The 144,179-nt window shown below is 43.8% G+C and overlaps 1 protein-coding gene and 1 long non-coding RNA gene across 2 annotated transcripts; one reads left to right on the forward strand and one right to left on the reverse strand.

Annotated features, from left to right (window-relative positions):
- Positions 1-7,870: 7,870 nt before the first annotated feature.
- Positions 7,871-52,689, reverse strand: SESN3 (sestrin 3). The gene is made up of 10 exons (XM_042791899.1): positions 52,460-52,689; positions 28,804-28,869; positions 25,552-25,749; positions 24,619-24,801; positions 23,995-24,231; positions 22,308-22,455; positions 19,980-20,095; positions 17,389-17,579; positions 16,832-16,976; positions 7,871-15,992 (listed from the first exon to the last, which is right to left on the reverse strand). Exons 1-10 carry the CDS (start codon positions 52,559-52,561, stop codon positions 15,906-15,908), a joined length of 1,473 nt encoding a protein of 490 aa, XP_042647833.1. The 5' UTR covers positions 52,562-52,689; the 3' UTR covers positions 7,871-15,905.
- A 391-nt stretch (positions 52,690-53,080) lies between these two features.
- On the forward strand, positions 53,081-55,764 carry LOC122153364. Its single transcript, XR_006165260.1, has 2 exons — positions 53,081-53,179; positions 54,853-55,764. It is a non-coding gene; the product is annotated as an uncharacterized LOC122153364 (long non-coding RNA).
- Positions 55,765-144,179: the final 88,415 nt, after the last annotated feature.

Genomic DNA, 144,179 nt, shown 5'->3' on the forward strand with positions numbered 1-144,179 from the left:
AGCGGTGTTTTGCAAGTCCCTCCTTCACCTTGGAGCTGTTGGTTTGGGGATTTCGGGTACAAGGGGGAAGGTCCACATTGCTGCTCCCAGCAGGCAGACAGCCTACGGATGCTCTCCAAACCAAACTTTGCATCTCTGCCTACTTGAATGTGCCTTCCCTGCTGCAGAGCCAGATGTGGAGCTGGTTTCCCACTCCTTCATGAGACCCTGTCCCAACCCCAGCACTCCTCTTGGACTACATGGCAGTTTTCAAGGCAGGAAAGCAGCCAGCTCAGGTCTCAGGAGATGCCAGGGTGGGGTGACAGGGGCACCCGCCTGTGGCACCCAGGGTCCCCATCAGCCTCCAAAGGCACGTGTGGTGGCAGAAGCTCTCAAGTGCAGCCCAAGCACTGGGGAGGAGGTATCTTATCTGTGCCCCACAGCTGCCCATCTTGTGCCTTCTGCGTGGCCATATCTCTGACCCATCTGAGCTGCGCAGTAGCTGGCAATGCTCTTCTCAGGGGTCCTGCACCCAGAGCAACTTCTCCACACCTTAACCCAGCAGCCCCCCCCATCGCAGCTCCACCAGCATCTGCAGTGCACCCCTGGCCACAGTGATGTAGGAGCTCATGTGCTGAGAGGCGGCAAAGCGGGGGCACCTCGGGAGGTCTGCCTTGCCACATCTCCATCACCATCGCTACCCAGCCCAGCTCGGGTCGGGCCAGCAGGTCTCCGTGCAGCAACTGCGTATTCTGACCACAAGTGGTCAGTCCTTGGAATCTAAGGGGCTGCAGCACTGTAGGATTTAGGCAGATGTGGAACAGTATTATTAAAATTGTCTTAACATGCTCAGATTTCAAACACAAAGAACCGCAACCGGCATGGGACATTTTCCTTCTGTGCTGCGTGTCTGAGCAGGCGATGGGAAGTCTGCCTCAAATGCTGAGCAATTATCACAGAACAAGCAACATCCTGCTACAAACTAACTATTGTTTGAGATTATTCTTATCTGGGCATGATTTATGGCTTCTGAGCTTTACTCTATCCTTGGAAACATATGTCTTAAAAAAAAATAAAAGTTACTTTTCCAAAGAGGGGCTGCTATTACATTTCTGTCACAGTTGCAAACGAGATAATGCAACCCAGGGTGCCCTGATGAATCAAGAAAGCACCAGCAGCACAGTTGTTCTTTGTTACGACTTGTCAGCTGATATTAATGGCCCTTTTGTGTTTTTAAAACACCTTTCTTCTCAAAGCACTTTAAAAGAGTCAATTCATGAGGTTGCAGAATATGTAGATAAAAGCTGGGGGTTTGCAGGCAGTGAATTTAGATCTGTGTGTGCCAGAAGAGAGGGAGAGGGGATGTTTTATTCTTGTGAGATGCACCTGAGGTACAGCACAACGGATAGTTTTGATACAGAAAAATCACATCACAAGAAGATGATTCTTCACAGCCGACAGGGATAAACTCCGTCTTGTGAGACGCTGTTCCCTTGATCCTTTTTATCACAACTTCTAAAGAAGGAGAACAAGCTCTCCCTAAAAGTGGCTGTTTTCGTCCACTGACAGTGTAGAGATCCTGGGATGAGTACACCAGCTATTGGCACCTGCATTTTGCAGGTACCTCTCCTTGGGCAGATGAAACCCTCCAGTGGACTCTATGTTCCTCTTAGGTCTGCAGGAACTGGTGAGACACTGAACAGGTTGCCCAGAGAAATTGTGGATGCTCTGTCACTGGAGGAGGTCGAGGCCAGGTTGGATGAGGCTTTGAGCAACCTGATCTAGTGAAAGATGTCCCTGCCTCATCCAGATCACCCAACGCTTCGACACAGGGGTCTCTGTGCACCTTGAGGTGACCCTTGTCTCTGCTGCATTCACCCCAGGGCTGGGCACCGATAATGGCAGAGGGACTCAGCAACGCCGGCAGCATGGCTCCTCGGTCTTGTCCCTGGGCTCAGGTCCTCTGGGTCACACCTCTGCTGCCATTGCACGTTTTGGAGGTGCTCACCTCTCCATCACCAGCTCTGCACCTCACTCTGGCCAGGGAGCTGCTCCAGTTTGGCGAGGAACTGAGTCATGCTTGTTCACAGGTTATCTCTCCAGCGTAGTCAGTGCCAGAAAATTGAAAAGGTATTGGAAAATAAGTATCAGTGTAACTTGATTGTCCGGGAAGGATTGCCTGGGAGCAAGGAGTGTGAGGAGTGTCCAGGGTGTGTGTGTTAGAGAGATTGTGATCCCATGGGATTGACATGGGATGATTTCTCTTTGCTGCACAGTCTCCCAGGCTGTTGGACTTCTGTTTGGGAGTGGATCTCACACTGGCTAACATCTGCCACTGATTTCCACAAAACTGATGTTTCCAGCCAAACAGAAAGGCCTGCAGACTTTCTAGTGGTCTTAGTGTTACAGCTGGCTGGAAAATCTCCAAGGAAATATATCCTGTCAGAATGGGTGATTTATCCAACAGGGTTTTTTTTCATGGCAATTTGACATTTTTAGCAGAAAAGATTTTTCAGATCCAGGCTGGAACAAGGACCAGAATCATCCAAGAGCAGTCTAGGGTCTGGATTAGAGGTTTGGATGTGGACATTCAGCACCCCCTCCTGCCTAAATTCAGGCCTGGCATGTGAATGTGGTTGTCTCCATCTCAGAGGAATGTCCTTACAGCCATGGCTTATCATTTTCTCCTATTTCTAAGGGTGAAAAAAACTGTTTCCTTTCCAAAAATACTGAAATTGTGACCATTTTCTTGGGAGGTAGAAGCCATTTTACACTAAACCAGCATCAAAGTTGGCTGCACATCTGAAGCAGCAGCTTCAAATTCCTTTGCAGTATCATCTTTATTAATAACTTGATGTTTTAAACTGATTTAGCATGGTGGAGAATGGACATCTGGAGCAGATGTCACTGTGTGTTTACTGCTGTGATGTTTCAGATTTTGTCAAACCTCCCAGTGTCTGCTGGTGGAAGATGATTATGGACCAAAGCCCAGAGCTGCAGGAGGTGGGCAGGATGATGCTAGTGGGCAGGGAAAGAACCATGGGAGCTCCTCACTGGTGGGAGAAGAGCAGCAGATGGATGGGATGTTTCAGACTAGATTTAAGGAAGAATTGTTTTGACAATGAGGGTGGTGAAACACTGGCACAGGTTGCCCAGAGAGGTGGTAGATGCCCCATCCCTGGAAACATTCAAGATCAGGTTAGCTGGGACTCTGAGCAACCTGATCAGGTTGAAGATGTCCCTGCTCATTGCAGGGGAGTTGGACTAGGTATTTGTTAAAGGTCCCTTCCAACCCAAACCATTCCATGGTTCTGTGACTCTATGAAACAAAGTGGCTGGTAGCCAAATAACGACCAGTAATGGCTGAGAAGTGGTCTCTGCTTGGTTCTGACACCAACAAGCTGCTGAGGTCGGTGGAGCAGCTCCAGAGGGACAGTATGATAGACTGAGGGAGACATCACTATCTGGATTGATGCCACCCAAGTGTGGGCATTTAAAATCTCTTCTCTGCAGGCACTGGACTGCCTCCATTTAGTATAAATATCTCACTAGGATTTCACCTGGACACCTCAGCGGGACGAGTAAAGCTGGGGCCAATGAAGCTTAGTTGGGGTTGGTGGCTGATGGGGCTTGTCCCACTCATGGAGACCTTGAAGTTGTCCACTGACATGGGTCACCCAGATGATTGCACAGGTGGGATGGTCTTTCCCCCAGTCCCTTGGAAGGCTCTTGGGTCACTAAGTCCTTCCACGTGGGTAGGAATGGTACCTGGGGCTGATGCCTCCCAAGTGCTGCTGGAAATGACCCCCAGCTCTTCCAGCCACATTTGGGCTGTGGCAGGGATTTGTGTGTGGTCCCACTGCAACAGATGATATTAATGACTATGTGTTCCTCAAGCCCTACGAGTTGGCCTGACCTGTGTGGAGTGAGCCCATCCACCAAAGAACTGGCACACGAATTTTTGGGTCCACAGAAAACATGCATATTTGTGGGGTGACTGAGTGCATCCTTCACCCTCAGGCATCTACAGGATGTAACTGTACAAGCTTTGCACTGCAGGTGATAGCCTGCACTTGAAAAAAACACTGCTTTCTGCAAAACTGAGGTGAGTTATTTGATGTGGAGCAAAGGGGTTGCCTGCGTGAGATCACAGAGCCCAGTGGCTGCAGAAGAGGTTTGAATGGTAACAGTTAGTGTCCTGGTGTCAGAGAGGTGCAAATGATCTCTGAGGCTCATCGTCCCATCAGTGGACAGTTAAGGAGAAAGGGTGACAACTCAGCTGCTGGATGTCATTAAGGACTAGGGGACAGGGGCTTGGGCTCCAGCAATGGAAGATAGTTTTGTCTCTTCCCAGATCCTGTAATGCCACAGATCATCCCCCCCCAGCCCAGAGGGAGGTTTGGTGGAGGGGGATGTGTCTGGGAACCTGGTACCTGTCCTTTATTTCTCTTGGGAGTGTCAAAGTCTCCCTCTTTCTCCATGGCCCATTCCCAGCGGTGAGCAGATGCAGGTGCTCAGCTCCGAGCACATTCCCACAAAGTGCCCTGCCAGCACTGCTGGGAGTCCTGGGGATGCAGCACTGAGGCTCTGGATCTCTGCGGTGGTGGGGGCTTGCACTTACGTCTACTAATTAGATCTGGTAAGGATCCCTCCAGCTGAGCTGCTTCTGCTCCTGGTTTTTGCAAAAATTGCATTTTTCTTGTTTTGTTTTGTTTTGTTTTGTTTTGTTTTTTAGCAGGAAAAACAGAAAGAAAAAACCTAGGGGTTAGCATAAATCTAACAAAAATGTTTTCAGCTGATCTTTTTCATATCACCCTGCTGTATTGCGGATGTGAGCTGCAGTTTAATCTTCTGTGAGCTGAGCACTGCAACCCGTGTTTGTTTCCTCTGCGGTGGGGAGTGGAGGAGGATCAGCCTTCCCCAGGAGATGGTTCAGGGCAGATGTCACCCTCTGGTGGAGTCTCTCCATCTCTCCACTGGTTGCAGAGGAAGCCAAGAGAGATTAGCTAGGTAATTTAGCAAGACAAATTAAAAGCCTGTATTCAGACAGCATCATCTCCCCAGCCCAGCTCTTCTCTTCCTGGCGCTTTCAGTGCATCACGAGAGACACCAGACCGTGAGGACAACACGGGAGAGGTGGTCTGGGCTGAAGCTGAACCCTCTGCTGTGGGGTTGCACGTTGCAGCAGCAAACTGCTGGGCAATTCATCCCTGGGCAAGTCAACACTGGATGTTGCAGGTCATGACTGCTAAACCGCTTCGGTTTGGGCTGAAATCACATGTTTTGCTGTATTTTCTGCATTCAGTTTTTCGTAGTTTTGTTCCATGGACATGCTGATGCTCTAAACACCAGCTGCAGGCAGGAGAAGAAGGGGGGCTTCCCTTCTGTAAAAGCACTCTCCTGCAGGTTGGAAATGTTCAAGTTTTGCTCCAAGAGCCTGGAGAAAGCCCAAGGACAAAAAGCACATGCAGAGGATGCAGAGGGTAGGTTTTAATTTAGCATGAAATACAAAAGTAGTGATTATCTTATTTTATACTTTGATAAACTTACAAAAAATCAATGATATTTACATGAGCTCATTAGCATGATGAGTGATGTTATTTATAACATTTATAATTCTAGCTTGGATTTGTAGAGCCTCTGCTCTGCTGTCCAGGTGCTTCACCAGATTACTCTATCAGGATCAATTTAAAAGTTATTGAGGGGAGTTTACATGCTCCCACGTGGCCTATAATTTGGGCTAATTTAGCATGCAGCATTGAAATCAAGTCATGTGCTGGCGGATGTACTTCAGCAGCAATTAATGCAAATGCTTGGTAGAGGATCCACTAAATGCCCTATACGGGGGTCTGGGGCTGGTTGCCTTTTCTTCCCAGTGCCACGGCATAAGGAGCCTGAGGCGATGCTGGGAAGAGGCTGAGGAGACCCCAGCACAAGCTGAAATCCAGCCCTGCAGATGTGGGCTCGCTGGAGCCATGAATGGGCAACTGCTCTCCGCTGACAGTGGCACACGGCGGCTGCTGGCCACCCTGCCACTGCTCACGGCGTTCTGGCTCCGTCCAGGGGGCCGGGGGTGGCCGTGCTCCCAGCTGATGCCGGTCATGGGGCACACTGGGGGGTCTCCCCATGCTCTGTGGGGTCGAGGAGGGACTGGGGGGGGTGGGCTTGGGGTCAGCCGAACCGGGTCTCCCCAAGGACATGCCGCCCGTACGGGGCTGCCTGCCCTTAGCCCGGGCACGGCCCTTTCCCAGATCCCGGGGCGCATCCCACAGGGCTCACCCCTGGGCACACGAGCGTCCCTGTGACACGGTCCCTGGTCTGCCACCACCCTTCGGTGTCCGGGTTTCTCTGGCCCCAGGCCGGCTGTCAGGGCAAGGGGGAGCGGGGGCAGGAGCCAGCGGCCGCGCGGCTAGATGGCAGCAGAGCCGTAGCGGCCCGGGGAGGATGGTCAAGGCGAAGATCTGGGGAATTCACCACCACAAGTGGTCTTGGCTTGGGCTTTCCTGGGGGGGGGGAACGGTCCGGACAGGTGAGGACGGGGTGCAGGCCAAGCCCCCGGGTCCCTGGGGAGCGGAGCTGGCCTCTGCCTGTGCTGCGTCCCCCCATCTGAGCACCCGCACCGCACGCTGGGACCAAAACTAGGGCTGGGCTCCCTGGAGGAGGGCGCCGTCCTGCCCTGCCGCTCGCCACTTCTGTGGGGCATTTAGGAAGTAAAACAGGAACTCCAGAGCAGCCCTTGGTTTTGAGGAATATGGCAAGTTTTTTATCTTTTTCACGACAGCGCTGGCAATGCAGTCGTCCTCCCTCCAGTCCGGAGCTACACCAGTGGCCTGAGGTGAGACAGCTGCAGTGCTGTAAGGGGATGGGAAGCTCTGCCTGGACCCAAGGCGATAGGTATTTTCAGTATTTTCAAACTCCCACTGAAAGCAAATAAATAAGCACTTCATATATTCACAGATCTACTTTTTTTTTTTTTTTTTTTTTTTTTGTGCTAAGTATATTTTTCAGGACAGGATGAAGGTGAACCAGCCGAAGATGCCAGTATGTAATGACCGTGCTGTGACAGCCCTCGGTCACAGCCCTCTTCGGGCACACACTACCTCTTGACAGAACTGGAAATTGGGTTTTGGGGTTTTTGGGGGGGTTATTTCCAATGCAGGACAAGGAGAGGACGGGCCAACTGAGCATCCAGCAGATATACTCAAAATACCCCAGGTCTGCGGCTTGTGTTAATTACTTCTGTCCCTTTGGAGGGGAGATGAGCGTCTCTCCCAGGACAAAGCCCCTTGGTGATCCCCCAGCACTACGGGGCCCTTCCCTGGGGCTGGATGGGGCAGAGGCAGGACCACGCGGGCCTGGGGGCAATCTGGCTGCTAGGTAAGCTCAGCATTGCCCCGAGCCAGCACCCTCGGGCACACGTTACTTCTTCTCCTCCACATTTCCTTCACGATTTTATGGTTCTCACCCACTTCTGCTCTGGGGCTCGCTCAGAACTCCCTGGCAGCGGGAGCAGCTCCTGGTGCATCCCACTGCCCGTGGCTTTCACAAAACTAACTTCTAAGGGGAAGGTGACTTGCTCCATATCAAGAGCAAACATCGTGATGCCCACCACCCCATCCCTCACCACTGACAACTGCCTGTTTAAAAGACATCCCCTTCAGCAAGAGCTATACATTTTTCAGGACCTATGTTCACATAGATTTAATAGAATTATTATCTATATCTATGTATAGATTAAATAATCTATATAAAATAATACATAATTAAAAACCAGGGGAAGGGCATGGAGGGGAAGGACACTTTCAGGACCACATCTTGTCCCAAAACACAGGATGCTCTGCTCCAGAGACATGTTTCCCAGCACGTGGAAAATGACGGCTCAAACAGGAGACAGGTTTTATCCATTTTATTTAACCAATGAAATTCCTACTGATAACAATGAAAGTAATTTCAGCAAGTATAAATGCAATACAGTTTTAAACAAACCCCATTGTTCCGTACCTATAAATAGATTTTTCAAAACCTCATAAAAAGTGCAGATTTATGAATTGCTGTTAAAATGTTAATACATGATTCCTTTGTTTAAAAATGTGTTTTTGTCTCTTAACTCACAAAAAAAAAAAAAAAAAGTTCCTTCTGCATCTGTTCAGATAAATTCAAGTCGGGTAACTTAAAAACTAACAGAAGTCACACACAAAAAAAAAAAAAAAAATCCATCCCACTAGGTCAGTCTGTCCTCTGCAAAAAAAATAAAAAACCACCCAACAATAAAAACCCAACCAGCAACAACAGAAAAAAATTATAAAAGCTGCTGTGGAAACCCACAGTGAGCTCCTAGCAGCTGCCTCACCTTGCAGGCAAACCTCCTGCGAACGCAGGGAGCCCACGGCCTATCTCCGGCGCTCAGGGCAGGTGGTGGCCCGGCAGGCAGGAGGGGTGATGTGCCACCCACCCGCGGGATGCTGTAGGGACCATGGGACACACAGAGCCACCACGCCTCCCCGCTTCGTGGTGGTGGGAGGGAGCAGCAGGATGAGAGCTGCGTCCTTACTCCTCCATCCCGAAACACCTGCGTGGCCGTGGCGGGAGGAGGCAAGAAGCTGGCAGCTGCCGGGCTGGGGCTGGGTACAATTTACCCCCCCTGTCCAGAGGGTGAGAGGTGGGAGGTGCAATGAAAAGCTCCCCCCACCCCGGGCACTGCCCTGCCCTGCCTGCCGGCAAGGGGGCTCAGACCCACAGCCGCCAACGGGGAGCCGACGCCGCTCCTCACCCCCGCCACGCCGGGCTCTGCAGACACCAAACCAAGGGCTAATTTTCACACTCGAGAGAGGCCTGGAAGCTTTTCGGCTGCAGAAACACCGTGCACACGTGTTCGGTCTAGCGGCTGGTCCGGCCACCCCTCCCACGCCAGCAAGGCTCACGTCTCCCCCGTGCACCGGCGAGCAGATCGCGGGGGGCAGCCAGTGGCAGGTTATGGGCACGGGGGGGGGGGCGGGGGGGGCTGAAACACGTGCCAGACCCCGGCCTTCCCCACGTTTGGGTCCAAATGTGGCCAAACACAAGGTGGCCGTGCCACTCGGACCGTGCTTTTCGCAGAGAGGGGCTCAGCTCACCCGCGGTCGAGAGAGGTCTGCCGGCATGCCTCCCTGTATCTACAGTGGTATTTTATCTACAGCAGGGTCTGTTTAGCAAGAGCAGTTTAAAGTGGCTATGTTTATCAAGTTTGCTACTTTATGAATTAAAAAAAAAAAAAAAAAAAACAACAACAAAACGAAAAACCAAACCCCAACAACTATAAATACAAAGACTCTCACACACCAGACACTTGCAGCCTGCGTGACTCATAAACCGCATCAATATTCTGTTAAAAAGCTTATTCTACTTAAACTATACATAGTACAAGAGACCGAAAAGTGGCAGTCGTGTACAGGCACGCTGCCTGCCCCAGGGTGGCCCACAGTCAGGTGCTTCCTAAAAAATCAAGGAGTTACAGTAACACGGCACAGGACTGCAAAGCCGATCACAGCTTCTGCTTACACTGCATACGAAGTACCAAGGGGAACACAAAAAAGAACTGGTGTTAATACTGATGGATTAAAGAGTAACTATAAAGATCAAAACAGACGTTCACAGCATGCTACATATATTGCTCACAAACTTTTCTTAGGAAAAAAAAAAAACAAAAAAGGCTAATACAAAACAAGGAGTTGGCAGTCTGATTTTCAGTTATGTCAGATAGAAAGATAAAGCATATACATTCATCGTGTGGCTTTCCAGCAAAAGGAGAAAAGGGTAAAACTGAGAAATTTCAAGTTTACAAAATTCCTATTTTTTTAAGCTACAGTTTATATCCAGTTCCGGTCACAGTCGTGAAAAGATTTCTGACTGCATTGCCTCGCAGAGTCCAAGGGCTGTAGCCTAATTATTATTTTTCCCCTAAAAGTGGCCGCGTGTCCCACCACCCTGAGTGGGCTGCTCCTGCAGCCGCCCAGGCACGTGGCAGCCGGGCTGGAGGGCAGAGGTTTGGGTCTGGTGGCACCACATGAGCGTGAAGTGGGGAATGAGAAACAGTTTTCGACCATGTGTGTTTGGACCTGCTGCTGTTGCTGCACCCCAGACCCTTCAGCTGGAGACACAATCCTTGGTGATTCACTGATTTGGTCTGAAAACTCCCTTCAAAGGGCTGATGGGGGCAAGAAAATGTAATTCAGCAGTGGCATGCTTTTCTTGGGCAGAAGTGAATGGTTCCCTTCCCCTGCTCCAACTGTGGAGTAAGGAAAGGGTCCGAGCTCTTGTCCTACAGCAGCCCTCTGGACACCTCAGAAGGAGGCACCTCCCACCACCTCCCCTACGCACAGACGTACACAAGAACCTCTCGGGCACACTGGTGAAGCTTCTTCAACTGACCAACACGTCAACTCCTCCTGCACTGGCTGTGTCCCCTCGAGAGAACCTGTGGTCTGTACCTTCTGATCCCGACAGCATGGCTTGCTCCCCACAATTAGTATATTAATTGGCGTCTTCAACACCACCTCTAACAACTGTCGGGAACAAGAGCACAACCCAGATTTCTATTTTCCACAAGCCCTGATGATACTTAGTACCTGTAGGAACACCCAACCCTGACTACATCTCCAGCAGCCCCTCCACGGCATGCATTTGGATTTATCCCATAGATAAGAGAAAAACCCAAATCCACTTGTTCCAGAGACTGGCTGCGGTCTGCCTGGCTGCAAGGCACCCAAGGAGCTGCCAACTCAACGGCTCTGGAAGCCTGCCTGGCACAAGAGGATCTCAAATCCCCCATTAGATGCCCCTCAAAGAAACCTGAACAGCCGAACAACTCAAGCATGGGGAATTTTGCCAAAGAAAGTGTTTCCTTAGTGGATCCACTGGATTATTACTGTAATTCCAGAGATGGGATCTGACACGCTACTGGCAAATGCTACCTAAATGTTTTAAGCAAGTACTGAGTGTCATCCTTTCAAATCATTTAGATGATTCTAAATCGAAGATTTAGAATTTTCCTGTACAGAAATAACCTAATATGGCAATTAAGTGCTTCTGACCATGAGAAAGACCCTCTGAGCTCAATAGTAAATGGTGATATAGAAGGTTAAGGCTAGGAGGTTGTCCCTGCATGACTGCTAGGGGTTGTAAATTGGGAAGACAGGAAGCACTTGATGCACAGTGGTGGTGGTGGCAGGTTGGAAAACAACAATTTTTGCCCCTGGTGAGCAGCAGAAGTCTGCAAGAATGTCTGAAAGAGAGACCTGATGTGTGTTGGGGGAGCAGCAGCACGACCGCACGCCAGGAAATGTGCTCCAAGGGATAAAATAACACTGATCAAGTTGCTCCTAAAGTTTCCTCATACTACTGTGCTCTCTCCCTGTCCCATACCTGTGATCTATGCAGTCAGTATGAAATGCTAAATTGATTTTCATTTGGAGATAAAAATTTTCATTTACCGTTCCCAAATATGGAAAAGCCGGTGGATGCATCTCTTCACACATAGTGCTGGGGGACATGAGGGAGAATAAATCTGAAGTTCAGAGAGTGAAAACTGACATTTTTGTCCAGCTCTTGCTATGATCACTAATGGCAAACCAATTCATACATCTTTATATTCAGATCAGCTCTGGGAAAGTTAATTTACAATGAATCCACTCCTCTCCCCCTCCACTTTGTGCAACATCACCCCTTATTCATGGGGCAAGGATCCACACCTCTAAGGAAAGCAACTGAAAAAACATCACTTGAAATCAAGAAGACTTGGAGTATTTCCTTCTGGCTAAAACTTTTTAGTCCAGGCACAAACTATCCACTTGCTACAGCCAATAAATCTTTTCTGCAAGTAGAGGTTAAATAATCCAGCTCTTCTAAAAGGGAGTCCAAACTCTGGAACATGAGCCTGAAATGCATGCCTATGTTCATGGAAAACACACATGCATGAGAAACATTGAGAACCTGTTCTGCAAGAGTAGCAGCTTACAGTTTAACTGCTTTGGGAAAGATTTCTCTAAATCTGTGTTAAGACCCCAAAACAACCATTTTCATTAACAATCACTGCAAATCACATGGATCTGCTACGCATTATTCCTTTAATCTCTATGGAAACTGATTTTATTCTATTGAATTTAGGTGACTAACTATCTTTAAAAAATCTGACTCAAAAATGCAAGTGGGCACCTTACAGGATTTTGCTAAGTGGCTAGGTTCTTAAATTCCCATTGAAATTTAGGCCACTAGCTGCTTTGTCCAAATCCCAGGAAAATATCTATCAGCATCACTATGCACAAAAATACTTTTGAAGAATCTGGTGCTTTGACCTCCTGCACTCAAGTAACAGAGAAGCAAATTGTTTTACTTTTTGTTCTGTTCCGATCTGCTCTATCTTTATAGAGACCTACATTTATAATTGTTTATAATCACCGATTTTCCTGTCCTTGAAGTTTTTTTTAATACATAGCAAGAGCTGATAGTGGCAATTCTTTAACTCTTAAAGCTGAAAGTACATCCTTTTCATTTTAATGAAGGCTTTAGGACAAAGAATATATGTTTTAGTTCAGTCTTGATGAAAATAAATCCATCTACATCTCACCAAAATTCTCATAGGATACCACAACACTAGCTTTAGTAGCTATCTGCACAAACTGTACCCTAGTTTAAAATCGTTTCTGTTCCTGTACAATGTCACTCTTGTGATGTTTGGCTGCAGGCAGAGTGCTCTGGGAAATGCAAATGCCTTCTACATTTGGCACCTTTTTCACTTCTCTTCATTACCCCAAAAAATGGAGCAATTTCAGCAAGAATTTACCTATTGGAACACGCATTTTGAAGTAATTCTGCAATGAAAGAAGCTGTCCATGCTCAAAAGCTCTGTTCCCTACTTACAGCATTCCCTGTGCTAGCTGGTTAATTTGTACCTACCAAGCTTTCTCATCAGTAGATGGGAGACTGTACACTTCACTTTTATGTTGGTCACGGCTGGGATTTTGTGGACTAACATTAATGCTGGTAAATATAAATTCCAATAAAGGAACGCAGAGGGAGAGTATCTACACTTCCAATGATTATGGTACTCTTAAGAATAATATTAATCAACAAAGTGTGAACATTCACATTCATGAGTGCTTTAAAAATGCAAAAAATCCAAGAACACTTGCACATTAAAATTTGGCACACTGTGAGCCTAAAGCGTGCGTAAAGTGTACGATAGAGTTGTTTAAACACCTATTCTGAACAAACATCTATTAAAAATCATAAATTTGCGTATAAAAACTAGGCTATAAATTGTTACACTGTAAATGAAATACTTTGAAAAAAAAAAATGCCATGTGGAAAACATTTCCAGAAGTTTCAAGTTTGCATTTAATATTAAAAAAAAAAAAAAGAGAAATGGCAAACTAGTTGTACAATGACATTTCCTATGGTGGAATGTCTTGCAGGCCATATGTGACTTGATATGGCACTTTCTAAAAAAAAAAAAAAAAAGGAAAAAGTAACTGGTTTACTACAAGTTTTATGGAGCAATTCGTTTATGGTTTCTGTATTTCAAATCTGCTCATGTACTTTACTCAGAAGGCATTTGAGCTGGCAAGTATATTTCATAAGGAAAGAAGTAAAGGCACTCATGTTTCCAAACATAAAACTCAACCTACTCTAAGAGTCTTTGCATTTCTGAAGGGAAACTAAGCCATCATATTAGTTACCCAAATCTAGTTTCACCTCCTTTCCAGAGCGCAACTGTGCTTCTTGAAGACTACTTGACTTTTCAAAGCAAGTGAATTTAAAATAGTACTGTACAGTTCCCATCACATGAAAAAAGCGAAAGTATTGCATGAAAACTTCTGTCAGCAGAACTGTTTTATGCACAAAAGCCATTAGGTATGGCCACTACAGTCACAAGAGGGAGGAGAAAGAATCGTAACAACTTAGAAAGTTAATCTAAGTTCATATATATGAGCATCTCAATACTTCTGAGAAATCTTTGAAGTTAGCTATACAAGATAAATAAATCTGATGTTTTACCCAATGCTCTCTCTAGAAGAGAGCTTGATGCTGTCTATTGGGTAGTTTCCTAAATAGCCAACATTACATTAAAAAAAAAATAATTACTGATTTCTTCCTCAAAAGGTTTTCACATGCAGAGTCTGCAATCTGAAAGTGCAGAAAAGTGTACAATCATTTAGCTTTCCAATCTGGAATAGATAGATAAAGCGAAAAAACCAACATGCGAAGTCACAGCAAGGTATCATGAAAAGGGAAGAAAAGAGAAAACTAACTTTAGTAGCGTACTGGTCCATGATTTTGTTAATGAAAAGTGTTAAAATATGACTGATAGTATTTCTGTAAACTAATCTGCAATCACCAATGAAAAAAATCCTGTTTTAACTTCTACAATCCAACGGAACATTCAAAATAAACCTATCCAGTTAGTCTTAAATGTATGCAACAGAAATAAAGGTCACCCTCCTCAAAGAAATATGAAAAATCCAAACCAACAGACAAAAGTTGAAGCAGTGATAACTTGCATTCTACCGGGTAAGTTTAAGCATCTCTTTAGGCACTTCACTGGTTCATTAAATGCAATACAAAATAAAGCTATAAATATCAACATTTTGTGCTCTTAAAAATTAGTCAAAAGCAACAGAAAACAGCACAAAAGTGTGACATTTTTGGCAGCTTATTTCTTCCCTTCCCCAATATTACTGGTTGTCCAAGAATGCTTTGTTTTGGGGATGCTTTGGCATCTCAGTATCAGGTTGTCTTAAGCCGTAAAAGCTAAAACAAAACTGCTAGGCCTTAGACAATAAAGAAATTTGGTTTTAAAATTTCTTTATGGCTATATAAGAAGGACACTTTAGCAGTGGCATGATAGGGAAAAAAGCTTGCTTTCTTTTTAAATATTGCACTTTTCTTTTGTTCACTCACACTAATGCATAGAAACTTTTAAAACTTTGAATAGTAAAATTTCATGCTATGAAAAAGTTATGGGAAATAAATTTCTATACATCCAATATGAAAGAACAGATATGCTAGCCTTCTTTTACCTTCCTTAGTTAAAACATTGAGAAAGAAGAGAGTGCAAAATACCCCACAACCCTATTTTTGGTCAGCCTGTGTATTACCTTTATAGGTGCCAACTAAACAAATTGCAACATGTGATGAGCATGGATATTGTAAGGACAACTGAGGGTGACTGTCAGTAAAACAAGATTATGTATGATTGAAACACAGGAAGTGTGGCTGAAATGGCAAGTTGCGAGGCCTCTTCTCTTGGGAAGGGGCACGACAAAGCAGATGAATTTTGCACTTCAGTAGCATGCTGTAGGATTTATCATGATTAATTTCACATTAAAGTGTGCTCAATGCTTGCATCCACATCTCGCATCACCTTCAATTGCTGTAAGACAGTGACTGGCAAGCAGTCTCCGGGAGACACAGAAGAATCCAGTGGGCAATTCAATGCAATGCAGCCCGCGCGTCTCAGCCACGAGTCATGACATGGTGGCACGTTCTCAGGACAGGCAGAACCGATCTTCTGCTGGACTCCACTAATCTGAAAAATGATTGCTTGGAAAAAGAAGTCTCTAAGCACTTCACTCCGGTGCTTAAAGAACAAAGCGCTAGGATTGGATATAATAAGAACAGTTTCAGGATCCTGACCACTGTGCAGAAATCCAGCCGGACACAATGCAGAGTAGTGCTCCTCAGTGTTACTTTTGTTATCATTAGTAATGTTAAGCATCAAGAAAATAAAACACGTCATTGCACATTACAGCCGTCAAGAAGCACGGCTAAACTTTGACACTAGAGAATTGAATAACCTGATGCTACATCACAAACAGCTTCTGGTGTGTATCTATTTCAAAAGGTCTTTACATACTCAGTAAAAACTCCTTTACTCCTGCCCAGCGAATGCTTCAGGTTAAGTGACGAGTTATGGCACGAAGGGCATACAGAAGTTCAGCTTGCATACGAGCTTCCATTAGAAGTAGATTGACATGAACCTGTTAAAAATTATATCAGCCATTTAGCTCACCTATGAATGCAATGTTGTTTATTCATTTAGGCTAAAATTTCTAACCTTTAGTAAAGTATCGCTGCAAGAAACTATGTCCTTTCTCCCCACAGCCTGCTGCAGGACTCCAGTTCCTCTTGAGACAGCTGTGTAGTATGCCAATACTAGACAAAATCTTAGGACTGCAAGGAACTAGCCTCAACTGCTGCTTTAAGCAATCTTCCATCCAAGAAGTCCCAATAAAACCATTTTTGTATCCTAATGGTATTAGATCTTTATGAATTACATTTTGTTTTCTTTACTACCACCTGTGACTGTTACACAGGAGTTCACATGTCAGTTTGGCTAGCAGGCACACAAGCACTGAACTCTTGTCAGGAAGCATTTAACTTGGTTGGGTATCTACAGACATGCTGACATTTTTATTGTTGAAAAATACCATGAAGATTATATATGTGTGTATATATACATATATATATATATGTATGAGTTAAGGTCTTTTTTGATCCTCAAATCCCAACTACTGGCACAGTTAAACACTGCTGCATTCCAAAGTTTATCCACTTTTCTTTTACAGTTGTCAGTTCAATTTTATGGTGGAGTCACTCAAAACAATAATAAAAAAAGAATCAGTATTGCCAGTAGACTAAGAGTTATTTTTGTAGATTGGTATCTAATACTCAGTGAATTAAACTATAATCTAATTTGGTTTTCTCTGGTTAAAAACAGCTTCTTTGACAGATACTGCCATTTTTAGGTTTTGCCATATTTCCATTTTTAAACAGCATGGGGGTCTCTGTGAAGCCTGTTTGGCTGTGAAATACATACCTTCTCCGAGTGCTTGAACTGACGCCAGTAGCTGTCGTACATGCGCTTGGTAGTTCTCTCTGGGTAGCAGGTCACTGTCTTTATGTAAACCTTCAGGCTGCGTTCAAGTAACTGATTAACTTCTCCATAATCATAGTCATCATACCTAAATAACACAGGCAATCACTCTGTTGGATGTAAGTTTTTAAAAGCATGTTTTTTGCAGCATTATGTTCTTAATTTTGGGAACTGGAACATTATACACGCTAGAAAACCACCTGCTAACAGAGGATCTGAAAGGCTTAGTAGCAGAATGTTGTCTTTTCTAAACAAGGGATACAGGCTGGTTTCAGAGAAGACATTTCTGTAATTATGACCATCCTGATTCATAATAATTTTCTCCACTGGAAGCAAATGTTATACCGATATGCCAGCAAAACCACTCTTAACTTCCAGACTGAGGTGCCATCTCCACTTTAACACCTGAAGTCTAAAATCATGCTTTTCATATGGCTCGTTTTTCATTCTGTTTACACAGTTTATAATGCACTCCTAAGTCAGAGGATTCTTGTCCGTACCTGATTCCATACATACAGTGGACATAGTTAAATAAAGCTCTTCTTAGCGTAGTTGTATCAACATCTTCATGTGTTGCCATAGTGTTATATGTGAGGTTATATACCATTCGAAACTTCTCATCAAGCAGATGCCCGATATCAGAATAAAGCCTGTTTACAAGGGAAAACCCATGATTTTCCCAAGTATAGTCCTGCAGGAGAGAAGGAAATATATAAATGTACAAATGAAGTGAAGTCCCTACCTGATCCTCTCTATAGCTCAATAGTTTTTGTTGTCTGCTAGTTATAACTTTATTCTCTTCCAAAAATTTGCATTTTGAATCCTTCATCCATATCACCTGCTCCATTGCCCCAGGCTCCCTGGCAATGAGTCACAACACCCCACCTCCAGTTGGGTATCATTAGCCTACGGCAGAAAAAATCCCAAGCTTCTCTTGAAGTGTTGAGGCAATTTTTTGCTGTCTGCTGTGCCACTTCGACCAGTGTCATTCTATGTGGGATGAATCTGTAAGTTTAAAAACATGTTCTTCTTGGAGGCTTTGATGCTTAGCTCTGAGCAGAGATGGAGTATCTACTTCCACCCAGGATGTACACTCACTGGGTAAAGTGCTGAATCGTCCTTGAACAAACTAATAAAATCCGGACCGCTTTGGACTTAGACGAGCACCTGGATTGCAAGGATAAAAGCTTGCCTGCTCATATCAAGAACAGGAAATCTTTGCAGGGTGGTGGCACAGCATCAGCAGTGGAGAACGACCCTGCTTCACAGCAGCGTGCAACTACTCTCCATGCTGCAGTTTTACAGAACATGTTGGTTTGCCCACATCCTCGGCAAATGTTCAATCATTCAATCATGCCATCTTCACAATCAAGGGCATCATTTCCATGTCCTTCCTGTGTCTGGCTCTTTTCAAAAGGCACTGCTGGGCAAGGGTCCTGCTTTAGAGCATGTCTAACTGGACTGGCCCCCTGATTAGGACAGTGGGGAAGAGTACATAGGGCAATATTCAGCTGCCTAACAGAGGCATTCAGTGATATCTGAAACGCACCACAACATCACATTTGGCCTCCAGCTGCTAGTCCAAAAGTCTGTAAGGCTTGTGAGAAATATGCTGTACCTACCAGCCCTGTAAAGGTGTCCAGGACACCTTGGGCATCACAAAAGCCCCTAAAAACCTGAAGCCTCAGCAGGGAAAAAGTGCTGTTTACTAACAGCAGTTAACCCACACTAACAATGAAAAAGAAAAAAAAAAGTTTAAAGACATTCTGTTGTGTATGAAATACCTTTTTCTATCACTAAATTTAAGCCCACAGAGATAAAGGCAGTCTTGTTTTATCAGAATAAGGACTGGATTTATTGCAGGGTTTTGGGATGCTACCGCAATTTAAATAGCATTAATAGCAGAGCATTTTGGAGGCTGTGGGTATATACATCTAACTGCTGAAGAGTAGGACATACCAATAAAGTTAAATTATCAACGTGACTCCTTTGAATGTAGGCCAGAATCTGTCCTGTTTATTTAAGAGCAGAGATGTTTTAGTTCCAATTTCAATTTCTGTAGAGCTTTTTTCCATGGGAGCCTGCTGCTCCCAAAGTAGTTAAGCAGAATGCTTGATTTACAGGCACTGACTCTGCTTTATTCTTTTTGGCAATATCTACCTACTTTAGGCTCATATAAAGACCGCAGAGTAAATTATCCAGATCAGCAGAGACTGTTATATAGCTAAACACATTTCCTGAGAGTGATCATAGATTCTTTATTTTACATTCTTAAAAACATCTTCTGACCATGAAGTTTTCCTGCACAGTTTTTTTAACAGAAGTTTTCTGATTTGGATTAAGACTTCTTCTATTGTTTATGATTTATTATGAGACTGCTGATTAATCTACTCTATAAGCTGGAACAGAACCACCTAGAATGTCCCTCCTGTTATATATATCATGAAGAAGTTCATGAGTCTGGACATGGAAAAAGATGCTAATATGTAAGACAATGTACGGGTAAAATGTACATGCTATTCTTTCAACAGCACTAAAAAAATATATTCAAATATAGCCAAAAACTTCAGTAATCATATTTAAGAACTCCTTTTCTTTTCTGACATTCAAAGTCCAATGTTTTGGTGCATATATGAGAACAATACTCTCATAGACATGTACCGCTCTCATAGACATAGATACACCTAGGTATTGATAACCACTGGACAGAGAATACTTGATAAAATGACAGAAATAAAGAGTTCTTCCAGTGGATTCTTTTCTACAACATCTTGAGCAACAGGAAGGAAATGATTTCTTTTATACCTTTCATTTTTATTCCAGATTTAGTGATATGCTTCACAGTTTTCAAACATTAATTCTGGTAATAATTGGAATAAGACTGAAAGATAAGTATTCCCTTGTCTGAGATTTACAAATGGTAAAAGACTCATCTCAGGTAGATTTATGGAAGCTTGTGAGTTACTTAATGGACAAGGACAAGAAAATGAGCATGCAACAAATATGCCCCACTATAACTGCTTTACGCTATTTGCCCTGTAATGAGATATACAAACATTCTTTGAGTGAATGTAGTTTAAAGAGATGGTACCTGAGCTCTGAATGTTGGCAGATGGTCTTCTCCTCGCCTTGCAAAGTCTTTGTACCCAAACCCAGGATCTTCAACATAGCGGGAGACATCCGTAGAAACTATTTCATCATCAAATGCTATGAATAAAACAGCAAAATGCTTTGCTTCAGAAAAGCACATGAGTTAACATTGTCTTCCAACTACCACTCTACTACAGGATTAGAGAACAATTTTAGAAGTCGTGAAAAGGAATAGCATGGTATGAAGGAAAGAAACATTTAAATCCCAACCTGCTTGTATGGGATCCACCCACTGAGCCAAATAAATGTCGGCCTATACCAGACATACTTATTTCTACAAAATGGAAAGAGATGGGCTAAACTCCTGTCTGGAGGCGTGCTTTCTCTCTGTTGATTTCTGAGGGAGGCTAGGTATCTTAAATCAGGAAGATGAATCCTGTTCGTAAAGTCATTGTGCTAGGATAAGAAATAGAAAAAGGTACCCTCGACAACAGGATTGCTATGCTGAGCAGGTACGGTGTTAGGAATTACACCAGCTCTGTTCTATAACCTGGAGTATGAGCAACCATAAAGCAATGCAACACTCCACTTGTAAATATCAGTTGAAGATTATATGAAAGCAAAGAGCTCTACAGTACATCAGGCTGAAATCCTGCCAAAAGCTCTAGTAACTAAGCATCTTCAAAGAGCTCCAAAATGTGTCACTAAGCAAGCACAGGTTCTCTATCAGGAATCAATCTTTCTCTCCCGAATAAACAGGTGGCTTGATTGTGTAACTACCTCTGCAGAAGTTGACTACTGCATAGCTGACTGCATTTGACCCTGATGTTAAAATCCTGGCTCGCTTCCACATGCATTGACAGAACAGTTGCCATATGTCCACTGTTAGCACCTTGAAAAGTCAGTTAATCTAAGAATTGCAGAAGTGCTTTATCTCCTCTTTGCCTCATTAAACAATCAAAACATAACTGTGTCGGAAGAAGCTTGCACAACATCTGCTACAGCAAATCCTCAGTGAAGAATAAAAAACCTGTACACATACACTCCTCTTCTCTGACAAGGACTGAATTTCATGAAGGGGTAAAGGCCCAACACATACAGACTCCTCAACTCAAACCAGCAAAAGGCAAAGAGGTGGGAAAGTCAATACAACTCTCAGCAACCCCATCAAACAAACCCTTCTGTTGCAAACACCACTTCTTCCTTCTGTGCCTGAAGTTGCAGAGACTCATGGAAGTCTTGATTTGATAATGAAACTGCAATGGGTGTTAGTTTATCTGCACTGTCGATACTGTCTGACCAAAGAAAAATAGTGCAAGAACGGACAATGTCAATTTCTTAAAATCCTGCCATGTCGTTGGTGGATGTATCTTCTTTCAGAGATTTTGCATGTTCCTAGAGAGCCACAAAAGAATCTCTCTGCTGACCCACAATACATTCTTCCTCCCTTTTGGGCTTGGTGCCAAAAACCTTAGATACCTTCAAACAGGTTTGGTTTGAATTTACAGAGATCTAAATTCACAAAGAACAGTGTCAGTAAAATGTGAAGCATTTTATGGGCCACTTCTTAAAAAGACGTAAGCGATCATCTTCCAGTAGCCTCTACTGTGAGGAAATGCTTGGAGATTCTGATTGTCTTAATAGTATTCTTTCTTTGGAACAAAACCTCACCTTCCTGTCTATAGGGAACAGATTTCATTGTATGGTTTGGTAGAGATGAAGGCCTCCAGAGCACATGAAGAATATTGGAAAAGAAGCTTTCAGCTCAGAAATTTGAACATTATTTAAGAATTAAAAAAAATACTAAGAATCTCTACCACAACACAGGCAGTGGAACAGCACCGCAGTTTCAGAATGGCAAGTTAGAAATGTCCTTTCCAAGTGAACAGTAAATGGTAAAGAAGTTGAGTCTCATCCTAGTCTATTTTCTAAGCTATCTGAAGGCTCCTTACGAATGTCACTGAATTTCTAGGCACTGTAGAACTTAAACCTGTGAAATATTACTGAATACTTACATAGATGAATTAGTCTGAAGATATAGAGCATATAAAGAAAGAGAAATTTCCATCCAGCTTTTCAAAGAAGCCTACAGGCTTTTTTTTTTTTTTAATATACAAAAGCTAAATTTCAAGTAGCAAAAAGGATGGTGTTATTTGCCAATCAAGAAATCTTAAGCAGATGAAGCAAGTGACAGGACCACCCTTACTACACTCCTACACCAAGAGCCAAAATAAAGAAACGGACAGAAAAAGCTGTAGTCACTGAACTGGCCTCAAGTGTTTAGTTCTTACAAAACACAAACAAAACGGAACTGGAAAAGCACAAATACCTCCACTAATTACTAGCAGACTCTCCTTCTTCTCCTTTTCAAAGCGAGTTGCCATTTCTTCCTGAGAGGCTTCTTCATCTTCTTTATCTTCTTGTAGCCTCTTCATCCTTTCCATTAAGGCCTCCAGCTCACTTAAAGAATCTGCAATCTGCAAAAACACCATGACATTCTGCAAAATTAGAAGATAGACAACGTGTGTCATCTTCAGATTTCATGCTAGACAACAAACTTTCTCAAAAACAGATAGCAGCAGCAAACAGAAAACTCAAGCCAGAATGCATTTTGTCACATACAGTGCAGACAAACAGCTTTCAGACAGTCAGAAGAAGGGAGCTGGGAAGAGTTACTCTAACCTACTGCAGTAATCTACTGCAGTGGGATTAACCGTGGAAGAGGTGATGTCTGAATGGGGAAACCATAGTTGCTTATAATATATAGTCCACCATGTACACAGCTCAGGAAAAGCCTTTTGTGTGCCCTATCAGAAGACAACTTTTAATATTAAGGTAACTTTCTTCAGTCTATTAGTAAAGCAAAATATGTTTCTGAAGAGATACAGTTCAACACTACAATGCAGGAACAAAGAGACAGCAAATCGGTGTTTTCTTTTTCTTTTCATTACACATGATCAAAATAACCATTATGTTGACCCTTTTTTTTGCTTTTGTGAGGAAAGCAGGCCTCTACTAGAAATACATTAAAGTTTGGGGTTCTGTGATCTGTACTTATCATTCATATTTTTCATAAGATAAATTGTTTGGTTTTTCTTTTCCATCTTTTCCTTTTGATTCTGTTCTTCTGCCCATAGCTATAATTGTTTTCTAGGATGCTACTCACTGCTTAACAAGCAGCACAGAGCTCACAAGAGCCCTTTGCCAACTACAAATGGAGAATAAGATACCCTGGTGATTTGAGCTAGTATGTCTTACAGCCCAGAAATTCAAGATACAGCAACTGAACTGACTGATCACATGTTCACATTTGACAGCTCATTTTTAAAAATATATCTAGGGACCTGCCCATAATCCCAATCTTCCATCAAAGGTGATGATGCTAATTCATCAGTTGGCATTAATTCAAGGACATGTCTTCAAATCATTATAGAGCCACTTTCATTAAAAAAATTCCACATTTAAGTTAATTAAGTAGTAATCAAAATTTTCTGTTGGTTAATTCAAGACTGGAACACCAGCATGAAGAATTAAGTGTTTCTATTTTAGACATCTCCTCCCATCTACATGGCAGTGTTTCAGAATTGACCTTTTTTGTGATTTGTAGGCCTTGAAGTCAAAATTACTATTATAACTTATGTGTTTTTTCTCATTTATTTTTTTCATTCCACATGTTATGAACATGGATGACATAATGCTCCAGTCAGTGACACAATATCTGAAGAAATTGGGACTGTAAACTTTCAGCTGAAAGCAAAAGTTTTAGTCTTGCCCAATGGGTTGTGAGATTAACTAGCAAAATCACATTGCTCTGACTACCATCCACTGTTACAATGTGGTTTTCAATAGAATACGCTGAAAACTGCTAAAGTGAACACAAGAGTTACCAGACTCAAGCATTCCAGTAAAGTAGACAAAAACTTTCAAACTACCCTGAAATTTAAACAGAAAAGAATGGAAGAAAGTTTTCTAATGCAGAACAGAGGCAAGTAAAAGAATCTTCTTGCAACACTAACCCCAAAGTTGCTACTTGTGAGGGATGCATTTTCTATGTTGTTGTCATTGGCAAGATCACAGACACAGAAGTTGTTGACTGCTATAAGTCTGACTCCATTAGATGTATCCGGATCTCTCTCTGGATTAATGCCACTACCAAATACAAAACTTGCCAAGGCATGATAATGTGCCAACAGGACAACAGCATGCACCAGTTCAGGAAGAGACCAATTATTTTCCCCAGTCTTGACAAGTTTCTGAAATGAGAATAAAAAAAGTGTAAGTGTAAAATTTGTTTTGGCCCCCAGCTTTTCTATAGAACAATATGTATTTTAAAAAGGGATCAATTCCTTTCTTCCAATAATGCTGTATTTCTCCTGCACACAAACTCTCACTGGATAAAAAAAGAGACACCTAATATGTTAGCTCTTTTCTTTTGGGGTTATTTTAGCCATTGCTATTCATAAAAAGTAAATCTTGTTGGCTTTGTCACACAGAAGAATTTATTGGCTTATTTGATGCTTTAGTACTTCCCTGAATTTTTAAACTCAAGGTCGTGAAGCCTAACCAGACACTTGCATAGTTCTTAGCAGTTCCTATTACCGGATATTTACTGCTATTACAGGGCACGACTTAACAGGTACCTGAATGTGCTCTTTTGTGATTAGCCAGGGCCGGTGTGCAAGGAGTTTGTTTATTTCGTTCAGATTTTTCAGTCTTTGGGGAATGTATTCTAAACCGTTCAACCACTCTGCAATCCCGCCAGTCTTCAAAAACTCATCAACATGCATATTTATTAGGTAGGAACACTGATGTCTGGCAGCAGCCTGGAATAATTAAACACAGAGGGAAAAGGGTATCACATTAGTGTGTAATCTGATTTTTCTGCAGGTGGAAGACAGGTTACTAACACAAAATAAAAATATAATTTCATTCCAAAGGGCCATTTTTTACATTGCATTGCATTCCTATGCAGTATGGAAGATTGTCCAATAAAAATATGTTTGATTACTTTAATCGCAGAATCTAATTTAGGTTGAAAGAAATGTCTAGAGGAGGTCTGGTCCAACCCCCTGCTCACAGTAGGCCTGACTTGGATTAGGTTGCTCAGAGCCTTGCCCAGACAAGATCTCTATCCTTGGAGACCATGCAACCTCTCTTGGCCCCTGTTGCAATGCCTCAACAGCCTCACAGCAAAAATCGTTTTCCTAGTGTCCACATGGGATTTGTTGTGACTTCAGTCCACCGCATCTTACCCTATTGCTGCACACTGATGGTTAAATATCCAGAAATAAGATTACACAGTTTTAACTGCTCTCTGTAAAACCTCACTCTCGTGGGCATGTGAGAAGTGTATTGCTGTGGGAAACAGGGAAACATGTACATTGCCAATTCTCCCATCTCATTGAAAACCTTCTGGCTAGGCATGCGTTATTCTGATGAAAATCAACTACAAAAATTCACACCCTGTCAAAACATCACACTAGTCTCTCCTTTCTAAAGTCTTCTTTTTTCTTTCTTTTTTAAATATACAAGTCAAGGTCACAGGAGGAAATACACAGCCTGTTGGTACATACCATTATAGCAATGTAGTGCCTATAGGGCAAAGGAAGGGGCCCATCCATGCGCAGCATATAGAACTGGCTGCGAAGGAAAGATTCCAGGTACTGAGTATGGATACTCATGACCTGTGTGATGTTGTCCAGGCGACCAGATGTAGAGTATTCTTCCACAAGAAGATTAGTACGTTCATCCAAACCGTTTGCTTGCATAACCTTAAAAACAAGATGGACAAACTTAACCTAGAAAGAGATTTTCTCTAGCTTTAGCCCTGAAGAGAAACGTATTGATTTATGAAAGGTTTGCTTGTGTACAAATTTAAAGGCAATACTGGAGATCAGATGAATATTTGTAAATATACATGTTTGCATGTGTGTGAATACACACAGACAGATGCTACTTGTATACTGGGAACTGAAGAGCACTTTACACTGTACCTCTGTTATTTTAGTATGTTTCTAGGAAAACCAGAAACATTTTTCTGTAGATCTTTCCAAACCAGCTAAACTTGCACATGCTTAAAGTCAAACCTGTACAGACAGCTGGAAGTAAGCAAGAGCTAAATGGAAAGTAAAGTATTTATGGACATCAGTCTGTATAGACACACACCACATGAGCATTCAGCCCTAAAAACAATTTCAAAATTAATGGAGAGGAACTGGGTTATGTAACCAAATTATAGAAACAGCCTGGCAATCTACCCCTTCTGTGCTTTAATAATTGAAGGGGAGATCAAATGCTAATTTGTCCATAAGATTCAAGTATTATTTAGAATAGGAATTTAATGCTTTCTTTAAACAAAAGCTGTTCTTTAATTATTCCAACCAATCCAAAGCTTGGGCACAAGATGAAATGAAACAGCAAAAGAGTAAGTAGCTCTTGCATTGCAAGCCCTGACACAGTGTTAGTGCTATTACTCAGTGTTTATCACCAAGAACAGCCATTCTCAACATGTTCACCACTGAAGTTACAAGCACAAGACTAGAATACCCAGTATTTATTCTGAAACTGCAGAGCATTAAACCAGCCAGCTTACTATTGCAAACACCATGAAAGGAAAAAACATTTCAGTTGGTTTACTGCACATGAAGATAGAAAGTGCCTAAAACCAAGATGACACAATACTTTTCTGAACTATTCTATTTAAAATATGTATTCCTTTTTTATGATAGGCTGATGAATGGACCGTGCCTCAAATATTTTTTCCATCAAATACAGAAGTTACATACAAAGAAACATGAACAACATACATTTTCACTTCTCACCACTGTACTTCCCTTTTTGAATTTGTGGGCCCAGAAAGAAAGGGAAGAGGCAGATATGCAGTTAGGCAGCTCCATCATTTTTACATGTGTAGCTCTTCACTGTGGCAGCTTTTCTGTGTTTTGTACCCAAAATGATGTCATCTCAGTTTTCCTTAAAAATGTTTTTAGCATTGGAAATTTATTCATACATAAGAGATAATTTTATTTCACTTATTACTGTATATCCCTCGCTCCACTCCAAGGAGTCCTCCTCATTCTTCAGCAAGTGTATCTCCCATGTATTTAGGAGATCTTTGTCTCACTTAGTAGTTTCTTGGGGAAATCATACTTTTCATGTCTCTGGTAAGGTTTCTAATCTTCTCCAGCTTGCCAGGAGTTTTCCTTGTAACAGTATAAGTTATGGTGATGAAATTCTGCTGACAAAATTGAAATGTAATCCTGTAGGACTGCACTGTTGCTATGTTAGGCATAGCAATATTATTGTTTCTGAGATTTATCTCCACCTAAATTACTATTCTCTTCATACGCTGTATGTACTTCCTCCCGATTTATTACCATCCATAGATTCACAAACATGTTTTTTTATTCTGCTTGTAAAGCCTTACAGCACTTTAACAGGAATCTTTACAACTAAGTTGTTATTACTCTGTCCATATTCCTTCCATTACAACAATAAAGAAGGCTTTGACATGAGCAATGTTATTATCAAGATTTGTGAGACATTCAGTGTGTTACTAACCTAAGTACATCCTTCCTATTCACTGTATTATTTCAGGCCAAGGAATGGGGGAAAAGGTAGCCATTTGCTTAACAAATGATATTTAACATTTGTTCATGATACTGTATAGCTGTTTTATCCATACAGGTGGAGGTTCCCTGCTTGTGCTGGGTAACTGCTGGGGTTGATCCTGTCTGAGCACTACTCAGTGATTCTTCCTGAACCCTTGGCTAGCACCTTTACCAAGTGTACCAGCTGTGAAATAAATTCATTAAAAATTCTCAGAAAATATGTTATCATTTTAACTACATTTATTTTTTTTACTTTTTATATAATTATTAACTTTATGAGAAAAATTAAGTCATCATGAAGTTTGGCATCTCAATTTAATCTCCTATTTCACACAAAGGGGAAGTCCTTTTCACAAGTTTGGCTGGCTGGAACTCACTCTGCTCCCTTCTTCCCAAATTTACAAGGCTCTTTTTGACCTCTCTTCCTTTTTTGCTTCCTTATGTTTTCTTGTTGCCAGCCTTTACACTCTGTTTTTAGATTCAAACCTTGCTGGTATATAAATGGAGAGAGACTCTGAGAACAGCAGCTATCTCATCTTTCAAAATGTCTTTTTGGCCCTTCTAGCATGTGAATTATCTGTCTTTAGCAACTACTTAAAACAAAACAAAACAAAAGGTCCTGGTTTTATAGTCAGCCATCCCAAATAATTAATTGATCAATAAATAATACTCTGTGAAGATTGAGATCACAGGAGAACACCATCATAGCAAAGTTTCTACTTACTGCAGCAAGCTGCAAATGAAGGCTTAAGTTGAACATTAAATCATGGGCAGAAATCTTGAGTTTGAAGTCAAACCATATCTTTCAATCATCAGTTCTCTCAAGAGCCAGTTATGATCTGAGGAGTTAGTTACATTTTCAGGTTCTCTCAAACTGAAGGTCAGACACTGCTCTGAGAGCTATATAATCATAGCACTGCAATACTGGATAGGCCTCCCTTTAGGCCCAGCATTAAGAGTAGTATGTGATCATCCCCCCCAAGAGCAGAGTCAGCACTCACGGCTGTCCCTGTGAGTGCTGGTGACCAAAAAGATGTCAAATGGCACAGCCAGTGTTAAAGGGCAAGGTGGTTCTTACCCACTGGAGACTGCTCCAGAGAATCCATCGCTTTTGCTCACAGAGGTACCATGGGACAAGCAGGACTGTAAAACTGTCCTTCAGTAGTTCCATTTTAAAAGTTACCACCCACCCAGCCCAGCTAACCATAAACTTACTTCGTTCTCTGGTATAAAGGCACTTGGTCCTCTTGTCAATGGTGGAGAGACTTGTACTCTTTTTTCCTGCAAAACAGTCACATAATTCAGTCAGTGTCAGGAGTAACATATTCACTGGCTTTATCTTGCAAGAAGAGGTCCTCAAGGCCTGGATTTGGTTCTCCTCCCAAGGTCACTTGGGTGTTTACTGAGAAGGTGAAGCCACCACACTGCACTGGTTACCACACTGCATTGGTTACATCAGCTTTGCATCCCCTGTACTTTGCAAAAATGAATGGCACCAGTTTTGGAAAGGAATAAGACAGGGGGGAAAAAAAAAATAAAAAAAAATAAAAAGACCAGCTTGAAGATACAGAGACAACCGCAATGAAGCATTTGGCATGATGCCAAAATTAACCATTTACTGAATTGAATGGAAATTTGGAAAGTGGAGGGGAAAAAAGGCCACACTTGGGAAATTATAAGCAAGACACTGGTTTCTTCAATATCAGCATCTAATGAGATCCTCAGCATTGGAAAGAGCGTAAGCACTTTGTGTGCCAAATATTGCCATGAAAAGCACATGCAAACCAGCAAAACCCAATTAAAGACTTGTTTCAGAAATCCTGTGAAACAGCTTCATTGCTCAGCTGCCGAGCCCAAAGAACACCACATGCTGTACAAGCCTTGGTGTGCAAACCCCGGTTAGAAGTCATGAAACGCCCTTTAAGGATGATATATTTAGTACAGAACAGGCTGATAGCGTAACAGGAGCCAGAGGACTTTTTTGATTTATTAAGAAATGGAACTAAGATAAACTGTGGAAGCTTCCACAGCATGGCCACTGACAGCCAGAGGGGTGAAGGACCCCTGAGGAGGCTGCCCGCTCCTCTGGTTCACCAGGGGCAGGACCAGCACTGTCCATGTTATCCCTGACCAAGGTTGGTCCAACCTCCCCTTAAAGACCCTCCCCAAGATTCCTCCATCTTCCTGGGTCATTTATATCAGTGGCTAACTCCTTGGACTGTTAGAAAGTTTTCCTAATATCTAACCTGAATTTTCCTTGCAGTAATTTAAAGCAGTTGCTTCTTGTCTTTTATTCTTTTCCTCTTTATAGTTATACTCCACTTATCTGGAAACTATGGCTGCACAATTTCTCAGGTCCCTTACTGCACTGCAGCTATCCATCAACAGCAGTATCGGATTTGCATACTAAACATTTTGTGCCTCTAACATAAAAGTCCGAGGTTTTCCATAACAAATGACACTTACATACCTCTACTAGGGGGGCTTAAGCTTAACTACCATGTGCAAGAACAGCAGTGCTGGTCCCAGAAGGACAGTGACACTGAGTTCCACACAGGAAAATTAAGCCACTGGAGCTGCGTAACTATTGTCCTGCTCCTTAAAAACATCCTGTCCTTTCTAAATTAGATTATGAAAAAACATGCAAAAACCAGCAGTGATTATTCAGGAAAGATGTTCCAAAGCAAACTCTCACAGCACAATTAAATTTGTGACTTTGGAATAATTAGCTGCTAAAAGATGCAGAAATATGCTGGATCTACTGTGTGAAGCCCAGCAGCCAGAAGACAACTTACTGCAACCACTGCCTGCTGTCACAGATCCAAAATCCTGTAAAATACTTCTTATGAATCAAGTGTACTCAGCCTAAAGTAAGAAGAAAGAGTGTAGAGAGACCGGGTATCTGCACATGCAACCCCTTTCTCACACAGCTACACAAGGCTCAGGAAGACATCTTTTAGCTTTGAATACACAATCTTGCTAGCAGCCAGTCATTTCTGCCAACATGAAAAAAAAAAGTGTTTTCCATGATTAAGGTTAAATTTTACTTGTTTTATGAGGGTTATCTGGATATTAGTGTTTAAGACCTTCATTTCATACTGAGTAATCTGGAGTAAGCAGAAGCAGCTTGTGTGAGCGAGGAAACTTGGATAGCTGCTAATTGTCAGCTCTCGCAGGAGCACAGGTCTAAACTAGAGCCGAATCACTGCCTTCTCCATCTTGCTCTCTGACCTATACCTGCTTCTTCAGGCTCTGCAAAGTTGGTCCTTGAGGCCAGACCAGGGCAAAAAAAAAAAATGCATACGCTTCTTCTAGTGGGATCTGGGCTCCATTCCTGTTTCCCCACTCAACATGACTGTTATTGCTCCTTTGACTCTGCTGATAAGCTACTGCTGTGAAGGAAAGGCGGAAACGGTACTTGGGTGGATGAATGTAGGCAAGTATCTCCAATTAATTCCTGTGAATGATGACAGAAAGCCAAGGATATAGTCAGACAAGAAAAATGAGGTGTGTTAAATATACTACAGAAAGGACAAAACCCAGCTCCTTTTGGGTGGTGGCAGTTCTAAAAAACCACAAGCCTGGAAAAAACAGACAAACAACCAAAAGAACAAAAACCCAGAACCCCAAACATGATAATTCAAGTTGGTGAGTCTAATGACATAGCACTTCCAAGGAGCTGTTTTTTTTTCTATATTAGAAGTGTACACTCTTCCCTCCCATCAACACGAAAGATTATTTTGCCTTCATGCCAAAGCTTTTATTTTATTAAAACTGGTTAAAACAAACTTGTCAGAAGAAAAGGAGCAAACATCATCTGGTTGCACAAGTTCTCAGGATGCTATTAATAAAAACATGGGAAGTTTACAAGCATTAAGAAAGATAACGTTAGCTTTGTTGAGCTGTAGATAAGAACCACTGCTTCTGGGCATGCTTTATCTAGAGCAGTGACTTAAGGTCTACCCAAGAACCTAAATATGAAAAACTAAGTATGGGAATTAGAAAGCAACATTGCAGATACATGGTCCTTTACTGTGAAAGTTCTGGCAAAGCTTCTTGTTTCCCAAGAAAGCAGGTTCTTTTTCCTGTCCAACTAGTCTTTGCAGGTTACACTAGCTATCACTAAGTCAGCCAGGGTCCCAAATATCTTATTTGAAATTGGATTCCTATGCTAAGTGGCTGTAGCAAGAAACAGGTTGCTCAGCAACTAAAATGCTGTGCACACATATACCAGCCATTTTCTGCTTCACATTCCTCCAGAAACACATTGCCAGAGTATGAATAAGTTATCTTAAAAGCTTTGCAACCAATTCCATTTACATGAAGACTAGCGCCTTTTGGGGGGATGCTTCTTCAGAAGGAAAAAGCTGAAGAAGAGCTTCAAAAATAAGCAGAGAGAACTGAGTTTGGGCAGACTACTGGGAGAGGGACCACTGCAGGCCAGAGCTTAGAAGCAGGTTTTGCAGTAGCATGCTGCGGTGTCAGACAGCAGAACAAAGACCTCTGCAGACCACGGGAGAGCTGCTGCAGGAATTCATGAAAAATCAGGTCTGAGCAAGCTTTATCTGTGACTTGCTTTCTGTCCTTAAACTGTACTTGCAATGGTGTCAGGAGCTAAGTATCAGGAATTTTAACAGTGACAAGGTGGAACCATTTCCCATTTGCATGTCTATAATCTGCAAGAAACATCTTCATGCTTGGGCGAGCTCTGCCCAAACCACCCCTAAGAGCCAAAAGCTGCAACTTGCTGTCTCATGGGTTTATTTTCAGTTGTGGCAGTGACCGTGCACCTTCGCTACGGAGCCAAGAGGCCGTGGGCACTGGGACATGGCACCTGCATCTCAAAGGGCTGCTGGGCTTCCACGGCAAAGGAAGGGATGCTGGAGCCACTCGGCTGGCAACACGGCCATAAAGCCCAGGTGGGAGCAAGCACAAGCCCGATCCGTGCTGGAAGAGCACAGCGGCTTTCCTCCCAAAGCCTAAAGCAAAAGAAATAACCCTTCTTCCTCTTTGCTATCACACGTCACTCAGGCTTTAAAGAAATGGCTATTTTTAGCAAGCTGTAAAAGGAGGCTGTTTTAGTTGAGAATGGAGCCACTAGCTGGATGGGCTGATCAAACAGCTGGTTTAGGAAGTACTTTTGAACACGCACAAACACAGCAAGCACAGGCGAGAAGCAAGTGATTGCACTGACATGGGTGTATGGGGGCTTCTCACACACATGCTGTGTAAAAGCTAATTCATCCTGAAGTCAACATCAAGGTGGTCATGCTGCAACCAGGGGAAAAAAAAAAATCACTGGGAAGAAACATTTTGCACATCAAGAGGGAATGTTGCAAACTGTGGCAACATTGCCACTGCAAACACCCAGAGCAGTGCAAGCAGCCAGACAACACCCACAAAGGGGCTCAGAGCTACCACTGACAAAAATTGCTGCCACCATAAAAGATATCAGGATAATAAACAGCACTAGATCAAATATAAATCTTAAGGGCATCCCAAAATTAGCTTCTCCTGAGGAACAAACTTTTCTTCCTAAACATGCAGGAGTTATGGAGTTATGTTTTTTTTTTGTTTGTTTTTGTGGTTTTTTTTTTTTTTTTTTTTTTTTTCCCTGGGAGGTGATGAGAATGTAATTTCTTATTTATTACATCTTTTCTTACATTATAATCTACAAGCAATTGTGCTACCATCTACCATTTCTAAGGATCTTTGTTATTTAAATTCAGTGGTCTATCTCTTTATAATACACATTATCATTTGTGGCAATAGTCTAGGTCAAGTCTCTCATGGGGGCGCCTGGGGGGGAGTGGAGAACTGGGTTTAGGACTCCCTGTCTGGGCTGAATCTCCCCAAAAGGACTGATTTTATTCCAGTCTCAGATTTATTTTACAGTTCTTCAAAATCAAAATACTTCAGTCCAGTCTCATGAACTTGATGTTGCAGAGTCCACTTTTGGTTGCCAGTTTGACAGACAAATGCCTTGCATTTTAGTTCCCATGGTATGGGCACTATCATTCGCTGCTGGTGGTTAAAACCCTACCTAAAAACTGCCTTCTCCTACCCCCACTACTGCTCACAAAACACATTGCCACTTTAGGTTCTTGGATCCTGGAGCAGGGTCTACCTCCACTTGCCCTGATCACAGTCAAATGCTCTGTGTTTCAGTGACGCCTAACACAATTTTACAGTCGTACTGGACCATCTGCTCATTCTATCCTTGCTGAAGACAGAAGAATGCATGAAAAAAAAATCTGAACACTGATTGTATCCTAGCTTCTACTATTATTCGAACCATTCCTTAAGATGCAAAAGGGATTTTGTTTATTTCTACATATGCTAAGTTGCATTTTAGTTTATCCACCTGACTTTGACAGTTTAGAAATGTTGCAGAAGTTTAGGACATATCCAATTAATTTTAGGTGGGAACTTTAATACTTTTCATAAATTTACAGAGGATTAGTATAATATTTAAAGATACACATAGTTTTGCTGACTAAAAGGAAAACTAAATATTCCCAGTTCACTTGTCTTCACATGTCAGTACTCCCAGAAGGTTCTGATTGACAAGAACAAAAAAGCACATTCATCAAAGCTGTGAAATTTTGAAATTTATTGACAAACATTTGTTGATGCATTATTTCTTAAAGAAAAAAATCTGTTTACGGCATCTAATGTAATAAAATCAGGAGCTATAAAGCTGATCAGAATATATCTGCAAATCATCTCAAATAAAGCCTGTGACACAACTGCAAAAATTTGGATATACATTAGAAGGATAAACCTTAGTTTTTTTGAAGAACCCTGTTCTTCAAAACAATTTCCTCAGAGAAAGAAAAACCAAAAGAGAAAATGTGAAGAGGAATAATCTGAATGATGCACAACACTTTTTTTGCTGACAGTGCAGAACTCCTCTCTATGACTGACCCATTCCTATAATTAAACCCAGGACATATCTCCAGAAGCAACAACAGAGATGTTCAGAACAAACAATGTCAAAATGTTAAGAGTTCACAAAATAAAAGTCCTAGCCTAGAGTAATTTGTTAAGGGTATTTCAAGTGATTTTGCAACAGTGTCTTCCTCTTAACAGACTGTACAACTCCAAAAATGCAAACTAAGCAATAAAGATGAAAATTAGCAGAGGAAGTCAAACAGTAGGAAATCTTTTTGATGGAATAGAATTTCAAAATACTTAAAACAGTCACTTTTAACATTAAGAATTTGGCATCTTTGTGCCTAACAGCTGATGAAGTGGTGCAAGGAGCTGGGAAGAGAGCCAGTGCAGTACAATTGATGGGGAGCTTTTGCTTTTAACAGGTTACAGCCCTTTTGGATTTCACACAATAAAAGGAAGCCTATCCCAAGTTCCCATCCCTCCACCAGCTATTAAGAACACAATCCACACTAATTAGAAACCAAAGGGCAGCAATTTCTACCCAACCCGAGATGGATGGTCAGGCAGCAGAAGTCCAACAACGGTTCCTCAATCTTTGAAAGATAGCCGGTACACTCAACCTATATGAGAAAAACTCTGAAGTGAGCACGTAGTTACCGGCAGAAAAGCCTACCTCCTTTTTCATAAAGAAAGCCTACATCCACATCCTTTTTAGTCCTACTTCTGTCATTTCACTCTCCCTGTCCTGGAAGTAATTTCTATTAACCAAAAACCAACCTTCAACTGCAACTTGAGCAGACAGGCAAGGACTGCAAGTCAAACATCAGAGTAACACGTATGCTGCAAAACACTTTTTTATTTAAGAAGCCCAAACTGTGTTTTGCATTTTTGTCAGAATAGACCGGAATATATCAAGAAAAAGACACACCTGTAACTTAATCTTGATGTAACTGAAATACAGAGTACGTCTAACTAAGAAAGCAAGAGGCTCCTGACCAGAAAAATGGAAAGATCTTCATGAGAAGATTTGCTCAGCTAAAGGTGCCAAGTCAAACCTAAACATCAATTATTAACACATGAAAAGGATGAGAGACAAACAGCTACTTCTTCTACTTCCTTGTTGCTAGAGAATCACTTCCATCCAATATAAGCCAAATCTCAAAATCTGAGTCCAATGCTCCAATCCTTATCAGATACCAAGGGTGCAGCTCAACTCACCAAACACTGACACCCAACACTGACACCCAAATCAGAGTTAGCTAAGCTGCATCCTGGTTACAACTGAAAAAGAAAGGTGATGTCTAACTCAGGATAAGATTAGTTATGCATTGGAAAAGCCTGATTTTCCTCCACATACTAAGAGGAATCCATGGCTAAAACAAAAAAAAAGGGGGGAGGAAAAAAAAAAAAACAACAAAAAAAAACAAAACACCAAAAAAAAAAAAAACCAAAACAACAAATAAACAGAGAAACGAAGCTTCCCTCATCAGTCCATGGAGAACTTCACCTCCTTCCCTCCCTGCACACCCAGTGGTAACACTGGAGCTTGTGTGCTCCCCAAGAAATGCCCTCAGGACAGAAGATCTTGTGATTGTCAAGATGACTCAAAATCCTACGAGCATGGCAGAAGAGCATTTTCTATGTTTCAACAGCATCAGATATCAAGAGCAAAAGTTACAGTGGAAAACTTCAGTTGTTTAAGCTGGGACTTGTTTTATCTGTACCTTGGCCAACTTCCACCTTCAGATTTAGTCCAAGTCTGACGTACTAAGACAGACCAGTATTATCTAGTTTGGGGAATGCAGCCTTCAGCCACTAAATTGGCAAAACTGCATCGAGTTTATCTGCCTCATCGTCAGCCAGGACAGCAACGCTGCTTGCTAATGAAGGGCCTGTAAAGCAGCACGGCATACCCTTTAATCCTCCGCCTCCCATGCAGAGGGCTGCCTCGCCCTGCCTGCGCCCAGCCCACCTAACCAGGCCTGGTCTCGCTCTGCCGGCGGGATCCCACGCGCCTGGGAGGCTGTGTGCTCAGCGTGGGCAAGGGCAGCAACCGTGGCCACGCATGTGGTCTCCGTCCTCCTACGGGGAGACCGTATCAACTTCCCCATTCGATCCACACAGCAAACCACTGCCAACAGGTAGAACAAGCGTTTGATATGAAGTACAGATAAAACAGCAGCTGCTTTGACAGGCCTGAATTAATACCTAAATTAACTACTGATAGCACAGCCTCTTTACAATACAGTAATTGAATGGTTAAATACTTCAGTTCATGAACGCACACACATTTGATTTATTCGGCATACTGCCAATCAGAGAGGCATAACTGGTGGATATTAAAAAAAAAAAAAAAAAAAAAAAGAGAAAGAAAGACCCCTAGGGTTATATAAATCCCTCATGTATCTGGCAGAACTGCCTCCCAAGAATGCTCTACCGAATTTTTAATAGAAGTATTGTCTCAAAATACATGCCTTGTAAGCAAGCAAAATTGAATGGTATTCATCCATGATGTAAATGCATAATGGCATTCTTCTACTGTGAAGAAAGTGGCCTTGTTTTTTTTTTTTTTTAAGTATTTCAAAGATGCTAAACATTCAAAATATTAGCTTAATATAAAAGCAGTACACAGCAAAATACTGCAACAACATATATGAAAGAAAAACCTGAACAGACACCACTGCAATTCATGCTGGAACATCCTCAAGTGCTACAGTATTCCAGCAGAGATTATCATCACCAAGGGTTTACAGGAAGGAAGATGCATTTAACTGCAGGTTACTATAAAAGCAGACCGAGAGAATTGCTTAACCAGGGACTGGCATCAAGGCTGCATTCTCTCACCTCTCCTCTTTGGCACTGCCGTCGCATTCATTATGACAAAGAGCAGAGAAAAACACAATAAAGGAGCAGTGTGCCTTAAAACATTGAGATTTAGATTTTTAACAAGGGTAAAGCTCTTAAGGTTATGTCTGCACCACAGTTGCTAGCGCAACTGCTGCTCTTCTAGAAATATTTAAAGCTAGATTTAAGCAAGCCCTTGGTTAACAGTTCCTAAGTCAGGCAGGTGTATGGAGCTCAGCTGTACAACCTGCTTGAGAAACCAGCGAACATTAATTCAGCCACTGCTGAGTTTTCAGCTGAAACGGTGAAGCCAGACAGTTCAGACTGAACAGTATCATAAAGACATCTACTCACAGCAAATATAGAGTCCAACTTTTGCATGTTAATGGAAAAATAGTAACAATATCCTTCTCTGATTAGCATCTCAATCCCCCTGCAGTTGCAGGGGAGGAAGCTGGGCTCTGATCTCTGCACCAGCTCGATAAAATTGTCTCGTTCTCAGCTTCAACTACTTGTATGATAGGCCATCAGAAGCAATAAGGCTGCACTGGTGTCCTGGCCACACAAGGTATTTCGATGGCTGAGATGTCAGTCAAGCAATGTTGGTGACTATTGTCAAACACTATGTGATTACTAACTACCAAACACTGAAAAATCTTTACTAGTGAAGTGTGGAAATCCACCATAGAGTTTAACTCAAGAAGGCAAATGTTGAGGATCCTTCCAATGTGAAGAGCTGTTTGACCTGTAGCTATGAGATCTCAGATCATACAGTCCTGCTTCCCTGGCTCTTCCACTACTTTTCACCATGTATTCACCATGCAATGTCACTGCCTGGCTACAGGTCCTGCTTCTGGTAGCTGGTCTCTTAAAATGCAGGAGGTGATGCGCTCTGTCTGCTCCCCTGATCAGCCATCTGGTGAAGACCACTGAACCAGGATGTTTAAGCGGAAAGTTTGAATTTTAGCAGAAGAGTAGCACACCCACTGCACAGGAGCATTTTGTTACCTGGACCGTATCACAGGTGTTTCTTCACTGCATCTCAACGAAAAGGTAAAATCACAGAAGCCCAGTGCTCAAGAAATAAACTCACCACATGTCCCTTTTGAGAAATCTGTGTCCTTGTGTTTTCAGCTTGGTAAAAAACTACTACTGAGCAAATAAATAGTGTCCCAGAATATGCTGCTACAGAAACATGCTCCCAAGCACCTTTCACTTACCAGGTACTATATAAATCCAAATTCTATTCTGAGACATATGAAAGTCAAACAGATGGCAGAAGCATGGGTTTTCAAACTGCCTTCCCCACACATTTTATGTAGAAAATGATCATAGCAGTTATTTTAAATCTGTGTGCAGAAACTATCTTAAGAGTCATGGCAGCAACTTGCCAAAATTCAGAAAAACAAATCCTCTTGCCCAGATAAAAGAGATATATGTGCTCAGCTCAGTAACGGAGAGCCCCAGCTAGCTTTTTACCATCTTTTTCACATAGGACTGTGAAACACAGTAGCTTGTGTTGTGGAAAGCAACTCTGAACTGCTGAGCTTGCTGTCATGAGCATGTCAAGATATTTTAATTGATTACCTCCTGGCTGTCACAGTCCATGCATATCGTGCTTTTACCACCTCCAATAAAAGGATTAGGAACCAACCAGCAGGTGACAAGTTCAAAGGTACTTAACCTTTTCCACAGTGTGCAATGAAGCTGTGGAAATCCCTGCCATAAGATGCTGCCGGACATCTGAAGTCAGTGTGTTTAAAAGTGAATTATTTGAGCTCATGGAAAAGAAATGCAAGAACAGTTATTAAATATGGAGAAACAACCTCCTGCTCAGGAAGTTTTCAAATTGCAAATACTTGGAGACTGGGAAACAGTGCCAAGGGAGTGTCACGATGAACATACTTCCATTTTGTGTCCTCTTCCTTAGATACATTTCCTGTGGCCAGTGTCAGAAACAGGACACTGAGTTTCAATCTGACTCACTATACCTGCTCTAATGCTCTTATATTATATATCCACAGCAGATTGGTTCAATCCGGTTCAAAGAAATTGGCATCACCTAAACAAGGAGACATTTTAGCTATACTGGACCCTTGTAGAAAAAAGCATTATGCTAATCCAGTCTGAAAGACATTATGGCCCACATTATGGAGCTCCTTAGTGCCTGGGTGAGCACATTCCCACACGGTCCGTTCAACACAGGTGGTATGATATAATTTACTTCATAATCTTGAGTAAATCACACTTCAGTTATTTACTAACACTGTTTTTAGGAAGCAAATGTTATTTTGTCCCCTTCTTCTCAATGCACCTTATCAGAAGTTACATCCATCCAAATCTGAAAAAGCTGAAGAAAAAAATCCCTGAAGAGTTAAAACATGAAGACAATATAAATATGTACCCTCCCTAGTCACCTGATGGGCAGATGATGTTTGTTTAGATTGATGGTATCTACCTGGGAGAATACAAGCAGACATTGGCTATGCTACCTCACCATGAAGAACTTTGACCAAGTTGTTCACATTAAAATTCAAACTGACATGAAAATTCTAAAACATGAGGGTGACATAAGGTTTCTAGTTTACAGCAAACAGAACTTGTGGCCGATGTTCCTTAAAATTTTAAAAGTTAATCAATTGAAAAGCTTTTTAAAAAATGAGAAGCCCCCTTGGCACAAGTTTCTCAGATGAATGCTCATGTACAATTGATGACCACTGAGCATCTTTGTTACAGTTCAAGTAACATAAGGAACGCTGATGCTATTCTCACAGCTCTGCCTGGAAAGGGCTAGCCCCTCTGGACATCCAAAAGGAGCAATGTCCTCCTGCTTTAAGAGAAGCACCTTTTTTTGCCATCTTTCTTTGGTCGATGACTCAATCTGAAAGAACGTGCCAGACGAAAAATAAAATCTCCCTAACACGCTTTACCTCTAGCCTAAAGGTACAATTTCCAAGAGCAAGTGCCTTGCTGTCTAAGCCATGAATTTAAGCCTTTTTTGATTAGTTGACTTGTATTTTTCAGAACGAGGTGGCATCTACACTGTGACTCTGAGTTTACTGAATTAAGTTTTCTTACACAGTCTTCTTGAAAGAAATCCAGAGGAATCTTATATGTGCTAGGGCCACAGATGGAAAACCAGAGGTGAGCCCTTTTGCTTCTTTATCTGATAGTAAATCCTAAAATAGACACCAATTAGAGTAAATTATTTCTCCAAGGAGTCTTGTTTGCAAAGGCTGGAGACTGTTTTACAATGAGCAGGGAGCTGACATGCTAACTGTTTTAAGTTTGATTAGTCTGGGAGAGGTTTGGGCAAGAGACTGACAGAGGAAAGGCTTCATTGTGGAAGCGCATTCAAAGCTACCAATTTGCTGGAACAACCATAAAAATACTTGCTCTTAGGTAGTTCCTTCTTTTTTTTTTTTTTTTTTTTTTTTAAAGAACATTTTGCGTATTAAGCTACATCTTACCAAAGTGAGTCAGTACTGAGATACAATCTCCAAAACACACTGACTTAATGTGGCTGAGCTGGTGGTAGCAAAGACCTAAAGTATAAATGTATTTTCCTGAAAGAGCTTAGAAGAGATGCTGATTTTCAAAAATGAAGATTCATAACTGTTACAGAAGATTTATTGCATGTAAATGCAGAGATGTGTCCAGAGACAGATCAGCTATTCCTGCTTTCTTCGGCCATCCAGGCCAGCAGATTGGCAGAACTTCAGACTTACCTCCAACCTCAGAGCTGACAGGCGTTACTCTCCTCAGATTACTGCCTATAATTTTACAAAGAGGACTTTTGGCTACATTTTAGTGACTTAATGACTCTACAAAAAAAAATCACCAGCAAGTACTACAGAAATAATAAACCCACTTATTTTATACCCTGCCTGAATAAAGGCTTCTGTAGCTATGTAAGAATGATTAACATGCATTGCTTAATGAGACCTTCCATTGCGTTCTAGCCTACTTGCCCTTTTTCTGAATGAAGTCATCAAACCCAGAGTGAGACCTCTGCATCAGAGGAAGCCCAGCTCATAGGAGACACATTCACAGCCTTTATCTGCACCCATCTTAGCTTTGTACAGACATAAACTAGACCACGCAACAGATATTCCAACTTTTCTGGGAAACGAGAACCGACACTATAGACCTAGCTTCTCAAATAAGACAAATTACTCATGTTAAATGGTTGGATGCTGGATGTAAGAATTCATGAGGCATAGCTTAACCCAAAGGAGTGTCCCACACAACACAGCAACAGCACTGGATAGTCAAACTGCTTCTGCTTGTATTGCAAGTTTCTGTTGGATAAATAGGTCAAGTAACTACAGCTTTATCTAATACCTTTCGCATAAGTGACCTAAAGAGCAGGGGCATGAAGGGAGACCTTCCTTCAACCTCCATTCCCATTTTGCTTTTCTAAGCCATGTGTGAATGATGGCTCCAGCATACCCTCTCTCAGTGCAGATGGCTCTCTTTCCACTTGTCCTCTGCTCAGGCTTAACAAGCACCAAGCTCTGTCTCTCCTGAAGAACTACAATGCCAGCTGCAGACTCCTCCAGCCTTTAATTACGTTACAGTTGACCTTTTCAACCAACACGTGTTTTCTTCTAACAACTTGTGAAGCACCAGCATTGAAGTAAGACAAGTTTTAAATTGCTGGAATAAAAGTCACTTATCTCAAAGCAGGTTCTACCTGCATGATCCCAGATGCTACTGCCTCATCCACTCTTTCTTCAGTAACACAAAACTTAAAACTACTATTATAACTGAACAGTTTGTTTGGGTTTTCTGGAAGGATCAGAAGATTAAAAAAATGTCTGAACTCTCCTAAAGCATTAATACACCATACGCTCATTGGAGTTCTTCTGGTTCAACACTTGCATTGTATTTGTTTAAATGTGGAGACTGCAAAATGTAAAAATATTACATATGGTGGAGAAATAGAGTAAAAAAAACACTACAAGAAGACAAAAGGCTGTATCTGTTTCTAGTTCAAATGCATTAGAGCTTATCTTCTGTATTTAGGAGGGAGAAGCTAACCAGTCAAAATGAACAGCTGACTAATGAACATCATGCAACTTGTGTCATTTTAATGCACTTCCTACCACTAGGGACTGGAAGTTTCCACCACAGGATGGTAACAAAGAGTCCCAGTTCAGAGTTTTCTAGCAGCAGTGCTCTGGAGTGAAAACTGTTGCAACTGAGTTAAAGAGGACTTAAAACACAGGTGCTAGAGCAGCTGCCGTGGCACCCAATGAGGGTTTCAGTCATCCTTTGGAGGGAACAGAACAAGGCAGCTCATAACTGGGACAGAAATGTAGTGCTTTAAATTTTCATTTATAGTGTGCTGTTATCAACTTACTACTACACAAGAACAGTGACAACTTGTGAACTTTAACAGCATGCTTCTACCTCATATAGATTTCATACTATGTATAACGTAGTCCAGTTTATGGAGTTAGTACTATGGGTGCTTCCACATAAACAGTTGCCTTAATTTTCTAGCTCGAAGCTAGTTATTGCAGTAAGGCAATGCGTCCTCAACAGAATAATCAAATCCTGATGCCGATTTCCAGGGAGGGTCAAGGTTCACTCTGCCCGCTAAAGAGCCAGTGGGTATTTGCATGCAGGCAGCACTGTTGATTTCAAGACACAAACCATATTGTAGTAAAGCAACATTTCAAGTGTTCTTCCACGCTGGATGAGATCCAACTGGTGTCAGGTAGAATATTTAGACAGCGTGTAGGCACTCCATTTCATCAGAGGTCTAATCAAATTTATAAATGCTAGAACAAATTACTATTTCCACACCTCTAATCAGCAATGAGAGTGCTTTACTGAAAAGAATGTCAATCAACTCGGAGGGAATATTTTTTATTTTTTTAGTTAATAGGGATAATTACATTAAAACAGATTTAGAACCATATGGCCAAAACCCCTCAAGATATATTCAGCCAGTAATGTAACTATACTCCCTTCACCACATGCTAAAGCAGGAGATATTAAACATATTTACAAGCACATGCTATTAAATTAGGTTAAGGTACTGTTGTATTAAATAGTTTTTAACTGCACAATTCATACAGAGGAGATAACATATGCTGGCTTTCAATTGTTTTGTTGGTATCAACATTGGAGAGCAAATCCAATGCAGTAATAAACAACTCTGAGACAGATAAAAGATTAATTTGACTAAGCAGCACTGTACTGCTCTAAGAATGGCTTATACTAAGACAGCCAGTACTGCTTCGCTATCATCAACATAACTCTATTTTACTTCGGTTGTGTGGCATTGCTTGGAAGCACAAATTCTTAATTCCCAGGTAACCTTCAAGTCACAGTTATGTTCTTTTTTGTGTGAGTGTTAAGTGAGGAGTCATCCTTGCAACCATTCCTCCCTTCTAAAGAAGAATTTAATTGATCCTTTAAAGTATAATTTGACTCTAAAAGAATTTACAATTCTCTCTAGTTTCACGTTAAAACTAAGTTTAAATTTAATACACTTTAAAACAGATACACAATTATGCATTTTGACTCCAAAGTGCAGCAATTGAGACATACTGGTTCTACTTAGAAGTTTATTGCTCGTTCCGAACAGATGAAAACCTGATTTTAAAGTCACCTTTTCCTTTTTTTCTGAATGTCTTCTGTGCTTGAAGAGATAATAGAGACCTATGGTTCCACATAATTCTCAAGAATGCGATTTCTCCGGGCTTTCATACATGTTAACCTAACATTTGTGTATGCTGGAAGACTCAAAACACAACCCAAAGGGTGGTCCACACAGTGACCACACAATATGGAGCAAGTCCATGAGGAACCTACTTCCTGTGGGATGCACGCTTATCACTTCAGTTCCAGCCTACTCAAAACACAAAGCCAGAAATACTTCATATTCCTCTCCGTTATTACTTTTTCCTCACCTGATCCCCTGAGGAAGGGGACTGCAGGTAGCCTCACACTGTTACCAAGTTCAGTAGGTTGGGTGCTGAGCTCAGAATGTTAGAAATCCATTGTTGGTCTAACAAAACAAGATGCTTACCTTGAGAGAAATATGACTGAGCCATTAACAACAACAACAAAAAAAAGGAGATGTTTAATCAGGAGGTAGTATGTTTATTTATCATACTCTAATTCAGGTCACCAGGGACTTCAGGAAAGATTTAAGACATCTTTCTAGATTAAGAGCACTGGCTTCTGTCTCTTACCCTGAGCACCATCACTTATACCCTGTTCAGCCCTCCCTAACTTAAGTTCCTGATTGCCACAAACACTATGCCCTAGAAGAAAAAAGCCTGTGTTTCTAAACATCTTACTTTCAATTTAAGATGTGAGAATGAAGATATCTGAATAAATCAATGACTGATATGGTCTATATCAAGAACAAAATAGTTTCTCAGCACCCTAAACATGTAATATTAACTATCATCTACATGACTACTTTGCCCCAACTGATAGTTACCCAATGTCTGATATGCAAGAAGCATCCTATAATAAAAATGTTAAACTAGTGGTTAAGAGAGACATTTAAAATTAATACCCCTTGATCATGGTCTCCTCTATTATGAGTAACACTAGTCTGCCCAGAATGGCATACTGAGAACCCTGTAAAATTTCTTGAACTATCCCTAACACATTCAACGGACTGACTGATAGATACACAGTCAGAAAAAAAATTGTTTGTGGAGAATATCCCTACCTCCCTGTAATGGAATTTCACAAGATATTTGAGTCATCTGCATTACACTCCCTATAGCTTCTACTCAAAGTGCACAGACTACCAGGCTGGGTTGCAGAAACAACAGTGTGAAGGACCTCTGTATACAAACAGGAACACCTGCAAAGAACAGAGAAATTAAACAGCATAAATTATTTCTATACAGGTTTTTCCAAAGCTGATGAGGTGCAATTTCTCATTAACTGAGGTCTCCCTCCTGACAATTAGAATTTCTTTGCTACTGAAAACGCCCCTTTTACCCCCAATCTGTCATGACCCACTTAGACAAAAGCCAATATTCAGCCTAGCCAAGCAAACCATGCTTGCAATCCCTCCTTATTCTCCAACCCTGGATATGGAAATCTGATAATAAAATCTCCAGACCAACTCCCCTAGCTATGCAAAGCCAGGGGACAATTATACCACTATCTATCTTCTCTTGCTCAAATCTCCCTAGCCAGAAAAAAAGGTTCAAATAAAGAACCAAACGAGTATTAACAGCTCCCTCTCCAGTGTGGGAGAGAAGAAAAACCAAGAATGCTTAATGAACCATATTATTTTTTTTTCAGATTTCAAAACACCACCATTTAAAGAGATGTGAAATTTGAAGCACTAATTAAGCAATATGCATAAATTTAAAGCAAATGCTCACAGAGTCCACATCTCCAAACCACAGCCTGGGATTTGGCTAATGCAATGCACCACTCCTACCAGCAGCATTAAGTCTTAACAGAGGATAACCTCCACACTTGGCTAACCCACTCCCAACACTAAACCTCAAAGTTTCTTTTGAAGAAAATCCTCCTCCCAACTTTCTTTCCTTTCCTACCTCCACTCACTCCCTGTAATTCAGGGAAGACTGTTTTTCTTGGTTTGTTTTTTTAAATAAAAGTGACTATTCTAAGTGAGCATGGTTCCTACAAGGCCACCTCTTAGAGCTTTTCATTGCAAAACAGCGTCCTTCACCAGAGGTTCATTTTACTCATGCCACTCTCATTATAGGTCTAATGAAAGTTTAATAGTTCTGCCTTCTCATTTTCAGCACATGAGACTATAAAGGTAAAAGGAAAATTTTTTACGCTGGCTTTTAAGGTTAAAGTGGAAGAACCCAGAAACTCTGAAGACCAGCATACATGTGCAAAGAGCAACAGCACTCTCCAATTCGAGGCAGTAAAGCCAATAATTAACACAGGGGTGTGGGAGAACAATTATGTCAAAGGGTCAGACTCCAAAAAGATACAAATCACTGCAAGACTTGTGAGGATGGGGAAGGAGAAAAACCACAGTCATCTCTGGATTTCCACTGCATTTATTTCACAGGAAAGAATCCTGCTCTGTAAGTTGTTTTTTTTTTTTTTTTTTTAACCAAATTTTTCCAGAAAAAGTAAGAACAAATGAGAACAAATGATGAGGGTGAGGACCCTGTTGCTGGCAATCTTAACTGTCCTAAAAGTTTGGGTTTGTTGCTCTTGGTTTATAGCTTTATATTTTGGACTCTCAAATACCCGTCTTCTCCCCCTAGCTGTGCCTGAAGGATTAGTGGTGGAGTGACCTGAGCTGGTTTCACCACAGCAACACTCCAAGGGACTGGAAGACACAAACACTCAAGGCAGACACTGTGTTTTACACAACAAAGTTGCTAAAATTAGAACCAATAAAAAACAGAGCTAGGTTTTCATGATAGACTTTACAAATCACTTTAAGAACTTCTTTAGAACATTTTTTAGAACATTCTTTTTAGAATTCTTTAGCACATGGGAGATTTAAAGCCATCTAGACAACTGTAAATTAAAACAACTACAGTGTGACGAGACTGTTATTGACAGTGGTCAAACTATGGAAGATGTAATTTGATTTTACAAATCAGATTCTGTGACAGTCAAGTTTGTTGATCAGATTTCCAAAGTCAACTGCAATATGCAATCTGATGACAAAGATGGTGCACCCTGGAACAGCCATGGTGTTTTTCAAGCAAAGGCATAGCAATATTTGCCTGTGTTCAGAATAGACAGAACCTCAAAATAGGTGAGATGTCCTTGAAAGGCTTCTTGATTTCTACAGAACAGGTAACAGCATCTCCGTGCACCTTCATGACTCACGGTGACACATATTTTAGCTTGCAGAGACTTATCAGACCTGACATTAGACTATTTTTGGTTTACTTTTGGGCTATTTTTTTACTCACCCACACAGAACAATAAAGTGAATGAAAGTGTCTCCTCTCCTCTTTTTTTTTTTTTTTTTTTTGGATACGACCTCTATCACAAGCCCCACACCATTTAATGATGTTCACATGCAGGTGTTTTTTTTTTTCACAGCATTAGAACTAGAACAAACTCTTCCAGAGTCAGACCTCTGAACACTTTTTGGATAATTTTTCATTTTCCAGCCTAAGTGTATGACCATCTCACATCCATCTACTCTTGAGCTAATTTCTCATCACTGCCTCTTACCATCAGATGTATTTATAGACATGGATCATATCCACTCTTAGCCTTTCTGCAGGATTAAAAAAAGCAAACTCTTTTAGTATCCTCCTGCAAAATCAGTACTCCATTCATCCCAGCACCCAACCACCTCACTTCTACATCTGTTTGATTAGGGTCCATCCTTCCCAGCTTCCCTCCTCCCCACCACCACTGCCCTGTAGGGTGACAGTAAGCTGCTAGTCCTACCACACACTGACATCCTTCTCCTTGCTCCTTTAAGGACCTGTTCTTATTAAAAGTTACAAGTAACAAATAGACAAGCCTATAACTCTTCTTACACTTCATTCCACTGGATTTCACCCCACTTCTAATTACACCAGCGCTCAAGGTTTCTCAGCTTTCTATGAAATGTTCCACTCTGTTACTGGACCAACAGCATTTACCACTTCTGCCGTGTGTATCTTTTAGACACAGTCATCCTCTTATTGCAATTCTAGACAGCGCTAAACCAAATTAGGTTCAAGGGATCCTCTGAAAACCCACTGGTGGTCTGCTCTCAGCACAGTGACTTCTCTTTTCAGGATGGCCCACCACCATCCCCACTCCCATCACTTCCCAGTCACTCTTATATAATTAACAGGAACAAAAAATAGACAATGTGTGTCAGATCAAAGGCCCCTATTGCCCAGTAACCTGTCACTGCCAGGGGGCAATAGCAGACATGTAACAACCAGGAAAGCACACAGAAACTATACCGGAAGGTGATGCTATTTCTTATTTACTGGTTGCATTTGATTCTTCTGTTATGAATTTGTCCAAATACTTTTCAAACCCACTTAAACTTTTTGGTATTTAGAACATTCTGTGTTAGTAAGTCCCAAAGTTTAATTCGAGCTGACTTGCTATTGCAGCAGGAAGTTCAACCCTTGATGTTACTTGAGATGTTTAATGAATGAAGCCTAGTTTTTGTCCATCCAAAGCTTTCAGAAGAGGACACTCCAGCAGATGTCTTAACAACAGAAGACTACAACATCAGTCTAACATGACCTACTTTTGGCGGTATCATGTCACACATTTTTTTCATAGATCTGTTGATAGTATGTTTTTCCATCAAAATTTGCTTTAGGAACTTGTATAGTATTGAGACTTGTGCTAAAGAAGGCGACTGGCATGGGGCTATGAGGAGCACTGAAAATTATGTCCATCATGCCGGTGGCTGTTTCCCTCTCAGAGGATCACCCTGATTGGGTAGGTCTGTGAAAACCAGGAACAGAGCCTGAATTTCATATACCTTTATCCAGGACTCCAGCCCAGAGACTGGCTCAAGCCAGCAGGGTCAGCTAAGCAGGGTTCTCTTCCACCTTGCCAACAATGACAGATGCTTATAAACCACACTCCCCCATCACCCATTTTGCCGTTGCTCTTGTATCTCCCTCACTGAAATCTAACGCAAAACAAATATTTAATCCTGGAACCACATTTATACTAATTTTCATTTCTATCCTACTGACTTGTATGTACATGCAAAAGAACCTTTTACTTCACATGCTTTGCGATTTACAGCTAAGCTTGAACAGTTGGCAAACTCTCCCTGTTCCTACATTTCCTGATATATCAGGATTTTTTCCATCCCCTGAAGACTTTTTGCTTATTCCCAAAAGCCTTTCTGAAACAGTTATTTGTCCAAATAAATACTGAGCCCTTCCTATATATTCTCTTCTTGCTTGCTTGGGCTATTGATTTTGTTTAGGCAGGAAAACCTTAGGTTTCTATCAGGCTCCAAAGCCCCTCCAGATTTACACCCCGGAGCTACCCTGCCCAAGGACTCCCCTGAACATTGGATTTTCGAATGTGAGAGCTGGAGGCTGTCCTGGTTACTACAATGGCAGCAACTCTCGGCCACCTCCAGGAAGGACTTGGCTACAGCACTCGTGTGCCATTTTAAACACCTTTCCCTACTGATATGCCACAATTTTATTACAAAGCCTATCCATCAAGCCCACAAACCAGAGCTACTCATTCGATTTTGCTCATTCTTCCATTTATTTTAAGCTGAGTCAAAGCATTAGCCTTGCTTGTCTGTTCAACAAGCTCGCTTGCCAAATCCAAACTAGCACTACCTATTACTGGTTGCTGTCATTTTTTTTTTTTTCTAAATCAAATAATGGCATAGCTGTCATATCTATGACTGTCTAAGCCCTTCTGATTAGCAGCAATTTTTCTGCAAGTAGATTTGGTTATTTAAAGTGTCCCATAACAATAAACCCAACTGGAAATTTTATCTTTTTAATATGAAAAATCTTCCTCATAGGGAAACTTGACCCATGAATCCTTAGCAAGTTTCTAGCGCTACCCTAATAGACTTTCTGTAATAAAACGCAACTTTGATTAATTTGAAATTAGCTGAAACCTAAAGTACTGCATTGAGCTTTTCCTGTTTCCCTGTTAAAAGATAAAAACTTACCTTCACCCATGAGAACCCAAAACCTGCTATATTATTTCAAATTTCATTACATGCCACTGAGTAGAAAGCTTGTTTTGCCCTTGTAATTTTGACAACAGCACTACCTAAACTGCAACCGTTCAAGTGGCTTCAAATAAAGACTTAAGACTGAGGAGGGCAGAAGAGATTCAACATGTTTTAAGGCCAATCATTTTTCCAGTATATTATCACATGAGCATTAAAAAAAAAAAAAAAAAACACAACACCATCAAGAGAAGAGATGAGGCAGCACTTATCTGAAGATTATAAGTGAGACTCAGGTCAAATTTGCATCTCACTTCCACTGAGCCTTTTTTTTTTTTTTTTCCTGTTTTCTACTTGCATGCTTGCCAATGAAGTGCAAAAGATTAAAATTTACAGTGATTTTTATTATACCAACTTTTAAATAATGACATCTGTAGTCAGAAGCTTTGTACTTCTATGTTTATTGTCAAACCTAAAACACAGATGCAACAATGTTGTAGTACAACCACTGCAAGCACAAAACACCTATATTTTAAGAGGTTTTCACAGACTGTCCCTCAGTTTCTTTCTTTCCCCAATTTTGCAACAAAAGTAATTGAAATGACCACAGACAAAGCAGGACAGCGCTAGGCTGCCTTCTGCAACAGACTCAACTGGGTACCTGTGTTTTACCATCATGCTCCCTAAATAACTTTAAAAAAAAAAAAAAAAATCTAATCCAGCAAGTTTCCTTTTACCAGAAAAGTAACATCTAGCCCTGTCTGTGTCCCCCCACCCCCCACCGATATTAAAGAGGTATACAAAAAAAGTCTTACCCAGCAGGATGAGTCTATGGCTTAAAAAAATTCAATAATTTAAATTTAATTTTAGATCTACAAGTGCTGCCAAGCACCACTTTATTTGTCAACAAAACATTTTGATTATTTGGCAGAACAAAGCAAGCTCCCTCCCTGCTTTCTCCACAGACATATTTGGCACCGGTTAATTTATATGTCTTTAGACATATGTCAAGTCTGAAGCTGTTTCAGGCTTTAACCCTGCAGAACTTCTCTCTTTTAAGTACTTGTTTCTCTTAAAGCAATAAGAGCAGCAAGTTAAAGCCAAGAAGTGATTCGATCCTGCAATGAAATGGTTAAAAATCAGACTCTGCTGATGTGTGCTTCTCTGATCCATTACATTTCTCCCAAGCTGAGCTAAGAGCTGAGCACCAAGTATCAACTGTAATATGATCCAAGAGTTTATGGAAAAAATAACTGCACATACCAAGCATGCACATTTAATAAGATTGTTTCCATTAAAATATTCGAGAAACATGATTTTTAAGATCTGCTTCTCTCTCTGACCGATTTTTAACGTTTCTCCTCCCCCCTCTCCTAAATACACACCTCCTTTCCAAAAACCAAACCCTTAAAAAAAAAAAAAAAAAAAGAAGAAAGAAAAAAGCAGTCCTACTGCAGGGAAGAGAGGCTTGAAAAACAACTTTGATTGGCACTTGGCCTGACCCACAGAGGAAGAAAAACAGTTTTTGGACAAAGAGCGCAAATATTTGAGCTCATTGACTTACAGGCTTTCTTAGCATTTTCAAGAACCAACCTGGTGCAAAACGTATCGGGAGAGACTGAATTAAAATAAAAGCAAAACCGGCATCACGTTCATCTTGGGCGCTCAGACTCAGTGCATTTGCACAGCTCAGCAATTTTAATTCATTTGCACTGGACAAACAAAAAGCACCTCAACTAATGCTCCCCGTTACGCAGATGTCGAGGGGAGGTGGTGAAGCGATCACACTCCTCCTGGAGCCCAGAGGGTCTGCGCAAGGGAGCGGCTGGTGACTGCAGGGATGGGGTTCAGCAGATTGGGGGGGGGGGGGGGGGGGGTAGGGCTTCTGGGGGGGCTTTTTTGATTATTTTAAAGCTCTGATTTTGGATGCCCCCTGCACAAAGACTTGACGGAGATCGCAGTGGTGAAATGGGCCTGTGAAATATGTGGATAAACTTTCCAAGCGAGGCCGGGCCCCAAATCAATCGTCCCCAGGCCATGGGGGAGGCCAGACGTCCCGCAAGCCCTCGGGGGGGGGGGGGAGGACAGGGGCAGAGCCTAGGGTAAGGGCAAGTGACAACCGTCCCAGGGGGCAGGAGGCGATGAGGGGGTGCGGGACCTGCCACCTCTCTGCAACCCCCGGCACACCTGGGGCCGTGTCCCCTCCGGCCTCCATCCCTCCGCTGCCCCCCCACCCTGCAACCCCCAGGCACTCACCCCCTGGCAGGCCCCATACAAACCCCCCCACACACCCCGTCCCAGTTGCCCCACAGCCCCCACTCCCCTGCCCCGGAGCCCCCTCTGCCCCCCCTCAATCCACCCGCCCCACTGCTGCCCTACGGCCCTTTTCTCCTCACGCGCTGCCCCCGCCCCCCAAGTCTCTGCCCCACCGCCCCGCTCCCCCAATCCCCTTCACAAGTCTCTACCCCACCGCCCTCCCGCAGCCCCCCCCCATCCCCCCCCACACCCCGGTACCTGTCTCGGCACCTTCCGGCAATTGCCGCACACCCGGTACTGCCCGGCGGCGGAGGCGGCGGCAGAGGCGCTGCCCACGGGGCCGGCACCGAGCCGGTTCATGGTGGCGGGGAGCGCGGCGGTGGCCGGGCGGGACGGGACGGGACGGGAGGGACGGGACGGGGGGAGGCGGCGGGGTGGCTCCGCGCCGCTCAGCAGCCCGCGCCGCCGGCCGCCCCCATCCTGCAGCCGCGGCCCCAGCTCCCCGCTCCGGGCCGCTGCCCCCGGCGCACACCCCTGCGCGCTCCGCCAATCCGCGCGGGCCGCCCCGCCCACCGCCTCGGCGCCCGACCAATGGCGGGGGCCGCCCGCCGCCGGCCAATGGACGGAGCTTTCTCCGGTTCCCATCTCCAGGCAGCCTCGGAGCAGGGGCGGGGCAAGAGGCGTGGTCAGCGCCGCGCGCGGGTGGGGAGGGAGGCGGGGCCGGCCGCGTCTCTGGGCAGCCTTGAGGAGAGAGGCGGGGCCGGCGAGTCGGCGCGTGCCTCCTCCCGGCCAATAGGGTGGGCCAACGGGCTCTATGCAAACGAGGCGCAGGAGGCCCCGCCCCCGTCGCGGGGAGGGGGTGAGGGAGAGGCGCGCGCGGGCGGAGGGCCAGCGGTGCCCCGGGGCGCCTCGAGGGGTCCCCGGGGGGCCCGAGTGTGGGGGCGCGGCGCAGGGCGAAAGGGTCACCGGTGCGATAAGGTGCGGGCCTCAGCCTCCCACCCCCACCCCCATCCCCAAAGCCGTGCACCCGTTAGTGGGGGGGGGGGGGTGCTCGCTGCTGCCGGCCGAAGGCGTCTGAGGGGCGGTGTGGGGGGGGAGGGGGGCTGATGTGTGGAGGACGAGCCGCTCTCTGTGAGCGCCCGCTCTGATGTGGCAGTTTGTACATGTAGGGACAAGACTGCTCTGCTGCCAGGCAGAATAGGATTAGGTATTTGCTTTAGGGGAAGTTGGGAACGTTTGGAGCGCGCATGCGAGCGTGTGTTTGCCTCAGGTTGCTGGATTGTTAGAAATGATGAGTCAGGTTTTCTAGACTCCATGCTAATGCACGGAGATGGAGTGTATAATTAGGACAGAGAGAAATCTATAATCTGCAGCCTAGGATAGCTGGGGTATAAACCTCTTTTTTACATCATAGCATCACTGCAGTTTTCCTTGTTTGTGTGCTCTTTAGATTTTAAATATGCATATATGAGCTTTAACAGGAGTAGTCACGCCAACATCAATAAAAGTTTGTTTATTAAATGTTGAATGCTACATAATTCCTATTTTGAAAGATGATGGTATAGAAGGATTTGATTTTGTTATGGAAACAGAATGCTATAACCCGATGAAATTTCTAAGAAGATTTGGGGTGTTACATACATTGTTTTCAAGGCTTCTCCCAGCAAAACGATTGTAACTCAGCTGCTTGACAACTGTGATCTGCTTTGTATGGGAATACTTTCTATTTTTGCAAAATGAAGCCTTGTGTAATTTAGTCAACCAGCTGGCTAAAAAGGACACAATGCAATTAGTAATTTACATATCTTAAAGGAGACTGATTGAACCTAGATCTGACTGTCTTTGAGAACTACTGAAAAATTTCTCAGATCAGACTTTGCCACTGTAAGTAAAGACCCATCCAGAGCAACACCCTCTTCCATCCTTCCCCTTCCATCCGTTTCCAAAGGGATATTTTCCTTAGACAGAGCAGCCTTCAGCAGATGGGCACTCAGTGGACTCCTCTATTGCCAGTCAGTTCAGTGTGGAATGCATCCAAATGTTATAGTCACAGGCAGCCATACAAAATACTTGGAGAGGAATAAATGGAAGAGGGTTTTTTTTTTGTGTGTGTTTTTTTTTTTTTTTTTTTTTTTTTTTTTTCCCTAGCAGTGTAGCTGTGGAAATGCCATCCTAACATGAGAAAACAGTTTGCTTGAGTGCAGGTACTTGCTTTGCCCTGTCCAAATCCCACATGCTGCAGCATGGTACAATTAAAACAAGTGACAAAGGGAAGCCAAACAGATTAGTTTTCATCATCTAATCCGAATGTAATGTTAAAATGTACATAAACAACATGAATGATGTAAATAGCTTATTATTTCTTGCTGAATTGCATGATAACGTTACCTGAAATTAGAAGTTTTAAAAGAAGATCAGGGTTGTTATAGCCACAAGCAATGGAGAGTTGACTCAGCTCAAGCAAGATCACTTTTGAGTCATTTGCTGTCAAAGTTCCTGCTTCAAAACTCAAACCCATTGGCAAGTATGGTAGCAGACAAGTTTGAAACACAGATAGAATGCTTTTGACTAGAGTTAATATTTAACATTGGAACGTTGGCAAATATTCAGATTTCAATAACAACATGCATTCATTTATTATATTTTCACAGTGGCAAGTACGCATGACTGGACATCTTCAGAAATGTGGCTGGGTCCCATTCATCTGCATTAAAATTACTTCCACCTTGAGTGACAACTTCAGACCTTTGGCAAAGCCCAATAAAACTGGAAAAAATTTCCGTTAGGCTGGCTTGTAAGGCAGTTTAAAATTTGAGAAATTTGATACCTAGTCTCTGTTCTGCCACAGACTTCTTGTGAAAGGGGACGAGACATGTATGTCCAGATGCTTGAAGTATTTGATTGACTAGCCCTCACTTAAACTATGAGCACTTAAGCACCTTTGTGGCTCCTAGTCTTGCCTTTCAGTACTTTAGTATCTGAGAAAGGTCAGGAGAAGCATAAACTTTTAAAGTGTTTCATTGTTTTTGGAAACAGCACAGTAAATGGAAGTTGCCTAAAATCCTTTCTTGCACCCAGCAAAAACTCTTGGATATCTTTTCTGAAGTTCATTTTTTCATCTGCATTTTCTTTTTATATAGAGTTCTAATGCCTAATAGAGATCAGAAGTGTACCTAACTGGCCCAAGTGCAGTACTTATTCAATATCAGTATTAGATAATTAGTGTATAGATTAGAGGCAATATCAGAATTTTCAAAACACCTCAGTTCTGTCTAGATGCAGTGTTTGGATATGAACTGTTGTGATTCCTGTGGCACTGATCCTGTAAAACACCGTGTATGTACTCAGCCTACGCCACCTGCAGAGTCTTACTGCCTGCAAAGACTTGTGCATGTGTGCCTGATTTTAAGCTCTTGTCTTGTTCCATTTTGAGTTAAATGTGTACGAGTTCTGCGGAGTAAAAGCCTCTCTTTGTACAAGCTGGCTTCTTGGTGAACATATCCACATTCTTGCAAGTTCTCCTTGTAAACTTACTTCTTAAAAGAAAGTATTGCAAAAAATAATTAGTGCTCCCTTCACAATTGTCTGACAGTTTTTATGCTCCAACCTATACCTCTCTTGCCATCCACTGCTGCGGATTTCCTTCAGTTTTTGCCCAGTTACTGAATTGTAAAGGAGAGGAGAATCCTGAAATTAAGTGGTAATTGAATTACAAGTAGCCTGGCATCTTGACCTGCCTGGAAATTTTAAGAAGGTCATCAGTTCTATAAACTCAACCAGTCCTCTCTGCTGAGGTCACTTAGAGAGGTTGTAAGTTATTGCCATGTGTGGGAAAGGTGGAGATATTTTTTTTCTTGGTGATACGGAACATACTGGCTTGAGACCATCTCATCCTTTCAGAGAGATTACTGACCTGCAGAGATAGAGTTGCACAAGTGGTTACAGATTTAAACAGATTTTTTATCATCAATGATCATAACTTTTGCAAAGTTTAAAAAACAAACATGGGGGTGAAACAACAGGGCAGGAGCAAACTTAGAAAGGAAGTAGGGATTTCTCTGCCTCCTGAAATCATGAGATGCATTTTTGGCAGACACATTGCAGCCAGGTGCGGACTGTTGCCCTCGCAGCAGGACTGAATGAGATGTGATGGCCTTTGCCAGGAGGTCAAAGTTCTCCTAATGCCTTATGCAGCCTTTACACTAACATGGTTCAAATGGATCAGCTAAGAGACATCCAAACATTGAGCTGCTTTCATCCCCCAGAATGAGCATTTATACTAGTGTTTAACAGTGTGATACCAGCTTTGAACTCCTGCTGTGTCTGCAATATTTCTGCCTGGAATTTCCTGAAGAGAAGGTTGAGAGCTGGACCCAATGCATCTCCATTGCCTTCCAGAAAGAATCACACCCAGCAACCATCCACTGTACAACCAATCTGTGAGACAGCACAGAGCAATAAGCATCTTCTTACAGCAAGAGCAATAAGAAGATGCTCTGCAGATCAGTTGTACAAAATTGACCATGCTGTGTGTCCTGGAAAAGTCATCTTAGCTGCACTGTGCTGTGCAGGTGCTGTGGGAGTGCTTGGGAAGTCCACACAATGCTTCCCCAAGATGTGCACCTACTGTACAAGTGTGCAGTCCTTTTGTTGTTCAGACATTGATGCAGCAGCTTGATGCTTCCTGAAAAGGTTGGATTGACAAAATCAAGTGCTGTAAAATTGAACTTGTTATGCAGTGAATATATTTGTGATTCACAGACCTCCAGTAGCTTGAAGAGAGAGGAAGGGAGGGGGCAGCTGCCGTGCAATAGCTCTGACTGGATTGCTGCAAGACTAGAAATCCCACATGAAAATTAAAAGACCCTCAAGTTTTGCCCAGGAGCAGGAAAAGAGAGCATGCCTGAGCACCCAGCTCTGGAGCCTTACACACTCTCCCCATCTGACTGCCGTGATAAAGTGCTGGGCATGTGGTTAGACAAGGTGATTGACACATGTCACATGCCTCACATTTCATGAGTCCATGAATCATTCACTAAAGCCATACTGAACATGGATACATAGCAAAATAGATGTGGTTTCTCCTGGCCAAAAATCCAGCCCATTTTGCCATTATGACAAACGTGTGATAGCCCTGCCTTCATTATCATAATTTTTGTTGCACTGTTTTAGTATCATTTGCACAGAATTTATATTATGTTTAGGGGAAGGAAGGGCAGCAGATAAAGTTTGTGCCCTGAATGATGTTATGCACACTTCAACACTACAAAATTATTTCCCATCCTTATGATTACACATTCTAATTTGCAAAATGAGTGTTCAGATAATTGCACGAGGCAGGGAGATGTGATGGTTTGTGGAATTCTTCCTCGAGGGTGGGGGTACACACCTTTTAATTTGTGGCGTTTAAACCCTGACTAGATAAAGCACTCAGAATTGTGTTTATTGTAAGAAACAATTATGGCCCAGCCCAGGATAGTGAGCTCGCTGACCTAATAGGCCTTTTTAATATCTAATTTCTTTGACAGTTAAATAATTCTAAAAAGCATTAAATCACTACCCAAATAAGAAACCTCTTCTCTCCTTATGTTCTTCTGTGGTTCGCATGATAATTCGCTAAATATATTTCAACATGTTGTTTACTTCAGTTTAGCCTTCTGAGACCACACTGGCCTGTAAATAGGGATCATCTGGAAACAAATAGGTTATGCTTTGAATTAACTTTGGAAGTATTTTGGCCAGTACAATTTTTGGGAGTGATACAGCAGGAAAATGCATTAATTGGAAAAAATCTGAAAGGCAGGACAGGATTAGCCTGGTCTTACTCCCTGCAAAAAGAGGATTGCAAGTAATCCCTTGCAATGTATTTGTATCAATATTGAAGATGAAGTCCTACTGAGCAGATTTAATGACAGCAGCAGAACTATCCTTGGTGACAGAAATGGCTCTCCCCTCCAGGACTGGAGGCAGAGTTCACGGGGTGGACACGGATGCCTGGGGTCACACACATGGAGCAGGGACAACTCTGGAGCTCAGCACTGGCCGCGCAACTGCCATGTGAGGCAACAGCCACGGCACTGGGAAGGATGCACCAGAAGTTTCATCCCTCTCCTAAGCATGGGATCATCAGCCTGCATCAAAGCTGCAGTTATGACATCTCTGTGAGATGTAGGTGTCCCCCAGTGCCGTGGGCCTGGGTCCAGGTGTCAGGATTTCCTCCAGAAGACAGAGAAATTCTGCTGGCCTTTGTCTGGGAAGTGGGAGCTCCTGCCTCAGCTCCCAGCTATATTGCACATTGCTGGAGAGTACAACCTAACCATGACACCGTAGGTCAGGCTGGGTAAAAACATCTCGAGCCCTCCTTTTGCAGCCAGGATACCATGAGGCAAAGAGTTCAAAGGCCAAGGTGCCAAAAGAAGGCAAGTAGGAGGCAGCTGGCTCAGATATCTGCTGGCTTGAGAGGTGAACTGTAACCCAGGGTTTTCCTGCCTGTTTCCTTCCACTGCTTTGGCTCAGTTCTGTGCCCAGCCAGTGTGAAGTGCACAAATGTCTTTGGCTGAAAAAATCTAAAATTTCTCAAGCAGCAGAACTTGTCTGTTCATATTTTGCAAATGAAACACATGGTACGGCATGATGCCACATTAAGGATGGAGCTGATCAGTGAAATTAGCTTCCTGTATTCACTGGCAATGTTGACTTTCATTATTTTCAAATAGAAAATACAAATATAAAAAACAAATACAAAACTCAGCAGCTTTTGGGATATGGCACATAATTTAAGTCCACTTCTCACTGAAGGCCCTGTGATATGAACATAAGTATGTTAGAAGATCAGACTGAATTATGACAGTTTTATTCTTTGTTTCTAGACAAAGAAGAGCTGAAGTGCTGAAAGACTTGCATTTGTTATGAACTTGGCTTATTTTGATTTAAAAATGTTTCTACCCTGTTTCATTATTTTTCTGACAGTTACACCCTGAAAAAACAGAGTGTCAGTGCAAGCAGGATTTTCTCAGAAGGTACCACACTTAGAAGGAAATAGGCATGTGAGTGAAGGCAGTTAGCACATGGGATCTTCCCCAGCAAAATCAGCTAAGTGCTGAAGGCTTGTTTGAATGGTGTGTTTCTTCTTTCATCGATCACCATCCGGATACCAGGGACATCCTTGGACAGGAGAGGTCCCAGATTTTGAGATTCAGCCTTAAAGAAAGACCCCTGGAGGAGAGCTGGCTGACTGAACCAGCAGCACAGCATGCCTGTGCTGAGCCACACAACCTGCTAACCTTGGCACTTCTGCCTCCTTCCCTCGCACACAGCCAGGCAGTGCCCACCGGGATATACCAAAACAGCAAGCAGGATGGGCCCAGCCATCTGGCACTGAAGAGCAAGAGAAAAGAAACAGCAGCTTCCCTGGACCAACATCAGCCAACTCCTTGCTGCTCTCATCTCCTCTAGCCTGCCTGTCTGCCTGCCGCCTGATGGAAATGCAGGACTCCTACATGTAGATTTTCCTTTGAAGACTCTCTGACCTATTTCAGCCTGGCTTTGCAGTCGGCATGAGTTCTATTTATAATGTCAGGAGAGGGGAAAGGGAGGGTCAGGCTGGAAGGGAATAAAAGAGTGTAAGCAATGCACCTTGCTCTGCTGGTGAAGTCCTGGCAGTCACAGCTTCAGTGCTGGAGCCTCCGAGCTGGAAATGGCAGAACCCGACTCCTGCTTGGGCAAATAAATGAATAATAACAGGGGTCATTGCATCTTGCTCTGCTAACTTCCAGATCCGTCAGGTAAAACTGAACCTCAGGCACACAGACCTGACTATTTACTATCACCACTGAAGCATTTATATTGATGAAGATTCAGGAGAACGCTGGACAGCAGAATCGGAAATTACTGTTTTATAGGCAGAGTGATGCCTTTGTACAGCACAAGAGCATGATCTGAGATGGAAAACATAGAAGGATTGTATTTCTACAGCAAGGCCATGTCTTAAGAATTTTATTTGTTCTCATTTCTATTACTATGTCCTTTTACAGGGAGAAATAACTTCTTTTAGTCACGTTATATTGCTCTTGAAACGTAACCTTCCTCTAGCTGGGCTCTATAAATCACTGGAAATCATGGATTTTCTTATAAACAGACTACAGATCAGCTTAATTTTTCAGTTATTTCACTCCCTCACTTCAGAAACAGTATAGGCCAAATTCTTCCCTGGCATAACTCAAGTCCTGGTACTCCTGTTCTGGGAATGCTGGGCCAAATTCCCACTCCCTGTTTTGTTGATACATGTTCAGAGCCACTCTGCTGTAATCACTGGAGTCACATGTCATTAACACTAATGTACTGCTGAGCAGAATGTAGCCCTCTCTATAAATATCACTTTGGTCAAGGGAAGCAAGGAAAATAATGCTAAATGTGGCCTTAAGAATATTACTTACTCTGTTGAAAGATCATTCGCTCTTGGCTTAACTTATTTCAGGCATGGCAGTCTGGGAAAGAAGTTTATCTGTGAGTGAAATGAGACTCAATAAGAGTCAATAAGACCCAATGTATTGTGGTATTAATAAGTGTATATTTATGCTGAAGCATGCTAAACGTCAAACTCTGGATATAAATATCAATGTCTATTGAATTTCAGGAAGAGATGACTGGTGGTAACCATGCTCATTGTCATTCTGCAATATGTAATCTGTATTTACACAGGGGCTATTCATAGGCACGTTCCTGTTGGTAGGCAGAGAATTTGTCTCTTCCTAGTCAGTTTATGAGACATTAATTTCTTCTCTTACTTCCCTGGCAGGATCATTAGATTCCCTTTGAGTAAAATAGCAGTGATGTGCTACTGTGCAAGTAACGTGAGCTGAAAGCACTGGAGAAAGAGTGACAAGAAGTCGACCATGGGATGAGGGTAGCGCTTAAAGGCAAAGGGGGTCCTGCTGCCTCGAGCAAGTTCCTGCAGCTGGTGGGTAAAGCATCCTCCTTGCAGGCTGGGGATCCTCCAAACCTCCACATCGACTTTTCCCCACGATAAAATGTGGTATGCGTGCATTTAATCAGAAAACATGTCATAAGCAGTGGGGACAAGTCATACTGCAACAGAAGGATGTGGTTTATAAGCAGTGTCTGTAATATGACTAAGCTAGGGGAGGCAGAAGAAAGTGACTGGTAACTGTTTGTCAGTGTGGTGAACAACTTGCAACTGTGCCAGGTAATTTTGTTGGTTGTGTTCTGAGCTGCCACATGCAGCTGGTGTTAAAGCATCACCAACTTGTTTGGCTGTGGGTAGTAGAGAGGGGCACAAGTGAATAAATCACGACTTTGGGTTTACAGACCTGTAGCTGTCTGCCCCAATGGAGAGAAGCTTACATTTAATCTGAAAAACACTGGACAAAATAGTTGCTGTCTGGTAAAAAAAGTGTCAGATAAAAAAAGTACATGGAGATCCACTCATGCAAGGTGCTAAATGATGAAAATAAAAGTCCAGAATGAGCAGTTATCTGTGGAGTTATCAAAGAACATTGTCTACATTTGATAAGCCGCAGAGAAAGTAAAACAGGAAAATACTCAAACTGAAGACAAAGCTGATGTGGCTGCTGAGCTCTTGATAATGTCATCAATGGGAAGAGCTCAACAGGTCATGCACTGAGTATCTGAAGTTATCCGAGTGATGGACAGAAATAAATTTTATTCTTCTCACCAAGAAAGGCAGTGTGGTAGTTTTAGTGTGATCTCATTTTCTTCTGCTATCAATGCTTTCCTGCAGTTCATGCTGGAGTGATTAGCCAAGGCAAGATTTCCTGGGAGAGCTACAAGTCCTGGTGGGATTTTAGCCATCTAATTAGCTGCCGCTTGTTAGTGCAGGGGAAAAGATGAACAGCAGATTTTCCCTCCCTCTCAGTACCATGGTTGCATCCATCCCTGAAAGCTGATGTGCCATCAAAACAGGAGAATAGTTCTTGTCTTGGGTAAACCAAGGCATGGCCATAGCTTGATGCCCAGACCTCCAAGCTTGTATTTCCTAGAACTTGTACTGACACAAGGACAGTTGTGTGTTGGAGCTGGTCCGTGAGCAGAGCAAGTTACCTTCCTCAATGCTGGGCTGAATGTCTATCCCTCTCCCAGCCTCTGAGCAGAACCAGTAAGCAGTATCATGGGCCTCCAGCCCATCGCATGATGCTACAGTTCCATCAGGCAGCCTTCCCTGGGAGGACAAAGAGATGACTGAGAAGAGCCTGTAGGAAGTCAGGCAGGTCCTGGGCCTCTGAGTTATCTTAAATGTCTTGCCTAATTGCTGCAAAATTTCCAGAGGACTTGAAGTTAAGTAATCTATTCGTATGCCAGGCTTACCACAGGCACTGCACCCAGACACCGGCTTTTGGGAGCTTTACTGATCTGCAAGTTTCACATTTGGACCCGAATGCACCCATGGTGAGGCAGTGGTGTGACGGGGGTTTCCAGACCAGGCTACTGTGTGCTGCAACTGAAATGTGATAGCTGAAATAAAAAATGGACCTACTTGGTACAACAGAATTATGGGCATGTGGCAGGCTTGCCATTTTTCACCCAGTCTGTTGTGGAAGTATTAACATGCTTTGCTCTTCATCTTTTAAGAGGATGATAGGAGTCCATGCTGCAGGCTCCTTACATCACTGAAGGCACTGGCAAACGTGTGGGCTTTGCTGAGGAGCTATTAAAAGCTGCTGACTGAAGTTAGACAGATGTTCACAGTATAATGAAAACCAAAGGTGGCGTGCATCTAGCAAAATATCCTGAGCAGCACCAAGAGACTTGCATAGGCTCTAGCATAAATATGCATTGGAGGTGAGAAATCCCTGAATAGTTGTGTTTAATGCTTTTCTTTGCACTTCTGTTATGCCTCTTTCCCATGAAGATCCCTGGGACACTTGCAGTCTACAGTGGCTAGCAACTTTTCTCTTAGATTAAGAAGCAAAAAAGTAGAAAACAAGTAGACCCTCCAGAGGTGGGGATGGGCTCTCTGCCTTCACAGGCAGTGTTCAAATGACACTGCAATCAAAACCACACTTCTCAGCAAGTGAGGTTGCAGCAGTGAATTTGAATGAAACTACAGGAAGAGCTGGACATTTTAAACAAACTCTGCCATTTCTAGGTCTTCCGTGGCTTATCTGTATGACCTCTGCTCCAAAGTTTCTCCATGGCCAGAGGCTGCAGCGCCGTGGAGCAGGAGTCCCGCCGGTAATTGCAGAGGTCAGGCAAGTGCAAGGGTTTTGGCTTCTGGCTGGCAAAAATGGGACTCTCAAGCCACAGATGAGAAACAGCGATACTGAAACTTCATCTGAGACAATCGCTACGAGGAAGATGAAACCAGCAGTTAAGGGTGTCGGCGTGAAACGAAGCAGCCAGTCAAAGAGGCACGTTGGCTTCAGGCACCTATGAACAAAAGGCCGTTTCATGAAGACGATGCCCTGGGAACAGTGCTGGTGGGGGGAGGAGGGCAGAAATCAAAGAGCGGGCAAAAAATAAGGTGGCTGGATATCAGTGGACAGGGTGACTCCAAAGGCTGCCAGTCCTCCCAGCTGAGATGAATGGTTTCTTTCTATTTACGTAGATCCGTATGCAGAAAAACATTATAAGTATGATCTAAGCAGAGTCACAGACATTTTGGCGCCTGGGCTGTTCCCTCCTCCCACTCCAACAAGCAGGGCTTGACCCGGGTGGTGAAACGCATCCCGCAAGCCCTGCACGTTGCACCCCACGCCACGCGGAGTGCCGTGCACAGCATGGACTGCCCTTCTCCCGCCATTTCGCACCCGGGCTCCTCCTGAGGGGCTGCCTGCAACAGGGTGACCCCAGCACTCAGAGGGAGGGTACGTGGGAAACACATCCCCCCTGCTCCACCAGCGCTACAGACCTCGACCATATCCCATACCCTTTAGCACGCATCTCTGCATGCATTTCGCTTTGAATTCAACAGCACCAGCAGAGCCTCAGCTGCCATCCCAAGTTGAGCATGTGCTGAAGTGCTCTGTGAGCAGCCAGCTGAGTCATAAGCCGATCCAGCAATTCCTATTCAAAGGCTGCTGTCTCTGCCCTTGTGGAAAATGCATTTATTGTTTTGGTTTTTTGCTTCTTTGTGCTAAGGTTCAAGCAGTGCTTTACTTGTTATTGCATGTAATGGTTTGTACGCAGCACACCAGCCCAGCGAGATCTGATGCCAAGATACAGGCAGCACCGGGACCGAGCAGGTACCGTTGGTGGAGCCGAGCACAGCAGGGGGTGACATGGGTGGGCTGCACTGTGCATCCACCCAGCATCAGATAAACTGGGAAACTCATAAACTACCCAGGTAGGATGAATCTGAGTGTAAAGCTACTGAAGCGAGCAATTGGACTTTCTTACCTCAAGACTGAATTTATCAATTTATTTGTAAAGTAACACGCTTTTCCCCTTGCAGTCTCTGGTCACCCTGTGCAGATGGGTGAGATCAGAGAGGGTCTCGTCTCCTCTCTCATCGTTCACAAATCTGGCTGCAGGCTGGACTTTGCTGCAGGCTTCTGGGGTGACCTTGGGGCATGTACTTTTGCCTCCCACCTTGGGAGGGGCGATGTGATAAACCCAGTTTTGTATTTTATTCATGTAAGTGAATACAATGGGAGGCATCTGCCTGATGACTAGAGCCCTGCCCCTGGGCTTTCCACCTCTCCCCAGTGCACCGCACTGTGCCCAGCTCCCTGGGGTGGTGATCCCCTCGCCAGCACCTCCCCAAAAGGCCCATGGGTGAGGTGGCTTTTGGGTGCTGTCACCTAGCAGGCGTGGCATACATACACCCTCCCCAGGCACCCAGCGCTCACCCCAGTTGCTTGGCAGTCGCTCCCTGTCACCCAGCCTGGGCCATATGCATCACCTGCTGGCAACCAGCACACCAAAAGGAGAATTAAATAAAGATACACATTGTTATTGGCAGGATGATGACTCATTATCCCCATTTTAGAGGCAGGCTAGCAGGCCATCACATGCCATAACAAGCTAGCATAGAATCAACAATAAAAAAGTAGAAAGTCCAGGTTTCCTCCTTGCCAGCCCCTTTTCTTACTCCCTGGAGGGCTGCCCTGCAAGTGCATAGGGAGCAGACAGATTTTGGCTTGGCAGTGCTGTTTGGAGGAGGGGAGGAGTGCTGGGCCGCCAGCATCGTGTGCGGCAAAGTACAGAAAAACCCCCACCAACAATCCCACAGCCTTTGAATGGCATCATCTTCCTTTGTAAACAGAATATGCAGACACTTTATGCAACTCCTGGTAAATCAATCGGGTTTCCATACTGTTAAAACATGGTAATTAGATGTTTGCTTATCTAGTGCCTTTGCAACAGGAGCATTTTGACTCTCTACTAATTTTACTGTTGTGTGTATGTCATTTGTGCTCTTAGTGTTACTGCCATGCTGCTAACACCAAGTGTTAAAACTAATGATTAGCACACCCAAAATAACACCACCTAACCTCTGCATTATTTCCATTCTCGAGTATGAACTTCTAGTGCTTGCCTTTTCAAGCTTGCCTAAAAAAATGTAGTTTTAACTTTCCTTTTAAATGAAAACTTAATTCAGTGCATCATTCCAGGAAAGGAGACTTCATGAGAGTCATCGAACATGCAGACTTACAGTAAATCCCCGAGAACTGGTAACATTGGCAGTTCCAAGAGGCACAAATCAGGCTGACAGCTCTGGTTTGGTATGTATTGTACAAACACAATGAAACTCATCTGCCCAGCTCACAAGTCATGGAGACAAATGTGAAAAGGTTGGAGTGGAAATGGAGGCACGGGAAGATGAAGTGACTTGGCACAGGACACGGTGCAGGTCATGGACACAGCTGAGAACTGAACTTTTGAATCTTTCTACGGTGGCACACTCCAGAAACCGTCTGATTTGACTGTACTATTACTTAGGTTATACTGTGAGCTCTCCCTCACCAGCAGAAAAATCAATTGCAAGCAGAGATGCTCTTTAGCTAAGGGCATTGCACAGGACATCTGGTGATACTGCAAAATCTTAATTTAAAGGGACAGTATCCAACAAGTGAGGTGGAGATTTTGACTAATAATACTTTTATAACAGCCATTGTTATGAGAAGTCCTTATTTATGTTTCTGCCTAGTTGTTGCAAATAAAGTAGGTCCTTGGATGTAAGCTTTATTTGAAAAACCAACAAAGGAATAGGACGTTCAAATGGCTGCTTTTATTGAATATGTGCAACAGGCAGCACTTTGCTACAAGGTACTCTGGTAGGCATCTGGTCACTTCTGCTGTAGTTATTGAAGTATAGAGGGTGGTGAGGGACATAAATAGGCTCACAGAGTATTTAGAGGGTGCTGCAGTTACCCTTCTTACCCCCTACAATGGTCCACTGTGTAAGAATGAGGTAGGAAAAAAGAAAAGATGCTTAGGCGACTTCAGAACTGAATTTATATTAAGTAAAAGGCTCAGGCTTTCTTTTAAAAGCAAACTGCATCTTCCTTTGTGGTTCATACCCTCCTTTTGTTACCCGTTTCAAAATGCCACTGCATCAAGAGACCCTGTTTGGCACACAAAGCTAATCTCCATTCTTAGTCCATCACTACTCTTGAGCCAAATTCCTTGGCCTGTTTTAGCATTTGCAGTGCACCAGATAAAGGATCAATGAATGAACAAACATTTTCCTCTCAGGAGTTCAGTACGTGTTTGCACAGTTTCATGAACAACTCTTGGGCTTTATTCAGCTCACCTAAGTTATGTGCAGAGCAGAGGTGTTTAAGTTAGGACCACAGATATGCCAGACTCCCTTTGCAGTGAATGGGGAGGGGTGGACCTTTTCAAGGGGTAAATCAGTCCATTTAGCACCTGAAGCATTTCTGGAAATTCCTATAATCATGGGTGATATAGGATGAGTCTAAGCCTTACAGTATGTTGGTATTTCAGGATTTACTTGCGTCTGATCCTGATCTTTGATTTCCCTTGTTACTCCAGGTGCAAGTATCCCTGCTAATACTGTCCCCGTGCACGTAGCCATGCCCTCCCTAGTTCTGCAGTCACCATGGTCTGGGGACACCCCATGGTTCCTGGGTTGTTCCATGGCCATGTCTGGATGCCCAACTTTGTACACTATGAGAGAAATGATTGCATCTCCCCAGGGCTCTGGGCAGATCAGCCCCTAAGGCTTTAGCTCAATAAACAGAGACACCTGAGGCTACCATTAGTACCCACTCTCCAGCTGTGGGTTCAGAGCAGGAAGACAACCCAAGTCTTGGTGTTGGTGAGAGTCCTGTCATGGTATAGACAGGAGAAATCAGGATCCACAGTGTGGTGGGGACTGTTTCGGTAGCCACTTACTGCCCCGAGTCTTGGTGGCCCTGCTTCAGTAAGGAGGTTACACAGGCTGTTAAAATGGAGGTGATTGGTATGGGTTTTAGTAGACATAAATAGCACAGTAACACAGGATGGGTAACAATGAGTCCCAGACCTCTGTCCCAAAGGAGGCTGCACAGGTGAAATCCTTCATCCACATAACGAGTGGAAGATCATCAGCTGACCCTGCACACCCGGCCTGAGTGCCCCAGCCCTGCAGCAGGTGATGAGGATTCAGGGTGCTGCGGAGGCTGAAAGGATGCCCCAGACAGCTTGCCTGGAAAAAACACTTCTGTCTCAAGTATGCCCTCCTGTTTCCAGCTCTGAGTACTAGTTCCCATCCCTTTTGTGATCCCAGAACAGTCCTTTGTTGACAGCAGTAGTTATTTATACAGACAAATGAAGTTAGGAAAGAGCTTGATACCTTTTAAATTGCATCTGATGAAACCTGCCTGCAAGGGACACATTGGTGAGAAAGCTCCAGGGAACCCTTTGGCTCTCAGTGCTGGGTTCATCCATCACAGCCACTCCATCAGCCCTAGCTCAGGGTCTTCATAAGTTTGTGTGGAAAAGTCCCTGCCTGCTCAGCACTTATGAACCCTTCTTCCAGTTGGTCTCATGGTCACCACAGAGCTGGTGCTTTGGCTGCTGCAACACACAGTGACTAACTGATGGGCCAGGGCCAAAGCTAGAAGGCTTAGAGTTTGCTTCTCTTCTTGATTTTTTTTTTTTTTTTCTTACATGCACAAAGTATCTTGCATTCTTCTGAAGTCAGTAAAAGACTTTCAGGTAATCTTCACTTGCCTCAGTTCAGACCCTTCACGTGGAATTAATTTTCAAGCCAGTTCCAGTAGCATCTAGTGAATCATGTACTTTCTGAAAGCTGACCATCCATAGCACAAATACGCATCTGCAGACCTGGGGGGAGAGGAGAAAAAAAAAGAGCAAAGTGAGTGTAACAGAAGTAAGAGCAATATGGAAAAATAAGGGGTTTATCTTAACTTCAAACATTATTGGGAATGAGCTAGTATGGAGAGGTGACACTATTTTCCTTGCAGGCAGCCTACAGACAACCTGAAGATAAGCAGGTTGTGTTTTTGCCATATGTAATAGCCTGTTAAACTCTGTTTGCATTCAATTAATACCACAGAAACTCAGATGAAAACGGATCCCCGTTTTCGTATGTGCTTTTCAAACCCTGAGCTTTCCTTGCACTGTCTCCCTGCAGTGTGTTTCCAGGGTGGTGTGCTGTAACCCAAGGTGCCCATGCCACTAGGTGGATATTTCTGCCCTCCCTTGGTGCCAGGATGGGCACATGGCTGTGCTCATGATGACCTGAGCTGGCAGGAGACAAATCTCTCTCCTAGATCTCTACCTTGCTACATCTTGGCTAATTTGAGTGAAATTAATGTGTATTACTGTACCTAATCCCCTAGTTGCTCCAACCTGCAAAAATTCCTGTGAAGCTTGAGGCATGGCTGAGACCTGACTTTCCAAAGTGACAGGTACCAGCAAGTTTCATCGCTGCTTGGTGGATTTGGGAATGCAGGGTGTTTGGGAAATAATGGGTGCAGATACTATATAGGATGAAGTATGAAGGTAGGATTCACGGCACCTTGCTTTGGTCATTTAGGAGTGTAGTGCCACATTTCAGTGGCTCATCTTCTCCAGTCACCTGCAGAGGCAGAACCCCTCAGCAGATGATTTGTCTCTTCTGTTTATGATGCTCAGGTCTGTGAGTCACCATTTCTCTCTGCTGACTTGGGGAGCTCCTGCAGCACTGTCACTGTCACAAATCACAGAGGGACATTACATGACTCTTCGGACAGCTGCTTAACTTTGAGCCAGGGCACACCAGGGGAGAGAGAAACAACATGGAGCTGTGCTGGCTGTGGCTCCCAGTGGCCTTGCAGACCTGGGAAGCTGGGTTGGTTTTGTGCTGATGTGAAAAGAAAATCTGCTCTGTTGTTCCTATTCAGGACTGTGAGCAACGTCACAGGCTGTGCTCTGCCTGCCTTCGCCGACCAGATGCAAAGTCTCCATTTTCTGCTCACCTTACAGGAGTGCTAAAGATAAACATCTGCAGTTTCGGGGCTGAGAGCGCTAAAAGCAAATGCCACCCCTGCTCAGCCTTTCAGATAGTTGACGAAGCACTTTAAAGGTCCAAGTTTTATTTGGAAATGAAAAGATCTTTGTACCAAACAGAATATAGTTTGTGCACTGTTGAGACCAACAGTCACTAAAAGCAAGCGCATCTGCTGATGCAACCTAATTGCTGTTTTGATTGCCCAGCCATGACGGGGCATAAAAATTTTGTCTGCCTACAAAAAAAGAATGAAACCTCACTTGACTGTTTTGTGCCCAAATACCTTGGCTCCCAGCCCTGCCGAGCTAGAGTTGGGCAATCTGAATTAAAAATTCCCCAGTGGAACCAGCTCCTAACAATACAAAGCTGTGCCTGTCTGACTGGGTGGACTATTTTCATGACTGAATAAAAATCATGTCTAGAGCACTGCACGTTTCTGTGGGGGCTGTGCGAGCAGGCGGGCATGCTGGCCTGTGCCTGGGAGCTTTCCAAATTAAGTAGGCAGTGGATGCAACAGTGCTGAAGGCTAGTCTCTTGAGACTCATCTTTCTGCTTGCCCATGGACAAGTACAGGATCCTTGAAAAATGCTGATATGAATATTTCTGAAGCAACATGGCAGGGTTGAAGCTAATCTCCAGTTAGGAGAGACCGCATCTGCTTACTGAAGAGGTTCTGGACCCATTTTATGAAGCTTCCAGCATTGCTCACTGTGGGAAACAGGAGAGTGACCTCCTCAGCCACGGGTATAAATCATAAGGATGCCTCTCTTTCACTTGATTCTGATCAAAACCAGGTGTTGTATCTGACCCTGCTGTTTAAGAGTATGACTTTTTAACAAGTTATACCAGTATGACTGTTGCTAATTTCCCACCTCTCTGTCCTGAGCAACATGGCCATTGCACAGCCCCAAGTCCTGTGTCAGGGGCAGTTAAGTACAAACTGGCCAGACTGGGATGCAGTGGGGACCCCTGTCATAGCCATCACAGTCCAACAGGATCCTGCTCCAGTGCAAGTTTTCTGGGCCAAATCTAGCTTCCTACAGTCCCAGCTCTTCCGACTTTGCCTGGCTATAAAAAGTGAATACAAGGGAGCAGGGGTTGCAGTAAGCCATGCAGGGAAAGAGAAAAGATTGATCTTTCCCTCCCATTAAAAGGGCTATTGATTGATCTGTCCATTTAATAGGCTTCAGCTGCTAAACCCCAGCTTGCAGCCTGTCTCTGTCCCTTGAGCCAGCTCCTCATACCACTGCTCTTGTGTTTTTTTTCCCCATGGTGGAGCCTTTCAAGTCTTTCTTTAAAGAGTGAACCAAGTGCTTTCAATCAGCTGCCAGCCCAGCCCTGTACCAGTGAGGGGCTCCCTGCTGCTCCCTGGCCATGCTTGGCACTGCAGCATATGAAATCCCCAAGAGCCACGCCTCCCTCAACACAAAAAAACCTCAGACTGGCTTAAAAAACTCCAGAATTTTTTATTTTTTTGTTTTAATTTGGTTTGCTTAAATTCCCCTTGGGAACTAGCAGGTTTCACGTATTTGGTTAGCGAGATGCTTCTGTGTGGCAGAGCAGGGCTCTCACAGAGCTCTGACTGCAGCATCCATCGAACGAACTGGGGTATTGCAGCCACCTGATCACCAGGTGAGAAAAGGATGGAAAAGATGGGCTGCCCCTTTTCACAGCCTGCTAGGCAGATCCAGGTTCTGCAACGCTGTCTGTGTCACTGCTGTAATCAAACCACCAAGGAACAAGCAGGGAGTCTAAAACCAATTCTGAGATTTTCCCTGAATTATGGGAAGGTGTAATCCTGTAGTCAAAAGAGCTGTCATGGCTTCCACCATGTCTCCAGGCTGCCTTAATCACCCTCATCTCACCTCTGCAGGGTTCCTTTTGGTTTGTCCTTGGCAGTTCACCAGTCCCATGTAGGGGCTGACCTGTGTCCTCCAGCCCAGAGGAAACAGCGACATGCCTTTGATCATTGTAGACCTGATAAAAAGAGCTGCATCTTGCTGAATAACCTTTCCTCATGGCCATGAGGAACAAGAGAGGTTGCCAGGATTAACACCCTGTGGTGCCCCACAGTTGAGAGCCCTTCAGGAGGATGTGTGGGGGAGTGGGACCACTTGTGGAGATCTCCCAGGGAGAAAGAATGAAGCTGCTGAGAAGAGGTCATGGCTACTCCCAGAAACGTTTGCAGGCAGTGCAGCAACACCTCCCTGTTGATGGAGTCAGAGGCAATCAGTAGTTTGAACAGATGGATCGACATTTTATTCCATGCTCAGTTCCACAGATGGGACCAAAAAAAAAAGTTTACTTCAAAAGCCAATAAAGCTTTGAAATGGCAAAGTTCCAAAAGTCATCTGAGAAAACTTTAAGATGGTATGTTGTATATCAACCATTTACAAGCATTCCCAAGACTCCCAGAGAGAAGATTCAAGGAGGATGGCTTTTTTATCACTGCAGCCCTGAGATCAGCCACCTTTGTTGGGTTCTTTCGATGCAGTAGAGGGAAGCTCCAGGAACTTGCTGTACCCACGAGCCCCGTGTCTGGGATTCAGCAGGGCTGCTTGCCAGGGGTGCTGTGCGTGAGCTGACAAGAAACGAGGAGGGTTTGGAAACCCACCTGGCAAGTGGGGCTGCACTGGAAACTTGCCTGGTTTCTGCCAGAGTATTGTCAAAATCATCTGATTTGCAAAGTATGTTTTCTTTGTGTCAGATCAGCATTTTCAGGGGGGAAAAAAAAAAAAAAAACAAAAACCAACAAACCAAACCAAACCAAAAAAGACCACAATGAAAAATCCTCACCTCATTTGGAAAGTGCAACCAGCAGTCAGGCCAATGGCAGTATATCCCTGGTGATCACAAGGCTCCAAAAGGAGGTTTCTAAGCCAGCTCTGAATTTTACACAGGTCTGTAGTGGGACCGAGGAGGATGAAGGAGAGCAAAGGCACTTGGCTCCTCTGAGAGCTGCCTCTCCATCTGATCCCAAATGAAAATGCTGCACCTGAGAGTGATCAGGATTACCAATATTCAACAATGACTTCTTGAGCAAAAAATACTTTATTGACTCATTCAAAGCAAAATTAGCTTGCCATCTTCAAAAGCAGTGCTGACCAGCTCTAAGTCAAGGACCTGATAGTTCTCCACCACAGGCGACACAGATGCAAAATAAATTCTGTTCTTCCAACATCTACAATATCTTAGGAGTACCTATTGTCCACACTCCACAAGAGATGAGGACTGTCTTACCTTGTGAGTTTGTTCTACCACCAGATCAGTCCCAAACACAAAAAACCAATTCCTTCCTGCCTATAGGCACCTGGATTTGCTGTGAAATGAAGACTATCCAGGCCTACCAGTCTGGCTAAAACTGGAAGAAACCTCTGCTGGGATTCTGGATAGCAAAAAGGACACAACCTGAGCATGAATGGAAAGCAGGTGGTTTCTGGAGGGATGTGCCTCTACTCTGAAATGCTGAGGTAATGGTTGATGCATGATGTAAGATCTAGTTTTCTATACTCCACTCCCAATTAAAAAATGAGATCCAAACACTCAGCTGCTTGTAATCACTGAGACATAGCTGCTTTGATGACAAGAAAGTTCCCGGCTGCCTTCTCAGTTCCATCATCTACAGGCAGGTGGACACTGCCAGGAGTGACCACATCCAATGTCAGTGTACTGAAGAATTAATTTAAACTGTGAAGTGATATGAACTAATCTGATGGTGCACCCGGGGAAATGACAGGCTAAACCCAGTGCCATTTCATGATAAAGTAGACTTTTTAATCTCCAAACAGGATCTCCTCTCAGTGGTCAGTACAGCTTCCTCCCTAATGGCCTTAAGTCATGGTGTACTGCTAGAGGACAGCTGTGTTCAGTACTATTCTCATGCAAAGGTAACACACTACATTTACATTTTGGTTGCAGGTGGCTGATTTTCCTACCAAGAGAACATTTTTTTGTAGTTAACCAGGATCTTTGGCTGGCATTTATCTCACCCAACTTAAACGTCTACAGAGTAATAATCTATATCTGAGCTGATTACTAGTGGGCTCTTCGTATAGTTGTTGGAAGAAACAGGCACCTGCAGAATGCAATGCACCTGATTTATTTTAGACCTCTTACTTAGGATGACATGAATTGAAACATCCAAAGTGATCTAGGTCTCCAGGTGAATCTCACTCTTGTGTCCCAAGAATTTGAGACCCTGAGAGGATGAACTGGAAAGGACAAAAATGAAACTCTTTGTCCAGGATCTGTATTGTCTCTGTGGTTTGCCATTACTTAATTTCAAGAAGCCACAGGGACTGAGGACATGAGACACCCCTGCTGATGTTCATATTGAGTCCCTGTTATTGCACCAATGACAGCAGTCGCTGAGGAGATGCAGCTATCAAGCAGAGAAGTGGGTAGGAAGAATGACCTCCTAGCACCATACCAGAAAAGCACTCATATTTCCTGCCCAGTGCCTGCTCCTTGTCTCACAGTGAAGGGCTTTCCAGATATTTCCAGATATTATTCTACAACCCCTCTTACATCCTTCTTAAATTACCTTTTGTCATTATGGCCAAATGGAGGGAAATGTTAACACAGTCACTCCCCAAGCTGATCTCTATCTAACCCCTAAGTCCTGCTTCCAGAGTCCCAGCACTGGGGGGAAACCCCAAACGGTTTCTTCTCATGTTGCCAGGGGTTTCCCCCATTTGCAGTACCCAAGCCCTTCGTTTATCCTCTCCCTGTGATATGACTACCTTTAAAGAAAGAGAGGACTTATGTAAGTAGAAGGCTTCCTAGAGTCTACCAGTACAGGTTGTCCCCATTTCTGATGTTGCTCATTCTCTCCCAGAAGCCAGAAGATATGGATCACATGAAGAGATTCAGCACTTGATGAAGTCTTATTCTTTCTGCTTGCTCACACAGCAGAACCATCACACTCTATCCCACACCTAAATCTCTCAACATAACCAATACGTAGTGAATGGGAGAAAGGAAATTTGACAGGCAGGGGGATATGAAAGTAAGTCCTCAACCTAGATCTGAGTTCCCACTGACTGAGAAACACCGCTGCCCACAAGAGTGATGGTAAGTGGGGATCAGACAACAGCAAGAGCAAGTCTTGAGCTGGGTGATGAGTTTCTATCATCTGGGAGCAGTCCCTCTTGCAGGCCAGGTCCCCTTACTAGTAATCCTCTCTGTTAGCAACAGGGTGGGTCTGCCGTGTAAGGTGAAATGAATTAAAGAATCCAAACAGGTATTGATGCAGATGAAAAGAAGGGCATTCTTCACAGCTGTCACCTATTTGGATTCTTGCAAAAGTCTCACTGAGTGTTGGAGCTGAGTCACTCCTATGGTATATGGCCAAACTAACATTTTGTAAGGATATGTTTGGGGAGGGGAGTGGGAGTAGAGGGGAGGGGGCTAATCATACTTCATAATTTCTCATCTTCCAAAATAATCTGTTTTCTAAATGCATTGCTAAATCCTTGTGCTAGCAATCTACCATCTGCTCCTTCTTTCAACACACCCACTATGTAGTCTGCTGTCTTGTTATGCTGCCAAAACTCTATATACTGCGGGTAGAAGAGAGTCTGTACTTTCAGATGCTTTTCTTAGGTGACAGGGAAAAAAAAGCCTTCGCAATTAGCACCAAATATAATTGAGTGCATTTCCATGCAGTTTGCTCTTATTCTGCAATCTGTGATGTAATCTCAGCAGCAAACAGGCAACTAAATTTTATCCCTCTAATTCCAGGCAGGGGCTCTGGTAACACCCTCCAGCATCAACTGGAGCTGGAATGTTTTGGGTAATCTCCGGAATGCCTCAATAGAAATATAAATCCATAAATCAAAGCAGTCATTATGTATTTGAATAATATGTGGATCAAAGTCTCAGATTGAGGGCCCCTTTGTTCCCATGCTCTTTTTATATCTTTCTGAGCATCTATTCAATGAGAAACAATTACAGTGAATTTAGAGCAAAAACATACAGCGCTAATGGAGCTCTGAAGACCTCATCTGGCAAAGTATTTAAGCATATACTTAATTTTAAGCACATGAGTGGTAAGAGTGGAATTGTACACAAAAGAGTGGCATTTGGTTCAGTGATATGTTGAATCAGTATCTAAATTTAAGTTATCGACCTCTCCAAATTGAGCCTTTTTGAAAGTAAGTTGTCTTTACTCTCCCACCCAAACACTTTCCTCTCAGTGTTTCATACCACAGGTCTGTGAAAGTAGTGCATTAAATCCTGTTCATCCTACTCTGGAGATGGGTCTGTCTTCCGTAGAAGCAATTAAAGAAAGAACAGCAAGACAAGGGCCACTCTCTCATTAAACAGCACATTTATCCTGGGATGTATGACTGCTGATTTTTTGTCAAAGGGAAGCTGAGGCAGAACAACCAAGTGAGTTACGATATGCAGCGAACCAGTCAGTGCCATGGCAGACACGGGACTAGACTGTTGGATCACCAAATGCCACCATCAGAGATGTCAGCCAAAAGCTTCCTGCCTCCAGCCTGGGATAATTCCAGCAAGTCCAGGGCTCCCTTCTCATCTGGAAGGACATTTCTTGGGTGAAAGTTAGTGTTTACAACACTGTGCTGGTAAGCCTTTGAAAAGCAGTACAAACAAATACAGGTGTGACTGTACCACAAATAAAGGAAAGGGGAGCACTGGTGGATCTGGAGGGGTTCTTCACATGGTTATGCTAATGCAGTAATGAGGCCAACAGGAGAAGGACTAGAGAGGCGGGTTTTTTACGCACTGGGAAGTAGGAGAATCCTCTGGTCTAAACTACTTGTGCCAAACTCCTGGCAAAACAAATCTGACATCTCTTCTCTGCCATGCTCCAGAGACACTCCTTTGGATGCCCTCCAATGTCGGGATGTAGCGAGGCCTTAGGCCGGCTTGCACAGATGTACAGGAAAGATGCAGGTTGTCCACCAGCATGACCCCTGCTCCAGCACCTGAGCTGCTGCCTGGGAGCACTTCTAGCTGTTCAGGGGCCACCTCCATGTCTCAGCCCAGCTTGTGTGGGTGGCCAGGCTCAGTCCCTAGCTGGAAACCTCCCCCGCTGCGAGTGGCCTTTTTGCATGGGCAAAAGCAGGAATTGTGAAACATGCGTCAAGGCGATTGGGAGCACCAAGGAGGTCTGCTCACAAGGTGAAAATAAAATGTTATTTTAAAACACAGACGTTGCAAGAGACTGCAAAAGACGACCAGACTGCATAGAGAAGCAGTGAAAGGAGCTCATGTTGTTGAAAAAATCAGACAGGTTTTTGCCCCACAACCTGCTGGGTAGAGTGGGGAGAGCTGGCTGGAGCTTAAACCTTTCCAAAGGGAGGGAGGGAGAGATGGAGAATCTTTTTCCTTAAAGAGCAGGACAGGTTTGCTCCTGCTTCAGCACATGCCAACTTGCATACTTAACTTTAAGCATATTCTTAACACTTTAGGACTTTCAAACCTGTCAAATCCTAGATTTTCTGATTTTATTTAAAAAAAAAATTAAAGTAAACCAATTGCTTACATATCGGTTCCAAAATCTATTACCACACTTCTCACAGAAAGTCAGGACCAAATATGAGCCCCAAACTGGGCAGCAAAGAAGAAACGCTTTCTAGGCTTGTGGTTAATGAACATACTAGAAACTGCCATGTTTTTTCTTAGAAACTCCATGTGCAGATGCTGCTATGCAGCTTTCCTGGTGGACATGGTTAAAATCCGATGAAAATAAAGGTGAGGAGTTATTCAGGTCAGCTACTGTAGTCTGAGAAAATGTTGTTTATGTCCAAGCTCTCTTCCCTTTGTACATGTTTCCCCCTCTTTCAATGCTCTTCAGTTTGGCCCAAACTGAGTCACAGATCAAAGCATTTCAGCTTTTGAGGCCAAATTGCAATTTATAATGTCTGTGGTTTTAGTTAATCTGTCTCTGTGTCATCTCATTTTAAATCAACAGAAAGCAGCACAAAATAACTCATTTCAGTATGCCCTGCTGAACTAGGGATTTTAACTCAGGCATCCTGTTACCAGCTCTCCCACAGGTAAATGGGGTTTTCTTGCTTTATCTGAGGGTGCTTTGTTCCTATTGTAAACATCAATTTTGTAAACAACTTGTGCTCAACTGAGTTGAGACAACTACATCTACAAACTCGAGCTAAAATTCTGGTTTGTCTCCCTTTTTACAATTTTAACTTATCAAAGGGTAGCGTAATGCTGTAAAGAGCCTTTCATTTTTAATTAAGTAAAGAAGGTCCTAATTTCAAACTCACTTGAACAGCCTGGGTTTAAAAGTTCAATTCATGCCATAGCTTTATTTGTTCTTCACAGCAAAGACCATGGCAAACAGAGGCCTATTCTAGTGGAAACATTGCTCCCCGGCTCCCGAAATCACTGCTGTGTGATTCCTTGTTTTGTGCTGATGCTGCTGCCCTGACAACAAAGGGGATCCACCAAAGTAGCCCGAGGATGAGTCAGCCCTACAGTGCATCACACATCAACATGTCACAGGAATAGCTGAGCACATCTCCACTGGCTCCACTGGCTCTCTACTGGGCTATCACCATCCGCCTTATGTCCCTGCAAGTCTCGCGGCGTACCACTGTATGCAAAGAGAAAATCCAACCTAATGTATCCCATTTCCTATTCAGATTTCGCTCATCCATCTCACCTTCCTCTCCTTTTCCTTGCACACTGGCACAGGATTTCATGCCGTGCATGGGTTAGTTGCCTTGCTACTCCTACCTCCCTGCTTTGAGCCCACAGGGGAGGTGGACGCACAGTGGCTGGTGGCTGCAGCAGCCGTGGGTGACTCCCATGTCACCATACCTGGGAAAGTCAGAGACAGAGACATGGGCTCCTGGTGTTGAGGCTACCAATTAGTGCTGTTAGAGCAGATCTCCTTGAGGAACGAGTAACACATGAAACTCCCACTAATGCCAACCTGGCTTTTGTTTTTGATTGCCTAACTCTGATGAATAATGCAAGAGTCCAGCCTGCACCTCTTTTTATTTAACCGCATCACTCTTCAAAACAAAAACAACCAAAATCCAAGCAAACACATACCCCTCCAGAATGAGCAAATGTCTGACCTTAAAGTGTGGCTTTACAACATAAGATGAGCTGGAGAAAAGAAAGCTTTATGTTCACAGCAGAGAGGCCATGCTCAGAGGGGAGAACCACCTTTTGCAGCCAGAGCAAAAGTCCTCCCACCTAAGTCCAGACTCAATCTTGTCAGTAACAGGAGTTCAAGGAAAGAGATAAATCTTACAGTTGGCGGTAGTCTGAGATCTTCCTGGCCTGGAAGTTACATCCAGAACATTACTTTCAGCAGCCTTTGGTAGATCTGCCCTCTATGAACTTGTCTAAACTATTGGCTTCCACTACATTTCATGCCACCAAGTCCCACAATTTAATTATATGTTGTGTGAAAAATTACATCTCCTTGTTTGTTTTTTTTTCCAAGGTCAGTCTGGGTGTTGGACTATCTCAGATCAAATATAGTAAAAGCTAAAAAAATAAATGGAATTTTGAGAGCTATTATTTACACACACATCCTATTCTCTTCAAAATATGACCCAATTTCTTTTCACTTCAGTTGAGCAAGTTAATACTGAGACTGTGTGACCAAAAATTGCTCTTATGTATTTGAGTGTCCAGAAACCAAATCCCATGCAGGGCCTCATAAATCCAGGTGCTGCAATCCTGTCCTTTGGGAGGTTTGGGTGCAGGGGACAAGTGTCTCCAAGGATGAGGGCAAAGCAGAGCTCTCACGAGTCCCCAGTGGGAGGAGAGGTGGATGCTGTGGAACAGTTTGTCTTTGCTCCCCATGATCTTCTTATTTAAGTTTTAATCAGTTGGTTCCTACATCAATGGGAACCAACCATCTTCTCTCAGTCAAGGGCACCAAAACCATTCTGAAAGTATATAGGCCACCCATGCTGCTATAGTAATTTCCAGACCCCACCTTCCTCTGACAACGTCTCCTAAACCACTCAGGATCCTGGTTGAAGTTGTGAGTGTAGAAGAGGAACATAACTGATAGGCTGGGTGGGCTTCCCACGGGGACCACACAAGTCCACAGCCAGGGCAGTGCTGCCTCCGGCTCTGCTGCCGGCTCGTCCTCCGGAGAGAAATGTCTGCCTGGGTCTTCCCAGCTGCTCCTGGTGGCACACAGCCTGCCTTCCTGGGTTGTGCATCCCCTCGGGCTGGAGTGTGATGCCTGTCCTCCTGGGAGTCAACAAGAGTTTGTGTCATTGTACGTGGAGGAGCTAAAGGGAGACGTGAATTAGACCATGTCAGCAGTATGGCGCTTTAAAAGTTGGGGTGTATCTTGGGAAGGTATCCAGTTCATCCAGTTTGGCAGGAGCAAGGGGTAGCGTGGGGGAGGAAGGCAAGTATGCTGTCAGGAAAGGCTAGCTTACCTCTGAGCGTCTTTTACTGAAAAAGAGCGAGTGGCATTCTCCCCATCAGGTGGAAACCAAAATAAACTCTGCAAGATGGAGGGATTCCTGGCATCGCTGTGCTCTGCAGGAGCACGTACCCTGATCACATCTGCAGATCTGTTGCCATAGTTTTACAGCCAGAATTCAGAATTGTCTGAAAAGCAACATTCCAAGAAAAAGGAGTTTAAACAGCTCAAATTTGACATGTCTAACCCTGCCCTGTAGAAGGCAGTGGCAAAAATACCTCTTGATTTCTTCTTTGTGGTTTTCACATTATAATGTCCTGTTCTGCCCTTGAGTATCATATTTGTGTCCCCTGTAAGGGATGGGTAGCAGGGCCCAGTGCCCACGCAAGGAAAGGCGTGCACTGACACAGTGAGTCAGAGAGACTGCCCAGTGTGCCCAGTACCCCACCACTGGGAGAGGCTAGTGCTAGCTGGGTTCAAGCACTGGGCTGGGTAGCAGGAGGTGGTAACACCCAAGAGGGGCAGAATGGGGAGTGTGTGCCCAAGTAATTGTTAAGGCTGTGAAGGGGGAAATTACAGGAGCCCATGGATGGGGAAACAAGGAGAAGACACCTGGAGAAGGATGGAAGAGTGAAGGAGTGAGGCAGGGGCAGAGGCTGGGTGGAAGCATTCTCTAATGAGGCTGGGACAGGACATTTTCAAATGGTTATTGAGATATGTTTGGAATTAGAGAGTTGGATTTTCCATTTCAAATGAGATGTGGATTTGAGATATATTGTTTGGCTTTCAATCTACAGCTGGTGGTGAACAAACCATAGACAAGCACTGTATGCTAGAACAGGGCCTGAGGAGACACCCCACCTAACTTTAGACATCCACAAAGGTGACATTTGCATATGGACAGGTAGCAGAGTCCCTTGCACATCAGTGGGGAGAAACAGACAGTTGGAGGGTGCAGCTCACCCAGGTGGGTCAGATACATTGCCTTTTGGAGGAGCCTAGATGTATGAAGTTTAATGGGGTCTAGACAGCTAGCTGTGATGTAAAAAGGTATTTGTTGCCTTCTACTCAAGCTAAGCAGTTGGGTCTGACATGAGTTTGGACATTCTTTTCCAAGTTGAATTACCAAGATGAATACAGAAGTAAAATTCTTTTCTTTAGCTAAGTCCAGTCTATAGAACACCTTCCATAGAATTTAGTACAGTCCCATCAAAGCTCTCCACCATTTGGAGGGAAGATGCACTTATGCTGATACACTTCAGCACATAATTATGATCAATATTAAAGAAGTAACTTTTGAGAGTGACTCAACTCAAATTTTTCCATTAAGATAGTTTGAATGAGTTGTTCAGATGTGTATATATATTTGAGATTTTGATCTTTTGTCCTGGTTTGGGACAAAATAACTTCATGTCTTATCCATTTTTGCAGGAAAAGAAATAGTGTTCTTTCCAAGTTCATGTGAGCTTGGCAGCAATATCCTGAAGTGGAGGCTGGCTGTGCTTGTTAGTAATTGCAGTTGTTCTGCTAATTGCAAGTGGTGCACTTACCAATAAAACATCTTTGTGATTTTTAATTCTGCTAAGTTTGGTGGCATAATGCTATCTCTAAGTTCCACAGGCTGCTTAGCCATTGTACAAATAAATTCCATTGACAAATACCCATTTTCTTTATTTCAACAAACTTCCTTTGCTTCTTGAGTTGCAAGAGTGGTACGTTACCTAACCAGTCTAGCAAAGCCCAGCCGCTTCCAGTACCGATACCACTGGAAGTACATAACCCATTTCAGAGTGATACTTGGCCCATCGGAGCACAGGAACCATTGACTTTGTCAATATATGGGAAAGAGCACTTGGGAACCTGTGCTCTAGACCACTCAATACTGACCAAGCTACCTGTGGTGCAGCCTCTCCTGCTCTGAAAGACTCGCTTTACCTCTGATCTTCCCCTCTTTATTTTCTTCCTGCCACAGCTGTATAGAGAGTGCTTTAAAGGACACCAAACAAAACTGAATGGTACAATACCTACAGCCTGATTTATGGTTTCTAAATAACCCTTCCTGGCAGCTATGTCTGTGACTGTCACCCTGATGTGTGATTTCATTTTGGTAGCACCTTGAGATTTTCCCTGAGTGGCTGCAGGTAATCCTGTTGCCTCAGAGAGCCTGGGCAGCCCATACTGTTCCTGCCAGCAACTCTTTTACATTTTAATGATGCAGAATCTGGAGCTAATGGCTTTACAAAAGGAATATTTTCTTTCTGTGCTGGGATGCAGTGAGCAAGGAGGATCTGGTTTAGTCTGTAGTGTTAGACACAGAAGCAAAGCCCAAAGGGGTACTTTCCCTTTAGGATGGGACAGATTAGGCTTGCATATTTTTTCTACCGTATCTTCTAGCAGAAAGCTTGAGTGTGGCAGTATGCTACTCCCCTCTTTGTGCATACCAGCATGCTAGGTGACTGTGATCCCTGAGCCATTACATCTTGGGCAAATACATGGGCCACTTTGAGAAGCTCAGCTAGTCCTGGTAGAGCTGGGTGGTCCGTTCTGGCACAGCGATGTATCAAACTAAACTTAATTAGCAATCTTGTGGCCTTTGTTCCAACTTCGATGCCACTGGTGCTCCGCAGTCCTGATCTAGAGGTCAGTGCAATCAGTAAAAGGATTTCCACAGATCCTGGGGGACCTCAGACTCAAAAAGAGTGTTTCATGATCCCTTTTCCATCCCCCCACAGCATGCCTTGTCCCTCAGTAATGCTGACAGCATGGTTTTGGCAGCTATTGACTGACGAAATTTCCAGTGCTGGGAAGAAGCACCCAACACCAGGACTCTTGAGTCCTTCTAAGCTTACTTTGCATCAACTCAGCCTCCTTCTTGTTTTACTTTTTCCTGCCTCTTCCCCTCCTGCACCCAGTGCTTTTTGTATCTTCTGTAAGCACACTGGCTCTAAACACCCAAAACGGAGCAGCTGGCACGTTCTGCCCATACATTTGCACAGCGAGGCTGCAAGAGAGTGAAGAGAGCAGGAACCGAATGAAAAAAACAATCTGGGTACGTGGGATGAGTTTTGTAGCTTTGGAGGTGTATTTTATTTTTTCACTTGTCTGTTTTGTAGCTTTCCAGATCCTTTTCTGGAAGCTTGTCACACAAGGTGCAGTCTGCTCTTGGCAGCATGGTAGCAGACCATGTGGATGAATTCACAGTAAGTGCCCAAGAATGTTCAAACTCAGTCTCCGTGCCCACAAATGGACATACAGACCATTTTATGCACAATGAAAGAAGCTGCACTGAGAACTACAATGCCTAACCTAGTTTTTATTCATCCCATTTTGATCAAGGCCTCTGGAAGGTCACTGGCTCTTTTAAAAGTAAGTAAAATATGGATAGACGCCCAGCCACTATCCTGCTGACAGTGCACTTCTCTGGCACATGTACAGTGTGCTGCTGAAACACTGATAGTGGTTTTTCACAGAGGTCTGCAATCTATTAGACAGCACTTACTGGTACGTTTCAATGTATCAGCCGATCCAAGGCTAAGCAGACCATAAAAAATTATGAAATATTTGGCTAGATGGCAATAATCCTTTTAACCAACAACGTGACTGTATTACATTGCACACACAAGTAAATACACACATGCATACACAAAAAATCCGTGGCAATGATCCTCATAAATTGATTGTGCACCTATGACCACCTCTGCCACGCTCAGCTGCACTAATCCATCTCCTCAGGGCTCTTCTTGCTCCAAACCCTCCCCGAGGCTGCCAGCAGCCGACTGTCCTTGAAGTGAGATCAACCTGCCACAAAACTGCTTCCCTTCTCCCCCCCTGTTGGGAATTTCCGTTCCCACCCACCCCATATAATTACCCATAGAAATGCAGGGTAGACAATATTGAGTCTTGGACCAAAAATGAGGTTGAGGTCCAATTATTGTGTGACCATGCAGGATAGAAAAAGGGAATTTTATACGACTGGAAAAGATAAATTCTCAGCCTTCTTCAGGGACCACCAGCATCTTCTTTGACTGACAAGTTGAGATGTAGCAGACCTTAAAGTCACGATCTTTTTAGCTTCAGAAAACTTAATTTACATTATTTTTAGAATTGAAAATTCATGAATCATATATTTTTTCCTGGTTTTAGTCCTGTGCAGTTGAACTTATGGAAACAAAGATTTAGCTTAACACAAAAGGGTCTGTAAGGAATGCTTGATGTTAATATTATCCTCTCCAACTAGGTAGCTGGAGAGATTTTCTCTTTGGACAGAAGATGCACAAAATGCACATCAGAATTGAGGGACATAGGGTGATACTGGCCTATTTTAGGGTGTCGTGTGCAATTTGTCTTAACCAAGAGTTTTCACAGTCTTATAGAGACTTTGGATCCAGACGTTGCTCTGCCATTTATAGTATGTGTCATCAACTATTTGCAACAATAAAATCTTTATACTGTGCCTTACACTGTCAGTTGAGTGCATTGCGAGTGGAGTCTAGACACATGTTTGTAAGGCTCCTCAAAGCTGTGTTAGCAGAATCACCCACTTTTAACCTCCGTAATTTAGAAAGCAGTTTGTCTAAACACCAAGAAGACTCCTGGACAACGAGCCATTAAGCTCAGAAGATCCTTCTGGGTTGTTTAGCCCTAGAAGTGTACTTGCAAGGACTGAGATGATGTCAATCTGATAATGGCCTTTTATAATTCTAACAGCACTCAGACAGGACTGCAGAATTGACGTTAATATTGTGTCTGCTTCATTAGTTCACCTACTGGCAGTTGCCTTGCTGAGATCACTGGTTTTTCCCGTTCTGTATTTATAGCTTTGTGTGCTGCTTTCAGCATGCAGATTATCAGAGTCCTGATCGCTGCATTTTGTAGTTTATCAAGACCTTGTTTTGCTAATCATGAAAAACTAGTCTCAACCAAATGGGCAGGAGGGAAATTTCGTTTCTCTCTTTCTCTTCCATTAATACGTGTATGTGTTTCAGGTACTTAAGACATGCACATAACAGTTTAGAAAATAACTGGTGCAAATGTTTCCATCTCTAATGGGAGGCTGCTAGCATGCAAGATCTTTAGAAATATTTAAAGTCAAAACAGGTTCAATGTATCAGCAGCACTGGAGGTAAAGAGGACAGGAGGTTTGCAGTTTGCACATGAGCCCACATCTGGGTTTAGGACTGTGGGCCCACTTCTCTTCATCCCTCCTCCACATTGACACCAGTGGGTGCCTGGCAGACAGAGCTCAATATTTTGCTGGTTAATCTGGTAGTATCTGCTGTTTTAAAGCTTTGGCTTCTGGAGACAAGTAATCTTGCATTATTATCAAGGATTGTCTTTTAAGAGAATATCTAATTTTTAAAGTTGAAGAGAAAGCTTGCAAACGAAGTGAGGAGCTCTAAAAGCTTGGACGCCAGAAAGCAAATGAAGAAAGACATACATTTCCTATTAAAAAGAATTGAATGATATAACTCTTGGCAGCAGGCCATGGAACTGCTCTCAGCGTTATTTCCGTCTGCTAGGGCCAGGATTCAACGCACAGGGCATGTCTGTGCTCTGAAATGAGCTAGCAAAGGCTTTGGCAGCTAGTCCGCTCAGCATGCCCAGCCCAGACCTGGATGAGGTGTCAGGATGACAACTAGCTGGGCTAACGGGCTGGATGGCTCCTGGGCCAGTGCAGCATTGCCATGGCTGTATCCTACCCTCTCCCATGTCAAGGTGATGCTTGGCACAACTCAAATGCAGCTGGAGCACTGGGCAGTCTCTATCATGAGATGAAAGATCCCATCAGAGGGTTCCTTTTTCCATTTTGTTTTACTGAATGATTATTTCTTGTACCTTGTTACTTTTGAGTGTGGGCTTTGGTTTAATCACAGAAATGGATATTTCCCCAAAATGCTTACCTTTTGTTGAATAGCTTCCCTTTTTCATACCTCCTTTTATAAGATGCTTGGAACCATTTGCGTGCAGTCAGCAATTTATTCCCATCCCACTGAAGGGGTGAAAAAGAAAGTTGCAAATGTCAACTCATATTTGACTGATTTGGTCGGTTGCTGGACTACAGGAAATTGTTCTGTCAGTGTGAGGCTGGTTGTCGGACAAGAAGACGTGGATAGGAAGTGAGCAAAATACAGTTGTGAAAAATGTTTTGCATGTAATGTTCAAGATTAGATTAAACCACTAGCACATTGTGAGGCTGGTGTGTTGTAAAACAAGTAATCCTAAAAGACCCGCCTAAACCAGATGGGATCGATCACCTTCTGAACGTACTCGTGTTCTTCATCAGTGGTCCAGAGAACCTAGACAACTACCTTAAACTGAGTACATTTTGTGCCATCTGAGACCCTTGAGGGCATGTGAGACACCTGCATGAGGCTAGTGGACACGAGTGCTCTAATGAGTGATGGCTGGAAGGCAGGCAGGACAATCAAGGACACATCACATGGCTCAAGATGTTTATCCTGGTCAACCAAACCAAACCTTGAGGATGGGGTGCAGATGCAGATTCAGACACCTACATTTAGATATTGACTATATATGAGTTGGGCATCCAAACTCTCACTGTAATCAGGGGAGATCCAATCAGTGCAATCAATGAAATCTGGAGAGGGAGTCAGGTGGGTACATACAGGTATCAACTTTAAGGTAACGTGAATCAGTCTCTAGGATCCATTGTCTGGGGTAACATTTGGTTGCCTACACAACATATAGTGCCATATGAGATGATTTACAATAACAAGATATCCACACAGGGTGGGTAGATAAGAGACAGATCTGAGAGCTTCTGGAGAAACAGCTGGAGGATAGGCAGGATATTCTGGACATCTCACATACCTGCCTGTGTGAATCAAGACTCTAGATTTCAATGGGCTATGGATAAACTTAAACACCCAGCTCATATGTGCACCTTACATGGCAAACACCCTCATAGAAGTATCTCAATCTGCAACTAAATCTCACTGCTAATTTTAGGTGGTGAAAGAATAAATTTACCCTACTTTTAAAATGGATCTTTACCCTAAAAAGCCCAAGTTAGTTCACTGAAACCACCAAATTTCTAATTTTTCATACTTTTTTTTTTTTTTTTTTTTTTTTCCTTGAGAAGGGAGTTCTTACTTATCAGCCGAGTCTTATCTTGGGAGTTAGCTGCAATTCAGGATACACCTACAAACTCCAGTGAACACATAATTGGAGAACAGTCATCTGCTGGGTTTCTCAGTCAACAGACTGTAAATCTTAGAAATTATATCAGGTGTCTGATCTCCTGCATAACACAGGCCTTACTACAGGTTGTGGTCACTCATTGAAGCCAGAACCTATAAAGCTGTGACTCCCATGAATCAACCAGAACTAGGGCATGACTCTTCTGAAAAGACGTGAGCCTGGATTTTAAATTTTCCTTTGATAGAGAATTCTCCATAGCAATTAGTGAGCTGTTCTGGTGATTAACTCTTTCACTATTAAAATTCATCTCTGAATTATATAATACTCTGAATGTGTCAAATGGCGGTTTATAGACATTGAATCGAGTTGCAGGTTTGTCCATGAAAGTAGCGAACACTTTGTCATTCTGATTCCTGAGTAGAAAGAACTTACAAGGTATCATCAAGGCACGATTTAATCTCTTTTTCTGTAGCCAAAGAAACTGAACTCTTTGAGTCTTCTGCTGTGTTTGTAGTCCTTTGGTTGTTCCCAGAGCTTTTCTCTGAACCTTATCCAATTTTTTGAAAATGGTCTTAAAATGTTGTCACCAAATCTAGACAGTTGTTCCAGAGACACTATAACCTCTGGACTTCTACTCAGCATTTCTGTGTTCATTCAGTCACTTTGGCTTTATTTGCTTTTGGCTGTAAGTTTTTATTTATCCATGTGTGGCCTTAGTGATTGTTTTCCATAGCATGGTCCAATTTGTATATAAAACCAATTGTCTTTGCTGTTAGATGTTTACTCTATCAGTGTTGTACTGTCCTCAGTAGTTGATATTATACCTATATTTATGCTACGAACTTTATTAAATGGCTTTTCTTTCCATGTCATAGTCAAAAAAGTCTCATGGAGATCCTGTTTGAGGATGTTTCCCCAGTTACCCTTACATTTGAAACGTGTTATTTCTAGCATTTAACATATGTTCAAACACCTGCTGTCCTGTTTTTCTCATTCTTTGAGCCTGTGAGTCAAAGTGCCATGCACAAATGATTCTGATGCTTTATGGAAATCTCTTAGGTGAGTGCTATGGCCTTCATCAACCCAACTTGTAATTTCATCAATAAAAGATATCAAGGCATATCTTGTCATAATATTTTATATACCAGTATCCTGACAGAAGGAATCCCTTCTCTGTCTGGTGGCTTTTCTTTTCCTTTTCAGTGAGGACAGTCTCCTTCCCTGTATTCTGGAGGATGGACCCATAGAAGACACAAGTGGCCCAACACCATGTCATGCACCAGTTGCAGTGAGTGGCGATGGAGAGATGCATCCTCGCAGGGCTTTGCTGGGCCTGCTTGCCCCACTTGCTTCCCAGGGAGCGTTGCTGAAGCACGGCTCAGCTCAGGGGCACAGCAAGGTTGGATCCTGCAAGTGGGAGCGGGAGCAGGGAGCGGTGCCACAGCTCACTCTGCCTCACTGATGTGCTTTCCCCTTCTGTCGGGTGGTCACAGCAAATACTGATCCACCTGCTTTGCTCTGACACGACGCTGAGTTAATTATTGTTTAAGCAGTCTTTGGAAATGCAGAGCTTTGTAAGAGTATGAAGTGTTATCATTATTAAATCAGTGTTAGTCCACAGCCTTGCTTAAATTTACAGCTCTGTGGTAAAACATGTGAAAAGGACCATCACAAAGGAGGTTGGACTTCAGGAGTATGCTCAGTCTTTAGGAGGACACAAGGCATAGTAGTACTTCAGTAGTACAGTTTGAATAATATGTAGGATTATGGAAGTCAGGGGACCGAAAGAGTACAAAATCTTGACATTATTCTACTACCTCCCTACACCATCTCAGCTCACAGACAGTAAAATCACTGAAGTTGAGTGATATCAAGCTTAATCTGACAAAGAGCATTGGTTGAAAAAAACAGCATTTACCATATCTACAGTAATTTACTAAAAGGACATGGAAGCAGGAAGGGAAAAATGAAATATGTATTATTAGTGCAATTGAGTGTAGTATGTAGGGAACAAAAGAAGGTAAAAGTAGTGTAGAAAATTCATAGTTAGGTTTAAATTGTATTTTTGAGTATTTTTGATTCTTTGAGCCATCTGGGCAACCAGTTATTTTACAAATCATAGCTTGAATGTGAGAAAATAGTATAGCAATGCAGTGCTGTTACAGTCATCTGCTTCTGCTCACATGGTTTTGTCATAAGGCTCCTGATTTATTGTGAATCCTTGCTGGATCACCAGCGAACATCACTATCTTCAGACTGTTTACTGAAGCTTCTGAATTTTGTAAATTCTGCAGGCTTACAGGAATGGTGCCAGAGGCTCTCAGAGTCTGGACTCAGTTAAAATTTTTGGTGAAGGGAAGGGAGAAAGTGAGCAAAAAGGAGATCTCCTCTTTAAGGAAAAAGAATATGCTGAGAGCTCATGGAGGTTAACTCAGGGGGTCCCTGTTGAGTAGCCAGCCAGGTGACATTTTCATCCTTTTTTTCTGTTTAGCCAAGAAACCTGAGTTAAGTTCATGGTTTTATTCTGGTTTTGTTTCTAGCTCCCCACAAATACTGATAGAGCAGTGGCAAGAAAAAAAGGTCTACTTGTAAACCAGTTACTTGCTTTATTCCAAATATAAGTTTTAGACTACACCATCTGAGGTGGGGTAGGGTAAGAAAGGGTGAGTTTAAGGACAGTGATTTATTTTCTGACTTCAGAAGGAAAGAATTAATTGGCAAAGTTTTCAGGAATTTCAAGTATTGCAAACCTTGGGATATTCTTACCTAGATTTTGGTTTTCAGTCTCTATGTCCTTTAAGGGAAAATCTTTAAAATGTTGAAGTGGGCTGACACTCCACATTGTATCCTTCTTCTGGTTTCTTTCAGGCACATTCACCATAACCTTCATGTTATGAAGGGCAGCTCAAATTTTCCAAGACTTTAAGACTGTTTTGGGGAATGTCTGAGTTCTGGTGTCACAGGATGTCAGCCTTCACTTCCCATATAAATGTCATGAAGCTATTTGTTGCTTAATGAATTTCATGCATTTCATGAACAGCTTTTCACCTTGCCTCCTGTGCCACCATGAGGACAACTCCACAGAAGTTGTGCACCAGGTGGGATCATTCTGCCACCCAGAATGATCATTCTGGAACTAGCTGGATGCCTCTGAAAGTCTGTTGCAGTGGTTCTCCATCACATCTGATGAGAGTGTACAGAACAGGAGATTTCCATTCAGCATGATCAGCTCTCTTATCTGAGTGTTTCTTCATTAACAGGTTGCCAGAAGACAACTGCTACATCTGATGGGTAAGGAGTGGAGATGGATCACATGGCACAGCACAGCAAATAAGTTCAGTCTGCTAAATCAAATGAGTGCAAAACATCTCTGAGGAGGAAAACCTATGCCCTGCAAATACTACAGAAGAAGCATTTCCTTGCTTAATACACTGTGGGGGGGACATTTTAAGAAAGCAGATAAACATTTACAGATGTTTTCAGTGATTTCCATTTTGTCTGGGTCAATCCATGGCCATTCAAACCCTACATAGGCTAATCCCATTCATAGCAGTCAGTCTGGGTTGCACAAAGGGAATTGTAGAGATATTCTAGATTTACACCAATACAGCCAAGAACAAAGCCTTGCTGCAATTTTCAATCAATTCAGTCTTGTACCTACTGTCACTGGAGCAGTCTGTTTAGGTATCTAAGCTCAACAGGTACACAAAGTTGAGTTTACTGGCCAGCATTCACAAATTCTCTCCTTAATGAGGATGAGGCCATATTTGGTTCATTGTCTCAAAAGGACACAGACCCAGCAAGACTGCTGAGTATTTTCAGCAATTGCAGTAAGTATTTTCTTGTGGTCAGCAATGGCGTGTCTAAAAAGGAGTTTTAAAATTACAACTGGAATGCTTCAAATGGGATGGGCAGAAATGCATCGCTCTGTTTCACTAAGTTTCCTGAGGTGTTATTCCAACGAATACAACCACCAAATCTGGAGTGATCTGTTGAGCCTGGATCTCAAAGCTTCTTTGAGCTTCTATAGCACTCAACTGGGTATCCATGTTTGAGGCTATAGGGTGACTTCCTACTAGTTTGTTGCAAATAAGACCTGATGTCTGTTTCAACAGTCACCAAAACCCACTTCTTTCAGAGTTAATCTTTTACTGGTGTTGCATAGAACAGAACAGAATTTTCTTTTTCTTTTTCTTTTTCTTTTTCTTTTTCTTTTTCTTTTTCTTTTTCTTTTTCTTTTTCTTTTTCTTTTTCTTTTTCTTTTTCTTTTTCTTTTTCTTTTTCTTTTTCTTTTTCTTTTTCTTTTTCTTTTTCTTTTTCTTTTTCTTTTTCTTTTTCTTTTTCTTTTTCTTTTTCTTTTTCTTTTTCTTTTTCTTTTTTTTTTTTTATTTTATTTTATTTTTACTATTGAAATACCCTATTAGGCATTGCTAAATGTAGAACCTTTATATATCATCATGGACATGTTAACAAGTGTGTGCATCTGGCCTAAATTAGACCACCTATGAAGGTGGCCTACAAAATCTAGATATTACCAGAGGAAACATTGGAAAAGGCAGTTTACTACCAAGAAGAGAAACATTTTAAAGCCAGCCCACCAGCGAAGAGACCCTGGCAGCCCATAAAGAATTCCTCATCAGAGAGTGGAAAGCGCATATGAAGGACAGATATTGATCCCAATTCCACCAAAAGTAATTAACTCTGTTGACCTCAAGGTATTTAACCTAGTGTTACAGTTGTGGGGCTGAATGAGACACGGACAGAAGGTAAGATGCAGCTCTGAGACCATGTGAAGCCATTGCAGATATGTGCTGAAGTGTCACCTGCAGGAAGAGAAAACCATTAGAAAACCAAAATACTTCAATAAACTTTTGGAGAACATTGGAAGCCTGGGTCTCTGCTAGAAGTAGCAGGCTATAACAAATGTAAAAATTTGTGACCACACATAATAATCCAAAAAAATAAAGGAAATGAAAGTAAAGATGCATACATTTAAAGTATTTCCTATTTCCTTTCTACAGAGCTGAGCAGTTTTGATGCTTACCTCACATACTAGAGCAGAAGGACCACATGCTGTCCTATATAAACACTGCCGGTCCAAGTCTGATTTTATAGAGTTCAGGTTTGGCTCAAGAAATTAAGACTGCCTGCAGCCCTATACATTCCCACTTGGCTGCATCACCAGTGTGCAAAGCTAAGTAGGAATAACAACTCCCACAAACAGGGTTTATCTCTGCACTACTGAAAAAAAAAAAAAAAAAAAAAAAGGAGTGTATTTTATTGTGGCAACCTGAGAACATAAACTGAAGATCTGAGCATACAGTGCCAATGTTTTTGCAGACTGCAGTTAGAGATCCTGTTACATGTCTGGTATTCCTTCAGCTAAATCATCACAAAGGATCTAGTGCTTGCTGCTTAGCTGTTACTATTGCTTTTAAAACTGTGTAAGTGGTGAAATGCTTGGAATATGGTTTGAGGTTGGTACATTCTTCCACCCTGCCGGATGAACACATAATGGTCCAGCAACCATGGGGAGAAGCACAATAAATGTGAGGTCTTTGGGGGATCCCCTTTGATCTTCTGAGGGTGCCTATGTGGGTGCTTCATCCTACAGACTTGGGTGACCTTGATGCCCTTGGGTCCTCCATTTCCCCTCTGCTCTCTACTAATCCCTCGGGACAGAAACGAGGTTACAGTAGTCAAGAGACAAAAGTTGCTGACATGTCAATTTTCTAAATGTAGCCCAAGTGGTTGCTAAGGTGAGAGAGGGGTGGAGGTCATCAGCGTCCCCCATTTTGGATAGCCACTCTTGTCATCTGCATGAATACTTAGACTCTCCCACTCTGTGATTTTGGCACAGATGAGGGAACTACAGTGAAGGACCAACTTAAGCTACTTCAGAATAAGGTATAAGAAACCCTGTTGAGGAAGAATTTACTGCGAGAAAAGTTAAATTCTAAACCTCCTCAAACAGTAGTTAGTTTATACCAACTGCCTGATAGGTCAAGGGTATATCCCAAGCCTAGCAAGCTAATGAGCTAATGTGGTGGAGACATGCTGGCACCTGAAGAGAAGGGTGGTTACCATCCTGTCCATCCACTTTGGACTGTCCAGTCCAGGCTCTGTGGTGCAACTGCCTGCTGTGACCATCAGCGCAAACCAAGATGAAGGGCCAATCTTGCACCCCTGGGTCGAGGGCAGGAGTTATTCAGCCCTGAAAGTGAATGGATGACACTGACTGATTCGTTGTCTCGTGCTGGTGCACTGTCTTGAACAGAAGGCACTTCACCTTGTGCTCCTCAAAAACCCCAAATCCCGCTGGTAAAGAAGGCACCATGCAAGTAGACTTTTACTCCTTTCCTCACACAATGGTCCTTGTGTCTGATTCAGCCAGAGTGGCACATGTGCGTTTGCCATAAATAGTGGATAATACAGAGACAGCTGGGCCAAGGACAGCACTGTAAAGGACATTCATTTTACCAGTTCTGCTTTGGTGTATACTGGTGCTTAGTGGTGAATATGAAACAAGAAAGAGACAAGTGCTTTCATTTCAGCAATCACCACGAGGTGAGTTTCCATACCCATGGGGTGACACACTGAGTCACTTGTCAAGGAAGGGTTTGAAGAGTGAGACTTTGGCTGGAGAAAAGTGCAAGACCACCTTGTGGTCTTCCATCTCCCGTTTCCCTGGTAGCTCATCGCAGCTCTCATCTTGCTTCTTAAGTCTAACAGATGGTGTTGAGGAACTGAAGGCAAGCAGGGAAGATACAAATAGGACCATGTCACTGATGTGATCTGTTAAGAAAACTGAAATCTCCTAAGCCCACCCACTAAATCTGTCCTTGCTTTGTGTCCCTGGAAGTTATGAGGATCTTGAGGAACAGACCAAATAGAAACCACCAGTGCCAACATCATCTAGTTTAGGCAAGGTCTCAGTGCAGATGACCTCAGTTAAATCTGGATAAAAATCCCTCTAGGTTGAAGGAAAAAATTTGAATCTGGAGCCCTATTTTGTGGTCATTCAGCCGTATGTTCCCTTCCAGGGCTTAGAGAGCGAGGAGGCAATCTCCGTCTGCAGATGGCTCATGTAAAGAAAATGCACACAAATCCTAGTTTGCAATATTGCCTATGGTTCAGTTTGCTTGTGACCCTCTCTGAATTGAGTTTCCAGTGAGTTACAACAGCAAAATTTATGCTGCCTCCTGAATACCAGCTGACTGGGTTCTCAGGGAAGGAGATCCAGCAGTGATCCTACTCTTGAGGAGACACGAGGAATTGAAGTCCAACAGTAAGGGGAAAGAGAACCACATACCAAGGTAAATATGGTCATTTAATGCCTGGGAAAGGGGTAGCAGCCACAGTGGGGATCATCATGTGCTGGAGGCAGATTTTTTTAAGGACTGTGAAAGAAATATCTCTGATTTTACCAGATGATTTAATTAGAGTAGACCAAACTCTGAAGGACAGATCTGGGACAGGGAGGCAGAGGTGTGGACAGCTAGGTTCTGCCCCATAGGACATACAGGTATTTTGGCAGGATGCAGGATGGCTATGTAACCTTCTTATCCAAGCTGGTTGCATTAGTTCTGATAAATGTTATCACTTCTTGACCTAACTGGCATGCATGTGTGATGATCCTTGAAGAAAACCATTGTTTTCTTGTGGGAAGCAGGACTAACTTGTACTTCAAGCATTTGTCTCATTCCTGTATGTACAGGTTCGTATTTCATGTCCTGCTGTTACCAGTGAGTCAGTGATCCCAATGTCTTCTCAGTCCCCAACATCCCACTTTTAAAGAGGGAATTCAACCAAGTGTGGTGGAGGATCAGTGCTCAGCTCTGCTCAGCTCCTGAACCCCTCAGATGGATCAGGGTGAGGAAAGAGACATCCTCATCTGGAGCAAGAGGACCTGGTAACTAACTTGTGAGCTGGCAGTTTGGACTGGAGCCTCAAAATTGCTGTGTGTGAGGGAGGAGGCAGTTGCTGTCCTCACTGGCAGCTTGGGGTAAGTGGAAAGGGTATTATTTATGATGCTCCAAGTTTATGAACTCTGAGTCCTACCAACCTTTAGATCCTTCTTTAACTGTTGTCTTTGTAAACTCCCACAGCAAAACATACACTGCCTATTGCCATTAGATTCAGGTGAACAACAGTTTCCATGCTTGATTGTACTGGCAAGAAGAATCAGCCTCAGATTAGCTGTTTCAGATATTTTACTGTCCTGGGCTGGATTTTTCATCAGTGTTTACTGCACAGCAAACACAGGAAACAATTCTTGTTCACGAGCTTGGGCATCTCCCAGGATGATTGTATGAAGTTATACACAGGATTGCACAGCAAATTCTTTGCTTAATTGGTGGAAAACCTCTCCAAGCTATTGTAGGTGCTGCTTTTGCCCTTGGGTTATAACTCATGTCTGAGATGCAGAATGCCAGCTTGGAGTTAGCCTAGGTATCTATTTTTTTTCCAGTGAAGAGTCCTCAAGCTCCTGTTTGTACCACGTAAGTCACACTGACAGACCCATCTATGCTCATGTGCTGATTTCTGTCCATCAATTGCTTCAGAGGTTTGTTGATATGAGACTGTGCTGGAAGTGATCCAAAAGAGCAGCACAGGGTGTACTGGAGAAACCAGGGTCCCCTGCTCCCCATTGTAGGCAGAAGAAAACCCCTCATCTGCCTTCACTGCTGAGGAAAAAAGTCATTGTTAATTGCTTCCCAAGCTTTGCCATTTGCATTTGCAACACCAGGAAGACTGATGCTGTGGGTCTCAGATGTGAGTCTGCTCTTCTGTGGGCCCCATCCAGACCCTGCCCTGCGCCCTCTCCTCGCCTCCTGCAGACTACAACATCTGTTGCTGCATGGAGCAATCCCCAATGTCGGGTTTGGAGATGAAGGTTATCTAATTGGGCTTAAATCTCATCTACTATTTTTTCAAATAGTCTGGCCTTTCATGTATCCCAGGCCACTGAGCAATCACCTCACTACCTGTTTCTAGGCCAGTTACTTACACCTGGATAAAGCACATCTCACGTGTTTTGATTCCTTTTTCATTCATCTGAGCAGAGGTTTCCAGCTTTTCATGTCTTTTCCTGTTGAGCACAATAGCCAGCTGAGATCCCCCATTTCTCTTGACAAGGATCCTTACCCACTCCAGTCAGAGCTACCTCTCAGTTTTCTTCCTGATGAACTGAACAGTGCAAGACTCACATAATTCTCATTGCAGGAGTTTCTCCTTAGCCTCACATGGTTTGTGTATTTTCTGCCACCTCTACAATTTTTTCGATAGCCCTTTAAAAATGCTGACATTTAACTTGAATACAGTTTTATGATACTGATCTCATCAAATCCGTATGAAGAGGTGAAATCACCTTCCTTGTTGTAATCATCATTCTCTTGTTTAAATATTCAAAGGTCATTTAACTCCTCTCACTATGTGCTTTGGAAAGATGCTCTTCAGCTCTGGCCCTAAATCATATGAGCTTTGCTCCATGCACCAGAAGATACAAATCAGGCTTTATTAAAGTGTATTTTGTTTGAATGGATCTTGATTGCTTTGTATAATGGCCTCATTATCTACTATTCTGCCTGTATTGGACCACCCACATAATTTATCAGTGATGTCTTTATGGTTCATTCCAGACGACTCATGGCCCTAGCAAGCCACCAGCAAAACATCCATCCTACTTCTGAGTGGTGCCCGTTAGCTGCTGGCACACCAGCATAAACTAGGCTGCTGCTGTGTGCAGAGACATGGCTCAGCATGGCACTGGCACAGCCATTGATGTTACCAGAGGAGTGGTCTCACTAACAAACCTCTCTAAATGAATGCAGAGGCTTTGGGAAAGGCTGCAGAGACTTCCACCTCCACAAGGCCTTTCCATCCCAACACTGGACCCTCTTTTTTCAAAAAACCAAAATGCTACCCTGTGTTGAATCTTCACCTCAAAACATTAAGTGCGTTGATTGTTTCTATTGATTTCAAGGGAAAGATGGTCAGAAAAGTCACAGATACCCTCAGCTTAAAACTGTAAATATGAAGACACCAAATCTAACCTAAGTTTTGGGAAGAAATGCACTTGTTGCTGCTGTTTGTTACTGTTGTTGTGCTTACAGTAGCAGAGCATGCCAAAGGCCTGTGCACCATGTGGGAAACCACCTGGAAGCCCCAGGTAACACCAGCACGGGTGCAGGACCCATGGTCAGCTGTTTGACCGGGCTCTGGAGCACAGAGACATGGTGTACAGAGACCTCATCTCAGCCCTCCCTTTCTGGTATGCAGGGACGGAGCCCAGCAAGCAGCCAGAGATGCTCCATGCCTCAAGGAACCTCCTCGGTTAAGCAGGAGACAACAGGAACTCAGCAGGGATGCAGTAGATCCCCAAGGATGATGTGAGGCAATGTATGAGCAATGCGGGTGCTGCCTCGGCATGGCTGATGTTCTGCATGTAAGAACAGAAGGAAAGAGGACTGTAAGGAAAATGTGGGATAAGGAGGATTGTGCTAACCTGCAATTATTTTTACAGTAAAAGAGCAGTTTCTGGGAGCTCCTCTCTGCAGAACGGAGCTCTCCTTCCTCTCTCCCTCTGCTGATCGCTGCTCCTGTGTACCAGGGAGTGGGTAGGTGAGAGTGGGTGGCTGGTGTGAAGAGTTGAGTGCATCTTTGCAAATTATCTACAGGCATCAGGTAAAATGTAGATCAGAAAGTATCACAGAGCAGGAGCTGGTTTTCATATTTAGATAAGGAAGGCTTGATGTGGGATTTTATGAGATTTCTGTACTGTTACTGGAGCACCTGGTTCCCACTAAGGAAACACTGTAAAAAACAGAAATAAAACCTCCCCAGTGGGATTTTGAAATGTCTATATCAGGCTGGTGCTGTTTTGGTCCTTCCAAACCATGTGCCTGTCCAAAGCCCAGAGCAGTCAATGGAAAATCCCGCAGCTTTCAGCAAACATTGTGTCGAGTCCAATCAGACCTGTAATGAGAACTTACCCATGGGAAAAGTATGGGTTCCTTTTTCCTTCATCCAAACATTAGTTAGCTTCATCCTCTCTTCTGATGTATCAATATAAGTCAACAATATACCAGGTATTAATGTGTCCCACTCCTTATACTCCAGGTATAGCACTGTGTCTCCAAAATCCCAGTGACCTACTCCATATATTATGGAGAAGCAACTTCTGGCCTTCATGAAATTCTTATTTGTATGCCAGTCCCTGGTGATAATCAAGGACTTCAGGTTGTCTGTAGCAAAGGACCATATCAGCTTTATGGCATTTTTGATTGATGAGAGGGAAGACTGGCTGATTAAACGTTCTGAAGTTTGACATTATTCCTAGATCTCAGATGCTTTGGACTCAGTGACCCAAGCAACTGCACCCAAAAGCACTGCTCGCTACAATAAAAGGAAATTAGAAACATGATTCAGGAAACTGGGAGAACATCCAGGATTTCAAAGCAAGACCCAAGCACAGAGAAGAAAAAATAACACAGGCAAAGCAAGGCATGAAGCTGTTGGTTCTTGGCAAGAGGAGGCACTGTCTAGGGCATGGGGGCAGGGTTGGGACTCAAAGGTCTCTGGATCTGCCGCAGATTGTCTGGCTGACCTTGGGCATGTCCCTGCCCCTCTGCTTCCCTTCCTTGTTCAAAGAGCCAGAGCTATCTATTACAAATATTTGTCTAGGTAGTGCCTACCACCAGGAATCAAATGTTGAACTTGCCCCTTAATTCTTCTCCCTGTTTAAAGCTTGTAGGTGCTATTTCCTTGTCTCAAGGGTGGTGCAAGGGGATTGTTGTCCTACATGCAGCACCAGGGGACTAAGAGGCATCACACTTAATCAATGACCATGCAGGCTACATTTTATATTTTTTTTCTGGCCTTCTCTCTGAAATATCAGAGTGCCCCTCTGCAAGTGAGAGGTCAAACAAGCCTCCGGTGGCTGGGGTCTGGGTGGGAACTGTCTTTCACAGCATCACAAATGTCTCTGGAGCACGCTGGCTGTGCTTGTTCTCCTAGACAGGCTGGAAAACTATACCCAACATTAGCCCCTCGGTGCTTGTCACCTCGCTCCAGAGCATTCCCTTTCCTCTGATGAGCCCCAACGCTGTAGAGTATCCACCAGTGTCATTTTTCCTGAGCAAGGCTAGCAGGATCAGGCCACATGACACCAACATGAGGGAACAGCTTTCCTGTGATCTAGGAAACTGATCTGGTGATGCCACTGGCTGCAATGCTTCTCTGATGGGGAGAGAGTATCACATGTCCTCTTGGGAAAGATATAAATGTTGTCCAGTTGTCAATCAGCTGAGATGGATCATTTAGCCCTTCTAGTGTAACTTACGCTGTGAAAGACAGAAACCAAATGGTGTGCAGGAACACTGCAAAAGAGAGGGACGAGACTCATTTGTGTGTGACATCCATGGATAACTTTTTTTTTTTTGTGGGAGGTACTACTGACCTTCAGAAATTTTGCTCATCAGACAAGAACTCCAGAAATGGTCCCACTAAAGAAGCTCTTCTCCCTGACGGCATCATTTGATTGGTCTAATTTTCAGGTGGACCAAGTACCCAGTGACCTCTTGGTAGATACTCAGCACTTCTGAGAAATCAGACCACTTAGCCAAGCGGGTTTCTATTTCAGGAGCACATTAAAAATCACAGTCCACCTTGTTCAGAACTCAGCATAGCGATTCAGTTTGTTGACCTTATAACAGTTAAGTCCTTGAGCTGGTTGTGCTCTGGTGGAGGCCAGTGTCTGTGTCCTCAGTTAGGATAAATCAGAAATCTGTGGTTTTACATCAGTTGATGACAGTGAAAGATCTATCTCCAGCTTCTTATCTAGAGCTGGTATGTCATTACATTTAAAAACATTATATGGTTTCTATATACAATTTCCAAACTGCATTGCGTCAGCCATCTGAGATTGTAACTTTGACATCTGATTTGAGGAGCTGCAGAGCATTTGGGACATACTCCAGAGAGTGTTACAGCTGATGCTAGTTACCTCCTGTGTTTAAGACATCCTTCCTACATGTTCAGAGATAATTTACTTATCCTAAGATGTGTCTCTAAGTTGTAAGGCTGCACAGTGGTGAGGAACAGTCTCTCTGATCCTTATAGTATCAGGCAATGCAGAAGGTACCCAGATGCACTTAATGCTCGAAGCCTGATCCTTCTCTTGTTTTATGCCAGACTTACCCCATTATAAATCCACATGGGACCAAGCTTGATTTATAGCTGAGCAAATGGTATCAAAGTTAAGCTCCTTCTCTGTCTTGCTTGTGGTTATAAAATTTGAGTTTGCATCTGCTTGTGAACTTTAATCTCTGAAGATTTACTCATCCCTCTCTTTATTTTTTTTCTGTGCATTTTTTCCCCCACAAACGAATCCAATGGGTTGTCATTTTCTTTTAAACACTGAAAATGACCTTGCTTATTTTGATGGGCTCTGAACAATAGCACTCACTGTCTTGCACTCATTCTCCATCCTGGGGCTGTGAGTCATTATAGTTATGAAAGACAGAACATTGAGTCACTGACTGTCAAACATCTCTGCTGTGAGGGATGGAGCCTTTCAAGAACCCCTTTCCTGGTAATCATTACTCTTCTGTATTTACATTGCAGTGGGACCCTGATCCCAAGTCAGAGCTGAGGCTCTAGTCATTAAGTGCAGTACAAACACACTCATCTTACCATAGTCCTTGCCCTGATGAGCAAGTGTGGGATCAGTTCGAGGCTATCTACATCTAGAGAAACTTCCATCCAAGTGTCTTTACAGGTATTGATTAATTAAGCCTTGAAACTGTTGTATCTATTAGCAGAGCATCAACATATAGAGCAGTAGTTTGGCTGGTCATTACAACACTGACCTAGGGCTTGGCTGGTACTGCTCAAAGTCCTCACCTGTGTCTCACCATGTATTTCCTATGGGACCTTGCAAAACTCTTCCATAGGTGTTGGGTTTCTGAATACCCATGAAATATGGGTCTTGGCTTAGGTGTGCATCAGAATCATCTCTGTAGGGGCATAGTAACATGGCCCCTTTCACAGCCTAGATGAGAAATGAAAAATACCAAAACCTGACAAGCTCAATGGTAGTGAAAGCCTGAAAGTGAAAGTGTTTCTGGCAAATGGAAACTAACCCACACAGCAGGGTGCTGGGCGCAGAAACAGCTTTGGCCCCTGCTGGTCAGGCCCTTTTGCCATTCATCCAAATGAGCTTTTTGGTGGAAGCACACCCTGTGAGGCAACATAGTTTGCCAGCATCATCATCAGAGCTGGGGTTAGGACTGCTCCTTGTGATCAAAGTATTATTACCATGTATCTTTCCTAATGCAGAACACCTCTCTGGTCACTCTGGGCTGCAGTGCCCTCAGGGCCATGCCTGAGCTTTATGAAGGACTTTCTTCTCTTCCATCCCAGACCCCAGGAGCAAGGTGGTTTCTGGCTGGAGCATGCCTCCACGAGGGTATGAACAACCCTCCTCCAAGCCCTTCTGCATGTTCCATCAGTGACACCAGCTGCGGTTTGTTACAAAGACATGTCAAACCGCTTGCAGCACTTTCCACCCCATCCACTCTATGGCCAAACTGAGGTTTACATTAATGCTTGCTGGATGCAATTCTGTGCTTAATCCTTCCCGCACTGGTCCCTGTCCCAACAGGCCAAGTACAAGCTTCGGTGACGCCCGCTTTGAGGTTTATACTGGTGTCACTGGCAATGCAGACTTGAGGTCTGAAGCACTAAGTCGTATGAATTTCCCCATATGGGTTTTGCGTTTCATTAAGTCGGTTTTGCATTTGTGCCCTGGGAGCTGCTGATGCAGAGGAGAACAAAAACCCTTAGCAACTGCCTCATGGCACTGGTCTTTGGCAGCCAAATAGCCAATGACCAATTTCTCATCTTCACTGTGACTCTGCTGACACTGGTGTCAAATGGCTGAAATTCCCCTTGCGCTGGTAGAAAAGCAGTTTTCTGTAAGGGGTATCATTGCTGAGAGTCCATCACCTTCTTTAAGACACTGTGTTCCAGCCCCATTGCTCTATAATGACATGCTAATATTAATATTCTTTTTGATAAAGTGAAATGCTTTTAACAAGTTGTGTTTGCCACCCGTGGAGTCACAGAAGTGATCTCTGACAATTCCTGCAGTGACCCAATAAGTGAACCCAGGAGCCACATGTTAATTAGATCTGTTTCTTTTTTAATATCCTCCTGATGGTTGTTTTCTTTCAGTTGACACAAATAGCTGTGCTGCAGCAACTAACCTTCACATCTCAGTGATAAATGTCTCACCCCATTACACCAAGCTCGAGCTTTTGCTAACATCCACTTATGAAACCTTGCTCAAAGTCCATGGTGATTTGAAGATTATTATGCAAATACACGTTGCTCTGTCACTGAAGGATGTCTTGAAATATCCCTAGCCAGTAAAGTTTGTCTGAACTACTTGCAATTATTAATCAGAGGGGCTGGAAAGAAAAGTGCTGATCTGCCTGGGTAGGCATAAGGGGCTTCTTTCAGGAAGGTGGGTTTCTCTGCTTAGCTCTTCCATGCTTGTCCTGGGTTTATTCCCTCTTTTCAGATGAGTGTGAATCAGGAGCAAGGTGCTCAGGATGAGATGTCCAGATCTCCTTGGCCACAGCCCAACCTTGAGAAGTAGGTCCTATGAAAAGGTCTTGGGTTGTCCACCTGGAAGCAAAGTCAAATGAGAATCGCTGGTCACTTTTGAAAGTACTGATTGTATTTAATGAAGGTGACAGGTAATTGCTTAACCCTCTGTGTATCTATAGCTGCTCAGAGTTCAGGATACAAAAATGCTATTTCTTGCACTCTAGATGAGGATGAAGGATGAAGTGCTGTAAAATAAACCTGTTCTCAGTGTCTCACAGCGGTAAAGATCTGCTCATTTTGGGAGTTTATAGTTAAGATGGTAGAAGTTGCAGGTGGTAGGTGTGTTACAGCAAAGGTTTCTTCAGATTCTAACTGGGCAGCAAATTAAATTAAAAAACAGTGACTGGAGGTACTAGGCCTGTAATTAAGTGAATGGGTGGATGCGTGGCTTATCTGCTAGCATACAAACATTAAAGAATCCCCTAAACCACATTAAAAAGTTTATATGGTTGAACTTAATTGCTCTTCTTCTAGTCTTACAGTTGGTAAAATTAAAGGAAATTTTGGTCTTATGAAAAAAAATAAAGAGGGTAATTCAGGAAGAGAACTGCCTGGCAGTGCTCTGAAGTTTTATTGCAAAACACATAAGAAATATTCATCACTAGTTGGATAAATGGATTATTCTAATACGGGGCAACAAAATATATAAATGTTATGCAATAAGTAGGGTCTAGTTCTGAGTAATGTAATTCACATGAGTAATCACAGTGAGACCACTGGATCTGTCAGGGCTTCTGACATGAATATAATTTTGCACCAACTTGCGTCATTGCAAATAATTTTACTCAAGCTGGCCTATTTGTAATTATTCACCTGGCTTGCTGAACCTCAGCATTTGATTGTCTGACTGATATTCACAACTTGTTCTCTCCCGTCACATGTAGTGGTAGGGCAGGACTGTGCTTCTCTGCGGGGTGTGATGTGCGGGTGATGCGCAGGGCTAGTGGTGTTCCTGGAAGTTTCAGACTGAGCCAAAAGCTGAAGGCAGCTGTTGACAAGCCCAGTGAGGAGCTGCTGGTTTATGAGCCTGGTGATTTGAAATTAAGCTCTAAGCTTCAGGAAGTGTCATGTGCTTACTTACAACGCAATGCACCGTAAAAATCACAAGAACCACAAAGCAAATGAGAAAAAAAAAATCAAAGAGAGGCACAAGGTGGTTGTTCCTCACTTTCCTCATTCTGGCTGAAAAAGGACGCTTTTCTGATTTGTTCTTCTTTTGGCTCAGTTTCTTCTCCCATAGAAAAGACCTATTAACCTTCTCTTAACTGCCTTACCTTTAACACCTCATAGAGACTCACTACTTTCTGACTTTATTACCTTTTCTATCATACTGTTCCTCCATCTGCTGGAAATGTATAATTGCAAACAATAAAATACACCAAAAATAAGTGCACCTTTAGTGTTATGCTAGCCTTTAGGAACCAGGAACCAGCATCACACAGAAGACTGGCTAATTTTTTTCTCCAGATTGTAACACAGCACAGAAACCTCACATACTGTGAGGGGCATTTGAAATGCATGCTTCCCTCTTCTACTTTTTATTGAACACCATTTAAGAGTCCTGAGCCTGCATCAAATTCTCCGTGACCCAGCTCTAAGCGTTCCACTTAGTTAGCCTAAACCTCTTTACATTCCTCAACTCTGATCTGCTAATCCCCCATAAATCACCACTGTTTCTCAACGAACTCAAGCCAGTGTTAAGATTTATGTGGAAAGGATTTGTCATTTCCCACCAGCCTTAACCTGAATCAAGACGAGTGGGTGCTGGGGGACAACAAAAAAGGGAGGAGCTGCCACACAAGGGGGCTGGTTTGACACAAGAGAGCAAACTATTTGTTTTGCAGATGATTAAGGGTTTGGGGCTGCAAATGGGAATGTTTCCGATGCTGTTTCCATCAGGACAATCCCAGCAGGGAAGGGCCTGGAGGAGTTGAACTGTATTTCATCAAATCATAGGAGCTGTGTATGCGGGACGCCTGTGCCAAACCGGTGGCTGGGGCTGCTGGGTTGCGGTGGGGATGGCCTGGCCCCCCCCCAGGCAGCCTGCAAGGCATGTGGAGAGCGTGGGGAGCTCAGTCCTTCCGTGCTTGGCCCCCAGGTGTGCAGGGGGCAGGAAGCACGTCCGTGCTTCTTGTGGGAATTAAACATGAGACAACAAACCTTTCTGTGTCTCTGCATTGGGCCCGTCTTGTTTTCCTCGGTTTAGGTGGTCATGTTTCAAGATATTGACTGTGCCTCAAACACAGACACTGAGGTTTTGTTCTGGGCTGTTACAGGTTGGTTTTCCTGCCTCTCCTCTGGTGTGGCCATATTTTCTTCTCACATCCTGTGAGCAGGGGTGCAGTCCCTCGCCATACCCACTGGGTGGGACTGGGACCTCAGCCCCTTCCCCCCAGGTTGTTTTGACTCTCCCCATGCTTCTGTCACAGGGCAGAGCGTTTACAGATCTATTCCCCTTCTTCAAATCTAGTTTTTTTATTTGCTATAGAAAACAATCTCTGCTCTCATTCTTCACACCCAAACTATCACCTTTTTTTGGAGGCTGAGAGTCACCTTCCCCATGGCCACCAAGTCTCTGCAGACAGGGAGCTCAGCCAGCCCGGACCCCAGCAGCATCTGTACTTGGGGGGGCTGGTGGCCATGCCCCTCCTGGGGGTCTCAAACCTTCCCTTGATGCTTGGCCTCCTCTCCTGAGGCTGCACTTGGACTCAACTGGGCTTCCCCACGAGGTCTCCAGGACCTGGTCCAGCCCATGGAGTTTCTGCTGGTCCTTGCACTCTTCTCTGCAATTCCCATGAAGGTCAGCTTCATGGACAGAGCTGTCATCAGAGTGTTATGTGGCCATAAAGATTAGCCACAGGGGCATCTTTGTCATATGCATTCCCATGGACCCAGCAGTCAAACTCTTGCAAACAAATGCTCTCAGCAGTCACATGGATGATGGGTTTGGTATGTGATAAATGGCATATTTTGGATGAACATTTAACATTCCTGGAAACTGAATGGGACCATTCAGTGTCTATCTGCACAGGCATACAGAGCTTCTCTGGGGAAAGGGCTTTGATGCTGGTTTAAGTTGCATCTTTGTGGTAGGACTTGAGCTGACTGGGTTGGAGCTGGCAAGATGTGGTAGTAGAGACGTGGCATTGAGCAATGCATCAGCAGCGACCAGCTGTTCCCAAGATGTGCATCTTCATTTTATCCCATAAAGGGTATAAATAATAATAAAAACAAGCCACCTTGTGCATGAACCACTTGGGATTAATCTGTTGCTCTTTTTTGGCAGTGTACGTTGTGTTATGTCCTTGGCCTGACCTGGGCTGTCATTCAGGCTGACCTTTACACCTGGATCAAATGAAATTATAGCCTTTGCTCAGGATTGTTGTTGATATGACTGTCTGGAGTTTGAAGGAAAACATAGGCATGTTCCTCTGCAAGTTTTGTGACTTTATAATCTTGAGCTTCACCCACAACAGGGGTGAAAAGACACATGCAGGTGAAAGGGAAGAAAAAGCACCTGTAAGGCAGGTTTTCCCTGTCTCTTTTGCTAGTCTTCATATCATGTTTCTCTTGTTTCTGTGTGTGCCAGTTCTCCACTCCTCCTCCATTCTTCTCTTTTTTCATTTTGCTCTTTCCTTGTGTTTGAAGTTTTCCTCCCTCCCTTGTATTCCCTGTTTGCCTTTCTCCTTCCTGCTTTGGAGACCACCACTCCAGCACCCGTGATTTTGTACCTCCTGAACTTGCACAGGCCCAGGTAGCCAGTGAAATGCCAGGACACTGCATTGCTGCCCAGTACAACTCTGCCTCCCCCACAAACAGCTCCAGTGAGACCCAAGCCTCCCGGGGATACCACCAAGGGAGACCAGTGCCCCCAACCTCCACAAGGCCCTGCTGCAGCATCCTGTCTCCCATCTGGTAACACGTGCTTAAATGGTTTCTGCTTCAGCTCAAACACTTGAGAGAGGAGCCTCAATTTTTAACTCCAACCTATCTGTTACTACTCACCTTTCCCAGATTGTTAGAGGCTGTGCAGCTTTTTCTGTGCTTGGGCTCTTGGAGGAAGAGCTGGATTCAGAAAGACAAGGTCCTGGCTTATTCCCAGGACTTAATTCTCAGGTTGCTGTCACTCATCTGCTCAATCATCCCCAGTGATGAGTGGAGCTGCTCTGTGCAGTTAAATAGTGGCAATAGTTTTCCAAAACAGGCTACGCACAGCACGGTGGTGGGGGTTGAGCCAGCGTGCCTGGCGAGGCTGCTGGGGATCCAGTGCTAATGCAGTTTATTTTAGCAATGAAGCAGTTATGGCTCTTATTCTACTCCTTGTGCAGCGGGCCAGATCTAGTTCTGCCTGAGTTCATACCTGAAAACAGAATTTCACATCCAACTCTAGAATTTTAGTTGCTTTTAGTTAAATACCCAGAACCGTTCTGGTTTTGAGCTGTAAGTTTATGACAATACATCTCAGAAATGCATGAGCATTCAGCATTCGTTCTGCTTGACGAGCTGCTTCTCCTGGCTGTTTGGCTAGATCAGGTTAGAAAAATGCAGGTTAGCTACCTTTTCCATAACACTCTTGCCCTGTTCTCATTGCTTAAGCTTGACCTTTCAGTTGAAGCCCTGTTCTAGTTCTGCCAAATCACTTTATTTTCATTCTAATTCCCATGAATGAAATCTCAGTTTTTAATTTCTAGTGCTTGTTAACAGGGACAATATTGATGGGGTCCAAGTGAAAATGCTTTGTTGGATAAGGCTAGATGCAGTGGAGTGAGAAGGAGCAAAAACACCAGTGAGGGGGGCAAACAAGACAGTGAGGAGGAGACAGAGAATCACTCGTAAGGAAGCACTTTTGGGCTGATGGCTGGCCAGACCGAGGCTGCAAACTCTGAACACAGAAGCTTGTTCAGTTCCCAACACTGTGTTGGGAAAAAAGGGCCTTTTATATTCCTGGTAAGTAAGCAGTGTGTGTCACATATTGTGTAACTCCATCATCCATTTGTTCTAAAAGGAAAAAAAGACAATAACCAGAAAAACGCAATCTGCTTTGTTTGTAGGATAAAATAACCGTGTGGTACACCAGGCTAACAAGCCTTTAAAAATATCACAGGTTTGAAACCTGTTTTTCAGTAGTCAAGGAGCTCTGTATGGAAGAAGAATCTGGGTTTTTGTTGAAGTTTATTCATTCTGCATCCAGGGTGATACCTTACACTGCACTGTACACTGCAACTCCTATGTAGTGCACAGTGAGTTGCAGTGTGACTTACAGGAGGCAGTATTATTGTTCATTCTGGTGTCTGTCCTGATTCCTCCCACTCAACTGTGGGCATAACACGTCACCCATAGTGACAGTGTGGGCTTAACACGTCACCCATAAGATACACTGTACCTGCAGGAACATCAAATAGCTCCAGAAACCTGGCTTCTGGGAGCAATCAGAGTATGAACATTTCTGGGAACCAGGTCCCTAAGGATTTCCAAAGGAGGGCCAAGCCACACTACTCTTCTCAAGGCCAAATGACGCCAGAGTGGAGCCAGCTGAGCATTTTTTCCCCACCTCTTTAATAGTAAAGATGTTGAAGTTCTATTATATATATTACTGTAGTTCCTTTAGATTTAATTTAAGCTACATGACCTTGCATTTAGAGAGCCTGCCCTTGTCTATAATCTAATCAGCTCAGTCAAGAGGAATAGTTGGACAAGGATGAATGTGGACCCAGGAGCCAGAAATTAGATTGCGTGCAATTGCATCTGTGGATTTATAGCAGAAATTTACAGCGGAAAGAGAGGATTTTTATCTTCTCAAGTGCCCAACAGGAGGGAAAGTTAATGGCTGCCACCTTTATCACATGAAATCTGCAAAGACCCATGGAGTTGTGTCATTAGATGGATGGAACAGACATCTCTGAGTCAATGATTTGGTTAATACACAAGTGGAAGAAAAATCTTGCTAAAGCCATTCTCTCTTGGTTGGTGGGACAGTGTTGTGATGAAAGTCATAAACAAGAGTGTAAGAAAACGTGAGGGATCATTTTGTAGCCTCTGAGGCCACTGAAACAAAGTTTTCCAAAATGCAGTTTGCACTCTGCTGATGACGTTGCTCAAAACCATTTTAGTTCCTTCTGTCTGGTCGGGGATGTCAGGCTGCTCAGATCCTACCCAGGGCCACGCTCCTCCCTCTGCCTTATCGGAGTTACACCCTATCCTTGCATCTGATCAGCATCCAGGGCTTTGTTTTCTATGCAGCAGAAATTATGCATTCACCCTGACACGGGCCACAGGGAAGGCGCACGTGACCATCATGATCTCAAATGGCAACTTCACTGTTGTTTACTCTCCCCTCCTGTTGTGCTAGGTGCTGTATAATTCACCCAAAAAAACCCCAGACCCAGTGCCAGGAATTGAAATGTAAGGCCAGACAGCCGGGGACATGCATGGGTAGACGGGGAGATGCAAAGAAAGAACGAGGTGATCTTATATATTTTAACTTATTCCATGTAGACAAAAAGATATTTGGATTTGTGTATGAGCTGCAAAATAAGTTTGTTTGTGCTGGCATAGGAGCCTCAAATAATTACATTCTCATTTCCAGCTCTGGGTAGTAACATTTTGAATATAAAATTAAACAAATGTTTTACTTTAAGTCGCAAACCCCAAGTCTATTCACATTGGGTTTTGGGAAACCTTTATAAAAACAACATAACACAAGATTGCATCTAAACTGCTTGGCAGCCTGCCTCTAATGGCAACCAGGAGGTTTATTGTTGTGAATTAGTTATTTAGTAGAAGCTGAAAGTGTGACAAAATAATGACAAGTGGTTTTTTTATTTGTAGAGAGTCAAAGCTGATAGCTCTCAGCAGGAACATGCTGTACAATGTTAGAGCAGAGACTGCACCAAGAGAGATGCAAACATAAGAACACAACTGATGAGAAGTGAGAACAAGGAGAAAAAGCATGTAACGGGGACAAACCAGAAGAGTGGTCAGTGCCTGAAATACTTGTGATGGTAAGGGATTTCTTTATTCTATTCCATGAAATTCTTTACTACTACCTTGTAATTACATGAAGGAAAAAACATAGACAACTGAAGAAATGTACCAAGAAAAAGACTTCCTCTGTTCTGGGTACACCAAGCATGCGGCTTTGCTTGTGGACCCTGAGGGCATTGTTAGTGTGAGCCCTATCCCTGGTGAAGGAAGCAAGCCGAAGAAATAATGAGCTAGAATGAAGGGGCTGTTGGCACAATATCATGATTATTTGAGGAAATAATGTGATATGAAGATTAGCACATAGGATAATAGCTATTACATACAGCAATGTTTTATGGTCCATTCTGTGTTGCTTAACATTATTACTCATTCTGTGTCAGGCACTATTAAACTGAATTTTAAAAGGAGGCCCTTTGCCTTGCTCTAGTGTTGGCGTCTTTGGTGTATTGTTAAGCCTTACAGTCTACGTGTCTCCGTGCATAATGTAACACTTACTGGTTTGAACTGTAATTCAGTTTTATAATCTTTTACCACTGTGAGACATTGTCCCTTATGGAATTCCCATAACCTCAAACTTTATTTTCTCATAAAAACAAACCAAAACTTTTCTTCCCTGAGATTTATAATTTAGGGTAGCCTGTTGCCTCTCTGCAGAGGACATGGACATCTCAGTATCATTTTCTTTCTGCAAATTAAGAAGCTAAATTTTCCTTTGATGTCTGGTGTAGGAGGGAAACCGCTGGTGGCTCAGCAGCAGCAGCAGGACCAGGTGACATCGATCCTTGCACAGGTCTGTGGGATCCTGAGCAGCTGACTGTTGTTGCCCACTCTCCTCTGCAAGAACTCAAATGGGACCCCATGCTGAGACCAGCATCATGAGATGGCTCCAGTCCATCACAGAATCAGATAGATATGATGTGGCCAGACATCGTTCTGGCCCTGGGAATCGGCAGGACAAATACTTGGGAGGTAGAAAATTTGGTTAGAAACTCCAACATATTAATCCATGCCACATAACTATGAAGATCTTGCCAACATAGAGACACTGTGTATTTTTAAATAAAGCATAAAATCTGCCTTTTATAAAGAAATAAACTGAAATAGCAGGGTGAGTCCTTTTTAGCTGCAATCATTTTGAGGCCTCTGGGAAATTTTGCATCTTAAAATAGTACAAGCTCGTGTTAAACATATTAAAGTAATACTTGTTGCTGCCTCTCTGACATCCCTGTTGTGGATTGCTCTCTGGGAAGTGTGATGGTGTGATGTCTCTGGTCCCACTCCAGACCTGCTGTGGGCCATGTCTTGGAGCTGTCATGGTCCCTGTGTGCAGATCTGTAGGAAGGTGAGAAGAGGGAGCAGGTCAGCACCCGTGCTGTCTGAACCAGCCCTGGTGGCACGTGTAGGTCTCTCATCGGGATTTTTGGACCACCATTTCATCAGAAGTGGGTGTAATTTGGAGCCCCAGGCCCTGATCTGGACATTGGGGAAGACTGTATTGCAGATTTAGGGTGGTCCCTGCAGTGCCTAATCTCTGCCCCGGACCAAATGCTCCTGGGGCTGTAGGGAGGCTCAGGGTTGAATCAGTCCTCAACACTGGCCTGCCTTAACTGCAAAATGACAGATCAGCCTCTGTCCAACTATTCCCTGGCTCAAGTGCAGCTGCAATTGTGCATGTTTGAATGCCACTGCAATGAGGATTTGCTACCCCAAACTACCCAAAAACTATGGTTTAGGTTTCACGTTGATTTTGTAAGCTAAGGGCCAAGGGATGAACATTCAAGACCCACTCTTCCCTTAGGCTGTCAGGGTTCACATGGGCCCAGGTTCAAGAGGAACTGTCCTCTCCTGTGACTGCAGATCAGTGGTGTTACTGTCCACCAGCATCCCCAGGGGGTGGTGACGAACATGCACATTTATGAGACATTGTTCAGAGAGAGCTCGTCCCCATTTTTAGGACTCAGCAGGTACCTGTTTCCTGCCACTTTCCAAAGGACAACGTGGGAGCTAATCCTGCTTGCTGCCACCCTCATTTTCCCCTGCAGACCCATGCTCCAGGGAATGTCTCCACACAGAACAGAGCTGAAAATGCACTGCTCTATACTCTGTTGCCCTGGGATGAGGTGCAAGACATACCTTATGCCCAGTGAGCCAGGAGATAAGTTTGGCTCCATTTCATCTTGCAAAATCTGTGCCAAGTAAAGATTTTTTTGAGCACATCAAGTTTTACTTGTCTTAAAAAAAAATGTAAGAAGATGGGCTATTTATGTCTGTGAATGCCACCAACAGGCACTGTGCGAATTCCTTGTTTACTTCTCTGCTGGGGGGCCATATTCTCAGTCTCCATCTCACAGCTGGCAATGGTCTGGTGGGGACAAGACTTGTACCTTATCATGTACAAGTCTCAGCACTCTGGAATGCCGCGGTGGGTCCCAGCTCACCCCATGGCTCCCCACACTGCTGTAAGGAAGCCTAACACTCCAACTGGGTCTACAGAGGGAGCAGGGACAGAGACAGAGTTTTATTTGTTTGGGAAGCACTCAAACACCATGGAGATGAAGGCTGTATAAGCACCTAGGTAAATAGAAAAGACTTTGCTAACAGCAAGCAGTAATGCCTGATGAGTCATTCTGTTGCCCTGCAGTGTTGTTATCACTTTTGCATTGTGCAATCAAAAGCTATGAAGTCGACAATAAAAGTAATGAGCAATGAGATGAATCAATCTCTGCCTGGTTACGCAGAAGGCAGCCGTTCTTTATAGGTACTCAATGAAACATAGCGGGTTGCTTTCAAAGTGAAATTCCAGATTATCCAATTTCTTTGAGATTTGAAGAGGCTCAGATCTTGATTGGGATGCCTCAGTGTGGACCTCTAATTAAAACTGTATCCACTATTTAACTAGTCTCTCCTGTTTCTTCATGACAGTGTACCTCTAAGGGTTAATGAGTCACAGGAAGAGACCACCTAATTCATTCACCGACAGTATGAATAGCCTGAAACTGCTTTAGGCTAGCAGCTCCTCTACTCCACATAATGAGCTGTGGCTCAGTATACTAAGCAGCCATAGGGATGTTCTTCCCTTATCTGACTCTGAAAATATATAATGTAAAGTAGGTATTAAAGAATAAAACCTTTAGCTAAAATGGAATGCTTTTTCCTCCACCATTCCATTTTACGTACTGACCCTGAGATGAACTTCATTTAGAAGACTCTCTGCCCATATTCACTTGTCTTTGCATACTGGGGTTTTGGATGGGATTCATGATGAAAGAGCCCATTTCTGTCAAAGAAGCTGTGCTTCCTGCATATTTTTGGTTCTTCCTAAGTTTTCTTTTCTGCTGGGATTTCTTGAGCTGTGCTTCAAATTCAGGTATTCAGCTCTGTTAAAGGTAAACATACAAGCACTAGGAATAGACTTCAGCCTCAAGCTTTTGGAGATTCAGGCACCATTTATTTTAATAAATGTCACTTTCAGTAAAGAGAAGCCAACCCCAAATCTCCGGGTCGAAATTCTGGAAGACCTCATTTGTATCCAGACTTTACAGTTCAGTCCTGTTGTTGAGCTGGCTCTTGTTGCCACTGCACTTAGAGAGATCCAGCTCTGAATCCAGGCTTAAGGTCTGTGGTTTGGAACCATCTCACATTATTACTCATATCCTCATCATATCACTACTTCTGGTCAGTCACTCCCATTTGGAGAATGGATTTCTCATATAAGTCTCCATCTCTTATCCCAGTTTGTAATGACTCTACACCAGCAATGGCTCCAACTTAAATTACTACTAAATGTATATATCTATTCACACGCCTCTGAGCTGCCCTCTTCTAAATATCCTGTCCTCTTCTCCATAAACCATCTCCAGTTGTTTTTAGCAGGGTAACTCTGGATGTGCACAAGAATAGGGTGGGTCTCAGTTCCTTTTCTCTACCTCAAGTCACTCCATCATTATGGACAAAGATTTTCCTCCCTCTCTATCCAGTCAGGGTCCTCTTTTTTTCCATTTCTTTTTATCATCTTTATCCAGATAGGGCCCCACTCTTTCCTTTTTACCCATGGTTTTTCAGCTCAGCTCTATGAGGATTCTCCATTTGCTACTCCACATCTCCATGCTCCCACTGTTCCCCTAACTACTGGTGATTAGCTGAAGAGTGGGTTGGGTAGCAAAGATTTTTCATTTCTTGATCTGTCTTTTGGAATTGAAAAATATATGAGAAGTATTTAGTCAGCCACAGAACTCTCTACAGACTGGTAGAATTACATATTGGATGTAAAATGAATCTTGGTTCATGAAGGAAAGGTTTTATGTGTCCATTAAAAAACACAGATGTTCCTCCAGCAAAGCTCAGTATCACTGGGTTCTTTATCAGCAGATAGAAAACACATGTGCTTTTCTATTGGCAGGAAGTCATAAGATCTAGTTTTTTTGTCTCTAGTAGCTGAAAAAGCAGCACTTCTTTGTGTTTACAGCTCCCTAATACAACCTATAAGTGGCTCCAGGACCCTAACCCAGCAAGTGGGTGAGGGGAGGTCATTATTTGTCACAGAGTACTCAATGAATCCTTTCAGCAGCACAGAAGGACCAGAAGACACTTGACTTCATGTAAGTTTGGTGGCACAACCATAATGTCCTTCCTTTTTTATTTTGGTGCTTGTTGATCATTTATTTTTTTCCTTTGACTTAAATTAAAATCAACAATAAAGCATAAAAAAGCTTCCAGAAATGGGCCTTTTAATATAATGGGAGATGATTGCAACAAGAAAGCTGACTGCAACAAGAAAGCCAATTGCAAAGAGGTTGTCTTTAACCTCAGACAGACAAAATTAACTGCACAAGAGAGACTATGTGTTTCAGTGAGTGGACAGTTGAACTTTTTCCCTTTCATTGGGCTCTAACAGACGCTATTGAAAGTCACTGGAACTTGTTTTATCTACCTTTGGCTATTTAAAAATTAGCAGCCTGGTCTAAGATTTATAAGAATTTTAGGCTTCCACTCTAGGCAATGGAGAAAGGCACCTTGAAAGGACAATTCAGTCTAGATGTCTCAGAGCCTACCTAAACAGCTCTCTGAAGATAACCACAAATTATCTATAGAGGAACCCAAAATTACTAGTCTAGTCTTGATCGTTAGTGTTTAGATGGTTTAAATTTAGTATAAGAAATCCTACTCATATTGCCTAGGCATGCAGTGACCAAAAGTTTCTGCTGCCTTATGGCTGTTTTGGTGGCTTTGAATTGGCAAATGTTGCAGTGGATCATACCATAAAAGTCATTCTTTGCTTCTGGTCCCATCCGAGCTGCACGGACACCAAACTAGCTCTTTCTCTGCGAATAGGACAGTTTGGTCCAGGGAGTATAGATGCAAACCTGGACACACCAACCAGTCAGTGATTGGGGTTAGTTACCTGGTGTAGACCTTAGAGGTTGAGCAGACACGGCCACAGTGTCTGCACAGTTCAGTGGTGTCCACATTTTGAAAAGATGATGGGATAATTTATACCAACCTACTCTAAGGGCTGCCAGATCTGTGTACCTTGTACCACACCTGAAGAAAGGGAGGTGCTCTAGTCTGATGTTTTTTGTGAGGGTTATTTGCAGCTTGGATGCCTTGGGCAGTCTGATAGCTCCTTCATAAACACTGTCACAAGGTGCTTGTGGAAGACCTATGAACTGTGCAGTGGTCCCTCAAGTGTGAATCTTGAAGCCTAAACCATGATCTCTTGTACACCGTTATACAGCTTGCCTCTGTGCGGTACCATGGGCAATATGAGACCTATGGGGAGGGACAAGTATAGATGTGTGCAAACAAAACAAGCAAAAATACCTTCTCCTGAAGATGTGGAGAAGCCTGTGCCCTGGACAATTCAGCCCTTCGAGGAAGATCCACCCTCAGTTTTGCTTTCACATCTCACAGAAGGCTGAACAGCAGGCTCCCAGGGTCATGGTCCCTGCTGCAGCCATCTGTGCCTCAGCCCTGGCGCAGGGTCCTGCACCCAGGCAGCCAGCTCGGGTGAGCTGCAGCTGTCTGGGTCTGGCAGCACAGGGGGATGTTATGGCTCTGCACTGCAACCCAGGGAAGCGTCTCTTGCAGGGACCCAGGTTGCTGCAAGCACACGGCTCAGCTGCAGCCTTACACCTCAGTCCCATTCCTACAGTATGCTCAAACACTCCTGCCTGTGCCCCATATGCTGAGCACATGAATTCATCCCCCTTTGCATGGTCTTGCATGATGCTGTTTGTTTCACTGTAGAAGAAGCTATTGCAGAAGCCTTCTGAGTAATCATCATAGCTGGCATGGCCATCTCAGACACCAGAGCAGGGGGGAGACAATTGTTGATGGGAAGATACCACAAGCTCTTCCCATATTACTAATTCTCAGTGATATGTTCAACTTTGTGTAAGGTGAGCTGAAGGAGAACCCTTTTGTTGGCCAATAGGTCATTGGCTATAAATGTGCACAGGTTCAGGCATCTGTGAAGCTGCTCATTATGTGCCTTTGAAGCTGCCCTTCTCTTTCAGGAAGCTTACACCCTCCCCAAATAAAAAGCTTTTTAAGGAAAGCTGGAACAAAAGTACCGGAGAGAAGCATCAAGGGAAGTAGCAAGTAGCAACAGAGGCTGTAGAGAGACGAACCCGCTAACCACCATAAGTAGATAAAAGGAGATGCTTTCTTCATAGTGTCAACTGAGTAAATAGATCCATTGTCACTGGGGTATTATTTGTGTAATCCCTTGGAGTGAATACTGTTTCAAATCTTCTTGTTTTCACATGCAACCACACTTCCTGCTGCTGCTCTCAGCACTGCAGCACACAGGCCTGCCAGCAGCCCCATTTCAAAAGCGGTATGTTCTCCCAAACTATGTTTTTCCCCCTCAGGTGCAGGGCCAGCCAGGCAGGAGAGGTTTATCTACGAAGGCCCAGCCAGCTTGTCCACTCTCCTGCAGCACCATGCAGGCAAGACAAGCCACCAGGAGCCAGCTCCTTGGCCATGCCTGTGGGCGCATGGCACAGGGCAGGTCCTCATCCCCCAGCAGCGGAGACCCCATCCTGGAAGCTGTCACGTTTGGCCATGCTGCACTGTGCTGCTTGGTGCTGCCCTGGAGCAGGCAGGTGGTCAGAGGAAAACGCAGTGCTGCCAAGGGGTTCTGCTCCACCCTGGGGTGTCCCCTGTTTCTCTTACAAGCGATGCTTCCTCCGCCTGCATCCCTCTCACAGAAAAGGGGATCCCACTCGTGATGAATCTGGTCCATTCCTGTAATATGCCTACTCCATACCATGGGGCTCGGTGCTGGAGGACAGAGAAGATCCTCAATGCTGAGCTTGATTTTGCGGCAAAAAAATGATGTCTTAGTTACAGAGGCACAAATCCGAATGGAAGCCTCTGACTTGAACACCAGTGTACACTTTTTACTCAGTCAATCTGATGCCAATAAAAGAGACACTAACAAGCAAATCTGCAAAAATTTGATAAAAGATCTTTTTAATGGTATGTTGTTAAACTGGAGTAGACACCTTGTGCAACTAAGTTTATATTGACTTACCAATACTTACCTTGACTTACCTTACTGAGGATACAAAGACCTGTGTACCACTGCTTGATAGAAACCAATTTTAGAAAGACACAACATTTAAAAAGTGTAACTAAACATTAAAAAAAAACCAAAAAACAAAAAACAAAAAAAAAACCCAAACAAACAAAAAACCCAAACACTAAACCAACCAACCAAACAAAAAAACAACAAAACCCAAGAACAAACAAACAAAAAACCAGCAAGCAAACCATTGCACATTTTTGTGTGGAGATGGAGTGGGTAAATACTAAGGTGACACATCAGTATTTACTAAATTTGCACAGGGATAACAGGATTTGTCCATCTATCTTCAGGCTGGGGGACAGCAACAGATGTCACCTCCTACAAGGAGAGGTGGGATATACAGGTTGTATGAAACAGAATTAAAGACATCATGGGACAGACTTGGGAGGATCCATCCCCTTCCAGCTCCCCCCAGCAGGACACAGACTTGGCTCTGTGTTGGTATGGGTCTCTGGCAGCAGCCCACTCCCCAGGTCTGGCAAAACAGAATGGGTACTTCAGCCTCTTGGGGCAGCAGCTGTGCCCTGTGAGCCCTGTGTGGGATGTACCCTCCTCCAAGGATTGGGAATGACCCAAGGCAATTGCCATGGTGGGTAGCTTACATGGCACTCTTTAAGACAGAAGATCTTCTGCTACTGTCTTTGGGAAAGCACATGTGCTCTGCAATACCCCACATCACACTGTGCGTAATAGTTGGCATCCTGCTCCCAAAGGAGGCATCTTTCCTGCCGTGTCTGAGTGACCTCGGAATGGGTTCCTAATTGGATCCATGCATGCGCTCCCCCAAGGCACTCTGACACTCCTCAAATCCATTCACTCGCCTCATGGATCATTAAAACCCTTTGCTACTGACAGTGCTACTCCCAGAAGGTTTCTTTGATGTCTGTTTGGATATAAGTCCTAAATTATTTTATAAATAAACATCTGGATGGAATTAAAAATAAATCTCATAAAAATAAATCCCGTTTGCAGGCAGAAAACTGCTTTTGAGCAAAATTTTACAGTTTTCTCCCCCACAAAACCAGAGGTGGAAAAAAAAAACACCAACCCTTCCCCAGTCTCTGTTTTCCATTTAGTGCTCAGCTACAAACTCAGAAGTGTCAGGTTCGTCCTTCACGCAAACATGTTGAGAAGGCTTATTGCTATGTGCTGTGGCTTGACTGCTCCAAGCAACAAATCCCCGTCTGATCCACAGTAAGCAACCCAGGGTGCTCATGGGGGCTGGAGATGGGCTCCTGAGCCTCTCCCTGTTTGCAGTGGCTGCAGTCAGCTCCAGCTAGTCAATGACTAAATCCATGCAATCTCATGCACTCGGTGCGAGACTCGTGCTGTCGTCTCCCCCCACACTGACTCTCTCAGAGGGGCTGTGTCTCTCGCATTTGCAGTGCAGGGATGGAGCCTCTCTCTTGCTCTGTGGCTCCATATGCTCTGCAGCTGGTTAGCAGATGACAAGCAGCATCTGGTACGTGGGCTTTCAGAGCAGAAGAAAGTGGTTGGTAGGGACAAGCTACATCAAGGGGCGTTAGGCTTAAAAGGAGTCCTGAGAGGGGGCCATTCCTTGGCCAAGTGCTGGGGCTCCATATGACCCAACAGACTGAATATGTCCGTCGACCCATGACAGGTCTTAGAGCTACCTTCTGAGCTGGAAAAGAATTTGTTTCAGAGGTTTGTACAGTCTCTGTGGAGTTCCTGTGATAACACGCCCAAAACAGAAATCCCTTCTGGAGGCATATGGTCTTCATAAGCACCTTGAGATCCACAGAGCTGCCTGGCAAAGGAAAGAGAAAGTGGAGATTGATGTGAACACAACTTTCTACATGTCTGGTGGTCTCTGTCTTGACTCTGACCATGTCAAACCCAGGCTTGCAGGTAAAACAAGGAAGGGTGCTTCATTGCCAATGGCTTCCTGCTTGCATCCCAGCTCCACACACGTCCTCGCCAATGCCCACTCCCTTGGGACACCAGCAGCCATCAGTGTTGCCTCTCCACCTGCATGGTATGAGTACGCTGAACTGCTTGCTCCAAAGACAGCTACCCTGTTTACTGTTTACTTACAATCTGTATCTCACATGTCTAGCTACATCTTCCCGATATTGTTTGTTGTCCCTCCTCTGTTATTTTAATCTGCAAAGAAGGAGATCAAGCATTATCCATTTACCAGCTTTTCTACAGAGCATAAGCATTCCTTGGGTTTTCCTCTGGGACCCATTATTCCAGAACACTGTAGCTCTTTCAGTCTACTTCCACAAATCCTGTTGAAAGAGTGTCTGCGTTAACAGAGTTGCCAATATCAAGCTTTCAGGAATAATGAGCCAGGCCTCCAAAGTCATGAGATTAGCTTTAAAATAGAGAGTGTTTTAGGTTTTTTATAAAAACAAGCATTAAAATTTGGCATTCATTTTATTTACTTTTTGATTCTAAATCTTTGGCATATGCTCAAGTCACATTTTCAAGCTTTTCCCTTGTAATTGTTAAAAACAGAAGCTGACGCTCTCAGGAGCTGATTCCCAAGACTCAGGTTGTTGGGACTTGTGTAACAGGAATTCAGGGATAATCATGTTAAAGTTGTGAGAGCTGGGACCACTGAGTTAAGTATGATAAAACCTGATTGCTAGGAATTTAATGATTTTTACTTCTGTTTGCATTTAAACCTCTTTAATCTGTGGGCTCAGTCCATCTCTGAATATTATCAAACCTATCTTAACAGGTCTAACCATCTTAATTAAGGGTTGTCTTCTAGCCATATGCACTTTTGTAAGCTTTAATTCTCTCTCCAAAGCCCATGGGCAAGTATCTGTCTTTCTCTGCTCTGCACGGTGATATTTTGGGTAGGTGTCAGATTCAGATTGTTGGACAACTCAGTTTAGGTGAAGACAGTTAAGTGAAGGTTCCTATATACAAAGTGGGTCTCTAAGCTCCTGTTGTAGCTGGTGGAGATGAGGGTTCAAGTCAGTGGCCCACACACAGACAGCTGAAGTGTTCTGAGTAGCTGCTATGAGCTACTCCAGAAAACAACCCTCTTCCAGTAGGCCTCTACTTGCCGGTGTTTTCTGGTACGATGTGATGCCTCAGCTATGCTTGGGTATCTCAGCAGGTACTTCCCATCAGCATGTGGGCAGCAAACAGATTCCCAAGTCAAATGATAACTGAACTGGTGAGCTAAGTATAGTCTGGAGAGCTTCTCAGTTGACAAGATGTAGGCACTAACTTGTCTTTATGTTTTACACATTTATGTGTCTTTAACCTGAATCAAACCTTACTGTTACACAAGGTCAGTGCTTTACATTGTATTCCCAGTGTCAGTAGAGCCAAACTAGCAGAGATGTTTTCTTGTCTGAACTGCTCTTAGTGGTAGTTCTCTTAGGAGGGTGATGTGAAAAGGAGTGCTGTGCTGAGAGCCCCTGTTTATAAAGTCCCATCACTACTTCTGTGAACAAGGACCCCCAGCCCACAGCATTAATTCAGTTGTAAAATGCCTGTGTTATAATTTACCTGCCCAGCTAAATCTGTATCAGTAATGCTTGTGATCCTGTTTTACGTCTAATTATACTTATTTTGCCTCACCTTTACAATGACATTTTTGATCACCTGAATTTTGGGAAAGAACCACTCAGCCAGCTCTTGACACTGTTTTTTGCAACACTTTTTGACAGTTATTGGGAATAAATTTTTGCAAGAAGCTTTTTGCAAGAAACATAAAGTTAAAATCACCCTACTGTGCACAATCAGAGATGACAGACACAGAGGAGCACATTTACTGTGTTGACACATACAGTCAGTAAAGCTCTTTACCCATGCACCCCATTGCTATGGGGGGCACAGCTATGCTTTGCTGAAACAGGGCTGTTATTGCTGTAACTGTTGCATTGCCAACAAGTTCTGCAGTAGCAGTGTAGGGTTTCTGGCTCACCAAATCTAACATCTGCCTTCCCACTGCTATCAGGAGCAACCATGTCATCTAACCTCTTTCAGAGACTGGACTAAGTCCATCTTGAAAGCCGTTGTGGTTTTGAACTCAGTCCTTCTCCTGGGAGGCTGTTCCAAAACTTTATGCCTGAGGAGGAACCTCATTTCCATCTCTGTGGTTACTTTATTCCCATTTGTTCTTATGCCAGTGTTCTCCTTTAAATTCAGTAGATCTTTTTGCCCCCATCCCATGTTTACCTCAAGTGAATCTATAGAGATTTTTTGTACTGGTAGTCGGGCTGAATAAGATTACATTTTTGGTCTCATCTTATAAAAAAGGGTCTCCATTCCTTTCTGCTTCCCAGCAGCCTTCCTCTACATCTCCACATATTCGATTTAATTTTCTTGAACGTGACTTGCCAGAAGTCTGCACTGTTTCCCAGATGACATTAATACCTTCCCCTTTCTACTGTAAGAGCCGTAGCAGTAGCATCCTAGTCTTATTCTGTTATTCATAGCCTTGTTATATTTACAACCTATTCCAGTTGGTTAGTATACCCGTTTTTCTCCTAGTATATGATTTTCAACTGATTCAGAGAAATTTGTAGAAGTCTGCAAAGATCCTTCCTTTCTCTAAGACCCTGAATGCTGTATAATCACATTTCTGCCTCTCTTGCTCCTGTTCTCATGGTGATTTAAATCTCCCTGAATGATACTCATCTCCTCCTATTTATCAACACTCCCCTCTGACATTGTGACATTGGGGTATTTCATCAACACTTTCCTTCACTTTTTTTGAGATTATTAATGAAATGTTCAGTAAGAACAGTTCAAAGGCTCCTCTCTGAGGAACCCTTCTAATGACCTTCCTCACTGCAGATCTTGCATCTTACAGGACTACCTTCTGCTATCTCCTCTTTCATCAGCTCTATCCCCACTTTACTATTCTTCGTGTAATCCCCCTTTTTCCCAGTTCAAATAGTGAATTCTCTTGTGGTATCATACCAAATAGTAGACCTACTGCAGATCCTTGTGTAGAAAGTAGGTGCATCAGAGAAAGAGATCAAGTTCATCTGGTATGCCTTTTACAAATTTTAATGGTTTTTAAGCCATTTTCCATATTCCATTTTTTAATGATTCTTTCCATGCAGTTTATTGTCCTGGCTAATATACTATTACTGTGAAGCAAGCAGATTTCAGTTGCATTTATTACTTTGCTTTTCCTTCTTGAGTATGGTACGGCATTTGCTTTTACTTCCAGCTTGACTAATTTACAAGGCTCCTTTGCTCTGCCCCTGCAGTTTCATATGCTGGCTCTTCCTGCCTTTAGATATAGGGAATGCACCATAGATTTTGAGTACCTGCTAGATTTTTAAAGCTTTTTTTCTAGATCAGCTGTGATCATTTCTGTTCCAACATTCTTGTGTTACCTTTTTTTCCTCCTTCATTCAACATTATTATTTTTTAAACTATAGCAAAGTATTAATTTCATTACATACCTTGAATATTTCTTGCACACAGGTCCATTTATTTCAATTATGTTTTCATTTGAAGAACTTGCCTATTTGTTTTAATGACCTCTGCAATGTCTATATCAACTTTTTTTCTTGTAAATTCCCCATTTATCCTTTCTGTGCTCTAGTGAATCATCTTGCACCTTTTATGTAAAGAAATTTCAAGCTTCATTGATGTTCAAGTCCTTGAGCTAACTTCATTAGTTTCCTTTGAAATTAGTTTGCTCTTTTGAAATTGCAAATTTTCTGTTACCTTTATTTTTATTTACTTTCAGATGTAGTTCAAACAAGGCCTATTTGTTTTTACTCTATCCAAGGATGCATTTATGGACTATGATTTTTGTGATTATTTAGCAAGAAAAAGGCAAAAGTAGCATTGCTTTTGGTTGATTTAATCATTATGTCAGTAAAAAACCCCTGCTGGCTCTCACTGCCAGGGATACCCAGCTGCCACTGTTACTGGTAGCATTTGTTCTTTCACCCATATGTAAAAAGTTAAAATTTTGCATAACACTACCTATCCTGGTAGTATTTATCTTACTAATAGTTTCCAAAAATCTTTGTCTGTAACCAGACAATTGGAGACTGATTAATTTTACCAGTGGGAAATATTTTTTGTGTTCTGATAAAAACGCAGATAGATGCTTAGGCCATTTGATGGATTTCTAGGCCAGTTGAAATGAATAATGGGCAAAAAGCAGTATTACTTATGCGGTCTGTGTTGTCAAGATGGAGGTTGGGGGGAGAAAGTCAGAAGGTCTGTGCTTGGGGGTGAGTGGATGGTGAATTAAAAGAACTCTCTGCAGGATAGGTTAGACTGGTAAGCACCTGCAGATGATGTCCCTTAGTGCTTTGATGATGTAAAACCACTGCTGCTTCTGCTCTTTAGCATTGCAGGTGCTCTGGACTGCTCTGATGAGGTTTCTTTGAGAGAGACCTGCAGTACTGAGTCATGCTGCACATAAAACACTCGGTTATTCAACTTGTTTAAGATAGGAGAGGTCTGAAGCAGGCTGGGGCATATGGAACCAAAGCACGGCTTTGCATCAGCTCACCCTACTGAATGTGAGCCTGCCTTTACTTTGAGTACATGTTCAGAGCCTTGTTGAAATAATGTAATAGAAAATTACATAATTAGGAAATTAATCCCTCAAACTGAAAAACTCTCTCAAGAAACTGCCACAGACATCCCGTGCCAGAAGGATCAGTTTACTTCCAATGGGAGCTGGGCAGCCCCATCACTGTCACACCTTGGGAAATTTCCCTGTTAAGGCTTTGTTGGCTGCAGGAGCAGTGGTCCGTGTGTTGTACTACCCTGTCAGCAGAGATGTCCCCCGGAGCTGTTTGCCCAATTGCCTGTGCCCGGGCAGAAGCTGCTGGGCTCAGTGCTGTGCCTTCCACCCTGTCCCTGCATCGCTGCCATCTGCCCCCGAGGTCTCCCAGCCTCCCCGCTCCTCCCTTAGGCTGCCCAGGAGCTCCTGGGTGGAGAAAGAGGTACAAAGCAATGAGAATAGGTCTCGTGTGTAGTGGCACCTGCATCAGCTGTAGCACAGTGACCACCAGTGCATGGGCTTGGACACGCCATGCCCCCTGTCTCAGATGGGACTTTGCTTCAGACTCTCTCATTGTCACCATTCCTCCCAGTGCCTGCTGAGGTCCTGCTGCTTCCTCTCCCCAGTTTTCAGTCTATGGCCAGGGATTAAGCGTTTTTAAAAGCCTATGGACTAATAAACCTCCCAGACCTGCTACTTTCATTTCATGGATATGAAATGATAGAGTCATTTATTTTCCACTGAAATACGCTTACTGCACAGTACAGGAGCAGGACTGCACAGACCAGAGTGCTCAGCCACCAACAGTGTCAGATCTTTTACTCCAAAATGGGTTCTTTTGTGACACTGAAATATACACACGTATAAAAAAGAATAAATGAATCCTAGTGTAATGAGTGAGTGAAGCACACAATCAGCAAAAAGACAATACAGGCTTTTGATCTGCATCAATGGGAAACACAAAAAAAGTTGTATGCAGTAGGCAGATCATAACTCATGCTGGAGTAAATAACACAGATATTGTTCTGACCTTGTGTGGAGTTTTGCTGCTTCAGTAAAAAATCTTATTGCTGCTGACCATTTGTTTCAACGGGGAATATGATGTGTAGAAGGACATTTTTTGAAGGAGTAGAGGATAAATTCATAAAATAGTCTTCTGAATTCTTAATGTTGTTGGCAGCCTTATATTTAAAGACCTGAAATAAAATTCTTGTGACCTCCACTCTGCGAAAGATGTGAGAGTTATTTTTTCCAGAGTATTTGGTCACGAGCATGGATACTCTTGTGTTGGGTGCTGTGTGGAAAATAAGTGTATGTCCATCCTCAGAGGGTTGGTGCATGTGTCAAGACCAAGTGGAGGACAGAGACACACAGGGAATCACAGGAAAAGTGATGGTTCTGCTCAGCTGAATAGCAGTGTGCATGGCATCATCAAAACCTTCAACACGCTAGAGAAAACGGTCTCCCTTTTTGACATTCTCTCCCAAATGAATTTAATGTTTTGGGACAGGGTGGTCTCATGACAATCCTGGGCCCAACAGAGATTTGGGATCACCCAAAGTTCTCACAGGTACGCTCAGGTCCTGTGACTCCTTCATCACTTTGACACTGAGGATCATTAACCATGCAGTCCAGCACCCACCCTGCTCTGAGAAGTGGGGGTATCACAAAGGGCCATAGCCCCTTGCAGATGATCAGCCCTTTCACCATGCAGACCCCTGAAAGAGAGCATGCTGGCACCTTGGCATGAGCTGGAAAACAGCTAAATCTGTCCTTCATCCGGTCCCCTTCTCATCTGCCTCGTGCCCCAATCCATGGGTGTACTCAGTAGCAGCATAGCTGCTCTCCCCTCAGCCTCCTCCCACGTGTCTAAGTTTAGAGATACAGACTTCTTCATGATAGAAGGGGCTATTTTGATACTATCTCAACCATTTGAGAACGAGCAGATTGCTTCTGTATCTCCCTGCTTCACTCTTTGGTCTGTACAACAGGGGAAGTAGCTGATGTTTCTCTGCTGAAAATGCTCTTATGAACCCCTCAGCTATGTGGGACTGTTTTCCACATGCACATGTGCTCCAGCAGAGATGCCAGTGTGCATCGAATTGGAGGGTATGTGAATGAACCTCTCAAGGAGAGCCAGCTTGGTCCCACCAACTCTCAGCGCCAGAGCTGCAACTTCCCTGGAGCACCAGAAATAAAGATTTTCAACAGAGGTCAAAAAAGAGCAACTCAAGGGCTTCTTCCAAAGGCACATCACCCCCTTCACTTCTACTTCCTTTGGACAGCACACCCTGCTTGGAAATAATTTGGGAAAGTGGTAGCACATGTTCAACAAACTTCCTCATTTATCATTCAGTTATCCAACAGAAGTTTGGGAAGCCCTTGATCTGTGGGAGTATGAATGATGCCACTGAAAACTGCCACCAGCTGCTGTCTGTGGCTCAGGACAACACAGCAGGGCATAAGCAAACCAAGAGGATCCTGGAATGCGTTGATGGTAACTTCCTTCTCCAACTGTAGAGGAGCCAACAAGGTGAGGTGCTATGCCGGACATTGTTCTCACCAAGAAAGAGGGGTTTGTGGGGAGTGTGAAGCTTGAGGGCAGCCGTGGCTGTAGTGACCATGAAATGGTAGAATTCAAGATTCTTAGGGCAGCAAGGAGGGCATGCAGTAATCTCGCTACCCTGGACTTCAGGAGAGTGGACTTTGGCCTCTTCAGGGATCCAAGTGATAGACTAACGGGATAAAGTCCGGGAGGGAAGAAGGTCCCAATAAAGCTGGTTAATATTCAAGGATCACCTCCTCCAAGCTTGGGAGCAAAGCACTCTGACAAAGAAAAAGTCAGGTAAGAACATCAGGAGGCCTTAATGGATGAAAAAAGAGTTCCTGGACAAGTTCAAACACAAAAAAGGAAGCCTAAAGAAGGTGGAAGCAAGGACAGGTAGCCTGGGAGTAATACAGAGAAATTGTCCGAGATGCCAGGGATCAGATTAGGAAGGCCAAAGCCCTGACAGAACTAAATCTGTCCAGGGATGTCAAAGGGCAACAAAAGCTTCTATAGGTACATCAGTGATAAAGGGAAGACTAGGGAAAATGTGGTCTCTCTCCAGAAGTAAATGAGAGACTTGGTTACCTGGGGTGTGGAGAAGGTTGAGGTACTCAACAACTTTTTTGCCTCAGTCTTCATCGGCAAGTGCTCCAGCCACACTGCACAAGACACAGAAGGCAAAGGCAGGGACTGGGAGAATGAAGAACTGCCCTCTGAGGGAGATCAGGTTCAAGACAATCTAAGGAACCTGAAGGTTCACAAGTCCATGGGACCTGATGAGATGCATCTGTGGGTCCAGACAGAACTGATGGATGAAGTGGCTAAGACACTATCTGTCATATTTGAGAAGTCATGGCAGTCTGACAAAGTTCCTGCTGACTGGGAAAAGGGGAATATAAGTCCCATTTTTAAAAAGGGAAAAAAGGAAGACCTGGGGAACTACAGGCCAATCAGTCTCATCTCTGTTCCCGGCAAGATCATGGAGCAGATCCTCCTGGAAACTATGCTAGGGCACATGGAAAATGAGGTGATTGGTGGCAGCCAACATGGTTTCACTAAGGGAAAATTGTGCCTGACAAATTTGGTGGCTTTCTCTGACAGGGTTACAGCGTTGTGGATAAGGGACGAGCAACTGACATCATCTAACTGGACTTGTGCAGAGAATTTGACACTGTCCAGCATGACATCCTTGTCTCTAAATTGGAGAGACATGTATTTGATGGATGGACTACTCAGTGGATAAGGAATTGGCTAGATGGTTGCACTCAAAGTGTCGAAGTCAATGTCTTGATGTCCAAGTGGAGAGCAGTGATGAGTGGTGTTCCTCAGGGGTCATTACTGGGACCAGTGCTGTTCAATACCTTTGTTGGCAACATGGACAGTGGGATTGAGTGCATGTAAGGAAGTTTGCTGATGACACCAAGCTGTGTGATGCAGCCAACATGCTGGAGGGAAGGGATGCCATCCAGAGGGACCTTGACAGGCTTGAGAGGTGGACATGTGTGAACCTCATGAAGTTCAACAGGGCCAAGGGCAAGGTCCTGCACATGGGTCAGGACAATCCCAACCACATATGTGTTGAGTGATGAGTGGATTGAGAGCCACCTTTTAGAGAGCGACGTGGGGGTAGTAGAGGATGGAAAACTGACTGTGAGCTGGTACTGTGTGCTCACAGCCCAGAAAGCCAACTGTGTCCCGGGCTGCATCAAGAGAAGTGTGGCCAGCAGGTTGAGGGAGGGGATTCTGCCCCTCTGCTCTGTGCTCATGAGACCCCACCTGGAGTATTGTGTCCGGCTCTGGGGTTCCCAGTGTATGAAAGACATGGATCTGTTGCAGCAGGTCCAGAGGAGGGCCATGAGGATGATCATTGGGCTGGAACACCTCTCTTATGAGGATGGGCTGAGAGAGTTGGGGTTATTCAGCCTGGAGAAGACTCCAGGGAGACCTTATAGTGGCCTTCCAGGACTTAAAGGGAGCTACAGGGAAGGTGGGGAGGAACTCTTTATCAGGGAATGTAGGGATAGGATGAGGAGTAATGACTTTAAACTGAAAGAGGGTAGATTTAGATTAGATATAAGGAAGAAATTCTTTCCTGTGAGGGTGGTAAGACAATGGAAGAGGCTGCCTGGACAAGTTGTAGCTGTCTCCTCCCTGGAAGTGTTCAAGGCCAGGTTGGACGGGACTCTGAGCAACTTGGCCTAGTGGAAGGTGTCCCTGTCCATGGCAGGGGGCTTGGTACTAGATGCTCTTTAAGGTCCTTTCCAGTTAAAGCCATTCTATGATTCTATGTTCTCATCATAAAGCCTTAGTCCTCAATGTACTTCCTGGGCCAGACAATTTTGACTTGGTCTGTCAGTGAAAATTTTATCTTTTCTTCATTACTTCTGAAAGGACAGTCACTATTAGGTCAGCTGGAAATCAACCCATTCCCATCTCAGTTATACTGACTTCCTGTGGTGGAATACACTTTAGGATGGATTTGTGGTTTGAGCAGATACCCATAACAACAGATACCCCATTCACAAAGAAACAGACTCTCCCCCATAACCCTGCTAAGGAGTTTGTGAAGTGTCCAGCATCATTAAGTGCTCAAGAATCATAAGCTTGGAGATTCCCCCCATTTTCATTCCACTGCTTAGAGAAGCACCCAAGGGAAGGTGCTGCATGAGGCATAAGCAAGTCTGCTGTGTTGGCAGGCAGGGCTGCCCAGAGGAGGTGACATGGGACGGCAGGAGGTGACAAGAAGGTCTGACACGTGGCCAAAGATAGTTGTATTGCTTATGCAAGAAGTTAAATCTCCCTGCAGACATCAGCTGTTGAGGTCCAGGGAACTATGGATGGGGTCTCTGCCCACATTTACTGATTTTAGCTCTTTTTGCAGCACAGAACACAGTACCTCAGGAAGTCCCAGGTACCAGAGGTGAAGGGACATGTGGGATCAAGGGAGCAGAAGTCAGAGGGATGCAGTGGGGTGTTAAAAAATCATGGTGCAAGGGGTGGGACAGGGAAATAGCAGCCACCAAGTGGAAAGAGTCAATAAATTGACCCAACTGAAGCACAGGAAGTCTCCAGACCCTGCACAGTGCCTGCTTTTTAACCTAAACTCCTGCTCCAGGTACAACATCACATGGCGATGTAAGCTCCTTAGATGTAAGCTCTTTGGTGGAGCAAGGTCCGGTGCCTCAGTGCCTCCGTGGGGAACCTGGCCCCAGGCACTGTGGTGGGACACAACACCAGTGGCATGGCTGCACCAGACCTGCACATGGCCACAGGCAGTTTTAGGATTTGTTTTGTAAAAGCACCAGTTTGTTGGTGTTAGCATGGTGTGCTCCATGAGGACAGGAAGGCAGCTGGAAGTGCAGGAGGTGCTGCTTGCCTGGGAGAAGCGTGTGCCTCGTGCCGGCAGAGACTCGCGCTCGAAGCCCAGCACTGAGCCTCCATCACCTCCAGGCACGTCTGCACCATTTGATGCTTCAGACAAGCAAAATCAGAGTTCTTTGTGCAAATGTGAAGATTATACTTGGTGAATCCTTTTAAGGCAAGCATTGACGCTGTGTCTCAAAAAAGAGCACAACAACAAAAAAGATTATAATGCTTATTCTTTTTTTTTTTTTTTTTTTTTTTTTTTTTTCCCAGGATATTTCCCCATCACCTCCAGTTGAACTCACTCTTCATTTGCAAGCTGGGAGATCTAGCTAATCAGCAATGTTTGCAAAGCTTTCTTAACTCTCAACAAATGCTGTTTCTTTGCTGTGTTTGTCAGCTGGTAGAGTGATTACTGCTGAGATCTTAGATGTGATTGCCCATTTTGTGGAGGAGGCGGGGGTGGGCAGTCAGAGAGATAATGTAATAATGAAATCCATTGTCACAAATAAATCCGTAGGAGCATTTAGATGTTTTTCCCCTTTTTCTGACCCACTTGGTCCTCACGTGTCTGGCGGTGCCAAGAGGACTATTGACACTGTGGGAAGGTAACACAAAGGGGGTAGACAGACCACTCTCCAGGTTCGGCGAGTGGGATGAATCTTGCCTATTCCCAGTAAAAGGAAATAAAAATTAAAATATATTCTGTTTAGCTCCAGTGTGCATGAAATGCTTTCAGTGGTAAAACCAAACCCTCCCTGCCATTCTCCCACAGGGTAACCTAACCATCCCCGCACCAGCAGTGGGAGAATTTTTATAGAGCAGTTCCTGATTTCATAGACAAGCTGTAGGGTGAGATGAGGAAAGCATTTGGACCTCCATCCTCATGCAGAGCTCAAGACCACCCAAGGTCCCCCGGGTTCACAGCGCTGGTGCACTGTGTCTGCAATGCCCACTCTGACTGCAGCAGTAGGCACCTTCCTAACACAGCACCAGCTTCCCATCTGCTTAAAGAAAATGGGCTTATTTCTGTGCTGAATCTCGTCACTTCTGCCCTTATTATTTCCAGATTGCTTTTATTTTTGGTACTTCTCCTATTCTGTCCTTACTTCCCCAGTGTGTCACACTACCTACTTCATGTTTACTCTGCTTTGTATTTTTAGCCTGGTTTCCTAAGGAAATGATGCACAAGTCTTCATGCCGCCTGTGGCTCCATCTTTATCCTATTCCTCCCCAACACCAAAAAAACCCAAGAATTGGTCCACCTTAACAGCAATGGAGGAGGAAAGGTTTCCAAGATATTTCAGCAGGTAGGGTCCCTGAGCCACTGGAGGAGAGTGTGGTGCCCTTTGCCATCTCTCCTTGCTTCCCTGTCAAAAGTGCTGCTCAGCTGTGGCTGCAGGAGGAGAAAGGGGTGTGAATTCCTTGCTCCTGGAGCTGGATCTACCCCTTTCTCCAGCCAGCATCAATCACATGAGATTCTTGCCAAGGACCAGGTTTAGGTGCCTCCCAGTTGCCTGGGGGCAACTCGAGCATGCTGGGGTTGTAACATCTCAGCATCTCCATCCCACCAGCCCTGGAGAGGCAGTCAGAAATCAAAAGGCTTGTATCCTTGTAGACAACACCTGGGCATGGAGAAAGGAAAGGAAAAGGAGTGGTTTTGAAGGCACGCTTGGAGGGCCGGAGCAGTGGCAGCCGCTGTTTTCCTGGGGGTGGCCGGTGGGTGGAGGAGCAGAAAGGAACAAACAAGGCTTCCAGATGAGTTCATTCCCTCTCAAATGGTGCTCATTGAAACACATCTGTGTTTCTAGGGCTGTGCGCAGCAAAAAACGCCTTTGTCAGCTCTTGTTTTTGGTTCTGTGCGTTGGCTATTTGTATGGTTCCTTTTTTCCCCCCTTCAAATCAGATCCTCTGGTGTATAAGAGCTCAGTTCAGCCAGAGATTTATCCAGAAAGCTGCTCCCAACACTTCCTAATCTCATAAACAAGAAAGAAATGACTTAATAGTCCAGAACAGAAACTGTTTTGTTTGAGCACAGCAGTGGCACTCTCAAAGAGACACTTTGCCCACGCGGGTGCCTATCGAGGGGCTGCAGACGGCTGACAGCAGAATGGTGTTTTCTAATCCAGGTAAATTATATTTTATTGTGAAATGGCATACAGCAGTAATTACTGTATTTGCGTAGTACCACAGGACGCCCAGCCAGCATTTGGCAGGGAGCTGATTAAATCACCAAGGTGTAATTGAAGGGTTTGATTGCATTCCAGCTCCAGCCATCAGCATCCACAGTGTGTGTATTGTCAGCTGGTTTAAAGGCTGGCACATCCCTGTGGTCTAGCAGCCCAGGGTGAGGCTGTCCACAAGTCATTGTGGGCCTGGCTGTAGCAATCTGCATCTTGCCAGCCTGGAGATGCCCGTGCTGAGGGACACTTCGTTGCCTACACGCCACAGCTACAGGTTTCATGGCAAGACTCATGATAGCAGATGCTGATCCTAAGGGCATGGATATAAGACCCAAGTGCATGTATGAGGAGCTCAGGTTTTTCTTATCAAACCCTGTAGTTTCCAACTTGTCAAGGGAAGCTCCAAAATGTCCCTCACCATAAAAGCTCAAAGTCCCAAGCACAAATACAGGAATGACATTTTCCACATTAAGTTCATGTATTTTTATCTCCAGAGCTTTCAGCTGATCATATACGTTTTAAAAATATTTCACTTGCAATAAGAATGCTAATGCTTTTCCAGGGATTGCTGATGCAATGCTTCGGAATTAACAGCACCAGCTCAGTGCTGCCTTCACTAAACCGAAACCATCCACTTCACTTGGGCTGGTCCACAAATTCCTACAGCAGTCAATTTTCCCTGTGTTTTCTCTATACCATCAGGGAAGTTTGGTGCCCTCGGTGGTGGCCCTCAGGGCAAGCTGGTGTCCTGGAGGTGCTTCCCATGATAGCAACCAGGGAAAGGAAAACTCCTTCAGCAGAGCAGGAGCTGCAGAGCTCAAAGCAGGAGCGTTGCCCCGAAGACATTCATTAACATTCAAAAAAACTGAATGTTGACTCAGTTGTGTTTGTGAGCTTTTCTTTTTACCCTCTCCAAACATCCCAGCTGTACAGCAGAATATGTGTGAATACTTGAGGAAAAATTATCTCTAACCGCAACTAGCTCCCTAGATAAGATGTATTCTGGTATTACTCAATGTTGGAAAGCTTGCGTGGCCATCCAGCAAAGGAACTGAAGCAACAGGGCGCATGGGGCCAAAACATCTGCCCAGAGTGAGCGTGGGCATCTGGACTCCCCACCCTCCCACCCGGCTGCCTGTGGGCTGTCCTTCCAGGCAATGCCATCTGTGGTGAGAAACAGCCCTGGTCCACCCTCGCTTAGCACCATGTTGGTGGCATCTGCAGGACAGCGCATATGGTGACCGTGAACAATCTGCAGAACATCACTTCAGCTACACAGAAAACAAAAAAGTGAAGAAATAATAGAAAATTCTCCAGTATCACCCGCATTTGAGGGTTCTGCAACATGCCCAGTCACTGGGAGTGAATTCAACAAATATGAAGCAGTTATGAATTACTTATCCCAGTCACCAGTGTTTTTTCAGTGACAGGCAACTTTCTGTTGTGCTACTAGTTTATTACCTAAGTCTAGAAATAACTGTTCATCTCATTAGAGATTTCAGATTTTAAAAATTTGTACCCTCAGAGTCTGACCTGCAAACTCAACTCATTTAAAAATTCATGTTAAAAAATACCCCATTCAGCAGAATGCTGGAGAGACCTGCTCTAAAAGAGAAAGCCTTTCAGCATGCCCTGAGAGGTCTCCAATCAGGCTGTACAATAAAATCATAAAAAGCAGGGCTGGAACAGACCTTGAGAATTTGGCTACTGGGCTGCCTTGCCCACAGGCAGGATCCTCTCCCAAGCCATCCCTGATAGGGTTCCCAAATCCTCTAATGCTGGAAAATCCTCAGCCTCCTCAGGCAACCCATTACTGGGCTTAGCTTCACCATTAGAAATGCCTAAACTAAAACTTCAATGTAATTTCATCCAATCACTGTGTGTCTTGTCTTCTGCGGACATGGTAAAGACTTTGGTACATCCCCCACTGCAGTGTAAGGCTGTGATCTCTCCAGATTTCTCTTCTCTAGACTAAATAAACTCAGGTAGCATTTTTGGGGTGATCTTGAGGGATGCTGTCATGCGAGATGTAGCTTAGCCTGGGGATAAGGAAGCCCAGGGTAACATTTCCAACAAGCTCCTGTAGAAGAAAAAAAAAAAAAAAGTCTCCTGTAAGGGAGGTAAAAAGACCTTTTTTTGGGCACTCAGAAGAAATTTTGCATCCAGGAGCTTTTAATAACTCTGCGCATGTATACTCTGCACAACCAGAAATAAATGCAATAATGCAATGAGAGCTTAAAAAAAAAAAAAAAAAAGGCGGCAATTTTTTGTTACCTTTAATAGGGGAACCGTGAAGCTAAGGTACGATCAAATCCAACAGGAATATTCTACCAGAAGACTGAAAAATCCAACCACCCTGCCATGGGTAGGATTACCTTCCACTAGATCAGGTTGCTCAAAGCCCTGTCCAACCTGGTCTTAAACACTTTCAATAATGGAGAATCCACAAATGACATACTGAATATTATCAGCAACGGAGTGTCCTGACAGTCAACATGGGCATATACTCAGCATGACAAGGATTAGAGAAAAAACAGTAAACATACTGGTTTTAAGGGAAAAGGGGACATCTCTACAACATGCATTTTACTATTAGCAGCAATAAGAGTTGTCTGGTAGGATACTTTTGAGGTAGGATTGAGGAGCTCAGATAAGAAGAAGATAAGGAAAGACCAATTGAAAGAAAACGAAGCAGATAAAATATTTTTTCCTACAGCATAAGGGATTATACAATTCCCAGACAGACAGAGCATTAGCCTGGTTCTTAATAAGAGGGGCTACCCTGGAAAGGGGTGGAGGGAGACTTCACTGAGCCCCCCTCTAAAACTGAAATTAACATTGCATAAAGAAAATAATAGAGATAACTTGGCTATGGGAGCACAGACATGGGTCTCGGTTACGATATCAGCCTGGCAGCATCTCCACTCACTAAGTCAGTGAACTTCCCTTGACTCCAGTGGGTGTTTTCCATGACTAAGGACAGTTGGCGTTGGCCCATGCTGTTAATACCCTGGGAGGCTGCCCTGACAGCCCTATCCCAAGTGTACCTTATGTTTCATGCGTTTCTGTTCCCAGCACTGATGCCCTGACACCAGGAGAAAAATGACCCCTTGCTCTTACTGTACAGTGGGAGACACCTCCCAGCTCTGCTCCTTTGGCAACCTGGGGGGTCCAGGCTCAGTCTGACAAATGCACTGGCCTTGGGATGCCGTGCAGGACTTAGGATGCAGGACTTGGGATGCCGTGCTGGTCTGCATATTAGGAGAAGGGTGGGAGTCACCAGCAGGATCAGAGGATGGGTTGGATGCTGTCCCACACACTGAAAATGAAACAATGGCAGAGTCTGCCACAGCGTCTTTGTCAGCCTCTTCAGAGACACAATTCGGGCCAGAAGTCCCTGGAGCAGGCTGCGAGCTCTGCCTGGAGCAGACAAAACCATGAGCAGACTGTTTGTGGATCAGCACCCTCCTTCCCACACAGCCATATGCTGGAGGAGAAAAACAAGTTGCCTCTCTCCAAGTCCTTCTATAACCTCCGGCTCTCTTGACATTGAACTGTCATATGAAAGCCAAGATGTAAGGTGATCTCTGCTGTTCCCTCCACAGGTTGGCTTTACTTCAGGTGCAGAAGAGACCGTGTTTTGCAAAGGGGTGCTGTGTGGGTACTACCAAGCTGAGGAATAGGATAAGTGGAAAAAATAAGAGGTGTGGAAGGTGAGTTGTACAGACAGAATGAGCTTCTAAGAGAGAAATCATGCAGAAAAGAGGGAGAAGGCTCAAAGAGAGCTCACAGCAGCTAACAGAGCTCTGCAGGGGGTACTCCTCTGCACAGGGAGGGTGAGGGCATCTCCTCCATGCGGTCATCGTGTCCTCATCCATTTCTTCAGGGGTTCACACTCCTATGACTTGGCAGGAGCTAAATGATGCTTTCATTGATTGTTTTTTTTTTTTTTTTTTCTGTACTGCGTAACACCTGGGTATGCTACATGTTGGGTAATGGGATTTTCGCTGTCCTATAGTTCCTTCTAAGGAACTATAGTCCCTTGCAAGATTTCTGTCTCCCCAACAGAAACAACAACAATAAGAAAATATGTCTAACAAGTTGTATTTGATCCTGACTTCATCCCTACCACCTGCCACCATAAAACTGAAGTGGAGTGTGAACATAAGGTGGGGAGAAGGCCTGGAAAGAATGCAGAGGTAAAAAGAAATGGGCCCATTGCTGCCCCTTCCCTAGGTCAGCAGACATCTTGCAACTGGAGTTTAGCTCTCCTCAATCCAAAATTAGCACTTTCCCCATCAAACTATCCTTCCTCTCTTGGATTTCTTGCAGAGGTGCTTTAAATTCTCTGCAAGTGCTCGCCCAGCCCCACAACTGGAGAAAACCCTGGAGAAATAGTAACTGAGCAGCTCTTCCAGCCAGCCTGACCTCAGTCCTTCTCCAGGCCAGCTCATCTGCTTCTGGAGGGGCTGCCAGCTGGCGAGTGCCGGGCTCCCTCACACGAGCTGGCACAGCCCAAGGGGTGAATCAGCCTGCTGAGGATCTTGCAGCAAGGATAAACAGCTCTGGGGCTGGAGAAAATATAATAGTTGTAAATTAATGGGAAAAGAATTGCAGGAGAAAAGACTTGCAGCTCTACTGTTCATCTGCTAAGCCTCAGACATGTTTTGCAGTGATCGCTGCAAACACTCTGGCTGATAATAATGTTATTGTGGATGATAAAGGCCAGATAAAATATAAAAGGATAGAGCAGAAAATATCTAGCTTGTTTGAAAATGGTATTTTAACAGGGATGAAGGACTGTTAGGGGAGGATGGGCCAAAGACCAAGACCTTTTCCACCACTGGTTTATATCTGAGTTTATATCTCTGGGCAAGATAAAATGGTGTAAGACCACTGAAACATACACAAGTAACAAAGCAGTTCCTTCTTGTCAGGCAATTGGAGGTCAGGGGCTTGTATCAAACCAATTTTTAGCTTTCAGTGTTTTTTGTCGTCTTTCCCCCTGGGAATTGTAAGGTCAAGGCAAGTGTCCTGAACTTGTATGGGGCAAACATTTATTTGTACATGACCAAGAAAAAAATTTAAAAAAAAGAGAATACAAAACAAATGAATGGGAAAAAAGAAAGGATGGTGGGGAGAAGGCAGTTGTTCTTAGCTGCCAGTCACTTCTGTCCATTTCCCAAGTGTTGCACATCTGCCACAACCACCAGCATCAGCAGGCATTGGGCGATCAGACCTGTGCATTTTCAGCAGCCACAGGTGGGGAGCTAAAAGAGCAAGGACAGCATTAACAGCTACAGCTCAGCTTGGACACCATTCTCCAGTGTGCGCTTCTGCTGCTGCTCTTATTGCTAAACTGCTTCCCTTCTGCAGCTCCATGTCTGGGTGGTGGGGGAGACCGTTGAAAGACAACCTGATCTAGAGGAAGGTGTCCCTGCCCATGTCAGGGGGCTTGGAACTAGATAATCTTGAAAGTCGCTTCCAACCCAAACCATTCTATGGTTCTATGATACCTCATGCAACCCACCAAGCCCAGAGCCAGCCAGGCTTATACTGGCTGCTGTGCACCAGATACTCAAAATGGGGACAATTCAGCACAGCCACAGTAGTCACCAAAGAAGCCTCTGTGGCTGAGTTTATGCCCCTCAGAGAGCACATGCAAAGCAAATGCACGAATATCAAGCCACGTTTCTCCCACTTTCAAATCACATCAGCAGCCGTGATTCCTCTTTGCTCCACAATTTTATACAGCTTCCCCCAAGAAGACCAAACTAAAACACGAGCAAACCAAAGTTAAAGGGAAACCCAAGAAGACACACAAAGAGCTGATGGTTGATTTGTCTCCCCTTAGGAACACTCATTACACTACCATAGCAGGGACAGGCCTCATGACACCTCACAAGGTCTTGCCGAGAGCACTGGCTCGCTGGACGGATGGACTGGGCTGCTCCCAGCACCCTCCGACCCTGCAGAAGGTAGGAAGAGGGTGCTTGGACAAAGACCTCTTGCAGGCAGGACTGCAGGGCACATGGGTAGGGGCAGAGTTTGGTCAATCCCCCATCCTGAGGCTCTGACACCAGCAGCCCATTTTTGCAACGATTCCACCATCTCTTTGATGGCTTAGCTTGACATCTGTGAGGCTGCAGACTTGTCAAGTGTTAAGGTATTTTCCAACTCAAGAAGCTTAGAGAAATTGATGGGAGCTTTTTTCCTCCTCCTATGTGCATCAAGCTCAGCATTTTGCTCTGTGACAGTATAAATGAGTTGGGCAATAAGGGAGATACAGCTTGTATGCAGAGCATTGCACCACTGAATCATCTGTGCTTTACAAACATATAAGTGCATCTGCTCCAGTGTCCAACAAGCCCAGTGGAGAATCAGATATAAGAAAGGGAAGGGGAGTAAAGGGGCTGAATTTACAGTTTCAGAAACAGATTTGTCTGGGCCATGCAGTGGCATCCTAACATAACGTGTTTCTACATCCCCCCCCTTGTTATAATTAATTTTTAATCATTCAAGCAAGTTCTCACATATCCTGTAAATATCTTTTCACAAATTTTGCTTTTAATGAAACCCTTGCTAGCTTTCAAAAGAAAGTTGGTTTAGGGTGTGTCAGAGTTTGTTCATAATGCGTTTTGTTCACAGTAAACAGCATTTCCTTTTATTCCCATCCAGGGATGGTATTCAGACATCTGCACTCCACAGAAAATAGTGACTCTGGATTTACTGCTGAGTTGCAGTGAAGTCACTGACTAAGTTTGCTTTTATCCCAGTGGTTCAGGTTTTAGCCCTTTAAATGCATTAACTCCTTCTTGATCTGAATTTTATCCTCCCTCCAGTCTCCTTCTTAGTTCAAGTAAACTGAGAATAGCATCCAGTAAATTATTTTATTTAAATAGGCATATTGCAAAATCACTCTGCTGTGTCAGCACCAGCACCTTTTTACCTCTTTCTGGATGGCTGAAAGGTAACAAGGGCAATGTTCACTCCCCTGTCTTCCGTCGTGGCTGTGCCCCACACCGGTCCTGCACCCTCGAGACTCATCACCTGCCTCAAATCAATCCATCTATCCCCATCTCAGCTTTGTGGCAGAAACCCACAAAAAATATTTTTCTTGTTGTTACTTCTTGGCACAGGCTTTTGTATTTATTTCAGGCCAGGATAGTGGAGTGAAGCACTACAAAATCCGAGTCCCAAATTCTTCTTTCCAGAAATTAACCACATCAAAAACTCTGGAGGCAGAGACAGTCTCTTAGCTGATACTTTTTCTCGTACAACACCAAAAGATTTAATTAGTATTAAAGTAAAACTTGAACTTTGCTGCAAAGCTAAAACAGAACACCCTGGTTCCATATTTTGCTGGAGCTCTGGCCTTGCTTTTATTTTAATTTAGAAAAAAATATAAGCCCACATTTCCCAGCTGTGATCACATTTCATGGCTGTAGATCATGCCTGTGAAATATTAACTTCTCTCTGTCCTCCCTTCTGTGTTTGGTTCATACCCACTTCTGCTGGTACCTTTGACTTTTCTTTTAAAACCTTGCTGCAGGGCTTGAATTGACTGAATAAGGTTTTTTAGTGGCAACTCTGCATCTTAGGGAGTCTGCAATGGCTGCAACTCTTCCCTGCGTAGGTAGTTAAATTGGTGCAAAGTTGACTCTCAGCAACCTGAGCCTGACGGGGTTCAGCAAAGGGATGTGGAGGATGATGCCGACGTTAGTCACGTACTCAATGCTTCTCTTCTGCAAATCTCAACGTGTTCAGCAAAGGCAGATAAGCTTGGTTATCTCCAGCATGCAGAAAGATGACATTAAGAGAGAGAGGCCAAAGGTCATATTTTCCCAAGTGCATCAGACACCCAGGTGGTTTTACCTCTGGTGAGGTAATTCAAGACCCACTGTGAACGTGTGATGAAGTCCCTGCAAGATGTATGAGCCTGTTTCAGGAGGAGCACGTCTACCCCCACCTGAGGAAGACCTCAGCAAGTCCCTCTCACTGTAACTGCCATGCTGGTGGGAGCTACCTGGGGATGATTCTCTCCAGATTTATGTGCAATACGTTTCTTTCTGTTCCTGTCCAGGCTGCTCAATGTCAGGGGATGTGCTTGTGTGCGGAGCTGTCTCGGTGGTGCCCTGGGCCAGCTGACAGCAACCCCCTTGCCCTGGGAGAGTGATCTCAGCCTGCAGATCCACAGCTGGTGACTGCATATCCCCCTGGATTGCCCTGTGCAACAGATCTGGCCCCCACGCCAGCAGCCAAACTACCCCAGCCTCTGAGAATGAAGGGTGGAGGGTGTCTGGGACGATGTGTCACTGCAACAACAGGAATCTCTTCTGAAGGGGAAAGCAAAATCTTACTTCTCCGTAGTGATTTTCAAAATTTCACCTTGGAATGATTTGCTGTGGGCTTCTTGCCAATGTAACCCACCCAGATGAGGCTTCAGTGGAAGGAAGAGTGTTTCTCAGAGGGGCAATAGCCATCTGGCTACAACCCAACAGCAAAGCCAAGAGTAAAACTCGCCACCTCCTCACCCTCTCTCCAAACCATGCTATCCCTGCGTCATGGGCCAAGTTTCTTTTCCTCGTGTACAGAAATCTGTGCCAGTGAAGTCTCACGACAACTGACTGGGATCACTGGTGGAGTATGGAGCTGCAACGGGAAGATGAATTATTGTCTTATCTGTCTGAGGCAATCAAATGGGACCACAAACAGCGGGTCCAGATCAAACTGCTTTATAGGCACGGGAGATGCTTCATTCCTTTGCCTGGGCCATGGGGCTGAGGGAGATCAGACACTGCATTTCTCATTGGTATTTCTCATATCCAAATGTGTATACTATATGCCACCCACAGAGACCAATATAGGTCTGCGCATGCCTCAAGAGCTGACCGGATTTCAGGTAAATTCTTTCTCCATTTCCTTCTCTTTCATTGCCATTTCTCATGCCTAGCATGAGTCTCTTCAGTCCCCACCACTATCATCTCTTGTCCTCTATCGTCTCATTTTCTCTTCCCCTCTGAGGACTGCATGGCAATGGAGTGTATTATCCCCCACTTACAGCCAGCAGAAGGGATTTCTGCATTTGGAAATGCACAGAGTGGTTCTGGGGTGCAAGAAGAGACACAGATATGTGAAAGACCAGCAGAGACTGTTTCTGCAGGCAGGAGTGTGGGTTGTTTGAATTTTTATGTACCGTTGCACACATGCTGATCTTCTCCAGGAGTTTGCAATATCCCTTTTTGCTCCTGCAGTCCTTCCTATTTTCTCTTCGATATCATGTTTCTATCCATTTTTTGTCCTCTGCACCCTGCTCTGCTTGTCTGTCCTACATACACTGGTGTTTATTTTATTTCCCTCTTCTACCATATGACGTCCAGCCATGGTCTTTCCCCCTGCTAGCAGGGGCACACAGAAGGGAGAAGAGCAGCTAGGAGCAACACAAAGCTGCACACTACGGTTTAAAAGCAGGACAAAATCTGTCCTAAACAGTTGTCCTCTCCTATGGGGCCGCACACATTTTGCCTGATATCTCACACCCTCTGCTCCAAAATCATATTTTTCTCCCTCTTTCTCTAAAAGAGGGTCTGGAGTGGGACCTGCATGGTCCCATCCCGGCTGGAGGCACATCCTCAGGACTAACCTGCAAAGGAGTTGCCCAAATCCACTTGCTCTGGGGAAAGTGCTCTGTCTCAGGCTGTTATCCCTGGCACAATGAACTGAAGTAGAAGTTATCTCACGTGTGTGTGAACTGCAGACAGGGTTTAACCTGCTGAGCCCATCCTGCTGGTATGTCAGAGGTGCTGAGCTCCTTGCTCAAAGGGTAAGATCCCTGATTCATCCTTTCTCTTCTCTCTCAGCCCTATTCTGGAAATGGTCCAACACTTCTTTGGCCCTCTATAATCTGTCCACACTTTACCACTTTTCCACCTCACATCCTAGACTCTGGGCTCAGAAACAGGGCATATATGTTTCCCCCAGCCCTTCTGTATTCCAAGACCTCCCACATCCTTTTTTTCTAATACAGCCCATAGCAAGATTTGCAATATGGTCGCAGCTCTGCGCTCCTTGCCAGAAATTTTTGCCAAAAAAAAAAACAAAAAAACAAAAAAACAAACACCAACAACCAAACCACAATGTTTGATAAGTCTAATTTATTTAAAAGCTTGAGGAGCTTGACTGAAGTATTTCCACTGTCTCTTCCAGCATACTTCTGGAAGCCTCTTCCTCTTCTCTCTGTTAGACCGTGTTCTTGGCCATAAGCAAGGAAAAGAGATGCTACTGCTGTCCCATCGCACAGGACGTCCAGCACAGCCACCCAGGTGCACACTCCTGTCCTCAGGCTAGGAGGACACCATGATCCCAAACCCCATGTTTCTTCCTTTGGGGCTTGCCTGACAATTTTAAATCAGGTGATGACTTGAGGGCTCCGATCTCCGTGAATCTGGAAGGGAACTGGGAAGAAATGTCCAGTGGGTACCTCTGACACGGCTCAGCTCCAGCATGGTGGCCATGTCCCTGCTTCTGGATCACAGACAGGGCTTTTTATCTGAGACAGCAGCAGGTCCTGTTTGCAATCGGTTTCAAAAACAGTTCTGTAGCTTTAGTCTGCCTTGTACTGGAGACAATTTAGCTCCACTGGCAACTCCTGTGGGCTGCTTTCAGGCCCCTGCTGTCTGTGTGTACTATATAAGATCAATTTCTCAGCTGGTTCTGCAGGTGAGTGGGTTTTATAGTCCTGGAAGGGAGCAGGACTTAGTCGCTCCTCTGCTGCTTGGCCCTATATAGTTTGCAGGACCTGCTATATCTTTACTGTACCATGCTGATGCTGACATTTGGGCCTTTAAAAAGCAATCAGGTGTAAGAAAGCTCTGGATAAACCTCTAAACACAAAACATTGGGAGGACTTTTGAGACACCTGTAACTAGTCCACGTGGCTGCATGCTCACTAGTGAACCAAAACAGTCCCAGAGCAGTGTCCCAGGGTTGGCATGGCATGGGCAGAGGTTGCCAGATCACTGTTTGATCACATCTACCGGCTTTTAAACATTGAGGACTGCATATGAATCCCACTGAACTGTCCCAGCCAGCTGCACCATCACCACCGGCTGCAGCAGCTCACCACTGCGGTAAAGCCTGGGTTGCCTGGCAGTCTGGCAGCAGCAGCAAAGGCACGGGGATATTCTGATAGACCCCTACAAACAAGTGGCATCATACTACCACTACAGGAGCAGGGGCTTTCTCCTGAAGTGCATGGGGACCTGTGTCCAAGCAACAGAAGGTCCCAGCAAAGCGCAGATCCAGGAGTATTGGTTTTAGAAGACCTCTCTGTTAATGGGGACTTTAAAACCTGGTCTCTTGTGCCCGGTGTGAATCACATTTCCAACAGCTTCATAAATACGTCACCAATGGGAGGCCTTTAGAGTAAGCATATTGCAGTTTCCTGACATTTTCGTTCCTCTATCTTGACATTTCTGAAGGGCATAAAAGGTCTAAAAAAAGAAACAGCCGCTCCCAGGGCACCATATGTTTTCAATTCCATCTTGCACTGGTGTAATAGATGGTCTTATTATAAATATGCAGCAGTTTTCCAGATGAGCCTCCCCCTCCCCCTTAAAATGACCTGGTATAACTGCACGGAGTGGAGATGGCTGGGAAGGAGAAGGATCACAGGCAAGAAGAGCTCTGGGAGATTTTAGATACCCATTTAGAAGATGCTGATGTACTACATTAATATTCAAGTTACCAGCTCAGGCCCTGATGCTGCAAATATTTAAAGAAAAACCACTTGACTCAGGCAAGCAGTTACACAGCAATGCTTGCCAGAAGTTTCCATCCTCCATACACCATTTCCCCCACTCCTCCATCCCTCCTGCTGCTTTTTCTGAGGTGCTCTCTTGATTTCTTAAAATGTTTCTGTGGATGATCATTTCTGTACAAGGCAGCACGTGGGTTGAGCAATTGCTCTCAGCAACTGTTATTTATCAGGAGGTTTTCATATGGCATTCTCTGCAAGGGACCAGGGCTCTTGTGAGACTTTGTTCTTTTAAACTGCCAAACAATCCCTAATAGAATTATTATAATATAATAAAATATAATGTAATATAATAAAATGCCTTCATTGGTTAGAATAACTTCAGTCTATAAACTAGTGCAGCTGTAGCA

The sequence above is a fragment of the Tyto alba genome, unplaced genomic scaffold (assembly GCF_018691265.1).
Source record: "Tyto alba isolate M040663 unplaced genomic scaffold, T.alba_DEE_v4.0 Super-Scaffold_2, whole genome shotgun sequence".
In the NCBI taxonomy this organism is placed as follows: domain Eukaryota; kingdom Metazoa; phylum Chordata; class Aves; order Strigiformes; family Tytonidae; genus Tyto; species Tyto alba.

What these genes read in the sequence shown, in the direction of transcription:
- SESN3 (XM_042791899.1), bottom strand. Translation starts at nt 52,561, where the DNA reads ATGAACCGGCTCGGTGCCGGCCCCGTGGGCAGCGCCTCTGCCGCCGCC. An exon ending in GGCACTACATTGCTATAATG is followed by an intron (nt 24,802 to 25,551) that starts GTATGTACCAAC and finishes TAATTATTCCAG; the next exon opens with GCTGCTGCCAGACATCAGTG. An exon ending in TCTGCTAGTAATTAGTGGAG is followed by an intron (nt 20,096 to 22,307) that starts GTATTTGTGCTT and finishes TTTTATTCATAG; the next exon opens with CATTTGATGATGAAATAGTT.